The sequence below is a fragment of the Danio rerio genome, chromosome 13 (genome assembly GCF_049306965.1).
Source record: "Danio rerio strain Tuebingen ecotype United States chromosome 13, GRCz12tu, whole genome shotgun sequence".
NCBI classification, from domain to species: Eukaryota; Metazoa; Chordata; class Actinopteri; order Cypriniformes; family Danionidae; genus Danio; species Danio rerio.
In genome coordinates this window covers 37,004,368-37,135,000 of record NC_133188.1, presented here as the reverse complement: position 1 = coordinate 37,135,000, position 130,633 = coordinate 37,004,368, and the positions used below count along the sequence as shown (strand labels likewise).

At 35.3% G+C, this 130,633-nt stretch overlaps 9 protein-coding genes and 2 long non-coding RNA genes across 18 annotated transcripts in view; 8 read left to right on the top strand and 3 right to left on the bottom strand.

The window, feature by feature from the left end:
* Nucleotides 1–730, bottom strand: part of ephx5 (epoxide hydrolase 5) — a 9,929-nt gene extending 9,199 nt beyond the window's left edge. The window contains exon 1 of the mRNA XM_021480878.3: nt 570–730. Within this exon, the coding sequence (XP_021336553.1) occupies nt 570–613 (44 nt within the window). The 5' untranslated portion in view covers nt 614–730. The remainder of the gene's footprint in view (nt 1–569) is intronic.
* A 4,443-nt stretch (nt 731–5,173) lies between these two features.
* cst3 (cystatin C (amyloid angiopathy and cerebral hemorrhage)) lies at nt 5,174–7,214 on the top strand. The gene is made up of 3 exons (NM_001031673.2): nt 5,174–5,481; nt 6,113–6,223; nt 6,312–7,214. Exons 1-3 carry the CDS (start codon nt 5,284–5,286, stop codon nt 6,387–6,389), a joined length of 387 nt encoding a protein of 128 aa, NP_001026843.2. The 5' UTR covers nt 5,174–5,283; the 3' UTR covers nt 6,390–7,214.
* Nucleotides 7,215–11,189: 3,975 nt separating this feature from the next.
* LOC137487422 (uncharacterized) lies at nt 11,190–14,243 on the top strand. The gene is made up of 3 exons (XR_011005992.1): nt 11,190–11,227; nt 13,147–13,225; nt 13,341–14,243. It is a non-coding gene; the product is annotated as an uncharacterized lncRNA (long non-coding RNA).
* A 3,144-nt stretch (nt 14,244–17,387) lies between these two features.
* Nucleotides 17,388–19,328, top strand: zgc:163030. The gene is made up of 3 exons (NM_001089413.2): nt 17,388–17,654; nt 18,588–18,698; nt 18,780–19,328. The coding sequence occupies exons 1-3, from the start codon at nt 17,457–17,459 to the stop codon at nt 18,855–18,857; spliced, it is 387 nt and encodes a 128-aa protein (NP_001082882.2). The 5' UTR covers nt 17,388–17,456; the 3' UTR covers nt 18,858–19,328.
* A 1,836-nt stretch (nt 19,329–21,164) lies between these two features.
* si:dkey-76k16.5 lies at nt 21,165–25,275 on the top strand. Of its 4 annotated transcripts, none has more exons than NM_001327778.1 (5): nt 21,165–21,480; nt 21,572–21,679; nt 21,768–21,888; nt 23,114–23,243; nt 23,572–24,646. In NM_001327778.1, the coding sequence occupies exons 1-5, from the start codon at nt 21,406–21,408 to the stop codon at nt 23,969–23,971; spliced, it is 834 nt and encodes a 277-aa protein (NP_001314707.1). In that variant the 5' UTR covers nt 21,165–21,405; the 3' UTR covers nt 23,972–24,646. The 4 variants fall into 4 exon arrangements, with proteins under 4 accessions (NP_001314707.1, XP_073775917.1, XP_073775915.1 ...); XM_073919816.1 differs by having other exon boundaries at nt 21,173–21,480; nt 23,159–23,243; nt 23,712–25,275; XM_073919814.1 differs by having other exon boundaries at nt 21,173–21,480; nt 23,159–23,243; nt 23,572–25,275.
* A 1,300-nt stretch (nt 25,276–26,575) lies between these two features.
* Nucleotides 26,576–30,220, top strand: si:dkey-76k16.6. Its single transcript, NM_001327775.1, has 5 exons — nt 26,576–26,748; nt 26,920–27,036; nt 27,124–27,232; nt 27,321–27,447; nt 29,343–30,220. Exons 1-5 carry the CDS (start codon nt 26,611–26,613, stop codon nt 29,737–29,739), a joined length of 888 nt encoding a protein of 295 aa, NP_001314704.1. The 5' UTR covers nt 26,576–26,610; the 3' UTR covers nt 29,740–30,220.
* On the bottom strand, nt 30,206–33,649 carry mgme1 (mitochondrial genome maintenance exonuclease 1). Its single transcript, NM_001008640.1, is given in 4 exon segments — nt 30,206–30,443; nt 30,750–30,882; nt 32,675–32,897; nt 32,978–33,649. Coding segments are annotated over 4 exon segments (1,005 nt in total). The 5' UTR covers nt 33,495–33,649; the 3' UTR covers nt 30,206–30,311.
* Nucleotides 33,650–34,206: 557 nt separating this feature from the next.
* snx5 (sorting nexin 5) lies at nt 34,207–43,666 on the top strand. Its single transcript, NM_214769.1, is given in 13 exon segments — nt 34,207–34,305; nt 36,414–36,518; nt 37,101–37,211; nt 37,427–37,548; nt 37,649–37,772; nt 38,212–38,307; nt 38,391–38,496; nt 38,576–38,651; nt 38,976–39,015; nt 39,111–39,197; nt 39,827–39,986; nt 40,837–40,922; nt 42,356–43,666. Coding segments are annotated over 13 exon segments (1,200 nt in total). The 5' UTR covers nt 34,207–34,269; the 3' UTR covers nt 42,407–43,666.
* Nucleotides 43,667–50,040: 6,374 nt separating this feature from the next.
* Nucleotides 50,041–77,393, top strand: rrbp1a (ribosome binding protein 1a). Of its 4 annotated transcripts, none has more exons than NM_001145555.1 (29): nt 50,041–50,236; nt 51,954–53,453; nt 55,732–55,886; nt 57,194–57,316; nt 57,678–57,830; nt 59,804–59,922; nt 61,408–61,561; nt 63,917–64,055; nt 64,315–64,451; nt 65,853–65,887; nt 66,178–66,262; nt 66,416–66,453; nt 66,551–66,632; nt 66,724–66,761; nt 66,835–66,910; nt 67,022–67,062; nt 67,195–67,282; nt 67,729–67,821; nt 68,781–68,873; nt 69,169–69,258; nt 69,337–69,429; nt 69,600–69,671; nt 71,673–71,768; nt 71,937–72,020; nt 72,143–72,223; nt 74,163–74,246; nt 74,332–74,427; nt 76,673–76,816; nt 76,896–77,384. In NM_001145555.1, the coding sequence occupies exons 2-29, from the start codon at nt 51,971–51,973 to the stop codon at nt 76,932–76,934; spliced, it is 4,011 nt and encodes a 1,336-aa protein (NP_001139027.1). In that variant the 5' UTR covers nt 50,041–50,236; nt 51,954–51,970; the 3' UTR covers nt 76,935–77,384. The 4 variants fall into 4 exon arrangements, with proteins under 4 accessions (NP_001139027.1, XP_005157020.1, XP_073775671.1 ...); XM_005156963.5 differs by having other exon boundaries at nt 50,063–50,236; nt 66,178–66,253; nt 76,896–77,393; XM_073919570.1 differs by lacking the exon at nt 72,143–72,223 and having other exon boundaries at nt 50,063–50,236; nt 66,178–66,253; nt 76,896–77,393.
* Nucleotides 77,394–79,657: 2,264 nt separating this feature from the next.
* On the bottom strand, nt 79,658–82,390 carry cfl1l (cofilin 1 (non-muscle), like). The gene is made up of 4 exons (NM_213639.2): nt 82,050–82,390; nt 80,681–80,979; nt 80,238–80,314; nt 79,658–80,082 (listed from the first exon to the last, which is right to left on the bottom strand). Exons 1-4 carry the CDS (start codon nt 82,050–82,052, stop codon nt 79,970–79,972), a joined length of 492 nt encoding a protein of 163 aa, NP_998804.1. The 5' UTR covers nt 82,053–82,390; the 3' UTR covers nt 79,658–79,969.
* A 43,351-nt stretch (nt 82,391–125,741) lies between these two features.
* On the top strand, nt 125,742–129,033 carry LOC137487421 (uncharacterized). 2 transcript variants are annotated; one of them, XR_011005991.2, is made up of 6 exons: nt 125,742–125,864; nt 126,110–126,253; nt 126,971–127,087; nt 127,180–127,221; nt 127,566–127,652; nt 128,037–129,033. It is a non-coding gene; the product is annotated as an uncharacterized lncRNA (long non-coding RNA). The 2 variants fall into 2 exon arrangements; XR_012388822.1 differs by lacking the exon at nt 125,742–125,864 and having other exon boundaries at nt 126,201–126,253; nt 127,566–127,696.
* The last annotated feature ends 1,600 nt before the right edge of the window (nt 129,034–130,633 follow it).

Here is a 130,633-nt window from a genome sequence, read left to right as displayed (position 1 = left end):
TGTGTTAGATATAATTTTGTATTTAACTATTTTGCATTTAAAGTGTTGTATTTTATATGTGCATATCTAGGAAACTCTTTGATCTGCCATTTTGGCCAGGTATCATGTAAGATATATTTTAGTGGGACTATCCTAGTAAAATAAGAAACATGGGTTATTTTGGTAAACTAACTCAAAAACTATTACTTAACTCTTCCTTAAGTGCATTTTCAAGAACAAACTAATTATTTCATATTGAATAATTTGAAATATATGAAAATCAATGAAGTAATTAATGATTAAAGTCGAGATAATTTGATTAAACATTAGCGATTACATCACATGAATGAATGCCGTGCAAACACATTCAACAAACAGCAATAACGAATTTTCAGCTAAATGATTCTGCATTGCACACAGAATTGCTATTCAACGAATTTGGAGGAGTTGCACAAATCTGGTAGTGCACACAATGACCTCGAAATGACTTGGCATACCGTTGCATGCCGAAGGTAATGGATTAATTGCGCCCTAAACAGTATGATACTGCGCTAGCACAACTGTATTCCTTGTTCAACAGATTTACTCACTTGACGCTATCAATTGTCTGCAAAACAGTGTCCTGAAAACCCATCGTCAGTTATGCCGATGTGCGTTTTCCTAGCAAGGAGTCCTTGAATAAGACAAATAATAGGCTGTTATGCAATGTCCAAAGTACAAAATCTTCATCAAAACTTTCAATGTGCGCCCCCGACAGCAAAGAAGGCGTTTTCTCCCCACGGTTAGTTGCTGAAAACCCCGCCCCTCTGTAGATTTCATTGGTCAAAACAGCAACGTCATCTGTCAAAGACAGCTCATTTATAAAATAACTCTGTGAGATTTTTCTTGAAGATCTAAAACTTTATATGTCTTTGATTTCTGAATGTACTAACATCAAAGCTGTAAAAACTGTGAATCTGTTTAAAATATATATTTCTATTTTGATCCCTGGCATGAAATGTGATATAATGTAAATGTTTCATTTTGTTATTATAAAAATAAATAAACAAATAAATAAATAAATAAAACTCTGTTAACATCATTTTCCCCGTTATTTTCCATTTGTATGTCTTGTTATATGCATGTATGTTTCTGTATTGTTGTAGAAAATGGTTAATAACAACACACAGTTTGTAATCTATCAGGATGTGCAACCAACTTACTCGATTATGAGTTTGTACCGTATAGTACTTTTTAATGTAAATGTTAATATAACCACACTTTTTACTGAAAAAAAATTATTCAAAGATGATTACTTGAATTTATTAAATTTTTTATGTTAAGTGGTTGTAAACAGTTTATTTGTGTTGAATTTAAACAAACATAGTTGAACATTATTAAACTTAATTTGTTTGTTTAAATTCAACACAAATAAATTGTTTGCAACAGTTTTGCATGCAACACTTTTTGCTGTACCAAAAACATTTCTAAAAGATTTATAATGAAGAAATGTAAAATAATACTTATTTTTAAATTACATATTTATTACAACATATATCAAAGTAGGACAAATGAGCTAATGTATGGGACAAATTCCCCAATAGTGTAGACTGCTAAGTTTTCTACAACTACATTCACTACATCACACCTCAGTTTACTGTTGTAGAAATTAAAGGCTACAGTATTTTTTACAGTTTATCATTTCGGAATTGGTACTAAAGTATGCTGAAGCATTTGTCGTGGAAATCTGTTAAAACCACTGGAGTCAGACAAGGGTTAGAGGAGAGAGGCCCAAAGTTGGCCCATATAGTGACCTTTGATTTGGTCCGCCATCTCATCTGAAAAGACAGGGAGGGTTGTGACGAATGCTTTTTACAGACATCATCATTTCGATTTTGATGTAACCTTTGTTTCATTGTTTTATTGCTGAGCTACAAACTGAAATTAAAGGATTCAATTAAATGTTCAGACTTTTAAAATATAAGATATCTGCGAGACATAAGATATCTGCGAGAAATATCTAAAGAAAACAGCTTGACCACATTGAACTCCATTGTGTAATAAATGGGATAGTTTATGTTTTTACTGTTATAAGTTCATTATTAAATGTTTCAAATAACACTACATTCGTTAATATGATTTAAAGCAATGTTTTCTATTTTTTAAAATAATACTGAATAAACTGGGAAATTACTCATGGCAAATTTAATATTTATGGTTTGGTATATTTGGCCCATAGCCCTCATTAAAGTTTGCTTTTTGCCCCTTTATAGTAAAAAGTTTGGGCACCCCTGGGCTTGAGCAAAGCAAAAATGAGTAATGGTTTTGCATGATAACACCTACACACACACACACACACACACACACACACACAAAGTGAATAAGAGAATGTGTCACTATCAGTTGTACCCCTCAGTGCACGTACACTCAAATTTGTGCCAAACTCCAGGAAAGATCTCTGGTTTAGGAAAAAGAGCCTTTTCTGGTTTCTTACTTATAGTAGTGTTACAATGTCTTGCTATGGCCTTGGCCGGTACATTCTGCTTCTCTCTGCATACTACAAAACAATTTTCCATTACACATTCATTAACAAAGACTTAAATACTGTTAAATATACAGTATAGTTCATTTTAATAGGCTATAGTATCAATTAAAACACTATAATCTTTAATATAAAATACTATATTATTTTTTCATGGGTTATTATATAAATCATGAGGTTGCAGATTTCTTCTGGACAGTTTATCTACGGGATCAGGGTTGAATAATTACTTTAAACACTTCAGGAAGAGCTTTGGGAAACAATGATCTAAACTCACAATATGCTAAAATCTTGCAGCCATAAATACAATAACCTTTAACAATTTTTAGTGATTATACCTAGACAATTATAGTTAAATGTTGATCTTTAAATTAACGGTGTTGTTGAAAACATATTGATGACGTATAGTTTTTAAACAATGAAGTAGCTACTGCCTCGTTTCCTTGAAAGGAAATGGCTGTCACACCTCTTTTTCTGCAAACTACAGTGATTAATTGGCCTGCTGTTAGTTCAATTGTCTGTTTCACCCTGATTAAATTAGTTCAATTGTCTGTTTCACACTGATTAAATTATTTTAGTTTCTGTTTCACACTGATTAAATTAGTTTAGTTTCTGTTTCACACTGATTAAATTAGTTAAGTTGTATGATTCACATTGATTGAATTAAGCTTTCATGATAAGCAGAGACAAAGGATTAAACAAATGTGATGTTTTTAGAAAAGGTATAACATTTATGAGTCTGACTCTGACCATGTTAAATTGCGCTACATGGCTAAAATGTGTTGCATATAAATTTCCTTCAATATGTAAAGCTTTAAAAATTACTTCAAATGTCTTTTGAGCTGTTTGTGAACCCAGATTCTTAAAGTCAGTTGATTGATTTGCATTTATATAATATTTGCTTATAATATTCATTCATTTTTCTTCGGCTTACTACTTCAGAGGTCGCCACAGTGGAATGAATTGCCAATTATTCCAGCATATGTTTTAAATAAAGGATGTCCTTCCAACCACATCCCAGCATTGGAAAACACCCATACACACTCATTCACACACACACACACACACACTCATACACTTTGACCAATTTAGTTTATTCAATTAATCTATAAATCTGGCCCAGCTCTGGCCCACACAATCAGCTTTTGCTTTACCCACATGCGTGAATTACAGTACTTGACTGGACCAAGTCTGACTTCCAGACAAGGGCCAAACACGAACCATATCTGGGCCAAGTCTCAGCCAAGTTAATAACCCATAACTGAGCCTGAATTGGGCCAGATATGTTGTTGTGTCACGACTGCAATGAAATTGATAAACCCATAAATCATTGCAATTTAAGCATGCTATGGGTGTACCTTTTCTCGAAGTGACCTGATTAGTAATTTTTTTTCTTTATTTGAAAATAATAAAAATGTACTTTAAATGTGGGTCAAGATAGGCCAAACTTACATGGTCCACATATCAATAATTAACATTTGGGCCAAATGCTACATTTTACATCTGGCCCAAGTATTGTGTGCCACCTAAAAGACGATGCGACCTCTTCCAAATCAGGGCCATGTTTGTCTCACATGCTGTATGCCAGTGCCGGATGAATGCCTGCTGTGCCAGATTTGTGCCAAATCTGGGCCAGAATTCTTTGCTACCTGGGTATAGCACATTCTTGGACTGTGAGGGAAACCGGAGCATCCGGAGGATTCCCACACCAACATGGGAACACATGCAAACTCCACACAGAAATGCCAACTGAGACCGCCGGAATTCAAACCAGCGACAATTTTGCTGTGATGCGACAGTGCTAACCATAGAGCCACCTGCTTATAAAACAATACATAATATGTGTCTTCTCAAACCTTCACTGAATCAACCATGTTAATTTTTGATGTGTTTATTAAACTGGCGGTCTCATTTTTTGTAGCTGTTTGCTGCACATTTGTCTTTGGCATTTACTAAATCACAAACTTTGGATATATAAAAGAAAAAGCTTTAGCATTGTGAAGCCATTAAACCTAAGTTGTGGTTTTGTCAACGACTTTAAAACCTGAAGAAGTTTGTTCAACCTTTTTTGAGCAATACACCTATGTATGAATGAGATTTAAATAAACCTCTGACAAATAGAACACACTGACAAAATGAAACACTGTTAGTTTGAGTTACTTTGCTCTTATTTGGGTTGAAATTAGGCTACAACAGCAGGAACAGATTTATAAAACCAGACTATAAGCCATAAAGACCTGCAAATCGTGCTTGTTTAAGCTGCTTACAAAATTGGGACAACCACAATTAAATTGCCAACAGACAAATAAAGAAACCACTCAGTTGACACTTGTTAAAATAGGCAGATCATTTTAATAGTGAAGATAGAACATTTAATTGAGGTAAATATATACTATCTTAAAGCTAAAGGATATTCCTTTTAAAAGTAATTAATGTTTTTGTTTTGGTCTTTTACATTAAAATGTTTGCAACATTAGCTACACCATCAAACTCAGCTTCAGAGACACATACCTAAATAGATTTGTGTGGGAGATGGAGAAAAAAGAAAGCTAAAAGAGGCATCCCAATAGCACTTGACTTGAGCAGAGACTACAAAGTAGGGCTAATGTTTTTATTTTCATATCCACTGCCCCTCCCTACAGCTGCGATTGGTGGACACGCGATGCTCCGCCCAGAATGACGTTTTGCTTATATAATCTCAGACCAGATTTATTTATGCTTTCGACTTGCTGACATAACAAGGAAGGATCAAGACCGTTCGATTCAATATTTACAGTTCGACCATGTTTCTTAAAATAATTGTGGCGTTCTTGGCGGTGATTTTGACCGTGTCGAGCGCTGGGCTGGTCGGAGGACCAACGGATGCGGATATGGACAAAGATTCTCAGAGTGCGCTACAGTTCGCAATGGCCCAGTACAACAGACAAAGCAATGATGCGTATGTGAGAGGTGTTTCCAAAGTCACCAAGCTCCAAAAACAAGTAAGTACTTTAATTTGTAATCAGGAAATTCATTTTAATAACACCCATAAACGTTGTTCCTCTTTGAACGCTGTCACGTATGAATGTGTCATCAATTCTGGTTTAACTGTCATAACGGGGCCTGTATTTCACAAGTCACAAGGCTAAGTTATATGAGTAACGGGTTGTTTAAATTTGTAACATTTGCTTTTATTCCCATAGAGAATATTTGCGGTTTCATAGATAGCTACATATTTTGTTTTAGTTAGCTATAATATCTTTGATGAAAAAATTTTGCAAAAACATTAAAAAAATATTAGATTTTTTAAAATGTTTTTTTAAAATGTTTTAGTAATTAAGTTTTAATGACTGTGTCATTAAACTAATCTAAAACATCTGAACCTAAACAAACTTTTTTTTTTGTTTCTATGTTGTTTTAGAAATAAGCAGTAACCTTCTCCAGCTCAATAAATATGTGTATGATCCGAATTCCTACATAGTCTTCTTTGCTTTTATCATAATGCGTATATAAGAATTTAATTGTTTTACTTTAAAGTTGTTGTATTAGCTGTTGTAGTTCTTCTTCATCAAATGCTTCATAAAATCAGGGTTGTCCCAACTTTGTCTGAACATGTTTCTTGTTGATTTTCAGGTTGTTGCTGGGATTAAATACATCTTCACCGTGGATGTGGCCAGAACCACTTGCAGAAAGGGTGGAGTTGAGGAGCTGTGTGCTATTCATGAGAACCCAGAAATAGCACAGGTACATAACACAAATCTTATTTACATTTAGGAGGTTATCCCTGTACATTCCTCTGTTTTTCATAAAATATATCTTTATTTACTTTTAGGTCAAGGAATGCAAAATAGTGGTCTGGACCAAGCTATGGGAGAACTTTATTAAGGTCACTGAAAACTCCTGCCTGTAGAGAATGCTCCTGTTGCAGTTTGAAGCTTTTCGACACTCTAAGAGCAATATAACTCCTTAATATTGCTTAATTTCTTAATTAATTTCTTAATTGATTAAATTATTTACTATCGATACAATAGGAATATATATATAGTTGAAGTCAAAATATTTTTTTCTTTAAAAATATTTCCCAAGTGTTGTTTAATAAAGATAAGATTTTTCTCAACACATTTTTAAACCCAAAAAAGGTTTTAAAAATAGTTTTAAAATGTTTTAATGATTAAAATTATTTTAATAACTTATTATTTTGTCTTTACCATGATGACAGTATTTACTAGTTACTAGTTATTTTACTGGAAACTAATATTCAGTTTAAAGTGCAATTTAAAGACTTAACTAGGTTAATCAGATTAACTAAGTTAGGTTATTTAGCCAAGCTATTGGATGACTGTGGTTTGTTCTGTAGTCAACTGAATAAATATATATATATATATTTCTTTGGGGGCTAATAATATTATCCTTAAAAAAAGTTTATAAAAATGTATTTCAGCTAAACTAAAAGAAATAAGATATTCCCCAGAAGAAACAGGAACTACTGTGAAAAATGAATTGGTCTGTTAAACATTACTTGGAAAAATATTTGAAAAATAATAGAAATTTCACAAGAGGGCTAATGATTTCGACTTCAACTGTGTATATAAATGCTTCACTAACACATAAATGTGCAATCTCATAAATGTGTAATGCTCTGAAAGATCTACAATTTGTAAGAAATTCTAAATAATAAGCCGCATGGTTTTATTTTTGTTCATCCTTTGCTAAATAAAAGATGGTTGAACAAGTCTTTTCAGTGCTGCATGTGTTTATTTGCCTACGATCATTTTTCAAAGTTAATTTGATTTTGTGGATAACAGATTGTGATTTGTTTTATATTTATGTAAACATAATCGTTAAAAAAACATATCTATTAATATTTCTAGATATGGAGGCATCATAACTGAAATATGTGTATGTGTTTTAAATGTCATTTTAATTTTTTATTTTTTTATTAAGAGTGCAAAACATATGCATATGCTAAACACATCACAACATATGCCAAACACAGAACACAATAGCAGCAATAGAACAGAAATGGAAAAAAATATATAATGAACAGCAGTGACAGTCATAACAATATTAGTAGAATTAAAATTGTACTTAGCATTCATATTCATCATAATAATATCAATAATAATACTACGGTTGGATGGTGAAAGTGGTATTTGGTGTCAACAGTGTAAGGTCCACCCAGTTGGTCCAATGGAGATGTCCACTGGTGAATGAAGGTTCAATGCCTGTTCGGTCTTTCCAATGTTACAAACACTCTAATTTGAATATGAGGTGGTTTAGAATATTAATATATTTATATTTTGTTTTATCTGACCTCAATTATAAAACATTAGGAAGATTATATCAATATACAATTTAGATACATTTTTCAACCTTTTATCTTCACTCGTAACTATTACATTTGTTCATTCGGGTGCTCAAGTCGCTCAGAGAAATCACCCCAGCCGTTGACGCCCCTCACGGTCACACTCTTGTCAGTCTTGAATATTAAACAGAGGTAAATGACTACTACTTTTAGATGACCACTCCCATGCTTGCTCATTCTGAAGTATTTTTGATTAGTCCTCCTTAGATGTACACCCTTTGAGTAAAGACAATATCATTTACAATCAGAGGTTAGGGCCATTATTATAAATGTAACCGACTACTGTAGTCTGTAATAATTTTGGTTTAGCCAAGCCCATGGTTTCCCATATACACTTAATTTAGAATAAAATTACTTTCAAACAAGGGTCGGGTACCCTATCTAGGTTAGTCGTGCAACTCCTTGTTGTCCTAGACGGCAGTTACCACCCAAGTCCACCCAAGTACAGTTGAATCAATATCAAGAGTCAGTCGGATCCCTAAACAACAATTAGTGCGCCCAGTGCTCCATCTCAACTGGATTTTAGTCCATCTACTGACCTGACACAGGAAATGCGGGAAACAAGGATACAACGTAATCTATTAGAATGAATAATTACAATGGTGTAGTGGTTAGTGCGTCGACACATGGACTCTGGTGCTTGCGGCGACCCGGGTTCGATTCCGCCTTGTGGTCCTATGTCGATCCTTCCCCTCTCTCTGCTCCCCATGCTTTCCTGTCAATTCTCTCTACTGTCCTACAAAAAATAAAGGTGAAAACCCTGAAAAAATTATTATTATAAAAAAAGAATGAATAATTACAGAGTAAGCAAAATATGTTCAAACATAACAATTTAATAGTCAGATAAATGTGTATTATGCCAATTAATTCAGTCAATTCATAAACGATTAATACAAGACATAAAATTATCAAAGGTAAATCCAAGATTAAAAGACGCATACCTGACTTCAAAATATACATAACATGGAACATGAAGTTTCACGTTTTGGGCTGATCTGGGTAACAGAATCATTTAGAAACTTTCCCTTAAGTAGTAAATCCAAGAATCCCCTCGAGGAAAGGGGTGTGTTAAATACCAAAAGGCATTTGCATTTGGTTGAAGAGTTTCTGCCTATAGGAAAGGCACACCCTCCACAGTGGTTCAAAAGGGAATGAGACCATTGTACCAGTCACACTGAGACATTTCAAATGATATCAAACATGATTGATAAAGTCACTTGGATTGATTTAGAACATTCATATTTTGTAATGACCATTCTGTGTGAGTTGAGGGAAAACGAGCTTGGTGACCATCTGGATTTCGGGAGATGCTTCAAATGTAAAAGGAGGAAAGGAGGGGAGCTGGTTTTTCCCACATTCCCACCTGCTGGGTTGTGGAGCCAATTGTCTCTGTGTTTTAAGCTCATGTTTGAATAGTCAAAGACATCAAAATGTTTGTGATAACTCAAGTCTTGCAAAAGATATCAATAATAGGGTAAAACAGTAATACTATTAACATTGACATATGCCCAGCAACACGTACCACGTATATCCTATATTCTGCTTAAATAAGTTGTTTTAATTCCCTTTCCTATGGGTTATAACATATGCCAAAGTAGTTGGCGGTTCATTTTGCTGCAGCGAGAATAAGCTGAAGGAAAATAAATGAATGAATGAATGAAGTTGCATGTGAGGTACACAGTTCATAATAAATGTTTATTGTGTTTTTGTTCGCATGTAAATCAAAAACAAATGAAAGGTAATGAATGAACTTTTAAAATGTATACTTGGCCAGTCTCATCCAATAAGCATTCAGCATTTTTGGTAAGCACATTCGGTGGAGGTGGAGAGCTATTGCGCCTGACTTTTTTTTTTTTTTTGCTACTGCTTCTGACTGCTTAATCTGACACAGTCGCCACGCCATCACAAGAGTGTTTTGGCACTCGTCAGCATGACATCAAAGCAAGTTTGACACATTTCTAACCACCATGCATCTTGCTGTGATAACAGGTCATCGGTACTGCGCAGATTTTATTAATTTGAAATGAGCAATGTTGCCAACTAATTTCAGAGGAGGTTGCTAAATCACCCTTTAACATCATTGCATGATTACGTCATTACATAATTATTATTAAAGCTGCCTTTTTATATAATATAATAATTAATATTTGTTAAACTGACTTGCCATCTCAGCAAAAAGCATTATTTTAAATATTTTCAATAATTGCACTATATTGGTAGTTATAATGCCACCAACATGAACAAAAATTACATGTTAACAACAAAGTATCTGCAAATGAACAGGTATATCAAACAACTGATCAGTAACAATTTTAATTTTTTTCACCAAAAATGTGAAATGTGTGCTACTGCATTTGCACTGTCAACAAATATTGCTAGTGTTCCTGCACAACCGGAGAGGCTGCATTTTTATGACTGCATTTTTAGGAACCCTTATTATGACCCTATCCCACCCATAAACCCATTCATCCCTACTAGACGAAAAAGGAAAAACGGGATTCTAATAATGCTGAGGGTCCTAGAAATGCAGTTCTACACAGTAAAAAGTCATTTTGTGCCTTGCAGATTTCATTAATATTAATATGTAAACTTTATTTAATAAAAATAATTTCCTGATTTTAGGGCTTTTTTTTTGCTTTGAAATTAATTAAAAATGTCTGTAAAAAATCTAATCAATTTTATTATAAGATTTTACCTGTTATTTTTTGAATAATTTCAAAAAGAGAAAATATTTATTAAATCCAACTTGATTTTATTATAAAATTTAGCTGTTATTTTTGAATAATTTCAGAAAGAGAAAATATTTATTAAATCCAACGTGATTAAAATGAGCATTTTCAAATTAGCCAGGGGCACACAAGTCTATAACAATAATAATTCCTTACATTTATATAGCGCTTTTTCTTGGCATTCAAAGCCCTTTACACATAGGGGGAATCACCTCATCTAGGTCTTTTGTCTCGTTTTACGCTTGAACAACTAAACGAAAGCCAAAGTTTATTTAACTGAATGTATTTTAATTATATTACAACATGGATGCTGTAAAAGGAACCGTATAAAGTGGGAAAAAAAACTCACAATAACCGGTCACCGGAAGTTTATAAGTATGGGAACAACACTAGCTAGGCATATATCCAATTATATTCATCAGTCTCCATATTCTACTGCATCTCAGAATAATACACAGCACCAAAAATGTAAATATATATATTGTATATATAGTCTGTGTTCTCCAATCACGTGAGCCCTCTTCAGCGCTCACCATGACAACGAGACAACAGTGATGTGCCTTGTAAAAATTTGCATATGCATTCCTATAAAGCTCGTGTGCTCTCTATCAGCGCTGTCAGTTCGCCCGGTGTTGGTTTTTGTACTTGACCAAGGTGAGTTCAATACCGACGGGCCCGGGCCCGTTTGTGCTGTAGTTCCTTGCGGTTTGCGTACATAAACGCAATATCGCGAAGAACATTACGGTCTTCTTGTGCACTCCCTGGGGCGAGGCGGCCTTTGAGCCCTAGGCTGGGAGCAAACAACCCCCGAGGACCCTCAGGGAAACACAGGGGGCCGGTAGTGGGACCTCGCTGCGAGGGTTATGGTGGGTGGGAGTAGCGAGGCCCACTCACCTTCTATTTTAAACTATAGTTTCAAACTTTAGTTTACTATAGTTTGAAATAGAAACCATGGTAACTGTTATGATTTAACTTTATGCAAAGAGCTTAGAATGACCAAAAGCAACAGCCCCGGATTCCGCCATTTTTAAGTGATATCGCTCTTCATTGCTGTCGCGATGGAAAGCAGCTGCTTTGTTTTTATTTAATTTATTCAGAAAGCCCGTTATTGTTTCCTAAATTGTAGAGTGTCGCCTCTTGGTAATTCTATGCTCTTTTGCTCTTTGTCTGACTGTTGTAATGTTTTGCTTTTCAGCTGAGTTGTTGAGCAAAGGACTATTGAAGACCACTGCGGGTTATATTCACGAGCGCGCGCATTATAATGTTTCCGGGCTGTTTTCTGAAAGTGTGTCTTGTTTAGATAAGTTTGCATGTCAAACTAAATAAACTATACTCTTTCTAAACACCTGTCTCGTGTTTTATTGGTCCTCTACAGCAATGCACTGTCAATACAGTAGTCTAACAAATAAATAGTTGTTATAAATGTACCTTCATTAGTCAACATTTGGTGTTATGTTATGGTTGTTTCATAACTATATTTATTATTATTTTGTATGTTTAAAACCAGCAAATTATACTATATATTTAACATGTCATAAACTTACTGTTATTTTAAAATTTGCCAAATAAAATGTCCTAAGACAAGAATGGGTGTTGTTTTGGTTTTATGTCAACCTACTGTAGGTTTTAGGTTGATAGGGAGTTTTTTTAATGACCCAAATCAAGTAAAACGTCTCTTACTCAAGTACTTTTAGCATGCAAAAGTCAAATTTAAGTATATAAAATACAGTTTCCAACAACTAAATTTTGTCTTGTAAAAAAGACCAGTGTGGTGGTGAGAAAAAAAGTCATGTCAAGTTATATATATTTATAAAAGAAGTTGATCAAGTTGTTATAATATTTAGTCATTAGATTATGTGACCGCTAGATGACGTTCATTTGAAAGGAGCGATACCCTGTACTAAAATGGCGGCTCTATTGACGCATTCCTTCCAATAAACAACATCAGGGTAGGCGACATCTAATGTATATAGCTGTGGGCGCTAACTAGTATTCATGTCGTATCATGCTCAACTCTTAATTCTCTTTTACGCACTTTGAAAGTCTTTGCGTGATTTCAGAGAGATATTTAAGCACATATGAAGTAACAGTGGCGTCATTATGACCCTTATTGTAAAACCAAAACAAAAATGGTATTGTCTAACACTATTTACTAATTAGAATTTGTTGTATAGTGTCAGAGGCAGAGAAGACACATCAACCAGCAAATGAGTAATTTTTCAGGAAAATGACTGACTGAACGGATGACTGTCTAGGTTGCATGCAGGAGATACATGTTACTAAGTATTTCAGCTACAATACTGTTAAATCACAGTAACCATCTATTAATTGTAACTTCACAGTAAAATATAGTTAGTTCTACAAGAAAATACGGTAAAATCACAGGAATGGGCCTTAAGATCTACCTTGAAGTCACATATTTTCACAGTAATTTTGTGTAAAACAAATCAGTGGCTTACTGTGAAAGTAATACAATTATTAGTCAGTAAATTACTGTTAACTTAGGATCAAATATTTTACAGTGCATCAATAAAACTCATGTAAACTTTTTTTCTGTCATTCTGTTTTTTAAGGTGAGCGCTGAATTTTCACAGCTGGATCTTCACAGCTGCTGAGGAACTATTGGAGTAAGACAGAGATCTGAGACTTAAGGTAGAGTTTATGATGTTTATGATGTTTATCATGTTTACAGTTTCTGACTGTGTCATACCATGAAAACAGATTGTTAACATATTTTCTTTTTTTTTTTTACTGTTGCTTAATGGAGTTGGACAATGAACTGACAGGAACTGAACGGCTTGTGATGGCAGAAATGTTGACCTAAACAGGGGCCTTCTACAAGTGACCGCCTAAAGACACTGGCATCATCATTATCATCATTATCATCATTATCATCATTGGAAGTGTTAAAGTTCTTATAGACCTCATCTTTACCAGACTAAGGCAAACTCTGCTTTTACTCCGCCCAAAGCCCCAGCTGGACTGTTTTGGCCCATGGTATCCGATCAGGCCCCGGAAGTGACTGTGGAAACTTGACTGGCCCAGGCTCGCATTGGCACGCTAACTTAAAGCGTGAGAGTGAAAACACGGCTCTTGACTACATTCCCAGAGCTTGTGTCCACCTGGGGTTGACATATGCATTTTAACTGCGACAAAGAAAAGTGTTTTTACAAGTGACTGTCTGGTGAACACTGGAAGATATTAGAGGGTATAGTATTCCCATGAACTGCAGTGTCCTCTTTGCTTCAATGAATCTGCATTCTGGCAAATAATACCTTTCATGCATTAAATCACATAAATTTCACTTTAAGTGTTTTGTTTTAAACAATATTGATAAATGTCAAATTGTTTGAAACTGCTGTTTAAGAAAACATTATCAAAGTCCTTGTTAAGATGATCAGTTTGTTTATATGTACATGTTTTATTGTGTATTATATGATGTATTGTCTATTATGAGATTGTTGGTAATCTGCATTGTGGCTCCACACTGCTGAACAGGCTCCACTAATTTGAGCTAAATTTAATTAAATTTTACTCGGTATTGCTGCTTGTAATCTGTTGCCTCACTTTTATTGTGTAGATATAAAGCATTGTTTTCTAGAGCTGATGAACAGGCTCCACACATTTTATGTTAAATCTAAATAAAAACATTGAGTAGTTTTCATTAACATTGTGTCGGTTTTTCTGTTCAATTTAATTAATATTTTTGTTTAAATTTTGCTAATTTCTTTAAGTACTTTTTGTGGTTACTCAATTTAAATGACTAATTTTAAATAAGCTAATTTGATTAATTGTTACTCAATCCATATATGTTGAATTTAATTAATAATATTGCTTGTAATCTGTTGCCTCAAATTTATTGAGTAGATATGGGGTATTATTTTTTACAGTGTATACGTTCCAGCCAGGGGCGGATTTAGTGATTTTGGGGCCCTAAGCAATTCCAGCAACGGGGCCAAAAAGTTCTAAAATGCACATATCAAGTTTTCTACATTTTATCTTTATGCAAAATAATAATAACATGCAAAGCACCTTGTAAAACTTTCGAAAAGATTTGTTTTCTTAAGTTGAATTCACAACTAAAAATAATAAATCAACAATTTGTTTTTAAGTTAAATATTTACTGATTTGACTGCTAGATTGGTCCATGATTAAAAGTGGGGGACACATTTGCACAGATATAATAATTATGTTCAAATTAACCATACACCATATGATAGAAAACAATGTTATGTATAGTTTATAGTATCATTTATACTACTTATTTGGGGGCCCTTAGATTTCCTGGGGCCCTAAGCAGCCGCTTACCTTGAGCCGCTTTTCCACTATCGTGCTGAATCGTTCTTTAAACAGAACTGTTCCATTCCGTGCCAAACCGGGCCAGACAGCACGGATACGGTTTCATTTTCCACTGTCGTGCTGCGACAAAGCTCTTTAAAACATTACACAAAACGCATCAGTAGTTGCCTTGGTAACGCAATGTAAACGGCTCCCTTTGTTCAATTAAAGTTAAATAAGAGCCGAAACAAGTATTTTTTTTCATAAAAGCAAAAGCAACCATGTGACTAAACACTGTTATGCCGCTCTATCAAATAGGGGTGCTAAATATCGGTACATGTGCACCCTTATTTATTTATATGTTGCGCAGCTTTGGCTAAATTTTATTTGGAGGGAAAATTACCAAAATGTAACGTGATGATTGAAAATAATTAGAGGGGAAATAAATATTTAAAATCTCTGAACATAACAGAAAAATAAAGAATGATAAGACAAAAATAATAGTGCATTTGCATATAGTGGCAGAAATATAATTTTGGACAGGCCTTGTCAAAGTTGAGCGGGCACTTTCACTAATAAAAACACAGCACATAAATTATTTCATTTTTAACAATCAATTAAATTACACTGCGTTTTTATATCAAAAGTTGATAATGATATAAAATATACTACATTATGATGTTAAAATGAAACCAATTAAGCGATGGCTGTTATTTGTTTTACTATTCAAACATTAAATAACGAATGCAGCAAGTGAAAAAAACGAATATGAAACAACACTTATATTGCAGGATTTAAAGCATATAAAGCACTATTATATTTAGCAAAATGCTGCTCTATTATCTTTTTATTTTGATAATTTTATTTTTATTATTATAATTATTTTGTGTTCATAATTAACTAACAAGCTGAAGGCGAATTATTGCTTGACGTTTTAGAAAATATTTGCGTAGCTATATTAAAGATCACCAAGAACAAAAACACAGAAACATGTTACATGCCTCATAAATGTCATATGTATAACTGAATCATATAATTGCCTATAGCTGAAATGATGAAAATTGCTCATTTTATTTTTATAAAACATTTGTCAAAACGTATTGATATTTTTTGAGTAAAAGCAATACTGACATTTAAGAATCCATATTTATTTAATTCATTCATTGTTTTGACTTGTTTATTAGTGCATATGCTATAATATAAATCATTCAACAGTAACGTTACCTTGGACAGTTACAGTGCCGCTCCGTAAAGCTTTCAAGCAAAGTCTTTTGGACAGCCGACATTACAACACGCCGTCCTTCAGGTGGTCTCGCCGGAATTAACAAGCTGTCCTGGCTTTGAATTAAAAAGTGCAATTATTTCCTCGTTGTTAAAAGAGTCTGCAAGTTCGTGTTCCATGGATTTAGTTATGTTGTTGTGGAATTTGGACATCGACGATGCTAAGCATGACTTTATTCGCTTTATTCGATGCGCAGCAGGAAAAAAAAGTCAGCAGCGCAAATCGCTGGCATCTCTCTCCCGGATCAGAGCGAGTTTTGTGCTGTGAAATACAGCGCTGCGTGCAATAAACTCACATTCAGGCAGGCGAAGTAGGTCTGTATTCAAGTCAATAAAATAATAACTTTAATGAATAAAATATCTTCGTAAGAATGTGATGAGTTATTCACTTCTCTGCCAGAGACTGCTCTATGGTTTTAAAACCTTTTTCAAACTGTATCGTTTAGACCTGGATCATTATTTTATATTAAATGTACTGTAGTTTATTTGGGATGTCTGATGACTAGCGCGCTTCTGCTGAGCCAGCTGTGGTAGCTTAGCAACCGAGTCGCGACGTCAACACACAGAATCTGTCAGCACAGTTCAGCACGGTTGTCTAACCGTGCCGAGAATTCCGGGCCAAGAACGGTTTGTAATCGTGCCGCGCCGTTCCAGGCTCAGTGGAGAAACAACCGTAACCGTACCGAAGTGTTCTTAGAACGGTTTGGCACGATAGTGGAAAAGCAGCTTATTAGTTAAATCTGCCCCTGGTTACAGCCTCTCTAGTTGTGCAGAAAAATACAATTAGCTGCTGTTGCAGCTCCAGTTGCTGGTGTCCTGACATTTCATCCTACCCGTCAGATTTTTATACCAGGGCTAATTGCGCATGCGCACATCAGCTATTTCGACACTTAGTCACTTTTTTAAAAATTGCTAAAAGTAGCAAATTAACATTAAACATTGCTAAACTTGTTAGTCACTTTTTTAAAAATTGCTAAAAGTAGCAAATTAATATTAAACATTGCTAAACTTGTTAGTCACTTTTTTAAAAATTGCTAAAAGTAGCAAATTAATATTAAACATTGCTAAACTTGTTACCTGGTGCACTTTGGAAAAAATGTTGTAAGGTTAGAATGAAAAGTTGCTATTTTGAGCAACAAAATTGCCAACACTGTAAACGTGTCAAATCCACCTCTCCCTACAACTGCGATTGGTGGACACGTGAAGCCCCGCCCACATTAACAGCGCTTAAAAGTGACGTTTGTTCATTTCAAACCGCAGAATTGATCACGCTTTCGACTTACTGACACAACGAGGAAAGATCAAGACAAATCACTGTTCAAGTATGTTTCTTAAAGCTATTGTGGTGCTTTTTGTGGTGAATTTGACCCTGTCGAGCGCTGGCCTGGTCGGAGGACCAGTGGATGCGAAATTGGACAAAGAATCAAGACAAGCGTTAAAGTTTGCAATGACCCAGTACAACAAACAAAACAGAGATGTGTATTTGTGTGATGTCTCTAAAATCATCAAGCTCCAAAAACAAGTAAGTATTTAAACATTTAATTGAGTTATCAGGGAATGTATTTTCATTAGGCTACATCAAGTGTTAAAAGTACATCTTTGAACGCTGTTATGTGTCGTCAAATCTGGTTTAACTGGGTCTGTATTTCTTAAAGTCGTAAGGCTTCACTGTGTGAGTAATGGGTTGTTTAAATTTTTTACATTTTTTTTTTGTTGTTGCTTTTTCCTGTAGAACACGTTTGAGCTTAGTTTGTGTCAGCATTGGCAAACAAATTAAAACATAGTTCAAGTTTAGTAGCCTATAATGAATGGTTATTAGAGGCAAGAATACAAAGGACAATGAATGGGTAAATAAAATGTATGTTAAATTGTGTAAACCGAAAGATGAGTACAATGCTGTTTTAATTTAGAGTAAGTATATTGTAATTTTAATAGTTTCAGTTAGTAGTTTTAATCTTTCATTTTTGAAGTTTGTTGCCTGCTTGTCATTTTTATTTAATAGATAGATAGAAGTATAAACTATGTTTTAATAATAATATTTTAGGTTTAAATTGCCCTAAAGGAGTATAAGAAGTTTTACTTTTTTACTATAATTTTTACTATTTACTTTTTTTTTTTGGCAACTTTACCAGGAAATACAATTTACTTAGAAATACAGTTTATTTTTTATCGTTATTTAGTATAGTTTTATTTATTTTATTTAGTTGTCATATATTTGAAAAAACACTACCCAACTAAAACATTTGAAGCATTTGCCTTAACATGCAACTATTGATACAGATACAGTATTTTCAGCTTAATATGTATAAACTGAATCCCCATGGCTATGTATTTTTGCTTTTGTTGTTATTATTGAAGTAATGTTTTTAATGGATTGGTTTTAGTTCTCCTTTATGACACATTTATATCAGGGTTGTCCTAACTATGTCTGAACATATTTCTTGATGATACTCAGGTTGTTGCTGGCATTAAATACATCTTCACCGTGAACGTGGCCAGAACCACTTGCAGAAAGGGCAGAGAGAAGAAGCTGTGTGCCATTCAAAAGAACCCCTCTCTGGCACGGGTATACACCCTGTCTTATTTACAATGAATAGGTTCTGTACATTTCTCCATTTTCATAAGAGGTATCTTTATTTACTTGTAGGTAAGGCAATGCAGAATGGCGGTCTGGATCAAGTCATGGGAGAATTTTATTAAAGTCACTGAAAATTCCTGCCTGTAGAGGATGCTACTGTTGCAGTTTGAGGCTTTTACAAAGTGCAATATAACTCACTTGATATTGCTTATTATACTGAACTTTAAATATTTACTATTGCTTAAAATAGGAATTGTATTTGTGCAGGTAACCTGTTGATGTCAGCTGCAAATCTTTATACATAAAAGCTAATGCAAGCTTGCCAACCTGTTAGACTCCTTTGCTCCAAAAGGACTACAGTTTGAAAGAATTTCTAAATAAGCCTTGTGTTCTCGTCTTTGTTAATCCTTGGCTTATTAAAAGTTGGTCCTTCAATTTTGTCAGTGTGCTTCATTTATTTGGCTAAAATAATTTGCAGAGGTAATTTGATTTGGTGGATAATATTGTGATTTTGTTTTTATATATGTATACTTCTAAAAGTAAACCATAGTGGTTTCAGACTTTCCTCAGAGTATGTAAATTGACCCATAGCGCCATCTGCTGTCTTGGTGTTGGAAATGGCCTAAGTGCATTTGTGCAAGAACACTTTCCTCCATCCAACATTTGTAAGAAATCCGTCTAGATGCTTTTGTAAGAGGATGTTAATAAATGCATCCTAGAAAATCTGTGCTGTCTGTATGCAGTTAGATGTGCTTGTTTAATGGCTACATGCAGTTACATATGGATGGACTGTGTATTTATGATAAATAATTTGTATTTGTAAAACACTTAACAACATTTTTTATATATTTTTTTTTAAGTCAAACTGACATTTTGTTTTTGCAAAGTGGCTTCTGTCTGTTTGAGAGTTGAGTGATTCTTTGCTAAGCAGATTGTTCGCAAAATGCTTGACTGGTTTGTGAAACACTTGCACAGATTTCACTCCTTATTAATCATGCGCATTAAGACTGCATGAAGAAAAGTACACCCTTTACGTATGTAGAACACATTGTTTTTGTTAAGTTTTTTTTTCATTCCTTTATGCCCTTTTAAAATGTTAATTTCTTATAATATTCTTCTATTGTTATATCTGGAAGTTACTGCCTATTACTACACTCAAAAATAAAATCTGTCACTGGGGCAGTATCTTTTCAAAAGGATTTTTTTTTACTAACCGGTTCCTAAAAGGTACATTTTTAATATCTTAAATGTACAAATGTGGACCTTTTATAGTAACTCAAAAGTACAAAGATGAATTTTAAAGTTACAAAAGTATACCCTAAGGTACTAATGTCCACTAGTACGGTACAAAAGTATCTTTTAAAAAGGTACTACCCCAGTGACAGATTTTGTTCATTTTATTTTTGAGTGAATAGGTCTGTCAAAGCTATATACTCATCCAAAGCAAATAAGTTATGCGCTGTTGATTTCATTTTGAAGGTGTGAATCTTATAACGCATATGGATTGATCATTGATATAGAACGTTTTTTTCCTCCAGTTTGCAGACCATATTCTTCAAAAAAAAACAAAAAAAAAAAACAGCCTATTTCTCCAATGCACCACAAGACAGCAGAATAAAGACCATTATGAACTCTCTCCATCATTTTTATTGGTGTTTGAAGATGTAAAATATATGCAATAATCTGTTCTGTGGGGAGGCAAAAACATTTGATGATCTCTAAGTTATGTATGCTTGTATGTACAGTGCTCAGCATATTGAAGTACACCCCCCACAAATCTCTCATTTAAATAAGTTTTTTTCTATGGGATGCTATACAATATTGTATTTGTGCATATACATAGCCAAATCTGGAACTAATCTAGCAAAATAACTTACAATAATGGTTCAAAAATTAGTAGCCCAAATTTCTATGTTAGGGAAAAATATTAAATACAATTTTCAAAAATATAGCAAAAACCAAGAGACAAAAAATATAAACAATTTTCTTAATGTTGTTTGTAATTTATTTAGCATGAATTTAAATGTATTTTGATGCTTTGTAACTAAAATATTATTTTAAAAAAATATATCTAGTTTATAAATCCGTTTTGTGCAAATGCACCAACATGTATTACCCATTTTCACAGAGAAATTGATAAAAATATAATTTTTTAATTAAATAATAATCAAAATGGGATGTACTCAAATAGGCTATGCTGAACTATGTATAATGTATGTATTTATGTATGTATGTATGCATGCATGTATGTGGTAATAATCCTCCACTGAACAATTGCAATTAATTTTATACTTTTGGAATTTTGTAAGTTTAAAATAAAGACGTTAGTGTAAAAACAAATCTCAAATAATCACGCTTAATGTTGTAAAAGTTCGGGGAAAACTCGATTCTCAAATTCATTTTCAATTCTTGGCCGGTCTTTTTTGAACCATTCTGGATCCCGTACAGTATAGTTGCGCTTCATACGGAAGATGTAGTTTGATTGCGTAAAGGCAAATTCAGAGGGAACAGAGCCAGTTGTCAATTTTCGTTCTCTGCATGTACAGTTTACCTATTACAAGCTGACTAAAACTACATGCAGTAACCACTGTGATTCAAATTTATAAGCTACGAACAATTTGCTTCACAGAGGTTCCTTAGCTTTACGAAGCAGTTATTCGAAAGTAGACAAAATACATATCTCTACTAATATACGATGAGGACTTTAAATTCAGATGAGTTAAAAGAAGCCGAGACTTCTTTATACGCGCACCTGCCTAAAGCTATAAAGGTGAGTTGCTCATTATATTTTTCTTGTCACATTATTTATCGCCCATACTTGTTTTACAGTTGCACTAAAGTGTATACCTTATGTTCTTCAGGTATATGGATTTGTCTTTGCCATGAACAGAGGAAAGCCAAACACTTTGGAGATATTGGTGGATTCGTGGCCAGCTTTTACCACTATTATTGTTCGACCAGACCCAAATGTGAGTAACTTTTTATAAACTCTCAAAATGTTTGGTCAAAGATATCACTTTAATGTCAAAATCACTAACGTTCCTCTAAAATCATTAGAATGGTCGAGCTAAAGACTTTATGAAGAAGGTGACTTTATATAGTACAGATGAAGAAGTACTGAGAAGAATGTTGACTGTGGAAAATGCAATTGACTGGAGCACATACTTCTTAATAGGAGGTATTTTTTCTCAAATCTTTTTATTATATTTTATACAACAGTTCTGTCTGGTTCTCAAATCTGATTGGCCGATAGCTGTGCGATTCTGCAATATCAGAACTGGTACAGCCTCCTCACCCTTCTGTATTACTCCGCCTGCATAGGGTGACAGCAGATCAGTAAATTCACCACAGTTTGACAAATATTACATCTGTTGGACAACATACTGTACTTTTGAGGCTTTTATGCAAGAATGTAGTTGTTTAGATTCATTCATTTTTTTTTTCGAGCTTAGTCCCTTTATTTATCTGGAGTCGCCACAACAGAATGAACCGCCAACTTATCCAGCATGCGTTTTACGCAGCAGATGCCCTTCCAACTGCAACCCATAACTGGAAAACACCCAGACACCTATTCACACCCTTACAATACAGACAATTTTAGCTATGCAAATTCACTTATACTGCATGTCTTTGGATTTGTGGGGGGAAACCTAAGCACCCGGAGGAAACCCACACAAACGAGGGGAGAACATGAAAACTTCACACAGAAATGCCAACTGACCCAGACAAGGCTCGAACCAGCGACATTCTTGCTGAGGCGACAGCACTACCTAATGCTCCACCGCGTTGCCCTAGTTGTTTAGATTATGCAGTTTATTTATAAGGTTAGTGCACGGGGCTTAATTTGTGCCAGAACACACTGGATCCGGCACCTTATTTTACCGATTTCCCCCTCCTCAACCGCCCTCTGTTCACTTTCACTTTTTTTCTGCGATTTCCCAACCCCTCTTCACTTTTCTCTGCAACAACCCAAATCATTCAAATACTAAAATATAACGTTGGTTGAATTAGTAATGGCTTCTGCTGTTCTGACATCAGCTACAGATATGAATAAATAGCAATACAAAAGTATTTTGAGACTCCGTGTTTGATATTGTTTTTATATAAATGATTATGCCAACGAACTGTTGTATAAACACAATATCACACTAGTAGCAATGGGATATGGCTGTATATCATCACTGGTGGGGACAATAAGACCTGTGGCCTTGTGCCAAAGAACATCTGCCACCAGTGCCAATATACTGCCATATTGCACTGCTACTTGTGTGATGTTGCTCATATATTATATTATATTATATTATATTATATTATATTATATTATATTATATTATATTATATTATATTATATTATATTATATTATATTATGCAGCTTCTGGTTAATTTAATAACATTATTTTAGGATGTGATATACGTCATTTACCGATGCTGAAGGAAATTTCTGCAGCTCGGGGTGTCCGTATGAAAGGGCTCTCCTTGGTTCACCTCATGACATTACCTGAACCTGGTCATTTACTTCAGCTTATTACAAGGTAGGATGGTAAAATTCAACTGCTTTAAAGGAATCTGGTATAAACTTATGAATAGTGATTTGTGTTTGTACAATGCTTTTTAAGTAAAGCAGTCTATATTGTTTAACTCAGTATTTCTTAACCACGTTCCTGGAGGTCCACCAACACTGCACCAAGTTCTTGGTCTGTCACACCCATTACAGGTCTTCCAGACTGTGCTAACAAGCTCATGATCTGAATCAGGTGTGTTTGGTTAAAGACAATGTAAGATGTGCAGAACTGGTGATCCTCCAGGAACGTGGCTGAGAAACGCGGGTTTAAATGATTCTTAATATCTTTGCTTCCACAGTGATCTCGAGTCCAGAATAACAGTTCTGAATGAGTCACATGCCGATGTTGTTAACAAGACTTGGAAATTTGGTGGGGATGACAAAGGTTACAGGAACGTTCTGCATCTCATCAGCCATTTCCCCACATGCTGCATTACAGATGAGAACAACCAGCCTGTGTCCTGGGTGCTGTTATATGATTACTGTGCCATGGGGATGCTGTACACTCTACCTGAGCATCGAGGGAAGGGCTATGCCAAAGCTTTGGTTACTACAATGGCAAAGAGGCTCCATTGTCAGGGCTATCCTGTGTACTGCTTCATTGAAGAATGCAATCAAGTTTCCTGCAAACTTTTTACGAGCCTTGGTTTTACAGAGGATCCGTCTTATAGGGCTGCATGGTATGAATTATTTTGTTGAAAGTGAATGCACACCAGTTGATAAGTGATTATCTACAGTTGTCATCATAACATCAACGTTGCTGTTATTTCACCTTTAGGCCATTCAGGATGTACTGTAGATGACATTTGTTCATAAGTTGAATATTAAAGAAGCTTTTTTTCTAAAACTGCGGTCAAAGTCAAAGGCTGCCTGCACTTTGATTGTTAAACGTATTAAGATCAAACACATTTAATACCCCTGGCTTTTCCTGCTTAACCAAAATGATATTTTTTTACAAGAAATGTTTAATTATTTACAACATTTTACCAGTGCTTAATATGGGCTGCATCCAGTTCTAGAAAATATCAGATTGTCATGTTTTGATTTCCATTATTTATTGGTATCGATCTGGCATTAACTTCTGTCTGACTGCATGTGTGTGTGAGAGAGTAGCCTACAAGGTGAAAAACAGCGAGTTGTGTTTAGGTTATGTTTAGCTGTTGAGACCATTCAGAAACAAATTAATGCTCGTATACTGGGATCACACCAAATGCAGAGCACCATGTCACTTTTTCTAGTTTGCACATGAGATCTTTTTACTAGTGCTGGGCAAAGATTCATTTGATTCCATACAAGTCTGTTTTGACAATTTGTGTGTATGCACTGTGTTATGTATGTATAAATACACATTTTTTTCATGCATTGCATATGTCGGAGAAAAAAAGGTTTGTTTAGACATAAAATATATCTGAATATGATACAAATTATATATACATTTAAATGTTACAACATATATGTATGTGTTTTAACTAAACATAAATATAAATAATACACACTATTATATATTATCAAATCAAACTCTTATTTTGGATATGATTAATCTTTGCCCAGCACTGTGTGTATGAAGACTTGTGTGTATTTAACATATGAATAGTTAATATCTTTAAGAATTTCATTGGAAAAATGACACCAAATTGTCCTAGACTTCACTTTGAATTTAGTTAACAGATCAATACAAATCATGCTATATGGTTGGCGTCAGCTTCACATCTTAACTTATTAGCAAGTTTTGTGGCGAAAATTATTCATTTACATATTAAACAGATTATTATTATCTTTAATTATTCACAGATCCAACATTGTTCAGAGTGTTCACAACAGTGAAATGCAAGCATTCTATTGAAAATCAAACACTAAATCTGTGAAAAGTAAATCTTCTCAACTAAATTCTAACATGCACATGTTAATCTTATTTATGCAGGTTGCAAAATTCAGGATCAGTGTAAATACAATTTTAAAAAGATGCTGGTGAATGCTTGCTGTAATTAAAATATTTTATACACAATTAGAGATTTTTTATTATGCTTTTGTGATTCCCTGAATGGTTAGTTGTGTGTGTGTGTTTGTGTGTGTGTGTGTGTGTGTGTGTGTATGTGTTTTTGTGACATATCAGGACACAAATCTGTATAATGACGTAGGTATGACGCAGGTATTACAAAAAGGAGGTGAAATATGAGGACATTGGTGATGTCCTCATTTCTCAAAATGCTCATAAATCATACAGACTGAGTTTAATCAGAGAGTAAAGCTGCAGTCTCCTGTGATGGTTGGGTTTAGGGGTGGGGTGGGTTGAGGGCAATACAATATACTGTTTCGACCGTATAAAATGAATGGAAACCTATGTAATGTCCTTACTTTTCACAAAAACAAACGTGTGTGTGTGTATATACAGTTGAAGTCAGAATTATTAGCCCCCCTTTTTATTTTTTTCCCCCAATTTCTGTTTCATAGAGAGAGAATATTTTTTCAACATTCTAAACATAATAGTTTTAATAACAGATTTATTTTGTCTTTGCCATAATGAAAAATAATTTACTAGATACTTTTCAAGAAACTTCTATACAGATTAGTGACATTTGAAGGCTTAACTTGGTTATTTAGGGTAACTAGGCAGGTTAGGGTAATTAGGCAAGTTATTGTATAACAGTGGTTTGTTCAGACTATCGAAAAAACAGCCTAAAGGGGCTAATAATTTTGTCCCTAAAATATTTTTTTTAAGTTAAAACTACTTTTATTCTAGCCAAAATAAAACAAATAAGTCTTCATCCAGAAGAGAAAATATTATCAAACATACTCCTTGCTCTAAAATTTCCTTGCTCTGTTGTTAAACATTAATAATAACATGGGAAATATTTAAAAAAGAAAATTCAAAGGGGGGCTAATAATATTTTATTTAGAGTTGTTATTATTTTGTTTGTGTAAGAAGGTAATATTTTAATGTTGTGAAATAATTCAGAAAACGTTATAGAAAAATGCAGACAATACATATTTTAGAAAAACTTACATAATGGACATATTGATTCACTGTTTTACATTGATATATATATATATATATATATATATATATATATATATATATATATATATATATATATATATATATATATATATATATATATATATAAATTTTGTGGCTCCAGGACAAACTTTACAATTTTTAGTCTATGATAAAAATAAACTACTCAATTGAGGGGCACTACAACCAATGCTTTGCTCGAACACTTGTAAAATCTAAACTTTAAACTTTTCCAAACCACAACCTCGCTTTCCTGCCTGCCCCGTGCAGTGTCATTTTTGTGTGTCTGTGTGTGTGTGAGAGAGAGAGAGGGGTTTATTTAATGCGGTGCACGCAACACAGACAGCAGACACCAAGCGAAGCACATGAGCAGAGAAACCTCGTAATGCGTCAGCTGACAACAGAGGATCTGAAGAACCTGGAAGTAGACCTTAAAAACTACTTCCCACAGTCGCTGCAGGTTTGAAAGCCTTTAATAAAAGTAGTTCATTTTGAAATAATAGTGCCGCTTGCAGAAACACGATTTACTGTCCGTGTTGAAGAAACAGTCATTACAGTGCTCTGCAGACATTAGTAAGCCTGCCGTTGTGTTGTGTCCAATGTATAATTCATCTGTCCTGTATACATAAAGGCATATGGATCCATTGTGCTGCGGAACAGAACAGGGCAGAGAGCTGATCCTGTTATCGTGCTTGTTGACCAGTGGCCAGAGTTCAGAGTTTTACTCATTAAACCAGAATATCGTGAGGTATTGAGAACATTGGGAAGAATAATTTGCAGTATTTAAGTACAGTTAAAGATAATTTGAACAATCAATTTCTCATTTTTCCTACAGAAAGGAGATTCTTTCAAAGACATGACTGTTTTCTCCAAAAACGATGATTACCTTAGAGACCTGCTGGCACAGAGAGATGTCATTGACTGGAAGAAGTTCATTTGTTTGGGTACTTGCATATGCCTTGTCTGATTTCAAATCAGTATGAACCACTGAACATCTTTAAACACCTTTTTAACTTTAAACTTTGTTTCAAGCTGCTGAGCTTAAGCATGAGAAAATTATGGAAGTTGTGGCAGAAAACAGAGGTGTACCTGTGAAGAAAGAGGCAGTGTGCCACATGTTGGTCCTACAAGATCTATCAAAACTTCCAGCGTTTGATAGGTGAGTTACTGTCAGTGGTGTAAAGTAACTAATTGCAAATTCTCAAATGACTGTAATTGAGTAGTTTTACCCAGGAATTGTAATTTACTAAGTAGTTTTAAAAATGTGTACTTTTACCCTCTCAAGTACATTTTTAGTGCATAATCTGTTCTTTTACTCCACTACTTTCCTTCAACCTGCAGTCACTACTTTAGTTTTTCTTGTCATGGGGATTGGAAAAATCAGTCCTGCGATTCCTGTCCAATCAAATCGCACAAAGAAAGTAAATCACATTATAGTGAACTACCTCAAGACATGGGCGAATGCAGCAAACTGTTTGGAGGCTTGACGTTGTGTAGACGTTACCACTGTGACTTCTATCAGATGTTGGATTTTGGTTGCCATACCTGATGAATCAATGTCAGTATCTGACGTCAATATGATGTTGGCTTAAGATGCTGGCTCGACGTTGGATTTTGGTCATTTTCTCATAACCTAAAATCGACCAAACATGTACGTCATTTGATGTCATTATTGGACATCAAAATAATGTTGTCCTTAGATGCTGGCTAGACATAAGACATTATCACCTTAGAATTATAAGGCTCTAGCTGACATTTTTGTGAATATTTAGATATATACATATTCTTATTAAATGACAACTTATTGACATTGTGATGTTTTTTGTTTAAGTAATACTTCAATTAATGATCTGCCATGTAGAACCTTATAATTGCAAGCGTAAAATGACTTTTTAGCATTAGAAGCTTCTATCTGCATTTACCCTGTTTGTTTTACCCCAATCTGCAAATGTAAGAGAATGTTGATAAGCAAGTAATATACAAGTAATTTACAAATAAAAAATTTATCAGAAAAAACAAACAAAAAGTGCTCTGGGGTAAGCTCAAATGTATGGTCGGTGCTCTTTGGGTGCTCATCAAAACAGCAACATTTAGGTTTATTTAAAGTACATTTAGGGCCTCTGTCATGTTAATGTATGAAAGAGAACTGTTACACACATATTGTTTGCTATATGGAATGCAAAACTTTGAAACTCAATATCTCAGATTCATTTGGAGTGCAGATAGAACCCTATAATTCCAAGGCAACGATTAGACATTAAACATAGAATAAATTTTGGTCACCTGACATCACAACGTAAATCTAACCTAACATTAACGTCTAATGATTGTGTCCCTGCTGGGAAATAACTAGACGAACTACAGAATGTCACACTTACACACACATGCACAAATTACATGTAAACGCATCAGCTTTTTACAGTATAATACTCACTGCTCATGAGTACTTTTAAAAAGTCTTTTACTCCTACTTTGAGTAATATTTACAACAGATTCTTTTACTCTTCTTACACTACATTTTTAGGCAAGTAGTGATACTTTCACTTGAGTATAATTTTTTAGTGCTCTTTCCACCGCTGGTTACTGTATATCAACTATAATCATTAATGCCACACTTTAGACCATTTTATGACAGGACATAGTTTAAGTTATATAAGCCTATAATGCTGTAATATGTCACTTAGCACAAGCACCATAACTGAAACATTACATATTACAGGTCTTCATTCATCAAAATTTATGTTTGCTATTGGCTCGGTGTTGGACTTCTGTCTAAAATCTTTTTCAGTTCATCGAGATAAAACATTTGTAAAACTTGCTACAAGAAAAATAAGAATAAGTAGTCTTGGGCATTAACATGAATTGCATTACTCAATTTATCATTCTTTTTAGCTAAATTATGAAGGTTGAATTGACATTTCTTAACTTTAATCATACAATTTTCATCATCTTGGAATATCACTTATATTATTTGATGTACCTTTTGACTGCCAAGGATAACAAGTGTGAGAAAGATGACAGGTTAAACTAAAGTGTCTTTTCTTTTTCTGGCAGTTTATCACTGAAGATTTCCTCCCTCAATGAGTCTCATCTTGAACTAGTCAACAGTAACTGGAAGTTTGGCTGTGAAGATAGCAAAGTGATGATTAAAAATATGATTGCAAACTTCCCATCTTGTTGTGTCCTGGACTCAGATGATCAACCAGTGGCATGGTTATTAACATATGTTTCCTGTGCACTGGGAATTCTGTACACGCTTCCTGAACACAGAGGAAAAGGCTATGCAAAAGCACTGGTCACTGTTATGTCCAAGAAACTTCACTCTCAGGGTTGTCCAGTGTACTGTTTCACAGAAGAAGAGAACCAGTTGTCCTACAGGCTCTTCACAAGCCTGGGTTTCACAGAGGAACCAGATTTCAGAGCAGCCTGGTATGTCTTCAATGATTTATAATTAGATTTCCATAAGAGCAACTTAATTAAATAGTTTAATTTTAATTAAGAAATGCGCTATATCAGTGGTTCTCGAACTTTTTTCATCAAGTACCACCTCAGAAAAGAATTGTCTCTCCAAGTACCACCAAAAAGAGCAGTATTGAAATACAGTAGCGTAGTAGGCCCAGTAAAGCAGCTACAACTCTGCACAGTTAAAAAAAAAGTGGCAGATTACCTCAGAAATATAGGCTATATGTCATTTATGGCATATTATATACATCATTTTTAATAAATTTTGAAATGTGTGTAGCATGTACATGACATATTTCATTTCTCTGCGTACCACTAGAAGGAAGCCTGCGTACCACTAGTGGTACACGTACCACAGTTTGAGAACCACTGCGCTATATGGTTATGTGAATGCTTTCCGATGTGAAACTTTTAAAAAGGCCGCTGTCAACAACAAAAGTAATTTAAGAATAAAATGTGTAAAACACAAATGTTTATTCTTTGTATCAAATGAAAAACATTTACAGTTGAACTACACATTGTGTAGCATTATCTAGAATTGTTATGCTAGTCAAAGGGGTTTTATTTTTCTGCAAACTCTTCTAGTCGAAGAAGCCATTTCTCCCAGAATTGCTTAATTTGCTTGGAGTTCAGAAAGTGAGCATGTGCAGGTGAACCGTCTTTGTAGGCTACCACAATTAAGCCATTATCTACCTGCACAGAAACAACATGATATATATAGTTTAATAGGATAACTTGAACAGTACAACTGAAAGAATAAACATGCTGTTTATATCAAGAAATAAGATGAATCACACATATAGTCAAACAACACGTTTACACTGGGTATTAACATGAACATTTTTCATATTTTATTGTATTGCAAAATGCAATATAACCCTTTAATTCTACACAATCTAAGATTATTTTGACTAATTTCTTTAAATCGCGTTTCTGACACCACTCTATGCAAAAGTATTTTTTGGTTTTAATGATAACCAGAGTAAAAGTAATGCTTACCTGGTAGCTGTAGTTGTTGTCACTGTTCAAGGCACCAGTGTATGCAGCTACTTGTAATGGATTGTCATAAGTATTGTGAAGTAGAGGCTTCGGCTTCTCTGAGGTCTTCCAGTCAATGACACACAATGAACCTCTGTTTGAAAGCACATAAGCTTTTGTTTTAGGGTAAATTTCAATGTGACCGATATAGCAAAGAAATTATTATTAAATGTCAAAATATGCAAAAAATGAAAATCCACTGAAATGCCCCTGCTATGCTATTTGAAAAGTTGCTAATTATTTAAGGTCTTCTACAATGGACTCTTTTCATAAGACTTTTGTGTTAAATGGTCATCAGCATGTTAAATCCTTGAAAGTTTTTATTATTTTGATTTTGGAAAAATGTATGACCATTTATATGAATTTATGTACTAAATCATCTTTGCATCAAATTACAAAAAAAAAAAATCACAGCTGGTGCGAGGCGTTTGTAATGCAGTGTCTGTGGGACAGGACAGTAAATTTGATGTGTTCTCTCCCACTCTCTCCTGTTATTAATCTCACACTTTTTCTGAAAGTCTTGAAGACACTATTGTGAAATTTTTATTTCATTATTTCAGCAAATAGAATTGTAAAAATATTATTTGTTGTACTCTTCTATTCACTGCGCTCTAAGTTTACCCAACTATGATGACTTCCACTACTGAGATACCCGGAAATGTGAAAAGGGTCCATAGATTTATTCTTTTCAAAAATTACTTGGATTTTTGCATAATATACACTGCAGTATCACCTTTTCCCAATGTCTGAAACGTCTTTTGTTATGGATCGGCACTTTCTAAACGCCCCCTTTCTGATGGCTTATCCATCTCTGATTGGTCAGATGACCAAATGTCATCTGTCAAATGTCAAAACCAGTTGTCTATTACCAAATCCAAAGCTCCAGAGGCTTTTAAACAATGTTTTACAGTCTTGAGATGGAGTAGATGTTCGAGGACAAGTCTTTATGCTTTATAAATGTAGAAAACAAGCGTTCACAGAAAACATTAACCAAATTCTTTCATGTCTCTGCTTCAACTACAGTGTTTGAATATTAATGTAGAAGTTGCTTGTGTTGGGAGACAATAAATCAGTTTAATACAGGGGCGTAGCATGGACGAAGGGGACGTGTCCCCACCAATAATTAAATTCAACCATTAACCTGGACATGTAAATCACATCATCTACTTGAGTCCTACCGCCCCCAAAACACATATGAACATGGCTGAGCCTTTCTCTGCTGTCATGTGAGAGGCTGTAGCTGTATTCAGATGTAACAGCTCAAAAATAGCACAGGGGGAATTTTACTGTGCAAGAATAAGGGGTGTGTAAGGGGAGTGACACGCAAGTGAGGATTATGGCAGCAAAAAAAAAAAAAGGTGCAAGTCACATAAACTCAAGTTCACTACCGAATAATACTGTCCATCAAAATAATGGTAACATTAATGCTAGTGTTTTTCCCACCGCTTTGACGCACAAGCTAACTTTATAGCAGGCTGATATAGTCTGTAAGTAATATAGTCTGAAAACCAACTGCACAATAAACTGCTAAATGTCAAAGTATAAATAATATGATTCCTGTCAGTTCTTCTAATCTCTCAGAGTTAGCCAGCATATCAAATTTCGGTTGAACCTATTTGTCAGTAAAACTGCAATCTGTGCTCGATCTACCTTTTATTAATACTGATGTATGAGACATATATAAAAGAAACGCAAGTCTTTATTAACTCTTTGTAACTTATTAAACATTCCTTAAACATTATACTATTCCTTAATTTACCTTAATGAATTATTTTAAGAGTGGGTTCATAGGTCTGCACTAATGTCAAGAGCAAACTATGCACTTGATTTAATAATACACCTTATGAAAATGGTCAATTTAAAAAAGCATAACAGAAGAATCTCACCTGTATTGGGCAACACAATCTACAATGCCCAGATACTGTAATGCTGAATGATGTACAGCACTTTCAATAGCTCTCACTCCTGATATATCAGTCAACACATGAGAAACACTCTCCATATATCCGGACACCTCTGCTGGACACTCAGTGTCCTCCTTAGAGACAGTTTCCTGAGTGAAAGTGTTCTCAATAGCAGCATGAAACAGCTTTCCTTGTCTGAAAATGTCTAAAAGAAAATACACGGTTAAATGAGGAGGTCTGATTTGTTTAAAATGTAGTCTAATCAAAGTAAACAGTAGTCCTTACTCAAGCTGTATTCTTTAAAGCCTTCCTCTCCAAGTTCAGCAATCATCCTTCTCCTCCACCTCTCCAGGTAAAAGGCCTGTTCAGGTGGCATCGTCTGCTGGAGGATGCGGGTGACACTGGGTATAAGTGTCTTATTAGAGTCCCTCTCTAATGGTATATGAGCCAAAGGTCCTGGGACATACTCTGACAGACCTTTGGCCTCATTTAATAGTGGATGCAGGATTTTAGGTTCTCTGGGCTGCTGAGAATGAGGTTTGGATCTTATTATTGGTCCAAACAGCTTAGAGTCTTCATCCTCGATGCTTTCAGGAGTCTGTGAGCTGGTTTTTGTCAACACCGCACGAACCAGGGATGAGTAGCGCTCCGTGTCCACTGTGCTGTACTGACTGACCTTTTTGCGTGCTCGCCATTGACAGCTTGTTGAAAAGTTGTCCACCCTCGAGAACCGACCAGGGGTGAAACCTATTGATCTCACACACTTGTATTGTGCCAACTGCCTCAATAACGTTACCTGCATCGTATTAACAGTTCTTTGTGTTCACGTGCTGTGACTGTTATGATGTTTAAATATGGTTTCGCATGCTTTGAAAAATAAAATAATGGACATGTAAATTAAAATAAACAAACCAAAAAGTTATAGTGCGGATCAGCAGGCATGATGTTGCTACATGCCACATTCAAACGTAGCGCAGATTGAACTGGATATACTGGGGAATTATGGGAACTGTAGTTCAAATTTCATCAAAACAACGTTGAATTCTTTTACAAAAACTACATTTCCCACATTGCAAAATTTGATATAAGCCGCACAGTTTATTTTACTTTTACACAAAGTACACGTTTACTATATAACTATTGTATATCTGTTTATTGACTATCTAAAGCAACAAAGCCGTAAACCAACTATATTGAACTTTATCGATGTCTTTCAAACGGTTACTGCTATCTGGCGGTGAAAACAATCAATATCTATGGAAAACCTGTGACCCATTTACATCAAAATTCTTACAAGCAACGTTTCATTAAATATTTTACAGTTTTGTAAACTGGGTGTGTGGTATGTTTTAGTAAATCTTTTAGCGATTAATTGATTAAAAGAGTAAAACGTGAAAGCGACATTTGTTACAAGACTTTTATTTTGACATGATGGCAGAAAAAAAATATTCGAGCCGGATGTCCACAGTGACAGGCGAGAGGGAGGAAAGTGAGGAACGAGCTTGCTGCTGGAAAGTTAAAAGTGCAGTTTAATGTACAACCCAGAGCCGATAAAATAAGCGAAATATCTCCTGAACATGACGTCTATTTCAGAGGACAGCGATAAGGAGAAGGTGAGTGTTGTCATATCTTTCAATTACAGGGATAAAACGTAGAATTTTGAAACACTTGCTAGGCTGCCTAATAACCGCCCAGCTCCGCTTTGCACTTTTAGTGAGTAACCTTAGCTAATAATCATGTGCTTTTCGCTCTTCCTGGCTTAAACTCTATCAAGAACTCATTGTAAACATGTTGGAGTGATTTTGGTAACTACTACGTTAGTATTTGCATTTAATTAGTCAATAATTCAAGTTTATTTGGTAGAACGGTGTATTTGACAAAGACTCTTTTTTTTTTTTTTGTTACAATGATTTGGGGAAGTTCCTCCAGATGACAGATTTGGTATCAGATTATGATCCATGGGCTCAATTTGCATAGCATAGACAGCAGAGTAATGTAAATATATACTGCAAAAACAAAATCTTGCATTTTCACCAGAAAATAAAGAAGATACCCAGTAAAATGTCGTTCAGTATAAACAAAAGTTTATATTTCAAAACTTATTTTCAGTTATATTTAAAATCTTGAAACGATTGCTTATTAAGACTTAAGCATTACAGTGCAGCTTCAAAATGCTAATTAGTTGTAATTTAAACCTTTATGATTTGACTATCTTTGAAAATGTTTAGTTATTGAAAGTGATTTAGCTACTTAAAACACAATAAAATGTGATTACCTAGAGTTTTTAAATATTTAGAAAGTACAGGTCATGGTAATCTGTTACACTGGATGTTGTTTTTGTATGCCCCAAATTTTAGGATGTAAAATGTTTCAGCATACCAAAAAGGTTTTACTCTGGTTTATGTTTATGCAAGTAAGACAAGTGTGATGCTACTCGACAAGAGAACGCACCAATAACAGTCCATACACCATCCAATACTACTGTTTACATTTACATTTAGTCATTAAGCAGACGCTTTTATCCAAAGCGACTTACAAATGAGGACAAGGAAGCAATTTACACAACTATAAGAGCAACAATGAATAAGTGCTATAGGCAAGTTTCAGGTCTGTAAAGTCTAAGAAGGAAAGCATTAGTAATTTTTTTTTATTTTATTTTTTTGAGTACAGTTAGTGGTATATCCAGAGAGGCAGTTGCAGATTAGGAAGCGAAGTGGAGACTGAAGTGTTTATTGCTGGTACACGCAGCTGATATCAATTATCACAATAATATTGAATAATCATGAATCATACTCATGGCCATCAGTAACCGAAATACAACAAAATTGCTTAAAAGGCTTATAATGCGAAATAAAGATGAGTAAAAAGGATTACATGAATAAAAGACAGATAATGTAACCCCAAGCAATTTGATAAAATTCTATACAACCTCAGAGAGGTGCCATCATTTTCCTCTTCAAAGACTGGGGGGAGTCTGTTTCAGTCACATTGGTAAACTAACAAGTGTGTCTGAGAATGCCTGGCGATGTGCATTTATAATACGGCTGAGCTTCCGGTGTTTCAGCAAGAAACTCTCACCTTTATAGTCAAAATTTGGGTGCTGGCCAAAGGTCGGCCTATTAGCAGAAAGTAGAGTGAGCGGATCAGACCCCTTTCTTTGAAAGGTGCACATTCTGATTGCAAAGCACACATTTGAGGTTTGGAGTGTCAGCATGATTATCTAGAGTCAATATTCTAACTCCTGAAAACTGAAGAAAGTTAACCTTAAGGTCATGAGACCTTTCTCTACTCATTTGGTCATACTTGAGGGTCATTATTTTACTTCCTAAAATTTGGAGAAAGGTGTGAAGTTAACCTTAAACTCATGGGACCTTTCTCTGTTCATTTGGTTGTTCGTTGAGCGCAACTGGAAAAAAAAAATTAACCCATTTCTTACAGATGGCAATGTAACATTCTTCTTTGTGTGACATTTATTTTCACATATGTGATTTAAAACATTAAAGTAGACCAAAATGCATTCTATTGTATCTAAAATCATTTTTGTAAGTTTAATTATGTATGGGTTATGGAAAGGCTCATTTTGAAACTATTTATTTTAAATGTTTTCACTATTATTTTTCTCAAAAGCCAACTTTGCAGACTAATAACTATTGTGTTTTTTATGATTTGTCAACAACAATAAAAATTTCTTGTGTTTTTGTCAATTTCTTTGTTGGTATAGGCACGTTCTGTATCTGTTGACTTGAACAATGATGCATCTCTCCTCATTGATATTCCTGATGCCCTCTGTGAAAGGGACAAAGTCAAATTTACCGTCCACACCAAGGTGAGCCAACCTCAACCTCATATTTAATGATATTCAAATAACTCATCTAGGCATGGGATGATAACCGTTCTCAAAGTATACCATAGTTTGGAAAAGTCAATGTTTTAAATCCCCTAAAATTTTCTGCTATACTATTTCTATAGTATGTGTAGGATTTTTTATTTACTTTTTTTAGGACAACAGCATCTCCAGCAAAAAAAAAGATCCCCAAAGATGCTGTTTTAAATTGTAATGAAATCTGTGTTTTAGAAACTAATGAGTACAGCAGAAGTTAATGACTCATTTAAATTATTAAGTCTGACATGTTTACTGCTCCAAAATATTATAAATGTTTCTCAAAATTAAATATATTGTGTTCAAAGGGGAAAATGATTGTTATTTTTTTTTACTCAGACAAAAAACCTCTTAAAAAGAGCAGTAATCACAATACTGTGAAACCATCATATTTTTATCCAAGGTTATCATACAGAAACTTTATACCGGCCCATGCCTAAACTCATCACTTGTATATCTAATGACTAGTTTTTGACAGGCATTATGTCCTTGAGTCATATTCTCTATTTGCTCTTCACTTCCCCTCAGACCACACTTAGTTCCTTTCAGAAGCCGGACTTTTCTGTGCCACGACAGCATGAAGATTTCATCTGGCTCCATGATGCAATTGTGGAGACTGAGGAATATGCTGGCCTCATTGTAAGCTTAAAAACCATATTCCTATTGTCTAGATTTATAAAAGCTCATCATCAGGAACACAATGCAAGTGTCTGCCAATGATCAAACCACCAAGTGTCTCTGCTGATCCTCAGCCTGCATTGTAGAGAATTGGAATAGCCAAGTAGTCTTATATTGAATTGAATGGTTTTGCATTTTCAGTGCTTTCCTCTTTTCTCTCTTCCAATATTTCTCAGATCCCTCCTGCCCCACCAAAACCTGACTTTGAGGGTCCCCGAGAGAAGATGCATAAGCTGGGAGAAGGGGAGTCAAGCATGACAAAGGAGGAATATGCCAAAATGAAGCAGGAACTTGAGGCGTGAGTCTAACTCTGTAATAAACAAATTAATAAAAAAATAGTTATTTTTGCACATTAATAGCATTTAAATGTGTTTAATAAAGCCTGTGTGTTATTTTAGGGAATATCTTGCTGTTTTTAAGAAGACTGTGCAGGTTCATGAAGTGTTTCTTCAGCGACTTTCCTCCCATCCCAGCTTCAGCAAGGATAGAAACTTCCACATATTCCTGGAATATGACCAGGATGTGAGTATTCTGCTTTGTCCAAGCCAGGCCTATTCTTCTCAGACCAGGAAACAGAGAGACAGTGAGAGGGACTGTTGGCATTGCTTATTTCCTGCGAAGCTGCAATGTTGGCAGTTTAAATACAAATGGAGAGAGGTTGGAGGATGACTGCAGAAGATAAAGAGGGAGGGCATATTTTACTCAGAGAACCACTTCCTGCTTAGTTCAGCGTAAAAAAAAAAAGATTCATGACTGGACTATTGCTTAAAAAAACTTTAAAACTAAGCCTTAATCTGTAAGTCTTGTATTATTCAGATAAGTGTCTGTTATGCTGATAACAAAGACAAGTGACCTTTTTGGATCTGAGCCAGTGGTGATAAAGAGCACACACTATACTTCTGCATTCTGATTGGTTCATATTGTGCGTGACTCTGTAATCCTCTTCTCATTTGGGCTTTAGCTCAGCGTGAGGCGGAAAAATGCCAAGGAAATGTTTGGTGGTTTCTTTAAGAACATGGTGAAGACCGCTGATGAGGTCCTCATCTCAGGGGTCAAGGTTAGTGCATCATGCAGCTCTCTTTGGGGTGTTTTTAAAATCATCTCATGTCATAAAACACAAGTTTAAACTTTATTTTGCAGGAGGTTGATGAGTTCTTTGAACAGGAGAAGACTTTTCTGCTGGATTACTCTAATAAAATCAAAGATTCCACAGCTAAGGCTGAGAAAATGACCCGTTCACACAAAAGTGAGACCATGAAGCAATCGGCTGGATGCTTATCATTTATTGGTTAATACTGACTTTTATTTTCTTTTTCTTTTCTAAGATGTTGCTGATGATTATAACCACATTTCCGGGGCTCTGAACAGTGTTGCAGCTGACAACAACTCTGCCTTTAAAAAGTGAGAAATGTATTATATTTCATATATTTTACAGTGAAAACAGCATTTAAGTGAAGCAAAAATGTTGAATTATACAGAAAACAAAACAGCTTTGTGTGATCGAGGTTCAGTTTAAATATATTTTATAGTTACTTTTTTAACTTTCTTCATCAAATTGTATTATTTTCAGTTAGAAATGACAGTATTTTGGGGAATTTTAAAAGTATATTGAGAAGTCTTTTGAAATATCTTCAAATGTTTTTGTGGATTGTGACAGTTTAAATTTGAAGATGTAAGAATTTGCTCTTTTACTGCCTAATTTTTCATTTTCTTTCTCTTTTCCAGGCACTTGGAAAAATGTGTTGAAGTATTTGAAAAGCTTAGAGTGAGTATCTATGTAGGAGTTACATACAAACCAACTGTCACCATCTTCATAAGGTCTTAAGAAATGTGATGATGAGGTATGTGTGTGTTTTGCAGAAAGTCGAGGACAGGGTGGCATCAGATCAGGAGCTCAAGCTGACAGAATTGTTGAGATACTACACAAGAGACATCCAAGCTGCTAAGGTAAATATTTCACTCTTTGTTTTTGTACAGAGGCCATGTAATGTGATAATGTAACATGCATTAGATTGTATAAGTCAACTAAGTGCATTAGATATTACGTTTTACAGTGTTTTTTTCCAGAAAGAGTTCATTGTGGGATTTTTTTGCATACCAGACATTTGCAGAGAGCCTCCCAGTTTTACTAGCCATCTATTTTTTATGTCAGTCCATCAGACAAGCATGCTTATAAACAGATAGTTCACTCAAAATAAATCGTTTACTCTTCCAAATCTTTTAAATAATTGCTGAACAAATGAGATATTTTGAGGAATGTTGGCTATTAGTTTCCAAAATTATTCAAAATATACTTTTGTGTTCAACAGAAGAAAGAAAGATTGGAAATAATTGGAGGGTGGGCTGATTGATTTTTGGGTAAACTGTGCCTTTAATGCCTTTAAGTTCTTAAAGTGCACATTATTGGTCCCTACAGCAACAGAATCTATTTTTAATCCAATTATTTTATACAGTAGCCTATCTGTCACTGCATAAAGAGTATTTGCCTTTGGCTGGCCACCTTGGGTCATTGTTCACTAACAACACTTTGATTTAACCTGATTATATGTTGAGCAATTATGCATTCCATTCCCCAGGACCTGTTGTATAGACGTGCACGGGCACTTGCAGATTACGAGAATTCCAATAAAGCTCTCGACAAGGCACGTCTAAAAGGAAAAGATGTCCCACAGGCTGAGGAGAACCAGAAGCAGTGTCTTCAGAAGTTTGATAGGCTTTCAGAATCTGGCAAGAAAGGTGTGTTGTGCATTTAAAATCTTTATTATTTTATTTGACTGTCAAATAACCTTGATGAATTTCTGTGAGGGTTGAAGTTAATAGTATATGAAGAGTTAATGTAGACAGGGCTGGAAGCCAAAAGATTGTAGGTATGAATTCTCCAAGGGGTAGTTTATAAACCATCACTGTTGTGCTTAGCAAAGTGATTCATTGCAGAGAACTGTTAAATGAGACTGTTGGAGAGCTAATACAATAAATACAAAAAATACTACAATACAAAAAATACATGTTTTTTTTTATAGCTTTTCAGATAACTGTGTGTTATTTTAAACTAAAGGAGATTCTGTCATCAGGGTTCATTTTTCAAATTTCTTGTATATTACCTGTGGTTATTGTTTAATATTCAGTTTCACACTTTCGTTTCTAAACTTTCCTTGTATGTCCTTATACTCCAATATATAATGCTAGTATTATGGCTAGGACAAAGACACATATAATTGAGTACTTTATTATTGTGCATTAGAATATTTTACATTTACTATCTTTGCAGATTATAAATGTAACCACCCAATTGCCCCCCTCAAAAGTGTTTAAGACCTGTGGTGTTTCTCTTTATTGTATGAAACATGTGAATATGAGCACAATTGGGCTGTAACATTATAACACTGCATGGTTCACACCGCAATCTGCTTTAACATTGCAAAGATGATGCAATAATAACCCCAGGTCTAACCTTTCTTCTAAATTACAAGTGAGAAACAATTATCTATCTGGTTATTTATAATTTTGTTAACCCAGGGTTAAGCACAGTATAAAAAATCCTAACTTTTTTCCGTAAGTAACTTGCTCTCATTTATTATTTTTGTAGAGCTCACCAGCTTCAAGGCAAGACGTGTAGTAGCCTTTCGTAAGAACCTGATCGAGATGACTGAGCTGGAAATAAAACATGCCAAGGTGAGGATGATGATTTGTCACATGTATCAAGTCTCCATGGAAAAATCTGGTATTATTAGAGAAGTTAAAATTTGGGTGATTTCCTGATATGTCCCTAGTTTGATTCTCAATATTTAAATATATGCGTGTTAAACAAAAGTTATTGGTCACAAATGCTTTTTTCAGCAATGCTGTATTAAACTCATCATTGCTGATTAAAAGCACAACATTCTATATGTCAAAGAAAAAAAATCTATCATAGTTTTAAAGTATTGATTCGCAGAGTTATTTTCAAGAGTTATCATAAGAAATTGTTCTGGAGCACAAAATCAATTCCTAAGAATGGTTCCCAAAGGACCATCTGACAAAAAAACTGGAGTAATGATACTAAATTTCTGCTTTTGTACAGGAATAAATGACATATTTTAAAATATTTGCAAATAGAAACGTCATTTTAAATATTAATATACACAAAATATGCTAAATGTTTAATCAAATAATTGCAGCCTTGCTTTGTGTTAGAGACATCATTAAAAAAAACTTTTAACATTTTACTGATCATAAAATATTTCAACAAAAATTTTCAAAATATTAAGAAACAATACATATATACTGTATTAGCAACCAAACACCAATCAAAGAACACCCATCCTATCCCAACAGAGCTATACAAATATATACAGTTGAAGTCAGAATGAATAGCCCCCCTGAAGTATTATCCCCATTTATTTTTTCCCCAATTTCTGTTTAACGGAGAGATTTTTTTCAACACATTTCTTAAACATAATAGTTTTCTAATTTACTAATTTCTAATAACTGATTTATTTTATCTTTGCCTTGATGACAGTAATTAATATTTTGTTAGATATTTCTAGACGCTTCTATACACATTAAAGTGACATTTAAAGGCTTAACAAGGGTAATTAGGTTAACTAGGCAGGTTAGGGTAATTAGGCAAGTTATTGTATAACGATGGTTTGTTCTGTGACTATTGAAAAAATATATATCTAAAAGAGGCTAATAATTTTGTCCCTAAAATGTTTTTTTTTTTTTTTTAATTTAAAACTGCTTTTATTCTAGTCAAAATAAAACAATAAAAGACTTTCTCCGGAAGAAAAAATATTATCAGACATACTGTGAAAATTTCCTTGCTCTGTTCAACATCATTTGGGAAATATAATAAAAAAAAGAAAAGAAAAGGGGGGCTAATAATTCTGACTTCAAATGTACACCTATGCAAAAATTAATAATAATAATAGTGTACTATTAATAATAAAATACATTTATGACAGTTTAACATATTTACATTCCAACGAAAGTGAAATGTATATTAAAATAAGTCGAAAACATGATTTAAGTTTTTTCAAAATTACTTTAAAAATTAATTATTTTGTAGTAATCGTGGTCAACTTAGAAAATCAAGATTTTGTGTCTCTTCTGTTCTCTCACTACAGAACAGCATGTCCACTCTGCAGGGCAGCATTGAGCTGCTGAAAAGCAACTGACCCACACGATGATGACGTCGCTGCACCATCGTGAGCTCCTAGCATTGTTACCTGCCCATTAGAGTGAAACCTAAATGCACCTACTTCAGTTATCCCTAACGTGGTTCACTAACCACTTTAAAACATGAAAAAGAGCAACTGCAGTGTTTACACTTTGCCTCGTTTTTTCCTGCTTATGTTCTTTTTCACTGCCAGTACCATCTCATGAAATTAATGCAGTGATTACAACCTGAAAGCTCTCTAATATGTTCACTTATGAGTTGTTAAATCCCTGCATTAGCCGCCGTTTTTTACATATTCCAAGTTATGCAAATATTAGCTGATATATTCTATCTGAGATTATGCAGACACATAAAGTACCACTATGACAACAAGTGGATCATTTCAGTGATTTTTCTGCTGTTTTGACTGCAGTTTTGTACCTTTAAATGTGATTAATCTGCCTTTTTTCTGGCACACTGGAAAGCTGATGCGTACTAATCATAAACTATTAAACAAAACTTGACCTGTGATGAGAAACAGAGCAGTATATCAGAAGTGTTATGTGAAATGTAATGCTTCAGATATCTTTCCTCCTAATATTTTTTTGTTGATTTGAGATTCGTCCGAATGCATTACTCTGCATTACAGATTGCTGCACACAAATGTACGTTTCAAGAGAATGCTGACGTTAATTTACGATCACATTTTTTGCCAAATTACACTTCCTTTTACTTTAAATGAAAAGGACTGACTGATGTCCCCAGTTGTTGTGTGTGAAATGAGGTAAATAAGTGAGTATCAGTAGTAATAGTTCATCATATTGTTTATGGTTTACACAGTAATGAATAAGATGGTGCTTCCATTTATGTGTATGCAAGAAACTGTTTTCCTCAATTAAGCTACGTTTCCACAGAACTCATCCTTTTCTGAAAACTCAAGTTCAATTTGATACTTTCGACACCTTTTCTATTGGATATAAATCAGCGTTCCTTATTCAAATGTATTTTTTACTCCGCTAAATGTTGTTACTAAAACTCTAAGACTTGCTACATTTAAGTTCAGTGGACCAAAATATGTGTTAAGTTTGGTTTTGTGGAGTGCCACAAAAATATGTAACTGCTGTTCTGATTATGGAGATTATGTTTTGTAAAGCACTATTGCAATCACGTGCAACTCAGCGAAGATAAATTTTATAAATGACTGAAAAGATGGGACGTCATTTTCGTATGGATTACCCTTATTTTTATGAAAGCTTGCAATAAATGAAAATAAATATTCCCTGTTTTCCCATTTTGTGGCTCATTTACTGTCTGCTTTTTGTAATAAGTGGAGTGTTTGGCCTGAAATGCAGTTTGAATGGTTACAGACACTCTCATATAATCTCATTCATTCTTTGAGATTTGAGCATGTTCTCTCCAGAAGGTGGCAGTGCTCATGTATGTCGATGACATGCCAGTTTAGTTGCTTCTTGCCAGAAATTGTAAATATCGTACATCATAGCTGAGATAGTTTTAGAGACACTTGCAGCTAAAAAGATGCAGTAGTTCCTTGCTTATACATCATGGTTTATGATATTTTATAGATTCCCACACAGAGATTGAAATCATTTATAGGGATGAACAGACACATCAACTGCGCTGACTTCCTCATTGCCTTTAGCTAAAAGCATATTGATTGATGATTTTCCCCAGTGTCTTCCTTCTTCCTTGTATTTAAACAGGACTTGCTTTCCACGTTTGGACTTGTAGAGCTCATTGCATTTTTTTCCTTTTTTTATTTTGTTGACGATGAGAAGAGGAAGAGGTTACTTCTCTGTTATTTGATTATATTTCCGTCAGGCTTCGAACTTGGACCTCTCGGCCCTGTTTGTTGCTGATTAAATTTTCCCACAGACATAATAATAATAATTAAATGTTTGTCCGTAAATGAAGGTTGCCTATTTGTCTCACGAGGAAACAATTTTCTACCACATGTTGCTGTGGCATTGGTAAATGGCAGTTGGTGAGTTTGATTATAAAGAAGAGATTGTCCTCAGTAATTTTGACATCTTGACTTCTTGAGTTTTGTAACAGCAGGTCTGTTTTATCCATTAAGCTCATCATAGCGGTAAAGTGATGTATTGGACATCCTGTGACTCATCATGACGGTCCCATCCATAAATGTGAAATATCATGTTCTGACAAAATAATAATATTAGTAAGCTTTATGTGTTAAATCTATGACGAGCAAAGCTGGATTCTCATACAGGTTAGTTAAATGTTGTCATTGCAGCCAGGATGTGGGTCAGCTCTTCCAAACCACACAATAGATATGGTTCATGTCGGTCAGCAGTTGAGGTGGAAATGTTGTGGTTTTGCATTTGAATTGTACATAAGTGTAAAGTTCCTCATCTACTGTATATCTGCAGGCAGTCCAGTGACCACATTTTACAATCCACCATTTCTATTGTGTTTATAGCATAATTATGCTGGCTTGACAAAGCCATGTAGCCTACTAAATTCCTGTTTAAGCTGTCATCTTCTTCTGTGACAAACTTTTAAACTGTGTATCCCACTTGAATCTTCTAGACCTTTCAATTGTTCAATGACGTTTAAAGCAAAGCAGAGTTGTGATTTTTGTAAACCAGCCTTTTAAAATTAGCTTCTATAGAAACCCACAGCAACATGCTAAACAGGTACGTGATATGAAACATGATTAAATATTGGGCATGAGTTAAAATATATCAACATGCTAATTCATGTGTTAGCACAATGTTGAACATGCTAGAATAGAAATTTGTTAGCCATCCCTACTGGAAAAAAACTGCTTTAACCAGCCTATGATGGTTGGCTGGTTTTAGCTGGTGGACCAGCCTGGTTGTAGAGGGGTTTTGGCCATTTCCAGTCTGGTCTTAGCTGGTCAAGCTGGAAGATGACCAGCTAAAACCAGCTTGACCAGCGTAGGAGCCCAGCCAAAATGTCAACTCCAGCTTAAACCAGGCTGGTGACTGGTCAAGTTTTAAGTTTCAGCTGGTCTGAGCATATTTTTAATTAATGTTCAAATTTTAAACTGTCAGACTGGCTTTGCTAACCAAACACAAAGTGTTTACATCCATACCTGAATGGATACAATGTACAGATAATTAAGCTAAAAGCCAGTTTGGAGTACTTGGTTAAGATCAATAATCACATTTAGTGTTTAAATATTTTAGTATAATGACCCTTGACTGGTAACTTGTGTTGCAGTTTCACTTTTTTGTGTCAGACAGCTGTCAACATGTTATAATATGATTTCAATAGAAAATCTATTTCTATATATTAATTTATCTTGTTAGTAGACATATAAACAGTGTCGTATTGTGAGTCTGTTTTCAAAATAGTTCTCAAGAGTATGATTGGGGCCCTGAAAGGAGGTGCATACTGTATTTAGGCTGCATATATATTCTCCCTTACATACACAATACAACGTTGAGCAGCTGAGGCAGAAATATAAGACGTTAAATGGGTCATCCAATACAATTCCACCCTCTTTGCAGTCATACAAGACTTTCATTATGGTCTTACAATGCCATTAAATCTTTATATACTTCTGTCCTAGTTTCTTTTCAACCACAATCTAAAAATCATTTTACGGACCTACTTTCCTACAGAGTTTCAATATTGTCTCTGGATTGCCCAATCACATGTCAGAATTCTGGGTCAGAGTGTCTTGTCCTGTGTCAAATAACTTTACCTGCAAAACAGGAGACACAAGGGTAGAACGGGTCCCCCCACCTCACTGATGTTTGGTAAAGCATTGAAAAAAGCACTGTAAATATTCAAGTGTATTTTAGCCTCAGGTAAAATTTATGGATATAGCAACAGGGTTATTTTGGCAGTTAACTTATAAATTAAAAATTATTTGAGTTGATTTATAGTTTAACATTTATATTCATGTGGTGTGGAAGAAACTAGATCTTGAAATGAACAGAACAGTGAAGTTGACAGTAAGACAATATGAAAATGTTGAGATTTTTTGGACAGTTCACCCAATTATACCAATAGCATAAATCTGGCACAGCAGGCATTCATCCGACACTGACATACAGCATGTGGGACAAACATGGCCCTGGTTTGGCACAATACTTGTGCCAGATGTAAAATGTAGTATTTGGCCCAGATGTTAATAATTGATATGTAAGTTTGGCCTATCTTGACCCACATTTAAAATACATGTTTATAAAAACAAATTCTATCACTTGGGTGACTTAGAGAAAAAGCATGCCCATATCATGCCTAAAGTGCACTGATTCATGGGTTTATCTATTTCATTGCAGCCGTGACACACCAACAAATCTGACCCTGTTCAGGCTCAGTTATGGTGGATTATTAAATTGGCTGAGACTTGTTCTCCCCATGTTTGGGTGGGTATCATCCAGGTGGATGCTTCAGTATCCCCCACAAGTCCAAAAACGTGGTATAGGTGAATTGGGTAAGCTAAATTGTCCGTAGTGTATGTATGTGAATGTTTTCCAGTGATGGGTTGCAGCTGGTAGGGTTTCACTGCGTAAAACATATGCTGGATAAGTTGCCGGTTCATTCCGCTGTGTTGACCCCAGATTAATAAAGGTACTAAGCCAAAAAGAAAATGAACGTTCAGTGGTTAGCACTGTCGTCTCATAGCAAGAAGGTTGCTGGTTTGAGTCCCAGCTGGATGACATTTCTTTGTCGAGTTTGCATGTTCTCCCTGTGTATGAATAAGTTTGTATGGGTTGCCCAGTACTGGGTTGCATCTGGAATGGTATCCACATGTGTAAAACATATGCTGAAATAGTTGGCGGTTCATTCCGCTGTAGAAACCTCTAAAATAGAGGCTAAGCCAAAGGAAAATGAATGATTGAATGTTCTGCCGAAAAAAAATATCCCCTACACCTTCTCATGGGTGAGCAAATTAACAGCAAATTTTTATTTTTTATGAATTATCCCTTTAAATATTTTTTGAACAGTGTTTTTCGAACCAATGAAATTTGAAGATGGGCAGGACTACACAGATAATTAGTATACAAAAAGGGCTAAATTCATTATGAGAATTACCACTAGAATCACATTTATACTCAGTTATGTGAAGTATTGCACAGTGTTTTCTAAAGTCAGTGGAGGGCATCTGCTCTGGTCCTCTATGCTCAGTCTATTGAGACCAGAGTGGTGGTTTAGCATGAGTGTACTCTCAGTATCGCTTCAATAAACTCCATAAGCAGTGGTCTTAAAGAGACAGTTCACCCAAAACGAATTCTGTCATCATTTATTCAAACCTCTGAGAGTTTCTTTATTCTGTTGAACACGTGATCAGTTATTTTGAAAAATATGGTTAAAATGGCTAACCATTACTGGTTTCTAACATTCTTCAAAATATCTTCTTTTCCGTTTAACAGAAAAGAAATATCACAAAGGTTTGGATCCACTTGTAAATAGTGAATACAATTTTTGGGGGAACTCTCTCTTTATATAGACACAAACGAACAATAAAAATTAAGTATAAACATTTAATAAAATAAATAATTGATAAAAAAATAAAGTTAATAAAATAAAAATATAGCATAGAGTTTTTTTTATATAACTTCAATAAGCAGATCAGTTTATCCTCTTCTTCTTTTGACAAAGTAAGCGCAGCAGTTCTGTTTACTCTGAACTGACATCAAAGACTGCAGTAACAGCTGAGACTCTAGCATACAGTCATTTATAGCTTATATAATGTTCCATCTGTGCTCTATACAACAATGCAAAGGTCAAACAATGCAAAAAATTATGAGCTGTTTTCTCACTGTGTTTTGTGAATAATACATTTATAATATTTAAAAACATTACTAAATATGAAACAATTGTAACATTTAATATTTATTTTATTTTCATATGCATGAGTTCATCTATTAGGGTTAGGCAATATTCAGTAAGATTTAAATTAAAAAAGGTAAAATACTCCTTTGACAATTACATTTGTAGACCATGTGCTACCGCAGCTTTGACTTTCTCACTCACTATGCAAATAGACCACGTTGACTTGACCTCGAATGGCTGACCGATAAATGTGAGTCAGCAGTAAAACTACAGTCATGCCAGTTATTTCCATGCATATGGAAGCAGTTGTAAATCTTAATCCAAGCAATTATATATTTGTTGGCAGTGTTTTCTTCTTGTCATTCCTGCAGCTATACGAACATTTAAATATATTAAAAGGTGTTTGTTGATATTTATGTTTTATTTTTAATCATGCTTTTATCTTGTAGCTTGTGCAACATGTGATTATGCAATTTTAAAGAAGGAAATGAAGCATGGATAACACAATGCATATTGCTGCCACCTATCTGAGAATATATTAGGCTTATGCTGAAGTTTGTACTGCAATGAAACTAAAGGAATGACAGGACATTTCACCTGGTTATTAATTTTAAAGCACGTGTTAAAAGGTGTGAACTGACATAACAAATTCAGGTATATCTGCTTGACTCTATACTTTTTTACGCCCTTTTATTCAAGTTGTTGATGTACTTTCATTCTTTACACAATAAAGTAATTAATGTGGAATGCATATGACATGTATTAGACTTTTAAAAAGCTCGATGTTTTGAAGCCTCATTTATAGTATAAAAATCATTATAAAATAATTTAATATAAAATATTAATAATATATAAATATTTAAAACTTTCTACTAAATGTCGATGCCACATGTGCAGATGGAAACCACACCTACTGCTAAGCAAATGAATGTAACACCACACACACACCTAACAAAACACAGCCACACCAAGGAGTAACCTTGCAAAAGTAGTCTATGTTCTGTAAACAGCATCCTAACTGAGGGTAATGCCATAAGCTTAAGGCAAATAAAGATAAAGAATATAAATATTGACTTTTAAGATGTTTTTAATGAATGTCTACTTTAGCAATAAATAATTCACACCTTGATTTACACACTAATTGTAAAACAGCTTTTAGTCGGAGTATCTTACATGGTTTAGGATTTACAAACCTTAAAGTCTTAAAACTCTTTAAAAAACTACTGTTGAACCATACCAACCAACCACAAATCAATACAATTTTTTACTAGACTACAGTTTAAACGTGGTATTTATGGTAAATCGTTTTGCTGAAAGCTGTGGTTACTTGCCACACTTTTACTATAATAAAACCACATAAATATTTGTAGGTAAAGAGTCACTTTAGCTTAAATCAGACACAATTCCTTTATGCTGTCTTAACACAAATCGAAGTTACCTCAGTTGTTTTTACAAATTTAAGTTGATTAAACATAAACCAATTAAGTTATGCCCAAAAATCTCAAGAATTGTGCAGATTTGGCTAATTATATATGCATAGTTTGAACAAGCAGTGAAAATATCTTTTTCAGTGTGTGTTCGATAACTTTTAAACAATACCTTATTATATAAATCATGTAAACAAATAACATTTATTGATAAACAACCAGTGTAGTGATAAACGATAAGTCAAAATAAATCGTTTGGTAGTCAAATCTATGACTTTTCTAATAATTGTTTCAAAACCGAGCAAAAGACTACAACTCCCAGAAGAGTCTTAAAGACCAGCCTTCTTTTGGAATTGCAAAGTCCTATTGGCTGACAGCAGTTTGACTGACTCTACTCTAGCCAATCAGCTGTCTCCTGAATGGACGGAATGTGGGCCACTGACCGGCGTAATGCCAGCGCGAGAAAGTGCCACGACTCCACACAGACATCGGCTGACTCCTCAAGCTGGGGATAAGATTTTTTTTTTGTTTTTTTGCTGGCGTGGTAAGGCAGTTGGATTCGAGATATTCTCCTCTCTATCAACTCTTCCTGAAGTGATTCATCAAACGGAAATCTGCCGCGAGAAAAGGTGAGATTTAAAGCTTTTGTTTCGGCGTTATGCATTAAATGCCTAAAAGATTTTCAGTAGCAGTTAGCCCTAAACTTTGATCTCTCTCATTCATTTTCTCCTATCGTTAACTTACTCGTTACACAACTGGGATGAAGACATCGTAGTTACGAAGCGAATGGCATGACTATAAGTGATTTCACATTTTGGTTGGGGTGATGCTCGGTTGTAGGCAGACAGTTAACGTTGATATCAGCCTTTGTGAGCTAGCGAAGGAAACTCTTCAATAAATAACACATTTCAGCTTGTGTGACAGCTCTGAAGTCTGTCCATTTTAGTCGAAAGCTGTTTAAGCTTTTATTTTTTTTATTTTAGGTAGAGTTTCTGGGAGAAAATACATGTGTAGTTGTTAAAAAAACCCTTACAATAATGTCTTACTGCATATTAATTAAACCTTATACATACTAATCATAGGGCAGAATGAACAACACTTATTGCTTTATTTAATTGTAATAAGCGTTTTGATTCACTTTAAATTCAATAAGGTTGAGTCTATGCCTCGGTGTTTTTTGCTCTTTAAATGTAGTAATTACAGATTAGCCATTCAACATCATTCAACTTTTAAAAATACTTTAAATCTTTTTTTTTAACAACTGTAAAAATGCAAGAGAAAGCAGAAATCAACTTGAAAGAGGGCCTCATAATCTCCTGTTGGCCCATTTTGCTTTAAATGAATAGGTCTGTTTTACTGTAAATGAATGTGAAAGAAAAGCAAATAATGCAAGTAATCTTGCCTTATGTATAATAGCATTTTATTTATTTACATATTAGAGTTTTTCATTAATTGTTACCTGATCAGTGGATTACATATGCACACACACATGCTGGCAAATGAATGAAAAGTATTTATATATTATATAAGATCACAGGTTTTGTGATATGCAAAACTTTCAACTTTTTCTTGAGCAAAAAACATATGAAGCTGCTGACCAGCTTCACACCTTTCCCAGAATGTGAGTGTAGAGGTGTTAAATGACCTGTTAGGTTATTACAACAAAATAAACATAGTCCAGGCCTGTGCAAAATAGCGCAGTTTATGTGCAAATCTGTTTCCTTAGAAATTTAGCATACCTAGTACACACAGGTAACAGATGGAGACTACAAATTTGTACTTTTATATATTGTGACTTGAAGGCTGCCTAGGCCCCTCTTGTATTTGGGAGGCTGAGAATTGACATTTTGTTTGTCATTTTTATGTGCTTTGGTGCACATGTGAAGTGTGAGATTGGTGTGGCAAGAATCCCATAGAAGTAGCAGAGTACAGAACTTTACTTTGGCAGACAGCAGCACATGCTGGAATTGAAATCTATATTGCGTAACTCAGCCTTCTTTTACCAAATGCAGTGTTTGTAAATTAAATGGAAGTTTTTTTTCTTTAAAAAATCTACTTAGATTTGAGGGTATCATGCTTGGTTGTCTTTTCCTGGTTACATCTGGAACAGAAAGCCATTGTTCAGTTTAAAGTCTATGTTTTCTGAATGTTTCTAAAGTCGACATTCATAAGCCAACATTAAAATGTCCTTAGTATAAGTTTTAGAATATGTGTTTAAAATATAATAAATGTGTTTAATAAAAGGAATCAATGAAATTCTAATGTAAATGGTCTCTCTCTCTGTGTATAATGCCATAAATCATACCTTTTTTTTTTTTTTTTTTTTTTTTTTTACTTTTTAATCAGTAAGGACACTTGCAGTCATGGACATCTATGATCCTCAAACTCTTGGAATTGTGGTGTTTGGTGGCTTCATGGTGTTCTCAGCCATTGGGATTGCTTTGGTCTCAACATTTTCCATGAAAGAGACGTCATATGAAGAGGCTTTAGCCAAACAGCGCAAGGAGCAAGGGAAGACCCAATCCAGCCAAAAATCAGACAAGAAGAAAAAGGACAAGGTAGCTGAGAAGAAAAATCGTAGTAAGAAAAAGGAAGATAAACCTAATGGGAAACTCCTGGAATCAGAGTCCACTGCTGAGGTTTCTGAAGTAGCAAATGAGCCTAGTCCTCCCATTCCTTTAGCCCCAGAACAAGTTGCTGTGCCAGCACCCAAACAAGAGGCTTCAATTCAGAAATCTGTCCAACCCACCTCTTCTCAGAAGACCACTTCACCTGCCCTGGCTCAGAAATCAGTCCCAGCTGTCCAAGCTCAGAAGTCAGCTCCACCTGCCCCGGCCCAAAAGGCTGCTCCACCTGCCCCAGCCCAAAAGTCTGCTCCACCTGCTTCGGCCCAAAAATCTGCTCCAGCACCTCCCACTCAAAAAACCTCTCCAGCATCTCCAAACCAGAAATCCTCTCCAGCGCCTCCCACCCAAAAAACATCTCCAAATCCTTCTGGCAAAAAATCTGCTTCACCTCCTCCTGCCCAGAAACCTGCTTCACCTGCCCCAGCCTCAAAGTCAGCTCCAGCTGCCCCTGCCCAGAAGTCCACTACAGTTGCTCCATCCCAAAAGTCTGCTTCAGAAGCTCCAGCCCAGAAGGCCACTCCACCTGCCCCAGCCCAGAAAGCTGCTACAACTGCCCCAGCCCAGAAAGCTGCTCCACCTGCCCAAGCTCAGAAAGCCACGTCATCTTCCTCATCCCAAAAACCCACTCCACCTGCTCCAGTCCAAAAATCTGCTCAGCCGGCCCCTACAGAAAAATCTGCCAAAGCCCAAAAAGCTGCTTCAACTGCCCCAGCACAGAAATCATCTCCACCTGCCCCACCCCAAAAACCTGCTTCAAATCCTCAGCCCCAGAAAGGCACTCCACTCGCCGCATCCCAGAAATCAGAAACACCCACAGAAAAATCTGTCAAAGCACAAAAAGCTGCTCCACCTGCCCCAGCTCAGAAATCCTCTCCACCTGACAGAAAACCCAGCCCATCTGCCCCGGCTTCTTCACAAAATTCTACTTCAGGTATTACCCCTGCTCCACCCTGTCCTACCGTTGAAGATGCCCCACCTGCTCCATCTCCTAAGGGTAAGAGAAAGAAGAAAAGCAAAGCAGAGTCTGCTTCTGCTGAGGTTCAGCCCAAATCAGTTGCTCCATTGGAGGTGGTGACTAAAAAAGTTCCCGTCATGGCAGTGCCTCCGGTGGGCACTCAGAAAGCTGCAGCAGTGACTGCTGTGCCAGTGAAGGCAGAAGAGTCTAAACAGGATGCTCCACCCAAGAAGAAATCAGGATCCAAGAAAAAGGCTGAGCCAGGTATGCAGTTATCTCCACCAAAACGCATATATTAGGTGGTCAGATAATAAGGCAGGGTACACAGACCTAAAGGAAGTGTTTGACACTGCCCCCACCTGGTTTTTGGCAAAATTTCAACATTTTGTATTTGGTTTTTCAGACATTTCACTTAACTGGAATAACCGTTTGCAGTAGTAGTCAGGATGAGGTAGCAGGACATCATCAGACTTCAGTAATCTTGTTTTTTTCTATTAGTTCTTTTCCATTTAGTACTTTTATGACTTCAAAATGGATGCATGTTGTGTTGGGGGAAGTGTAAAAGGAATCATTCACCCAAAAATGAAAAGGTACTCCTCTTGAGGTGATACAGAATGTTCTTGAGTTTCTTTATTCTGTTGAACATTTAAGAAGATGTTTTAAAGAAAAGTTGAAAAGCTGTAATCGTTGACTTCCATAGTAGGAAAAACAGATACTATAGAAGTTGATTGTTACAGGTTTTAAAAGTTTCTTCAAAATATCTTCTTTAATGTTCAACAGCAAAAAGACACTCAAAAACATTCTGTATCACATGAGGAAGAAAAAGAAACTGAAGAAAGGAAAACAAATAGAACAAAGTAAAGAGTGAGTAAACTATAGAATTTCCAGTTTTGGGTGAACCATTCCTTTAATAATGAAAGACCCCATGTTGTGTATTTTTTTAGGGACTGTGCATTGCAGCACAGCACACTTTAATTATTTAACCTAGTGGCCTTATTAGATCTGTCTGATCTGTCTCATTTTCAGAAGAAGGCAGTGTAGTAGTGTTGCAGATGCTAAATTAAGGACGGAAAATGAAGTAAACCTGTCCAAATAATATACAGAACCTAGGAATATCTTAAAGGAAGTTTGTCTCAGTATGAAAAACAGGATACTGATTCTGATTGGTTTGCCAGACCCATAAATACACAGATTACCGTTTTGGCTGGACCACACAGATGACGTCTATGTGTAATAAAGCTTCAAGTTGAGTCTGGAAAACTTGAACAAACTGTGTATGTGAAGTGGCTGACTTCTGAGTTTATACGAGTGTCACTTCCTGATGTCATTCATCTAGTTCAGAGTACCGTCTGGATCGTCTCTTCTGACAAATAGCGCTGATGTGCTCTATTTCCTTTGTGGGCGGGGTGTTGAAAAAGCACTACTCCTTATTTGCTGATGTTGGCTCTGATTGGCTGCTGAGAGCTCAGAGTGGGCTTGTGTCTGAAGTGCTTCTCACTGGGGAAGGGAGGCAGTGAGCTGCATTTTTCTGCTCTTGTGCTGGATTTCATGCACGCTTGTTCTAGCTCACAGGCATATGTGATGGTTTGATGATAAAGATTTAATTTAGAATATGGTTCATAGTCTAAATGAATCTGCATTTTGTGCATAATATTACTCCTATTTAGTTGCTCACTCTGTGTTTCTCTTTCATGCACACTTCTTTGCACGGTAAGAGATGTGCAATTTTAAGTTAATAATTACCATAAGTCTAAGAAATTAAACTGTTTATTTTTTTAAAAAGACAATATAAAAATTTAGAAATGTTGATATAAGTTAAAATGCATAGAACAAAATTTGCAAATACTACACTAATATGATAACTATACTAAAATATCCCTGATCATATCTCTTTTCTCATAATCTCAGTTAGTAAATTTTCCACTCGCTTGTAATGAGGTATTATAGTTTGCATTGGAGAATGCAGAGTGTTTGTGACGGCACCCAGGTGGGTTTCTGTACACCCAAATTCCACTTTATGAAGCACAGCCCTCTTGGCCCTGTTCAAACAGTACTTTTGCTTCAGCTGCTCCATTAGGGAGGCATACAAAGGCCTTTAGTGACTGGACAATAGGAGTTTATTGCCAATCCTGGGTGCCATCTCACCCTGGTGCCACACTGCACACATGCCATACTGGCCCTGTCTAAATAACACAGGGAGTTAATAAAAAGAACATGATAGTACATGCACAAAAGCACCGAATAAGACTCTAGTTAGCTGTATTTTACAAAGAAGATGCACTTCTTTTGGTATCTCAGCTTTATTTTCATTACTGTGCTGATCTGATCAAGAGGGAACATGTTTGATTAGATGCTGAAGTGTAGATTGGGGATTGTTTAGGAAGGCTATAAAATTAATCAGAGAACTTGCTCGTAAGCTTGAATTTATCGGGCACGCTGCTGGGAACCAAAACCAAAGCACTTCATAGCTTTCTGATTTGGTGTCCATCAAACATTTTAATGTATAATCTAATTATATGATCTTTTCTGTGTCTGTCTCTAGCGGTGGCTGCAGACCCTGCAGACAGTCCACTGTATCTGCCCTACAAAGCCCTGCTTTCCACAGTGAGGAGTATGGTGTTCAGTGAAGGAGAAGCTCAGCAGCTTATTCAGATTCTGTCTGATAAGGCTGGTATTATTCAGGACACATGGCAAAAGGTATGGCCATAAATGGTTTTATATTTTTAAATGAGTCTTATTAATACACTAGGACCATATGATTTACTTGGTGTGGAAAACAGACTGAATCATAGTGTGTGAATAACTCCGTAGGTCATTAGATCTTATAAACGCCATACAGTCTTGTGGTTGTGAAACTGCATAATGTCACTGATATATATGTTTGCATATTTTTTTTGTATGCGTGTGTGAAAAAATAGTATGGTTTTGTTTGCTCTATGTACCCAGAGGATGTGTCTTGTGAATTCACAAGTGTTTTAAAGGATTATTTGAGGAAGACTATCATTTATATAACAAAATTTAATTTTCGCTGCCCATCTTGAAAAAGCTCTGACAGCAATATTGGCATTTTAATAACGTACAGACTAGGGCTGCACTAATATTGCAAGGTTTTAATTTTATTAAATATTGATAGCGATATGAATACAGTCTCGGAAGATGTTTGAATATCTTTATTTGACTGTTTTCTAGGGAATCTTACAGTATTCGGATAAAGAAATTGAATAATCACAATGCAAAAAAAAAAGTTTTCCTACTTTGTTTGGTCTTGTTTTTAGTCCAAATATCAAAACAATTATTAAACCAAGTAAAAATATTGTTTAGTTTTTACTGTCTGAAGAAATAAGTGAAAACCAAGAGTTTTTTGCTTGTTTTAAGGAAATGATCTGCCAGTGTGGTTTGTAAAATGATCTTGTTTTTGCTTTGAAATGGAGATATTTGGGCTAGAAACAAGACGACAATTCTAAGTAAGATTTTTTTTTTGCAAAAATCTTACAAATCCCTAATAAAAAGTGACTAAGCGTAATTTTGTAGCTCCTGGTCAACTACAATTCAGATTGGATATTGCATGTCTTTGCTATGCGACTATTGCGTATGCGCACATTGCCATATTGATGCTGAAATGATATATTGTGCAGCCCTTGTACAGACATATTTACTTCTAAATGTAGTAATAACAGTTATTTTTATTTTTTGCATAGTTATTTTTTTCATTGCAATTGTTTTAATTTAATTTTAACTGCAATAAAATGGAATTTAAGTAAAAAAAATTGTTTTATTTTAAATTTTATAAATTTTATATTTTATATTAAATCATATACTTTTAATGATTGCAAATAATTAGACATGAATTTTTATTTCTAAAATGCAATTTGAAATGAAAAACACAACGGTATTAATGGATATATCAAGAAAAAATACTGTGTAATTCATTGTCTTCTTACATCCATCACCTTGTTTAAACTGAAACAGAAAGTTTGTCTAAGCTGTTTTGTGCATGTTTATAGGCCACACAGAAGGGAGATCCGGTAGTTTTGCTGAAGAAACAGCTGGAGGAACGAGACAAGCAGCTGGCAGCTGAGCAGGAGGATGCAGCAGCTGCTAAAGGACGACTAAGAGATTTGAATAAAGTAAGCCGTGAAAACACTTATACCAGTCGAAAATATAACCATATGTGAATTAGGAAAAGTTTTATATGTGTTCATGCATCAAGAATTAGAATTAGTAGAAAAAAATTGCTTTTTTAAAATTGCAATCTCTTATCAGTTTAATGGCCTCTCCGAGTAGAAATATGCATTTCTAGTATTCTTTGTAAAGCCACACTGGTATTTATTTTGTGAAATTTATTAATGAAATGTGTGTGCCATGAAAATAGCCTATTTTGCTGACATGACAAAAATATATAATATGATTTATAAGCACTGTAGTGTCTGTAGTAGCCTGTTTTCACTCCAAATAGTAAATAGTGACCTGTTTTTGATTTGTGTACAGGAGCTGTCTGTGGAGAAGTCTAAGGTGGCGTCAATAGAGACCAGGCTAAGCTCTCAGTTGAGCAAGCGAGAGCAGGACATCATCGCACTGCAAGCACGCATGCAGGCCAGTTACCAAGACCACCTAGCCGAGTCTCAGCAGCTCAATGCTAAAGTGAGAACTTTATTCTCTGCTTTTACACCTGCATCCATATTTATTACACACGATCATGACATAGAGCAAAATATTTATTTAATAGGACAATAAAAAAAAAATTATGTATTAGCACTTAAAATGTTATTTAAAGAGCCCATATTATACATGAAATAGGGTCATATCTTGGTTGTAAGGGTCTCCAACAACAGTCTAATATGCATGCAAGGTCAAAAAACACTTTCATGGTCTTATAATCTGCATTTATTTTTACCTAATTATCCCAGCGACTCCTGTATGAATCGTCCAGTGATTCATTTGTTCCCAAACCCCTCCTTAGCGCGAAGCTACTCTGCGCTGATTGGACCGATGACAGTCTGTCGCGATTGGTCGACTGCCTTCAGTCAGAGAATGAAATGCCCAATAGCTAATCAGCAGTATAAAAGTAATCACAGTTCATACGTGCTCCATAGTGTAGGCGTGGATTTTAGCTGCCACACACACACAAAAACACACACACACCTCCGGACAACAACGCTCACCCGCCAGGTTTTAGCCTGAGAACCCGCCCCGTTTTCTGCCCGCCGCGCCCGATCCCGCTAGAGCGGGGGAGAACACAACCAAATATCACCCAGCTATACAGTCCAGACAGCCAACCTGTCTGTATAAACACAAACACAAGACCAAGCACACAAAGCTCTCGCTCGCACTCTCTCTCATACGCGCGCGTGCGCACTAACACACATACACACAAGCACCAAGCAGACACATCTTTCTCATTCGCATAGCAATATCCGTGATATTGCTAGACAGCCTGCTCCTGTCCCAAATTAAACCCGTTACAGACCGCTCCCGCGATTTATTCGGAAATTTATTCAAATTTATTTAGATTTCTGTGGCGCGGGGACAGCCGCGGGAATGCAGACCTCTACCACGGAGCTCCGTAAACAAACAGCACGCGTCGCGTTTTTAACGTGACTTTGCACGCGATAAGAGAATATAGCCAGTTAACCTGATACAGTACACGCGGTTACAAGTGACAAATCACAACTAAATACATTTGCAAGCTAGAGTCAACAAGGCAACAATTTTAATCGCACGTACTTACATTTGAGAAATGGAGGAAGAAAAATCCATCCTGACATGTCCAGCAGTAAGTTACTCTTTACTGATCCTTCCTTTAACAAACGCAGATGAAGTATTCTGTGTAGCATGTAGTTTCCAGAAGTTTCCAGTAGTTTCCAACTGCTTGGTCATAATGCTGATGTTTCAACTTTGGGTAGACCCTCGATAATATCCATCTGCAGTGTGACTTCAATCGACCGGCATGTTTGTGTGCGTGTGTTTGTGGGTGTGTGTGTGTGTGACTGGGTTTCTGCGTCAGAGGGCGGGGCCTCAGGTTTGAAATCTCCCGGGTTTGCGCGTGCACGTGAATAACTTGGTTTCGTTCGTACGTCATGGCGAAACACCTAATGAATCGGTATCAAGGCGACTCATTTGAAGCACTATGAGTCGACTCTTTTATAGATGAATCAACCGTTTTAAACACTGTATTCTTACAGATTTAAGCCTTAGCTGGATACTTCACTTCACTTAGAGCTGTGTTACACACTACATGGAGGGGAATTTTCAAAAACCCATAATATGGGCTCTTTAATTCATGTAATCATTTGTTGGTTGATTATTTTTTTTAATTGTATTTTTATTATTGTTCTTGGCATGACAATGGCAGACATGACATTAATAATATTATTTAGTATGACAGTAGTTGAAGCTCTAACAATCTCTAATAATCAGTTTATTTTATTTCAAAATATATATTTATTTATAATGTATTGTTTATATTTAGTTTCTATAGGTTTTCTTATTAATGTTAGATTTAAAGTGCATGTATTAAGTTTACAAGATTAGATGCTTTTAATTAATCACATTAGTGAGCTTTGGCAGCTCTGATATTGACATGACTTCACTAATCCCTGTCTTTTGCTTCTCAGCTTTTGGCTCTCCAGGACCAGCTGGAGAAAGGCCCTAATGCTCAGCTGGCCCGTCTACAGCAGGAGAACTCCATTCTCAGAGATGCGCTTAACCAAGCTACCAGTCAGACCGAGAGCAAGTATGAACCTACAGTTCCTGCAAAACCGAATACATTTATTCTTTTAGCAGATTATTTTTATTTTAAAGAGATTTACTTGCTAATGAGAATAAAAGAAGCACTTTAAATCACCAGAGAGCAGGAATAAACAGACGCCTTAAAAGCATCTAATCTTGTTCAATTTAATACACGCACCTTACTTGAGTTAAAATCTAACACTCAGAAAGCCATCACCTTTGAAGTTATCTATGAATACCTGCATAAACACTTGTGTAGATATGTGTATAAACATACAAATACACACACGCATGCATGCACATGGGGAGGAAAGAGTCTCTCCTACAGGTGGCTTGTCAAGTCAACCTACCTTTGAAGATCGTGCCTGTTCAGAACTTTTGATAGTTTGCAACAAACTTCCTGGCATGACACATTAAATAGAGTAACCAAGTAGTTGCAAAAATGTGTTGGTGTAATACTGTGAATGGTTGCTAGTGGTTATGATAAAAAAAAACTTTGCTCACATTTGCTAGTCTTGCCTGCTATTAAATTGATACTTTTTGTCTCATTTGTAAAGCCATGTATTCCTTCGATGTTGATGATTCAGTAATATACATTACAAACATTTAAAATATTGTCTTCCTAAGTTCCTAATAATAGAAATGTACCATATGTATCTTAAATGCAATAATGTATGTGTAACATTAGTAATTGCCTTTATTTTTATATGTATTTCATTGTATCTGTTTTATTTTTGTCTGAATATTTTATTTAAAATCTACTTGGTCTTCGTTTTTCTTGCTGATGGCACACATCCTTTACATCCTTTCCTACAGCCACTGGCACATTTCATAACATTTAATTTTCATTCTATCAGTGTCAGATGGAGTTTAATTTATGGCAGAATTCAAAAGCAAGACACCTCAACCTTTTAACTGCCTGCTCTACCAAATGGTTGACCATGTTTTGACATGTTTTAAATAATGACAGTTAAAGTCATTTAAAGATCGACTGTTTTAAATATTAGTTTACACACAGAATTGTTGATTTACAAAAAAAATTAAACAAACTTAATCCTGTTTCACTACTACACTTGATTTTGCTTTTGTTGTAAAAAACAAACAAACGAGAAAATATGTTAAATGAGAATCTGAGAATTTTTGGCATACTTCAAAAATGAAGATGCTTAGTGTTCAAAAATGTTTATTTTTTTATCATGTTTTTAAAATAAATTGGTCTTCATGTTTCATAGTTTGTATTAATTCTGGTACTTGACCATAAACTGACATATCAACCTTTACAAAATTGTTGGTGTTTTAGAAATTATGGGATGTGTTGAAAAAAAAAATGCATTTAGTGTGTTAACTAGGAACATTATGAGTTAAGAAATGCAATCCAATTTTTTTTTTTGGTGGGCAGTTAAAGGGATGACCAATTGAGGGAATACCAATTGTATGCTTTAGCCCTACACATCTGTTAAATCATATTTATTTATTTTTGATTCATCAGACAAAATGCTGAATTGGCCAAACTGCGTCAGGACTGCGTTCGGCTGAATAAAGAACTGGCGGAGAAGAACGATGCATTGCAGGCTGACGAGCAACTAAGGAAAAATCTAGAAACCAAAGCCGCCAGCGTTGAAAAACAACTAAACCAGATGCAGGTCAGATGCACACCTTGCTAAAACATTTCTCTGCACAGCTTATGCCATTTCTTAGTGTTTAGTTTGTCAATTTGTAATTAGTTTTGTTCCAAAGAGCTAAAGCGATACCCCCTACGAAAGAGCTCAAAATGACACTCTAAGTCTTATAAAATATCTCCCAGCATGACCACAAGCCTCATTAGTGCTTTCTGCTACCTCTCGCTGGGCTGTTTAGCTTTGCACGTCTGCAGGTAGGCGAGCTTAGTTTCTTCAATCTGCGTGTGCATTAAAGAAGCTTGATTAGGCTTGCTGGTAAAGCTCAGGCTTTGACCCCCCAGTGCTGGTGCCTCTGCTAATGGGATTGTTCCCATGCTGGCAGAACATTTGATTGCCAGTTTGATCGCTCAGCAGTGCGCTGTGGGTTGGAACATGGCCCGCACTACAGGGAAGCGCTTCTTCCAGTGATCTGGAATGTGAGCCTGCCTGAGCAGTGCAGTTTCAGACAGAAGTATCTGATTATCCGTACTGGAAGGACTGATAACAACGATTTAGCTTCGAGAACAAACTGCGTCTCTTTGCTAATCCGTTGCTACAAACCAAAAGGCCACAGAATAAATAGCAGCCTTGTGTTGAAGTGTGTCCTGAGCCCATTTTGAGCATCTAGACGGTGTACTGGATTAGGAGAGACATGGGTAATGTCTGGAGAATGTGAGTCAGTCATCTTAATCATTAGTGTGGAGCAAGCAATGGGGAAACTCTCTCCTTTTGTGTAAGGTTGTGATGTTGTTCTGAGTAATCAAACAGAGAATTAACGTTCACATGTTATATTTTAAGCATCGCTGGTGAGAGATTAGTATTTGGCATTAACTTAACATTAATTTAAATATAGTGTTAATTTTAATATAGAGTGGCTTTCAGTGGAAAAAAAAGTTTTAATAGTTTCTCATTTGGTTTTTGTGTATTTTGTTTTGTCAATTTAAATAATATACTTTTTCATAGTATTAATGTTGGTGACTAATATTTTTTTCTATTTATTTATTTTTTATTATTCTTGTTGTTGTTAAAGGGGAGGTCCACGACAATATCATATTTCAAACTTTAGTTGATGTGTAATATATCTGTGTGAGCATAAACAACATCTCTGAATGTTATAGGCTCAAAGTTCAATGCAAAGGGAGACATTGCCTTTTACAGAGTTAGCTTATAAAGCCTACAGCGAACCAAGTTTGGGGACTATAATAGAATAAATCTGGGCTAGTGAGATCACAAACGCTTCAGGTTACGTGCATTCACCACATGCATACACCCTGTGCAGCAAAGGGGCGTGGCCAGAGACGCTGTAACGTTTAGCAGAGAATGCTAAAATACTGTCCAAATGCTGCTATTTCCACAGAGCTTGTTCTGTGTCTGTATTTGGGCTTACAAAAGATAATACACAAAAAGTGCTTACAAGTTTTATTGTGTTCCAGAGAATTAATGAAAAAGATATAGCTAGCATTTGGCAAAGGACAGCTTGCAGAATCTCTCACAGCAGTGCATGCCATAGGAGCGTCTTTGCTTCTGATGACGTGGAGCCAATCCAAGAAGCACAGCACAATATGTTAGCAGACCAATCAGAGCCTCTTGAGGGCGAGCCTTTCAGAGGAACTAGGAAATATGACAGTCATTTTCATGTTCGCTGAGTAGCAGTATATAATAAAAATTAAGGGATATGAATAAATAATGTGAACTCTTTTTTTTTATTATTTATTTATTTATTTTTTTTTAACAAATAAAGCATGAGCACACATTGCTTTTGCATTTTGATAAGACATCCAAGCCTTAAAAATACACTCTGGACCACCCCTTTAAATTTTACATTGTAAGTTTAGATATGTAATATTGTAACTAAATCATAGGCAGAATCAACAAATGTTCAATGAAATCTAATTTCTTTTGGCTCAAATATTTTTGTTGTTGTAATTTTAGGGTCAATATCAATCGCCCCCTTATTTTTTTTTCCCATTGTCTACTTAACAAACTACTGTTGTCCAATTAACCAAACTTGCCTAGTTGACCTAATTAAGCCTTAGGTTGTACTTTAAGCTGAATACTAGTATCTTGCAAAATAGCTAATAAAGTATCATGGCAAAGACAAAAGATATTATTTATTAAGTTATTGTGTTTAAAATGTGTTGAAATCTTTTCTGTGAAATATCACTTTGTAAATATTTGGAAAAGAGTTCACTGGAAGGCTAATAACTTTTGTTTTCAACTGTATGTTTGATTGTGTATTATGATCAAACCTGCTTGCTTCATAAACACTCTGACATCGGTGGTATTGTGTGACCAAACCTGACCTGTGTTTTCTGTGTTCTTATGTTTTGTCCGCTGCAGGCGAGCAGGGCGAATGCTGAACAAGCTCTGCAGAAGCGTCTGGAGGAAGTGAGTGAGGAGCTCAGACAGACCCAGAGCAACAGAAACAACCTTCAGGCACAACTTGAACAAGCTCAGAAAGATGCTGCTGCTCTTGCAGGTCAGCACCCACTTGGTGTCTCAGAATATAAACAGCTTGCAGAACAAATAAGATACAACCAGAATGTTTCGGAAATCTTTTAGAAAAGTATTGTAATAATTAAATCTGGGCTTCAAGTCCTGCAAAGTATGATTTCTTGCAGTATCGCCAATGTGTCCTTGTACGCAACACTTGAGTATGGTGTACTGCAGCTTTAGGCAGACGCATTATGAATTAGTAATTTAAAGTAAGTGTTTTGTTCCACACTGCACTGTTTTAGAGGCTAAAGCTCGTGTGGCCAGTGTGGAGGTGGAAATGAAAGAGCGGACTGGACATTTGGAGAGTCTGCAGAGCCAGCTGAAACAGACGCAGACAGAGAGAGAGCAGCAGCTGAAAGAACAAAATGACATATCAGAGGTATCCTCTCAGATCTCTGTCTCAATGTATAATCATTGCATGTGTGTAGATGGATATAATCTTTTAAAAATCCTAATGATTTGCTAGAGAATTTGCATTACCTCAATTTGAATTATATCAAATGACAATCTTAGCCTGAATGATGAAACTACTACTTTAGCCTTAATTGCAGAATATTTATTGCCAATCTAAATTAAATAATCATTTTATTTATCTATTTTATATACACTCAACGGCCACTTTATTAGGTACACCTTTCTAACTTCTTGTTGATGCTAATTTTTAATCAGCCAATCACATGCCAGCAACCTAATGTATTTAGGCATGTAGACATGGTCAAGACAATCTGTTGCAGTTCAAACTAAAGAAAAGTGATTTAAGTGACTTTGAACATGGCATGGTTGTTTGTGCCAGGTGGCCTTGTCTGAGTATTTCAGAAACTGCTGATCTACTGGGATTTTCACACACAACCATCTCAAGGGTTTTCAGGGAATGGTCAGAAAAATAGAAAATACCCAGTGAGCGTGAGTTCTGTGGGTGCAAGTGCCTTGTTGATGTCAGAGGAAAATGGCCATACTTGTTCCAGCTAATAGAAAGGCAACAGTAACTCAAATAACCACTCGTTACAACTGAGGTATGCAGACGAGCATCTCTGAACACACAACACATCGAACCTTGAGGTGGATGGGCTACAACAGCAGAAGACCACACCGGGTGTCACTCCTGTCAGCTAAGAACAGGAAACTGAGGCTAAAATTGGCTCAGGCCCACCAAAATTGGACAATAGAAGATTAAAAAAATGTTGCCTGCTCATCAGGAGTTTCATTTTCTGCTGCAACATTCAAATGGTCCGGTCAGAATTTGGCAATAACGTCATGGGCTCACCAAAATTGGATAATAGAAGATTGGAAAAACGTTGCCTGGTCTGATGCAGCAAATTTGTGATGCTATCATGTCAATATGGACCAAGATCTTTGAGGAATATTTTCAGTATCTTGTTGAATCCTATGCCATGGAGGATTAAGGCAGTTTTGATGGCAAAAAGGGGTCCTGCCCAGTACTTGTAAGGTGTACCTAATAAAATGAATAATTATTAGCAATTCTGTAAAATTGAATTCATTTTCAAATATTTCACAGGTGTTGTTTAACAGAGCAAGGACATTTGTATGTCACTGTATGTCCTATAATGTTTTCATTTAAAATAACTTTAATGATCAATATTATTACCTCCCTAAAGAAATGTTTTTGATTGCCTACAGAACATTTACAGAATGAGTTGTCTAATGACTTAATTACTTACATACACCTTGGTTTTGTATTGTGGGTTACTAAAACTGTTAATAGGTGAAATTATCAAATGTGTAAGAGCAATTAACTCATTTACATTGGTCAATATTACAGACTGTGACAGCTGAACTGGAGCAGGCAAGAAAGAGGTAAAGATGACTTCATGTGTTTATTGAAAAATTAGTGTTTTTGTTATTATTTCCAATTACAAAAAAATCTAAAAACCCTTGAGATAAGTATTGTTAATTAAGACACAGCATAGCAAAAGATAGGACTTAAATTACTTTTGTTTTTTGTTGAATAACTTTCTTGTTTGTGTAAATGCCATTAAATTGTAGTATGATTTATAATTAAATTAGATTAACATAGTATGATTTCATATCTGCTTTACACTTGTTCATTGAACATTAATTCACCTAGAGTGTTTTTTATTTTTAAGCCTGAAGGAGAAGGAAATTGCAGTTTCAACACTTGAGGAAGAGCTGACTCAACTCAAAAACACCATCTCCAATCAGGTGAATCAGGTACTGCTTTTTAGACATTTTCAGCTCATTTTAGTAAGTCATTAGTAAATTTCACTAAGTGTGTACTTTTTTTTTTATTTATTTATTTATTTAATTAATTTATTTATTATTTTTTATTTTTTTTAACAAATCCTTTTCCATTGTTCATTGTAGGTGGATAGCACAACAGATGTGCAGCATTTACAGCAAAGGTACAATGTTTTCTGTAGCTTCTCTAATACACTTCAGTATCTTAGTTGGTTTTAATAGTTTTAATGAATTTATTTTGTCTTTTGTTTTGAATATAAGCATAAAAGAAAAGGATACCCAAATAGCAGCTCTTCAGGGAGAACTACAACAGGCTAAAGAGAAAAGTTCAGACCTAAACAAAGTAAGTTTATCATAAGAGATTTCTAAACCTTGAACATTCTTTTAAATGCTGAACTAACTGTTCATTTAATTCATTTTCAAATTATCCATAGCTTGAAAACCAAGAAATGCTGGAACAATTACAAAAGAGGTACGCGTCATTTGTAATCCACACAAGATTTCACATATATAATCTGTTATTAAAATGATTCCTGTTTCTGTAGTTTGAAAGAAAAGGAGTCTCGTGAGAAGTTGTTTGAAGAACAGATAAGGCAATGTAAGGAACAGTGTAGCACTAAAGTAAGTGAGATTTTACTGTTATTATTATATGTTTGACCTTCAAAGATAAAGTGTATATTTATGGTAAAAATAGCTTTGAACTGTGTCCAATAACACACTCTTCATTTACAGCTGGCAGACAGCACAGCCCAACTAGATTCACTACATAAAAGGTACATAATCAGACCCACTGAAGGCCACTGCATGTTTATGTGCCTCCCTAGCCACCCACGTTAGCATCATTCTTTGATTAAATGCCTTCCTACACGTTGAGTGTTTTTTTTTTTCTTTATGGTGTTTTTCAGAATATCTGAAAAAGAGAGCTTGATGACAACACTACAACAGGAAGTACAGCAGCTCAAGGAACTAAACCAGTCACAAAGCAAGAGTTTTGTAAGTAGCTGGGACAATTGTGGACGTGCATGTCATTATCTTGCGTGTACACAGTGATTCATAAAAATATGCGCAGACACATGTTATCATATCTTGTCGACAGGGTTTATGGCCTTACTGCGTAAATGAGATTGTCACAGTACTCTTACATTTCCATTTCAGGAGTGTTGACGTTAAAAGCACTATACGCAGGTCTTTCTGTGTGTAAAATGTAACCGGTATAACTGGTATTGAAAAGAGTGACATCAAGAAAGGAAGTTTTGAGCGTCATCATGTTACTCAGCAGTTTTTAGTTTCGGATTAAATCCATTTGTTACAATTTATTTTGCTTAGAAATGTGCTAAGAGATACAAAACATGCCTTTTTGTTGAATATAAGTGCTTAAGTTAGAATTTTTGTTTAAGCTGTTGCGTTCGGTTATTAATAAGCTTATAATTGTATTACAGGAGAGTTTGGAGGATATGCTGAAGTCTTTCCAGGGCGAAACTAAAGAAGTTCTTCACTCTCTTTTCCCACACATCAATATAGAGACAGCAAAGGTATTTAGGGTTTAAGTCGTCTCGTAGTTTCATTTCCCAGTTCTGTTTTTCGGATCCACATGTAATAGTGTTTTGTTTTGGAAACACGCATACACATGACCTCAGTCTCTCTGTATGTGCATCACTGTTCAAAGGTCTGGAGGCTGAATATACTTCCATTTCAAATTATCTTTTGGAAATCATTGTAATATATGAGGATTTTTAATCACTTAATTTGTACAAAATTCTTTAATAAAAACAATATTTAAATAAATTATATATATATATATATATATATATTTATATATATATAGATAGATAGATAGATAGATGGATATAAACTGAATTAAGTGTATACATTTACTGTATTTGATCATATTAACATTGTTGCTTGCTTTTTTTTACACAAAGATTCACACTACTTTGACACCTCAATTTCGAATAGTAGTGCACTTAGTCTTGTCATAAACAGTTAGTGACATTATTTTAAAAATGAATGTACAAAGCCACTCCAGCTCTTCTATTTACATTAGGGCTGCTCAATATTAGAAATATGGCATGACAATATTTTGATTTGTTGCGATATATATTGCAATATAAATACAATTTCACTTGATGATCTGAATCGCTCTATTTGGAAAGATTTCATTAATTTAGATCAACTGGAGGGACCAAGTCTTTCTACGCTGTGCATCTGCATAAAATATGATAAATTACAAACATTTATAATTACGATGGACTAAAAATAAGTAAAATAAAGTGGCCTATGGTTTTCTGGGGAATCTGACAGTATTCAAATGTAGAAATTGAACAATCAAATATAAAATTATATAATAATAATAATAATAATATTTAATAATAACTTTACTTCTAATCTTGCGATGTGACCATTGTAGATCCACACATTGTGATATCGATGCTCGCATATTGTTCAGCCCTAACATCCATCATCACTGAATGTGAGCTCATTTTTTTTTCAGACCAAATGGCTGCAGGACTTTGCTGTAAAAGCACAAGAGCTTTTAAATCAGAAGCAACAAAGCCAAGAATCTCAGCAAAGCACAGAGATAGTGGTAAGCATTCTGCAGTTTCTAACCAAGTGTTTGTCATAAAGTGCTTATTTGCAGCCCCCTAGTGGGGATAGAAGGAATATTTTTCTTGAAAACACCTGAAACCAAAGACTGTAAAACTCTTGAGTTCTCAACTATTTGTATTGAAGTTTCTTCTTTATAAAATGTATACTGCATTGAACAGTTTACATGGAAAATTAACAGATGAACGTTAGGATCCAGGTTGTGACTTTGAGCACTGTACATTAGATTTCTTTATATATATTTGTGGTTTTACAGTGTTGCTTTGATTTAATAGGAGATGATGGGTAAGCTACAGGCAGCCCAGGAGAGTCAATGCACATTACAGTCTGAGTGTGAACAGTACAGGATCGTTCTGGCGGAAACGGTGAGATTCTGCACCCTAGAATCTGTTTCAGCAAAGCCTGAATGCCAATGAGCCTGATGTTTTCCTGTTGTTCAATAGGAGGGGATGCTGAAAACACTTCAGAAGAGTGTAGAGGAGGAGGAGAGTGTGTGGAGGACAAAGATTTCAGAATCTGAGGACAAACTGAGGATGGTGAGGTTTGACATACATAATTCTGCAGACGTAGTGTAAATGCAAAAGAAATACTGAGTGAATATTAGTTTAAGTATTCACAAACATGGAAGTATCAGTGTTTGTGGGTAATTCAAAAGTTTATTCCACTGTCTGGTGATAAGTTTCAAATGATCATTTTGTTTTTGTAGGCACTCAAAAAAGTGCAAGAATTAGAAGAGACTGCAGAGCGCTTGAGAGCAGAGAGCCAAGGCAACCAACAGGTATACAGTTTTGTGTGTGTGCGCTGTATACATAAACCAACTGCATCCTGAAAGTATCCTATCAATATTTGTACTTGTCATACATATAGGAACTTATCAGACAATCTAAATAAAGGAGTGTATTTGAACACTTCTCCTTAGTGATCTCCAAGACAACAAAGCATTAATGAAATATGAAACATGCAGTATTAGTACTGTAATGCTTTGATGTAGTACTGGTATAGCAAAGTTCTTAATTATATTTTTAAGAGACCTTCAATTTGGGGACATAAAGTGCAGGAATTGTCATTTAAATGTAAAATATGATTATTAAATTATAATTGCAGTGCTACAGGTTTGCTGCGTCACTTACAAAAACACCATTCCAAGTGATTGCTTATGATTAGTGTCTAACAGAATCTGCGGACATTAAATCCTATTTCTGTACAGAATTTAGTAAACATTTGTGACTATGCAGAATTATTTTCAGAGTGTTTCAACTAAAAAACTTAAAGTTTGACAAATAAAACGATAAATGTTTTACTTTTATCTGAGGTTTACAATGCAAATCCAATTAGATCCCTATGTTTGGTAAACAAAGCAAGTATCTCATATAATATCTCTACTAAAAGAGAAAATATTACTTTACAAACTGTATTGTAAAGTCATACATACATACAAACATTTGAATATTAGTTAGCAATATTACTGAAATGAATATAAAAACTGAACAATACATATTTACACATTTACAAAAGTAAACGTATAGACTCAACGATAGGCTAAAATCTGAGGATTTCAGCGCATACAGATTCAGTGTTTGCCTATATAATGTAGTCTTGATAAATTATGGAAATGTTTACTTTGTTTTTTACATTATAATACGTTGTAGATCAGGGGTGTCAAACTCAATTGCACAATTCGGTTCCAACCCTGCTTCAATACACTAACTTGGGTATAAAACAAGCCTGAAGGACTCGATTAGTTTGATCAGGTGTGTTTAATTAGGGTTAAAGCTAAACTGTGCAGAGCTGTGGCCCTCGAGGAACTGAGTTTGACACCCATGTTGTTGATTGTTTTAACAGTGAACATTATCTCCCTCGTCTGTTTTAATGAGAAGTTGAAAGTAGGAAAGCATAGAAATTAGAATGGCAGTGTAATTTGAAATTGTTTATAATCAAAAGACCAACATAATGCATTACATTTATTTCCGCTCCCAGTCAATCTTGGTGTTTTGCTCATACAATGTTTAATATGTCTGTTTTTTTATTTCATTGTGCTGTTCTTGAAGTTCTTTTAAAAGGCCTACATTTGATTTTTAAAAACTCTGAAGATAGTCTACAATCATAGATGTAAAAAAAAAAAAAAACATTTTACTTCATGTACAGTTGAAGTCATAATTATTAGCCCCCCTGTATATTTTCGCCCTAATTTTTTAACAGCTATTTTTTTTTCTTTTCTTTTTTTTCAACACCTTTTTAAAAATAACAGATTTAATAACTCATTTCTAATAACTGATTTATTTCTGGTTTATTTATTTTTGCCATGATGACAGTACATTTATATTTTGCTAAATGTTTTTTAAGATGCTAGTTTTCAGCTTAAAGTGACATTTAAAGGCTTAACTGGGTTAATTAGGTGAATTAGGCAAGTTAGAGTAATTAGGCAAATTATTGTATAAAGATGGTTTGTTCTGTAGACAATCTGAAAAATATTGCTTAAGGGGGCTAATAATATTCACTTTAAAATAGTTTTTAAAAAATTAAACTGCTTTTATTCTAGCCTAAATAAAACACATCAGACTTACTCAAGAAGAAAAATACTATTGGAAATACTGGACAAATCTATTAAACATTTGGTAAATGTTTTTAAAAGATAAAATTATAGAAGGCTAATAATTTAGACATTAACTGTCGTTGTATATACAGTAGAGTAGTATATATAAAGAAATGCGTTTTTAACAGCACTTGATATTCCTCTTTGAATCTATGCGCGTATCTAATCATTTTGTCCTGTGCACAGCTGCAGGAGCAAGTGAAGCTGCTGGAGGCTCAGTTGGAGGAACAGCTGCAGTCAGCTTCCACTGACAGTCAGAGTCAATCTGAAGAGATGGCACACGTGAGAGCACACTCCTATTCACTAAAGCACAATATGACATACAAAAGCTCAACAATCATCCCAGTCAAAGTCATGAAGCACATTATATTGTAAATTGTGCTATGTGCCGACAGACATGCATTGTGAATAGGTCACTCTTTCTCTTCTGACATTTCGTTTTGTTTTCAGTTGAAGCAGGCTTTAGCTGATACAGAAAGCCAGTTGAATTCGGCCCAGAAGGAGGCACAGACACAGAGAGAGGAACTTTTACAGGTTAGTTGGTTTTACTCAGAGGCCAGTGCAATTGTGTTTATCCATAATCCTGTGCAGAAGGTTTTGCCCATGAAAATAAAAAACACAAGTTGGTTTTGTTGAGTTAAAGCTTCCTTTTCCAGGTCAAGCAGCAACTCAACGACGTGACAAAACGAGCTCAGGGAGTGGCGGAGAACGGGCAGCCTGAGGCAGAGGAGTGTCAGGTTAGGGTGCGACGCTGAAAGGCACCCTGCACCTCACTTGGCAGCACTTGATAGAGTCTTTAGTACTATGGCTGTCTCTCAACGTAGCGCTGTGGATGAGTAAAGTCTTTCAAAAGATGGTCAACCAAAATAATGCTTACTTTTCAGATTACAGAAAAGATGCAGAGACAATTGGCAAATTCACTCATCATTGTTTTTTTCTTAAATATGCATTTTGTTATTATAGTTTTTGTAATCTTTTATTTTTATTAAATATAAAATTAATACAATAAAAAAAAATTCAGAGATGCATCATTACATGCATCCAAATTAAAGTTTGATATTGATAATTGCATTTTCTCTGTGCTAAATTAAGTACAATTTATTCCAATAAAATGTTGAAGGTCTAGTTTTTAGACCCTAATAATAATTCTCAAGTCAAGTCTAGCTTTATTGTCATTCTGCTACATGTGTGGACATAAGAAATGTCGTGTCTCGTAGGACAACGGTGCTACATAAATTAATGATAAATACAACACAACACTGGACATAAGAGCTATTTTAAAAAAAAAAATCTATGCATAATTACCCTATACTACAAGATATTCTATTATGGATTGTAATATTATTGATATTCTAATTATAATATCAATAATAATAAAATTTTGGTATGTACAGTTCTCCGAATATGAGTACACCCCGCACAAATCTGTCTTTTAAAAGTAATATTTTCTATGGGATGCTATACAATATATTTGTGTATATACATAACGCCCGATTAACTTCGGGCTTCAGCATCAATGCTTGACAGAGGACGTGTCTGAAGTTGGGGCTAATGCGATCATCATAGCAGAAACGGCCAATAAAATTAGTCAGCAATCGATTACTGTCTGAGCTGGTGTATTTGCATAAAGGAATCTGATTGGCTGACGTGTCTATTGGCACTTGAAAAATTGAGAAGTTCCCAACTTCTGTAGCAATCAACGCCACTGATGCAGCGCCGATGGATCCACAATGCAGTTCGGCAACGCCTGACGTCACCCATTCAAAGTGAATGAGAAGCATTGAAGCCAAATCTGGAGCTTATCTAACAAAAAAGTATGATAATGGTCCAAAAATTAGCACACCCAATTGAATATTAGGGGAAAATATGAAATAAAAATGTACAGGAGGAAAAATAAACAATCCAAAAATATATATTACATTTGGGTGAAATTTTGTAGTTTGTCTTTTTGTTGTTACAAGATTTAGTTTGAATTTAAATGTTATCTTTCGAAAGATGTTAGGTGACCAAACTATTATTTTAATGAATATAAGTTTAATGAATCTGCTATAATCGAATATATGAACTATTTTCACTGAAAAATTTATAAAAATATTAAATTCAAAGGGTGTGCTTCTTTATGCAGAGCACTGTATTATGTATAATGAATCCATCAGAATCCATGTTCCGTGAAAACGATTTGAATCAACAGAAAAAGTTTGTATTAAGAAGGTGAAAAATATTCGGAATCAGCCCGTAGCCATTTATTAAATTTAGCACTGGCCCCAATTTTTTTCTCATAAGTGGCTACATACATTCAGCATATACAACTTTTTCTCTTATCTAGTGCTGCCAACAATGGGAACGTCTTATTCATAAATCTAATCATTCATATTTCAGCATTTTGTTTCAGCAGCTTGTGTTAACCCAGCCAGCCGTTTTCACTTCTGAATTAGCTGCACCTTTGGGTTCTTTCTCTCATCCTCTCCTTTTATAACCACTAACATTTATCTTTTGCATTGGAAACTCACACTTCTTTGATCTTGCTGATTGTGCAGGATTTTATGCTCGTTTCACACTATTTTGAATGCAGTGTGCACTAATGCAGCTCTTGTGTTGGATGGCATGGAAAGGTTTAGCAGTAGTTCTTGTATTAGTTACAGTAGCTAATTGACCGTTTCGGTTTGCTTTTGTCAGGTCCAGGATCAGCTTGAACAGACATTAGAAAAACTGCAGGGTGAACAGGCTCTAAACCAGCAGCTCTCTGCAGAAGTGGAGCAGGTACAACAATATCCATGACCTTTACTCTCAATTCAGTTCAGTTTTTAAAATTGTTGTTCACATTTATTAAACCCATTCTTTTTAGGCTCAGGAAACCCTCAAAATTCATCTCCAGAGCCATCTAGAACAGATGAAATCAGCTGAAGACACTGCAGCCATGGGAGATGTTGTTCAGCTGAAGGTACTTGGCATTTTTTAAACAAGATTTGAAATTGAATATGAAATGTATACAAATCAGTACTTCAATTTTACATTTAAAGATTTTACATAGTCACTTAGTAGTATCATTTAAAACTTGCTGCGACTTGTATTCCTAAGGATTACTAAAACAGAGTTCAACATCAAACCAAATTTGCACAAAGAATGCACCTTTTTGTATTCATGCCGAATGGGAGACGTGTCAGTATTTGTCTACAACATTTCTGACCAAGTTTAAGTTTTCGTTTAAATTGTTCTGGTTTGATGTTTGGGATAAATATAGCATTATCCAGAGAATAAAAATATTTGGCCATCAATACAAACTTTGATGTTGACATGTCAATAGACATATATTTAATTTAATTATGAATTTTACACAAATTCTGTTAAAGTGTCAAATTACATTAGGAGACTTCAAAATGTTCCATTCAAATATAGAAATCAGAATCTTTTGTATTTAAATTCTGTTCACACAAAATAAAGTACTAATAAATTTCAACAAATGACTTATACATTGACAGTACACAGTAGGGCTGCACGATATTGGATAAAAGTGACATTGCGATATTTTGTATTTCTGCAATATGTTTTACGATATGAATATAATTTCACATAAGTATTTGAGTAACTGTTTGGAAATAATTCATAATTTCACATTGATTGGGATGATTTTGTAGGGGAGAACATCTGTATAAAATATCCAAACAAATCAAAGCACAGATGAAAACAACAGAACAAAGATAAAAACTAAATGAACAGCGCTTTATGGTTTTCAGTGGAATCCTAACAATATTGAGGTTAGGCATGAGCCGTTATAAGATTCTGACGGTATGATAACTATGGATAAAAATGACTGTTTTGTAATATTGTGATTACTGCTCTAAAATGTATTTTTAAATATCTGGGTAAGAAACAAACTTTTTTTTTTTTTTTAATACAAAGGTTGCATTCGAATTTGCACACTTCCATACTATTTAGTATGCTAAAAAAACAGTATGCGAACGGAGTATTATGTCCAAATTCATAGAAATCGAAAAATTTCAAAAACACAGATTTAAAACCGCATCTTTAGAGGCCTTTTCTGCTGGATATACTATTGCCCTTAAAACTTATCTATACCTTAGAAACGGTATAAATTTTATTTGGTGGTTTTAAAACCTTGACTAACTGCGGTCTACCTTGTAAATGGTCCCATGGCTAATTGAGGTACACAAATCCAATTATCAATTCTGAAATATGACTATATAGTCTTCATCTTCAAAGTAATCAAACACAATTATTCTTTGTAAAAGCGGCAAACTTGATCATTTCTTGTGCCAGATGGTTTAAATTTGCTTTAAATCTTAAGAGTCGCAGACAAAAACATGTTCAAGTACAAATCTTTCACATTATTAGATTATAATTAAAATTTGCAGTGACTTCACAAATCATGTGCACTAAACTGTAATTCCTGGTGAATTATAATTCCAACTGGACATTGCAGACTCTGTAATGGAGCTATTGCACATCGCGATATCCATGCTGAAACATTATATTGTGCAGCCCTTGTACCACAGTAATGCTTTGTCTTATCCTGAACATACAGTTGAAGTCAGAATTATTAGCCTCCTTTCGAATTTTTTTTTTTTTTATATATTTCCCAAGTGATTTTTAACAGAGCAAGGAAATTTTCACAGTATGTCTGATAATATTTTTTCTTCTGGAGAAAGTCTTATTTGTTTTATTTCGGCTAGAATAAAAGCAGTTATTAATTTTTTAAAAACCATTTTTGGGAAAATATTATTAGCCCCTTTAAGCTCATTTTTTTCCCGATAATCTACAGAACAAACCATTGTTGTACAATAACTTGCCCAATTACACTAACCTGCCTAGTTCACCTAATTAACCTAGTTAATCCTTTAAATGTCACTTTAAGCTGTATAGAAGTGTCTTGAAAAATATCAAGTAAAATAGTATTTACTGTCATCATGGCAAATATAAAATAAATCAGTTATTAGAAATGAGTTTTTAAAACTATTACGCTTAGAAATGTGCTGAAACAATCTTCCCTCCATTAAACAGAAATTGGTGAAAAAAATAAACGGGCGCTAATAATTTAGGGGGACTAATAATTCTGACTTTAACTGTATGTGACAGGACTATAGAGAGTAATGCATGATCATTATTTCATATGTCTGTTTAACTGTTAGAATCGTCCCTGTAAATCTTTAATGCTTGTGTTGTTTAAGGAGTGTCTTGAGAAAGAGCGAAAGATGACCAAAGATTTAGGCCAGGCAGCCACTAAACTTCAGCAGCTGCTGAGAAACAGTCAGGACCAACTTGCCAAAGAGAAGGAGAAAGTCAGAAGCCTGCACGATCAGTTGCAAAACAAGGTGAACAAGCTTTCATAACAATAAAAGTTTGTAGGTGGTACAGCTGTGTGCTTATGAATTGATGTGCTTTTGTTTTCAGGAAGGAGATGGAGAGCTGAAGCAAGGCACTTCTGTTTGAGGTGGAAAGCAAAACATTTAGCCAAAAATTGCCTTACAATGACCAAAATGAAGCATTCCGATGTTTTTTTTTTATTATTATTATTTTTTGTCGTACTGTAGTCATGGGAGAAATTGTATGAAGACCAATGGAGAAACCTAACTTGTGCAAATGTTTTTATGGAGATGCGCTGGAACCATTTTCACTTTACATTCCACCTAAAACCTTCTGGCTATGTCAGAAACAATGCCTTATATATATCCTTCGTGTTCCTGCATTTCTCCTGATGTCAGTGTTAAAAGGGAAACCGTATGTACGTTATGCGTACATCAACTAGTGCAATTAATTACTTGGAAGTAAATGAGTATGGATAATTGTATGGTACATGGATTCAGCATTTGGAATGGCCTCTCTGTAGCTGGCTTCAACACCACTGTATAAGTTTGATAATAAATAATAAACAGCAACATAGTTACGGTTTACTGTCTTCTTATGAGTTTACCTAAAAAAAATGCATTTAATTTACTTGCATTTAAACCTATTAAGTTTTGACTTAGGTTAAAGGGGTGGTCCCCTATGATATCATATTTGAAACTTTAGTTGATGTGTAATGTAGCTGTGTTAACATAAACAACAGCTCTGAATGTAAGACGCTCAAAGTTCAATGCAAAGAGAGACATCGGCTTAAATGGAGTTAGTTTAGCAAACTCTACAGCGAACAAAGTTTGGGGACAAAAAAAAAATACATCTGGGTTAATGAGATCACAAACACTTCAGCATACGCACATTCACCATGTGCAGGAAAGCGGTGTGGCCAGAGGTTTTGTAATGAGGCAGAGAATGCTTAAATGTCATCTAAATGCTGCTATTTCCACCGAGCTTGTTCTGTTACTGTATTTGGGCCTCCGAAGGACACGACAAAAAGAGAGACGTGCTTACAATTTTATTATTATTATTATTTTTTATATTGTTCCAGATAATTATAAAATATACAGCTAGCATTTGACAAAGGATAGCTTCCAGAAACTCTCGGCTAAAAACTGTAAAACAACAAGGTTTGGATACCGAAACCTGGTGCCATTTTTAGCACCGGTACCTTTGTAATTGGTATGTACCGGATCAAATCAGCATATGAATTTCAGTGCCACTGGTGCTGCTACAAGGGCGTAAGAAGCAACAAGGGGTGCATCAAAGGCACAAATAGGTAGCTCATGTCAGGCATATTCAGCTTGTTTAGTTTTGCCTTCATTCATTTTTGATTTCCATCTTCAACACGTGATTTATTTACAACACATTTTAAAACATAATAGTTTAACTAACTCATTTCTAATATCCACTTTTTTTATCTTCCCCATGGTGACTGTCAGTGCATAATATTTTACTATTTATTTTGCAAGACGGTTGTATTCAGACAAAGTCCCTTTAAGTATTGTATTGTCTTTGATTCAGTTTAAAGTGTAATTTAAACACTTAATCAGTTAACTACGAACGTTTAAATAATTAGTCAATTATTTTGTAACTGATTTGTTGTGTATATCAAAAAATATAAATATTTCATAAGGAGGCTAATAATACTGACCTTAATTTGAATTTTTTTAATTAAAAACTGCTTTTATTCCAGAAATAAACAATAAGAAATACAACTTATTTTAACTCCAGAATAATATATTTAAGAAAACACTGAAAATTTTCAGAAACATTTTAAATGAATGGAAGGGCAAAATAAATTGACTTAACCTGTATTTCCTATCTGTTAAAGTTTACAGGTGCGACAGTGTGCCTTGATGTACTTGAATGTTAGAAATGTGTTATTCTACGCTAGTACAAAGTTACTTGTCAAATAAATAAACAATTAAGACTATTTTGAGTTTAATTTTCTTGTTTATGAAGATGAAAATGACTTCAAATATTTTTTTTAAGTATTTTGTGATATATTAAAATGTGCCCCCCAAAAGTATAAAATATATAAAATATGAATTTGATGTTTACTTTAAACTTTAATTGTATTGTTCTATTAAAATTATTTTTTTTAAAGATTGTCAAATAAAAGTATTATTATTATTATTTTTTTAAGAGGCTTAAAAGTATCAGTTCAGGTACCGTTTTGGCACTGGTACCATTTTAAAAGTATCAATTTAGCACCGGTATTGAAATAAACCCAATTGATACCCAACCCTAAAAACCGCCTGTATGCATATTTATTATTTGTTAAAATTGACCTATTACATGCATAATTTTTACTGTTAATGATATGTTGTAGCAGGGACATAAACAAGGATGTAAACAACAGTAAAAATGCTCTTCGGCAGCGTTAACAATTTAGCTACAAATTCATATCAGTCAAACCGCTGTACACCCACAATCTTCAGCAGCGCTGCAGAGTGTCTCTCTATGCAGCTGCTTTTTGTGCGTTCTACATCTCAAATAATAAACTTACAAAAGATATAACAATGTTTAATCTAACTTACACAAGCTTTAAACTCGAATGCTTAAAACTTTCGGAAGAACTAGGAAATATGACAATCGTTTTCATGTTAGCTGAATAGCTGTATGTAATCAAAGTAAAGTATACAGGCATAAAGAAATAACGTGTTTTTTTACAAACCAAGCATGAGCACACATTGCTTTGGATTTTATAAACACAATAAAGCCTTGAAAACACACCCTGGACCACCTCTTTAAACACTGAAGGATAAACACAGTATGTGTATTAATGTCAATAATTTTTAGGGAAAAAATGTATTCCTAGTTAAGACACATTCAACATTTATTGAAAATCATATGATTTTATTTCAGTATACGCTTTTGATAACAGTCCAATTATAATTTGTAATAAAGGTTTACGGTTACTTTGTAAAATGGTTTTTCATTGAAAACAACATTGGTATTAATGAACATTGAATGCAAATGGATAAACAAGAGAGTTCACATATGGTCAAATTACAAATACTGGTCTCAATGAAATACAAAGTTTCTCAACATATCTAAAGACGTTTTTAAGAGGTAATCTTTTTCATAATGGCCGACAGACTGACAAAAGGCAGGTGGATCAAATTTTAGACAGGCTTCCCCTCCAAAGACGTTACAATTTTGCTTCCACCAAGTTTTTCCACAAGACTTGATGCGTCTTTATCTGCATTGTCATTAATTTGCCACTCAAACTTCATACCTGTCAAAGAAACAAGAACAGCAATGAACTCAAAATATTGCTTTATATATGTGAACATAGTTTATTAACTTTCCCCTTTTCTGTAAAACTATTAATGTGCATTGTAAGAGAATGCATCACAGATAAATCTAAATATTATTTTAAAGGTAACAAACCTGGCAATTTGGCCTTCAGAGCATTCTTTGAGCTCGCGTACAGCATTTTACTCCTCATGGGGGCATCATCAGGGGCGCTGTACAAAACAAAAAAAAGAGAAAGCAAGAAATTAGTGCTATACAATAGTTTGCCTTGCAAAATGCAGTGTTGCTTAGTGGGCTTGTATGAAATGAGTGGCAGACATATTTGACTGTTGTGCTGTGTTGTGAATGTTACAATTAAAGATTTTTATGTGAATAGCATTGATCAGTGGTGGTGTTGTTGGATGCTCCCATTCCCATCTGACAACGCTACAGCCGAAATATGTCGAATTATTCTGAAATGAGTTTCAAATTGACTCCATTTACTCTGGAAACATGTTTAGCACAACCAAACAGTTTCACAGAACACATGCCATCATGAGCTACAAAACTAGTTTCAATGAATGAAAATGGTCTCTTACGAAAAGATGAAGACCAGGTCCTCCTTCACACTCTCCTTGTTAGTATATTTGCAGTCATACAGGGCGTAGCGACACTCTTTGGGAGGAAGCATACTGATGATCTTTTTGAAGACATCCTTTTCGTTCTCCACATCTTTGACTTTCAAACAGTTTTTTTCGTCCACTATGATGTTCTTTAAGTCATCACTCAAACGCATGACCACCAATTTAAACCTCTCTTTCTCATCTGTACCCTGGAGGCGCACCCGGATTAATTCATAGTGGGCTATCACGTCATCGCTGATCGCTACACCTGAGGCCTGGGAGACAAGTGGGAAAAAATAAATATGCAGAAGAAAGAACTGAACAACCCAATAAAGATATTTTCTTTAAAATGACTTTAAAATAACTGTAAAACGCACAACGCAGGTCATTGTTTGAATCTCATAAAATTATACATATTAGATTAAGCAGACTGTCGCTAAAGTATTTTTTCAATCAACATTCCATAAGGGCTGTCCCATCTTTATATATGCGTTTAAAAAGTAAGAGATGGAAATCTGAACCAGTTTGCAGCCTTCACATTCCTTTCCTTAACAAACAAGTCGAAACAAGAAGCCGAGTTACACCTCAAGACGCTCTGCTGCTTTCGTTCACCCTGGAATGTCTCTAAATATAATTTCCTGAGTAACACTTTAAATTAGACATAAACTCATGATTTTATATTGTTTATCAAGATATATAGGCAATCAAGAAGGAACCACTTGAGGGTGAGTATTTTTCCTTTTGGGTGAACTTTCCCTATTGTTCTGAGAACATTTGAAATGTCACTGCAACCATCCAGACAAAGAAATCTTAAGTTAAATGCTATTTTCAGAGCCATCCCATTGGAATACAACTCTGACACAAGCAATGAGCTACTCTAGTTCAAAAGTATTAACACACTATAGCTACCAGCAGTTCATTAGCATTACTCAGAGCTTTTGACATGAGAACATGTCTGATGTAAGGTGTGGCTCAACACATTCTGTCCTGTCCAAACAATTATCTAGAAAAGTATTACACAAATAAGAAACCTTAAAATATGGCTTTTCCACCAAGTCTCACCAAAGTCAATGAGCTTTTATTACTTTAATTGCTTTATATTTTAAACTGACAAGCTAGTTTTAACCTTTTATATAAAGTATTAGGGATTTAAATAAATAAAAGAAGTTTACCAATGAACAGGAAGCCACAAGCCTCTCATGGATGAATTGGCGTAATAGCTTTTTTAACATACGCTACTCTGCACGGCGCTAAACCGTTTTAATGCAAATTACCTTCACTTGATTAGCATATTTGGACACTATAGTACAGTCCACAAAACGTACACCAAAATCTGAGCACTTACCATGTCTGTCGCTTGTTTGGAGAAGAGAGAGAGAAGTGTGTCGTTGCCCTGAACTGCAAGAAAGCGACTCCGAGCAGCGCGCGGATGTGAACACTCCCTCCTCCTCCTCAAAACAGATCAGTCCTGAACGACCTGACTTTCCACCTGCTGTGCCTGTCCGCGACTGCAAACGACTTTAAATACTGGATGGTTGTGTAGGAATATATCCCGTTGCCGCAAAATTATTTATATTTTGTGCTTGTGATAAAAAAAGGTGTTATAAAAATTATGCGCTTATGGCACGTGAAATGGCTCAGGTGAGTCAGACGCAGATTTGGAGGCGGAGACTGAACAAAACGACCTTATAAGGAAGACAGAAACGCATAGAAAGCCTGACAAAAACCCGTATTTGGTGAGAGGAGCTCAAATACTAAATTTGCGCGGATGGGAGGATCCAGGTGTAAAAAATGCACGGAGCGTGACGTGGTTTCATGTTTAGCGACAGACCAGCAACTTCATTTTAATGTTTTGCGTTAATGATTATGTCATTAACTCATTACCCATGCCATGGGTTTTCATGGGTAAGAGTGTCAGGTACAGTTGTGTTTTGAAACCGTATATGGTGATTTAAAATGAACACGTACACACTTTTCAACACAATGTGGGTGAAATATGGCGAAAGCTTTTTCATTTAAAATAATTCAAAATATTTCCCAAAAGTTGGGCATGTCTATATTTGAGAATTTTAGTTGAAACTAAAGTTTTTTTTTAGATGTTAAGAACATAGCTTAAAATCTTATTAACCTTTAGTTCAAATAGTTTTAGAGCAAAGCCAAACTTTTTTGTTTGTCAGCATACTGGGGTGTTTTTTCTTCCCTCACCTACTTTGTTTGAAATTATAAAAGCAAATTAAGGATTCACATTTGACAGATTAGATTAGATTAGATTAGTCTTTGGTCTTCATACTGTAGGTGCCATTTGTGTAGGTCTTATTCGCTATGTCACATTAGTATCTTTTAAATAGCCTACTTTATTTTGGGATGGCTGAATGTGGGCTATGTAGAATTTTGAAAATGTATGTACAAAAGTCTCAAATAGATTCTCAACTCAAAAAAGTGAAAGTACAAAAAGCAAATGTAAACGTGGCAACGCCAAAGCTCCAAACTATATATCAAAATGTATTAAAAGGCTATGTAATGATTGTTGTCTGATGTAGAGCCAGTGTTGAAATGTTCCAAGCTATGTGATCACTTTTTAACAAACTTTTATATATGTTTTTTGAGCTTTATAGTGTTTAGAATGTTAAAATACTGTGGAAAAAAAACTTTTGTAACATCTAATTAAACAGTAAAAGTTTTTGATATCTTTTAGAAAGAAAACTGATTCATAGTTTTTTTGAACATCAAATGATTTTATTTAATTGCACATTGTTTCATTGGTAACTCAGTCCAGTTCTAATTATTGAATGATTTCTAATTCAGAAATGGCTGTCATCATGTTTTAGACAAGATGGTCTTTTATTGGAAACTGTTGGCATTAATGATTGTTGGTGTAATTGATTTATAACAAATCCTGGTCCTGGGAAATGCAAAGCTGATCGAAGATGATTCTAACAGGTCAAATGTTTTTTATAATGACCTCAAGATTGATAAGAAATGTTGGATGATGTTGTCTGCTTTTAAGCATCTCATATGAATACCATAATATGTCTTATTTAGTATTTTCTATGTAAATTGCACCTATCAGTAGGCCCACATGGAATCTGCGCACGCAGAATTTCGCAGATTTCTGCAGATTTTTAGCTCATCATTAATTCTGTTTATTTACTTGAGTAAATGTGTAAATCTGAATTTATTCAGTTTTTAATTAATTAATTTATTACTTTTTATTTCATATATTAAGGTTTTAGTTATGATACTCCGCTGGATACTCCCAAAATAATTCGCAGAAATCCGCAGATTTTTACCAAAATTCTCAGCAGAAATAGCAAAAAACGTCCGCAGATTCTGCCTGGCCCTACCTATCAGGCTTTAAAAACCCTTGATTTTCTTTGGATGCATCAGTTCTCGTTTAAGGCTGACAAAGCTGCAGCTTAAATATGTTGTATTATTGTAAGTATCAGCCATCTTTATGTATGCTTTGCTTTAAGGTATGAGAGGAAAATGTGAACCAGATTGAAGCTTTCACATTCCATTCCTTTACAAACAAGTCGAAACAGGATGCCAAGTTACACCTCAAGAGACTCTGCTTTGAGTAAGCTGAGTCTCTTGATTCATTAATTTGCTAAAATGTTCTGTGTCTTTAATTCTATGTGCTACAGTATAGTGTTTCTCCTCAAAACATAGACTAGAAACTAGTATTTTTTAATGATTCAGAAAAACTGTGGCAAAGTCACCAAGGCACCTCAATAAACCAACCTGGCTTAAATCACAAGTTTACCTTGGACAAATGTAGTTTTAAACTCAAATGGTGATTACACCAAATGCTGATGTAAATTAGTTAATAGAATCAATTCAGAATCAATTCTTGCTATTATTTTTAAAACCATCCATGCTTTTATAGCAATTTTTAAAAGATGGTTCTTAAATTGTTTATTGCGCATAATAACAGTGATGTTCAGAACTTTATTGTCCTTTTTCTTTGCTGAAATGTTTTTGTGTTTGTGTGTCAAAAACATTTTTAAAAAACAAGAACTTTGTGAGGTTAGCAGCACTGTCGCCTCACAGCAAGCAGTTATGCTGGATGAGTCCTGACTGGGTCAGTTAGTATTTTTTTGTGGAGTTTGCATGTTCTCCCCATGTTCATGTGTGTTTTCCTTCCTCAGCTGCTCCGGTTTCCTCCACAGTCCAAAGACATGAGGTAGGTGAATTGGGTAAACAAAAGTGGCTGTGTGTGTGTGTGTGTGTGTGTGTGTGTGTGTGTGTGTGTGTGTGTGTGTGTGTGTGTGTGTGTGTGTGTGTGTGTGTGTGTGTGTGTGTGTGTGTGTGAATGAGAAAGTGTATGGGTGTTTCCTGAGTTGTGGCTGAAAGAACAACTATGCAGTATGCCAAATATAAAATATATGCCAAAGTGAGAGTTTTTCTTTTTTATCAAATCTGTAACTGATAAAGTAGTTCTGATTGGTTTTCTGGAGCTCAAACATCCTCACTACACTGCCAGCACTCACTCAACAGGTACATTCATAATTAGTATTATTAACTGCATATATTTCCTGTTAGTTTTTGTTTCACATATTTATTAATGTTCATTGTCAATTATTATTTATGAACATATTTATCTAATAACTCTTGCATGAGCACTGCCAATTTGGTTCAAAGTTCAAGTTTTACATCAATTAAACAAAAAATAATAGAAATACTAACTCACGCATGCTTTTGAATTTCTACAATGTGTTTTATGTTTTTTTAAACCTAAAAGCATGTGAAATGCAAAACTGCACAAAAAATGACATATAAAAACAATTAATAATGTACAATTTTATAAACTAATGTTAATAATATTAATAAAATAAGCACAGTTTATGCTAAAACTAATGAAAATATTATCAAAGTATCTATTACATTTTTGTGTAGCATTTTCAACAAATGATTCTTTATGGAACCTTGTTAAAATGGTTCTATTTAGCAATAAAAGGGTATTGTTAGAAGTCAAGAAGCCAAAATTGGTACTGTGTGTAAAGCTTTGCAGGTATAGATTTTCTTGAAATGTTGCCACAGTTCTTCTGGATCAATCCCGGCATGTCATGTCTGATATGTTGTTGTTTATGCACCAGCACTTGCATTAAACCACATTAAAATCAATAATCAATATAAAATCACTAGATGGCGCTAAAAGACCTCTAAAATAGATTTTTATTTTTATTTTAATTTTCTATCAACCAAACATCCATCATATATAGCGAGGAAATGCAAGCATTTCCACATAAATTCTCTATATTTTATTAATTTCACCATACTCTACAAATTTTAATGCTCATTCCAAATTAAAGGTACCATTACAATAATGCAGTGATATACAATTCTAACAAAAAAGACATTTCTGATTTAAAAAAAATCCCACACTGAAGGACATAAATAAGCTTTGACAATACTTTTTTTTTTTTTTAAGCTTTTAAGCTTTGACAATACATGAATAAACCTATCAAATAAGTTACGTAAGATGCCTTTAAAGGAAAACTATGACACATGGTCGGAAGAGGGCAATGTAACATTCCGAAAAAGTCTTCAGCTTTGTCTCTGTATTAAGACGTAGAGCCTAATAAAGTCTTTAAGACATGGCTTGCAAAGAAATTTGGATTAAAATATCTGCTCCAACGGGGAGCCTACTGCACTTCAAGAAGCAGTAAGTTGTACACTTTGTATATTTAAAGAATTTTGAACCACGTAGTCATTAGAATCACCACCTTTGCATAGTGTACACAATAACGAGGACGTCTCAATCTTACACCCCCTGAACAGATGAGCAAAAACAGCACAATTGCTGTGTGTGTGTGTGTGTGTGTGTGTGTGTGTGTGTGTGTGTGTGTGTGTGCAAAAGTTGTTAAGGCATTTGTTTGTGGCTCATTTACCATAGAGGTAAAGTTGGTTTTATATTCGCACATTCGTTCATTTAGCAGTCTCTCTATTGTTTATCATGTTACTTTGTATTCGATCGGAATTAGCATGCAAGTATGACTTCTAAACAACATTAGCACTATCTAATTCACTGTAAACAACGTTGTGCTTTGATTGTCATTTGCTTCTAATATGATTTCCCTATTTAGAATTTACTTTATTGTAATTATATTATTAAGGAGAGTGTCTAAATATCCGAATATAAAACCAACTTTACCTCGTATTCATTCACCTCACTGTGGTATTTGTGATTGTGGGTCTCGGTTTCATCATGTCGTTGCTTTGAGTAAAGGTGCACTTACACCTCGCTATCCGAACAATGCCCAAGTGTGTTCGTTTGACAAGTGTGAGTTTTCCGAATCGGGCCCAGGTGTAGTTCACTTGGCCGGTGTTCTGTCGATTTGTCCTACCTTGTCAGGTTGTCCTCCCATTCAAAAAAACTAGGTAGCACATTGTGATGATGCAATATGCTACCCATCAGATTTTGCTACCAGTGTAAATTTTAATGTGGAGTCGTGTGAAATGAAGCGGTGATATTACCCTAATAACCTACCTAATCCCTAACCCCAACCTCAGAACCCACTAAATCCATTGTTAGCATAACCCAGGTTGGAAGAGGTGTGCCAGAGCACAGTTCAGTTGGGCTTTGGCGCGGTACACTTGTAGTGTGAGTGTAAAGCACGCCAGAGGCCAAAGCTGAAGACGCAACGTCATTTAAGGGACTGTTTCATCTGGATTTTTTAATCATTCTTTTCAATGAACGCAAACTGTTGTAGTTTATTAAAAATGTAAACCCCTCAATGCATGACAGCTGCACCTTCAGCAAACCTCCTAATGTGCGGCACGATGACTTTATAAACATGAGTGTCAAAAGTTGTGGATCTGTTCTGCAAAATATTTGACTGCATGTCACTGCATGTAACTACAGCAATGTCCACTGAGCTGAGCGAGACCGCTTCTCTTCCTCTTAAACTGAACAGTCTCATCATCGATGATGTAAGCATGCTCGGTTGTGGAAGGCAAAATGCAGTGTGAGTGTAACAAACAGCAACATCCCACTCTCCTTCGTGAAGCAAATACGGAAGTAACTAAAACTGCAATGTGTTGAAATTCCGCTAGTCCTGGCTCCATAATAGAGCAAATTTCTATTGAGCCCACTGGTAAAATGGCCAAGTTTACAGCACACAAAAAGTTGTTTACAGCCTGGTACAAAGAATGATCTTGGTTCATATAGCTAATATTACCCTTCATGACAACTGTGAGGGGGGTGAATTTTTTTATAACTCATTCGTTTAGTTTATATTAAGTCTGCATAATTAAGGGCTGGCCACTTGTGTGACAGCTAGGTCTTGCTGGTCACCGTCAGATCAACTGATACATCGTATTTTTGTTTTGTTTTTATGTGGCTTCACAATTATCAGATGATATGGCATGCTGTGTGCACTTAATTTGTATTAACACGCTAACAATATGGCAATGGTTGGCCACGCCTACTTGTAGCTTCTTTTGCGATCTTTAGAAACCTATGGGTGATTTCACGGATACTACGTCCATATCTTTTACAGTCTATGGAGTGCAAGTCGTCAGGGGATAGGGGATGGGGCACAATCACGCTTCAGCTCCCTTAATCTTCATTTCTGAGTAAACTATCCCTTTAAATTTAAAAAAATAATAATTTAATTCAATTTTTTTAATTAAAACAGTTTGACTTCTTTGCAACAAACAGAGCAGCATGAATATTAAATATTTCTGTGAAGCATAAATATATCTGTCTTAGTAAAAACTCAAGCAGAATATAACCATTAATCCAAAAACACATTGGCTGGAGAAATAGTTTTCAGAGAAAGCGTTGTAAAATGTTCTAGGTTTTATCCTCATGCAATACTTATTTTTTTCTGCTCATCATGCCAAAACTTCAGCACTGTAATTGTTCTCTAGTCGTACACTTGTGTAAGTGTGTGGTTATGCACTTTTGCAATGCTAATTTAAAATGTCTTTAAGTTACGGAACCGTTGCTCTGTAGGCCTGTGCCGAAGTGACTGTTAAAATGGAGTTACACACAGCGTGCAGATGAAGCAAGCGTGGCGATTGCTCAAAACACTCACAGGGTAGGAGCAGGGTTTGGATTATTGGTATAAAAGAGATAGTGGAGGTCTGATTGGCTGCTGAGAAGGGGGCCGTTACCCATCTGGTGCAGAAAGAGATGATCTTCTTGAACCCTGTCAGTTCAGGGGTCTCCCGGGCTGCTGCGAGCTTTCACAATAGGCTTGATGTCCACTGAGCCTTATTGGACACAACCAATGCATTTTCCCAATCAAGAGGGTCCTATGTGTACAAGTGTGTGCATGTGTGAATTAATCTGCCAGAAAATCAATCTAAGCTTTGGATTCATTTTTATGTGTGTGTTAATGCTACTACGAACTCCATAACCCGAGTGAGTGCAGGGGAGATGAGGTCAAAGGTTATTTCAACACAACTGTTTCCCCCTCCAAACTCAGTTTTTAACATGTGCAACAATTAAAGATGATGACAAATATCCAGGCCCATGTGAGAACATTTCTGGCTTCTGGGGGCTTTGGAAGCATCTACCCTTCCCTGCTTTATACACTGTAACTGGGTTATGTTATGTTATGGTATTATTCTGAAAATGGCAGTGCATTCACATTCTTTTGGGGCTGTGGTTTAATGAAGTCAGTCTTGTGGTTGAAAATCTCTAAATGAAATGGCAAAGTGGTCGAACAGTGTCAGTTTTGAAAATGAAGATTACACTGTATGTGTGCAGGAGTGACTTTAAGCTCTCAAGCTTTAATGCATTTGATTTCAGGTTGTAAAAAGAAAGAATGGTCTCACTTTAAACCTGTGAATGAGTGAATCTCAAGTTACCATGAAGAATGCATACACACACTGTTTAAGTTGCAGTTTATTGAGCAGCTACTATGGTTACAAAGCAGAGAGGCGGTGAAATGATTTCACTGGAGTCAGATAATGATTTATGACTTCATAAAATGAGAGCAGAGAGCTGATTAAAAGAGTGTCATGGAAAACAACATGAAGGGGTGTTGGTGCCACCAATGGACCCCCACTTCTTTCCTTCTTGTTCTTCTTTCTTTTTTCTTTTTTTTTGTGGATGGTCTGGAAAAAATCTTTTGGAAGAAAGAACTGTAAGAATAAAAATCAGTGGCACTTTTAAATGTTATTTTAATGGTCTGCAACACAGTTGGAGTTCACCCTTCAACTCTTTTCTTTTTTATAAACAGTTTGAAAATATTCTAGCTGTCAATGAAAAAAAAAATCAAAGGTTTAGAGACAATAAAAAAGACTCCACAAACTGCAGATTTAAATTCTTTCAGAGCATATGGAATAGAACATAGACGTACATCTTATTTATTTATTTCTGTTCAGCTTTATATTTTATTTCTTATAGAGATTTATTGACAAGAGATCAAATTGCAGACATAATCTAAAATTCATATTCATGTAAAAATTCTTTAATGAACTTAATCACTGTGATGCATAGACTGCTTCTAGATGAAATGCTTGTATACTATTAGAAACCTAGTGCTAGTGACGAGCAATGTTTGATTCTTTAATGCAGAGATGCTCAAAATAGGGTCCCCAGGCCAAAGTAGGCCCATTGTATTCTTTGATTTGGCCCACCATCCCATCTAAGAGGAGAAGTGAGTATGATGGAGAGGGTTGGGACGAACACCTTTAATACAGAGATTGTCATTTTTAATTTGACATATAACCTTTTTTGTTTGTATTATTGCTGAGCTAAAAAAAAAGCAAACTGAAATTAGGGCTGGGGGATTTGGCCTAAAATCAAATTCTCGATTAATTGAACATTTTAACTCGATTTTGATTATTGAACAATTATCTTATTTATTAATTAATTAATTTATTTTTCCCCTCTTAGTTCAATGTAAGGTTTTGTACAGTAAATATGCTCACATATGACAAGTGAGCTTTTTTTGAATGAAGGGTGCATTACTTGATTTAAAAATAATTAAAGGGAAACGCACACTATCTACTATCTATGATTATTTATTGAATATCAATGCTGAACAACTGAAATTAAAACACACATTGCCTGAAGCCAACAGTCACAAATAAATAACTTGCACTTTTAGAAACGAAATTATTTTCAATGTTTTTTTATAATAAAAGTAGAAAATAAGCAGTATCACTACTAAATAAAATAAATCTTGCATATCATGTTAATAATATTTTCAACACTGCATTTCTTGCATCTTCTGTAAACAAATATTTTAATGTATAAATAAAGTTATTGTAATAAAAAAATATGCTGCCTCAAGGCATCTCTGGTGCAGCCTCAAATTAGCATCAATGTAGTGCAAATGTGTGATGTGTGACCACTGAAAGAGTCCACACCAGGACATTTAATACAGAATTAAATTAAATCAGCCTTAACACAGCGGGGTCATGTGACCACATGTAGTAGGCAAAGTAATTGAAAAAAAATGACCTGGAAAAAATTTTATTGATTATAGGTTGTAATTGTTGATTTCAATTACTTTTCGATTAATCGCCCATGCAGCCCAAACTGAAATTAAATGTTTCAATTAAATGTTGTAAATAAATCAGATTTTAAAAAATGTAAATTCTGTCACTCGATGAATAGAGGTCTATGCAGAAGATTTCTGCAAGCAAATCAAGGCAAAAACTAATGTATTTCTGATATAAATGAGTTTGTTTTGTAATTTTGTGATTTCAATATTGTAATAAGTGCTTTGTTAAATGCAAACAACTGTATTACTTAATATATGAACTATCAATATGAACAAATCAATTCAATAATTAACACCTCACCTCATAACAGATTTACGTTGTTGTGTCCAAAAAAAAGAATACTATAAATTATATTTTGGGTGACTCATAAATACAATGTGGAAGAAAAGAAAAATCCACATTTGGACCAGACTTAAAATGAATATAAATCATGATTATCATCTGTATTTTAATGATAACAAAAAGCTTTAAAAGGTAAAGGGCCTAAAATTGAACCCAGGGGGACACCAGTATGGACACAGCCATTCTCAGACTAAAACTAATTATAAGACTACAACATTGTTCAAAACAATCCCATAAACACCGAAAATAGTCTCAAGACAGTTAAATGGAAGATGGTAAATAAATAGAGGAAATATGCGTGTAAAAAGAGAAGAGAACCACAAACTCCACAGACTGCAGATTTAAATTCATTCAACAAACATAGAGCATACAGAATTGAACCAAGAAACACAGAAACTTCACAGAAATTTCAGATCAGCATTATATTTTATTTCTCATAGATTAATTGATATGAGGTCAAATGCGCTTGACCAAATCTGCAGACAAAACTTAAAATTCTTATTCATGTCAAAATTCTTTAATGAACTTAATCACTGTGATGGATACATGATTGCGCCTATATGAAGAGCTTGTACTTTAAGATAGTTATTTATAGTGTTGAGGAACACACAGATGATTCATTTCTTAATAAACCAATTTGAGCAAATCTATTTAATAAGTAAGCCCTCAAACAGATTTAAAGTGCTGTGTCCAAAAATTAATTATATTTTAGGCGATTTATATTTAAATTTCAATTTAGACCTTAGCATTTATATAAATCTGAGTATCATCTGTGTGTTGTAATGATTACGAAAAAGTATTGGGCCTAAAATTGAACCTAGGGAGACACCAGTATAGACTGAGACATTCTCAGACTTGAAAATAAGGCTGCAGTGAGTGAGATAACATTGTTTAAACAAGCACCGAAAATAGTCTCAAGGCATTTAAATAGAGGATGTTGATATATATGCAGTTAAAAATTAGAGGAAAAATAAGTGTGAAAAGAAAAGAGAACCACAAACTGCAGTTATTAAAAGATCATCATCATAACCAAAGCTATCTATGTAATATGATTTCAAAAAGTAGATGAAAGTGTTACGAAGAACTGAATAAGCCTTTCCTTTTTTAATGTGTTGATGGATATAAAAAGACGAAACTGATGTTGTTTGTCACATGACTTGCAAAATAGCAGTGTGATATGTCAGAATTGTATGTATACTGCATACATTTATACTCAAATTGCTTTGTAGAATAACTGATAAACTTAAATTTAACTGGGATTCTGCATAGTTTTTCAACTGAAATGATCCCTTACCATTACATTCCCAGAGGAAGGTTGCATCAGATTTAACCCAGAAAACTGTCCTTAGACTTTTATAATAAGCTTACACATTCTCCTTAAGTTCACACAAATGTGCTCACACACTCTTCTCTCCCACACAAAACAACAACTGATAAGAAAATGTTAAGAGCAGTCGAGGGGACCGTAATATCAGTTTATATCCCACCTGTCTGACTTTACAACCAAACCTCATCTGTTCATTGACTGTCTTAACCTTATACTTTCTCAAGTACTGAAGAAGTAGATAAAATACTGAAAATACTGAGCCTGATGTTGGATGGTGGTCACTTTATCTAACATACAAACCTGTTGGTCACAGATGAGTGATTTATTAGATGGGATATAATGTGAAAGATGGAGAGAAAGACAGAAAGAGGAAGAAGGAAAAAGAGGGCATGAGGTTTTTCTCACCACACCTGTCCATGTGGAGGATTTCCGCTCTGGGTCCATTGTTCCTGAACCTTGATGTGGTAACAAGCCCCCAGGATAAAAATGCACATATACACACACAAAAAGGATGAGGGCAAAGCATGGGGATCTTTATGCGCATCCTGTACCGCTTCAGAGATCTGAGCACTGTGCTGTCTGTCATAGATCTTCATCAAATAAAACCTGACAGGGTTTTATGACCAACATTTTTGTAACATGTCTTTCCTCTGGTTCTGGTTGTGTCGGTTTTTCAGTGACCGCATAACAATCTCAACTGCCTTCCTGCATCCAATGCTCTTTTACAGTATTTTTAGTCCATAAAGATGGAATCAGCACAATAATAGTTTTAAATACTAATTTCTATTGTCTATTCTATAATGGCAGTACATAATATGTTACTAGTTCTTTAGTAAGTTGTGAGTATTCAGCTTAAAGTATGATTTTTTTTTTTTATTTAAGGCTTAACAAGGGTATTTTTGCAAGCCTGATTATATAGGCAAGTTATTGGACAACAAAAAAATCTTAAGGGAGCTATTAATACTGATTTTAGCAGTTTCTTTTTTTTCAAAAAGTCTTTATTCTAGCCAAACTAAAAGAAATAACTTGACACGACTTTCTCTGAAATAAATAAATAAATAACAGGAAATACTGTTAAAAAAATCCTTGCTCTGTCAAACATGCCTTAGGGCATATTTTAAAAAGAATTACAACTTCACAGGTTAGGAGTGGAGGAAAGAGTCTTGAAAAATCATACTCTAGTACCATTACTTGCCTAAAAATGTAGTGCAAGAGTAAAAGTTTGTGTTATTAATATTACTCCAAGTATAAGTAAAAGTAGGCCTTGTAAAAGTATACTCAAAGAGTAGCAAGTAATGAGTATTACGCTGTAAAACGCTTTTATGCATTTACATGTAATTTGTGCATGTATGTAAACGTAACATTCTGTAGTGCATTTAGTGATTGTTCACAGTTAGATATTGCTTGATGCTATTAGCATGTTTGGCATACTGTCCTGAGAAAGAACCCTAAGCTCGTAGATTATTGAGCCCAGGGTCGTGTCTGGTCAATTAGTATGTAAGGGGGTTTGAGATCAGATCCTTCTTGGTCTCCTCTTGGTAAAGAAGGAAAAAGGAGGAGATAGGGTGGAAGGGGGATTCTTTCAAAACGAAGAAAAGGCAATAGGGTGAAATTGGTTTATTCATTGTAGGCTTTGATCAGTCTGATTGGATTACTGATTATAAATGAGGGATCAGCTGCGATCAATCATATCACATGCTCCTCTCGAAATTAGTTTGTTAAACTTCATCCAAGGCAATTTCAGTCATCATTCAGTCAATATCCGTCATCTTATTGACGGGCTAAATAGTCTCTCAGTCATTGTGTGTACAGATTTTGGACATCGTCTTAGACACTTTTATTGCATACAAATAGTTTGTTGCAGTTATAAAAGGCCCATGTCTTGAGGTTGTTTAGTATGATGTAATTTACTTTCTATGTGCGATTTCATTGGACAGGAAGCACAGGACTGATTTTTTTCAACCCCCATAGACAGGAAAAAATAGAGTCTGTACGTTGAAGTAATGTAGCAGAGTAAAAGTACAGATGCAGCACTAAGTATGTACTCAAAGAAAAGTAAAAGTACACGTTTTTAAAACTACTTAGTAAATTGCAATATCTGAGGAAACACTACTCAATTAAAGTAATTTCAGTGTTTGTAATTTGTTACTTTACACCACTGCAGGCTAATAATTTATAATTTTGGCTCCAACTTTTATATATTTTATCATGACATGCGATCCACAAATAAAGGACCCAAAATCATATTTAAAATGCATATTATTTCATGATTTTAAAATGAGATTTAGGCAGCACAGTACACAACTCAGTACTATCACCACACAGCAAGAAAGTAGCTGATTTGAGTCCAGGCTGGGCCAGTTGGCATTTCTGTGTGGAGTCTGCATGTTTCCTCCGGGTGCTAAGGTATCCCCCAGAGTCCAAAGACATGCGCCATAGGTAAATTGACTGTAGTGTATGAGTGTGTATGTAAATGAGAGAATGTATGGGTGTTTTTCCAGTACTGGGTTGTGGCTGGAAGGCCATCCACTGCATAAAACATACGACAGAATAGTTGGCAGTTCAGTTCATTCCGCTTTGGCAACCTCTGATAAATAAGGGACTATGCCGAAGGAAAATGAATAAATTAATGAATGAAAATGTGATTTACTGTCAAAAATGATACATAATTCTGTGTATCCAGGAACACATGAATACATTTACAAAATACTTTAAGTCTCCTATCAAACTCAATATCTCACTGGTAGTGCAAACAAAGCTCCAAAGTGGTGCAAGTTCAGATGATACTCTTATCTTGATAGCAGGTGATGGTTTCTGAGTGTGGCGGTTTCCGCTAACGGTGGCATTGTGGGGTGAATGGGGATTCTCGTAAGCGACACAGTTCCACCAGTGGTGTTTTGTTCCTCTGGTATGTCGGGCTGAATTTTGCATCCCCACCCTGTTACTTTGCGACAGACAGAGTTCTGTTTTCTATGGTTTTGCTATATAGGCCACACCAAACCATTCAGCTTTTATTGAAGACAAAAGGCTTCTTGTGAGTTCAGAGTGAACAATGATGTTGGGGAACATGAAACCTTTAGAAGTAGTTTAACCCTAAACAAAACCCCTTCACTGGGAAATAAAGATGACTAAATATGTTATCTTATTGCTGACAGTTCTGCCATGGAGTCATCTTAATATTTTCTCATGAAGAATAACACCTTTACAGGCCTTGCATTTTATAAACATCTGTCGCTATTCAGTTCAATAAAGTACCAAATTTCTTGTACAAAATGCACTAGATAAACATTATCCCCAACTGAACCCTGATGTCCAATAACATTGAAAGTTAATAATAAATTCTTGAGATTTTCTAGCTGTCTTTAGACAGCTGTGTGGCATTGAAATAAACTAGAAACAGAGAGCGCTTCTGTATGAACACATTCACACGTGTGCGACATGCATTCCTCCGATCAAGAGGAAAATTGATAAAAACCAAGCCAACTTCTCCCTAGGACCACACAACAGGTGTTGAAGACGTCTATGTCTTTTAACTTTCCAATGTTGTGAAGCCGGGGGTCTGAAAAAAAAAAGAATAATCCCATTAATCAATGGGTGCTTAAACCCCTCCTGTCCAGCAGGAGGCAGTGTTGTTGGAGAATTGGTGCAGGTTGAGATTCAGGGGAATAACAAGAATATGCCACACTTGGATTAGACAGACAAAAAAGCATAGCCTGAAGGCTCACAAAAGTCAGTTTATGACTGGGCGTGACACATACATACCCACACTCATGCATGCACACATTTGTACACACTGCCCACTCTATAAGTACAGCCTTCGACTAAGTAATATGTGTTTATGACAGAGTGTCTGAGACTCAGATTAATGGCCAAGCTTCCATTACACACAGTACACCTTAAGAGACTGTAGACAGGCAAACAGGTATGGACACACAGATTGAAGAGCTCAGATGCAGGGATTCACACTTAAACAGACCAAACCAATACCATGTTGTGCATTTAAATACACAAAAAACAGATGAAACAAACCAAAATACTTTTTGGGCATGTGGTCAATGCAACAGGAAACTTACTAAAGTTAGGATTCTGTATTTCTCTCACAGATGGGTTTTTGTGAATTTTTTTTCTCATAAATTGCACTGAGCGAAGGGATATGGACTTTGATAGGTCACCTGCAGGATCCATGTGGAGGAAGCAGGCGAAGGACACAGGTACTCCTTTTTATGGGCGCTTTTAGTGTAAGTGCATACATGTATATGCGCTTGTGTGATCTGAGAAGTAGGGCATGTCCAGGCTTGTTGGTTGACCCAGGTCAGAAATCTCAAGGAATGCATGTAACACAAAGCGGATATGTCTTTTTGATTCATTGGAAAGTTGCCTCAACCTAGCAGCCTTAGTAAAGCAGAAACGTGATTCAACAGAACATTCAAGGCAAGCAAATCTGATTGGTGGAAGCAAATGGAGTGATACTGCAGAAAATAAAATGTGTTACCATACATACACTCAGATTTTTTTCCTGATGCCAATGCAATATATATTTGAAAACAACTAAATACAAATTTATTATAAAAGCATTGTTGAAAGCTTGTTTGAACCATAACATCTTTATATTTCCACTGCTGAGAGGATCAGACACATAAATATTACGTAAAAAAGCTTTGCTGGTTACACTGAAAAAGGGTAAGCTAAAAATGGTAGCATCTAAATTATTTCAGTAAATAAGAAAAAAAAAGAACTAATGGAAGTCACTGGTTACAGCTGTTTAGCTTTCTTCAAAACATCTGTTTCTGTGTTTAACAGAAAAAAGAAACTCTTAAATGTTTTTAAAACCACTTGAGGGTGAATACATTGGAATTTTTTTGGTAAACTAAACCTTTATAGTAACAATTTAAATTTTTAGAATGACTGCTGTAATGATTGATAACTTTTTTATTTTAATTTAAGGATTTAAGGATGTAAAAATAACTGTGTGTCTGTCTGTCTGTCTGTCTATTCTATCTGTTTGTCTATAAGTGTGTGTGTATATAATTTAATGGTTACAGTCAGTGGTGTATTTGGCTTGGGCGGTATCCAAATTTTCAAATCTCTTCCCTCTTTTACCTTGGTATACGGTATTACCGTAAAAAAAAAAAAAAGTATGACGTAAGGCTCAGACAGCATCCCCAAACTTTTGGCTTGCGCCTAAACCATTCAGAAACTGAATACCAAACACTGAAACTGAAACAAAAACTAAATGACATGCACAACAATAATAACAACTTTTATTAGCAACAAATAGCAGTTTATTGAAAAAGCAAATACAGCAGTCAAACAGAATTAAATTAACATAAACATCAAGAGCAGTTTTTATGCAGAGACGTGCTCACAAATCAATTAATTTTTACAACCCAGGCTCATTCTGAAAACGCAGTTCCTGTGGACGTTTCTGGAAACCGCGAAATACGTCCCGGGAGGTACGTATTTTTGCAGTTTTTGTTTTTGCGAATCCATGAGAGGCCGCTGTGTGCGCTTTTTCATATCTCAAATGTCTCTCGCGAGTGCCGTTTGCGGCCACGCAGTTCTCGCGTGAACCTACCAGAGGGCGCTGTCGAACGACAATCTGTCTGACTTACTGAATGATTGACTGGGTGACCGGCCAATTGACTCACCTCCTCTCTGCGTCTCAAGTCCGCCGACGTACACCATGAGCTAACTGGACAAACTGGTTGCGGCGGCAAAGCCCTCCACACGGAGATAAGTGGATAGCCAGTAAGCGCGAAAAGGAACGGCGTCATACCGCCCCATAATGTTCGCATAAAAAATGAAATGCAGCCATACGTACCTCCTGCTACATAATTCACAGTCTCCAGAAACATTTACGGGACTACGTTTTCAGAATGAGCCTGGGTTGAAATTTTACCATACCCTTAAAGGAGTTTTTATCCATTGTGTGGAAAGAGACCATTTTACTTTGCCAAGTATGTTGTCACTCCAGCAGTACAGGTTTTCCACGGGACACTAGCCCTTTTGTAATTTGTTATTTTCCCAAAGGCCCTCATTGTCATCGTCTGTGTACTGGCAGTGGACCTAGATGTTGTTGGTCCTGCATCAGGAGGCATTGAAACTGTTGCACTAAGTGAACTCTGGTCCATCCTCGAAGCAGTTAGTGGATGGTAGTTTTGTACATGCAACCTTATGTTTGAGGTATTTCTCTTTCTCCTCCACGCTGTCCTGTGATGACAACCACACATGCGCATTTTTAGGCATTGAATAAATTATATTTAATATTTAATCCTTGTCTCCTATGTAAGTGCATTGTTTTTTAAGACAGTATAACGGTATTGAAACTCATACTGTTGCTATTTTTAGATACAGCGGTATACCATATTACCGTATTGCCACCCAAGCCTAATATATGTGTGTGTGTATATATAAGGGACTGGATGTGTGATTAGCATATTAACGGTCACAGCCTTGAGAGAAAATCACTATGAAAAAACAGACAAAGTGACAAGCAACTGCAGAAAACAGCTGTTGAAACACACAGACTGCGATAAACAGGCAAACAGCAGTGTGTGAGTGTATGTTTGCCAATTAGAGGGGAAAAAAAGAAGTGGGGTGGAAGGCTTTTTTATGGTCAACTTTGACCCCATCACAGACAAGCAGCAGAACCCTAAAATAATAGACAACAGAGACAGACAGAGATAATTACACCTTTGCTGATTACTACTGTACCCATTCAGCAGCTACTGAGAGCACTACTGTGTGTGCGTGCGTCTGTGTGTGTGTGTGTTCAACATGTTTTAGCACTGATTCAAGAGCATGTACTATTAGATTAAAAAACAATGTTGATTTAAACATTTATAAAACACTTCAAAATGATTGCACACATTAATTACAGATGTTGGAACATTTTGAAATTGTTTTTTTTTTGCACAAAAACCTACTTGGAAAATGAGGTACTGTATCTAAACAAGTATATCATCAAAATTGATTACTGGGTACAATTTTGCTTAAATTTTGAATGCGAGTTTGGACCACAGACCACATGCACTGCAATTGTAATTCAAGTTTAAACGAAAAGCTGTACGACAAAAGCAAACCAAAAACACTTTCATTTAAATAGATTTACAACACATTTTTATTATTACTGGAAATAAGCCAAACTGAAAATTGAAAAGGTAGAAGCAAATAGAGTGATACACAAGTCTGAAAAGAGACTGTAACCAACCAAATGGAACGTCTGTGATCTCTTTTTTGGACGCTGATGACAATAACGAATACTTAAATCTCAGCTAAATAAAGGGACAAGTGACTGCAAAGTGTCAGATAAATAAACAAATAAATAAATATAAAACATACAGCTGAAATCAGATTATTAAAATTAGCTATTAAATCCCCTTTGCACCTTTTTTTTCTTTTTAATATTTCGAAATAATGTTTAGAGTAAAAACATTTTTACATTATGTCTGATAATATTTTTTCTTCTGGAGAAAGTCTTATTTGTTTTATTTCGACTAGAATAAAAGCAGTTTTAAATTTTTAAAACACCATTTAAGGTCAAAATTATTAGCCCCTTTAAGCAATATTTTTTTTTCGATAGTCTACAGAACAAAGTATTTTTATACAATAATTTGCCTAATTATCCTAACCTGCCTAGTTTACCCAATTACCCTAGTAAAGCCTTTAAATATCACTTCAAGCTGTACAGAAGTGTTTTGAAAAATATCTAGTTAAATATTATTTACTGTCATCATAGCAAAGATAAAATAAATCAGTTAATAAAAATGAGTTAATAAAACTATGATGTTTAGAAATGTGTTGAAAAAAATCTCTCTGTTAAACAGAAATTGGGGGAAAAATAAACGAAGGCTTATAATTGAAAGGGGCTAATAATTATGACTTTAACTGTATATAAAAATCCTCAAAACAACTTAACGAGGAAAATGTACATTTTAAAAGCTGTAGTGCATAAAGTGTTACATAAGAAATACAATATATAAATAAATATGTATGGTTGAAGTCAGAATTGAAGTCAAAAAAAATTTTTTTTAATTGCATTACTATTATTTTATTATTATTATTTTTATGTACTTTATTTTTTGGTTTTGCTTTTTATCCTGTTTATATAATGTGGCTATTATGTAAAAAGACTGTTCTCTTTTACTGTATTCTAAGTTGTTATATACAGTTTCTTGGAATAAATATTTTTTTAAAAATAGTTATTTTATTGGCTTGCGTTTTTTGAAGTAGGCATTATCCAAGTCATTGAGTTAAATTTTAAAAAGTCTTATAGTCTATTATTTAATAAAAAGATATATAATTATTTCAAAGCATTTTAGGTTTCAATTTCGGTCTTCTGCTAAGACGAGAGGGATCCAGAATTTTTCATTTGTAATTTCCATTTCAGTGCATCCCTATAGGAAAGTCAGTTTTAAAACAAAAAAAGTAATTAATGTGTAGCCTACTGTATGTGTTATGTTATTAATATTTTTTTTTATAAAAGTGCATTATATATCTTTTAAAAGTAACTTTACCCAACACTGAAGAAGAGTGTTTGTTTGGAAACGTATAATTCTGGCAAATAGACTCTGTTCTGATTCTGCTTCTAAACTGTTGTTGGTGTTTGAGGAGTCTAGTGATTGAGAGCTACTTTTGCCACTTCAGTATTGATGATGGTAGTGTTCAGCAGTGCATTTAAAGGGCCATGAAACCCCCTTGTTTCAGCAGGGTGTTTTCACACCTCTACTTTGGAAAAAGTCAGAAAAATGGGCGTGTCCAGCTCTGTTTAGTGGGGAGTGTCGGAGGAAGAAAAGAGGCTTGGTGTGGGAGTGTCTATTTGAGTGCGCTGAATTTCAGAGTCAAAACACACACCCACAGCGGACAAAGTGACTGTGTTTACATGGACATCTGTAGTTGAATTATTTGCCAAATTATTAAATGGTGGACTTTAACTGCAATTTGGCTCTTTCATTCAGGGAATTCATTCATGTCCCTCGCGACAAACAATATATTTGATCCGAGAAACTGCTCTAAGCGTGTATTTTCATGCAATGTTTGATACCGCACGGCGAATGAGAGAAAAAAAACTCAGCATTTACCGGAAACTTAGATGCACTCGGCAGGTAGCGTCAGAAAGCCGCGTGTGTTATTCCGGTCACAAAATACTACACGAGGTTATAGTTTGGTTGTAGTGCTAACTTGTTTACACTCGGTGCAATAGTTTGTTCGATACGAATAAAATACGAACTGATTAAACAAAGAGCACTGGTCGCTCACTTACCAAATCTGTAGAGACAGGACAATCCACAGCAACTAGAGCCGCGTCTTTATTAAGAGGAGACTACAAGCGAATCCGGATCTCAGCATTTGCAGATGAGAACAGCTCTCAGGTAAACAATGTTCCTCCTTAGACACGTAAGTTATTGTTGTCGCGCGTCGCGTACACTGTTAATCCACGCATGACTCCAGCTGAGCTCTCACAGAGAGAAAATGAAAACAAAACTTAACTGTAGCAAACTATAAAAGCAACACTTCATGCTTGTTTTGTCAACACAACGTGGCGTCTCTGTCGTCTAAACACTATGACAGTAATGAATATTAATGAAGTTGCACAATAGAGTGAGCTGATTGGTTTGAACCAAGCTTTACTCATGCATTAATGCAGCAGGCTGTAAGACATAATAAGACTCACTCTGGCACAGACGCCCAGTCTGCATGCTGGAATACAACGCTATTATGTCATGACCGTGACGCAGCTTCAAAAATTCGTTTCAAACCGGAAGTACGAATTTGCTTGAAATAACGCAAAAACAACCAATTTACACTTTTTAGTGAAATATAGGTGTCCTAATAGTGTTTTTAGCAGTGTGGGACACATAAACGTCTGTCAACAGCTCAAAAAATGTGTTTTGGTGTTTCGTGACCCTTTAAAATGCATTTTGGGTGTTTTACACCATTCTTATATCGAGGGGAGACACATAAATGTGCAGCTCAAGAACTGGCAGCAGAGCAGAAATGCCCAGAAAGTAAGGCCTTCACTGCCAACAAGTGCAGGAAGAAACGCTGCAAGGGGCCTAAAAAGTATGGAGAAGTCAAAGCTCTTCAGACTCCTGCTAGACCTTCTGTATTAAAACCCATAAAGGGAGAACTACCAATGTATCCCAGTGGCTCTGGAGACCTTATCCTTCCAGCCGCTCGTTTTCAGCCCCTGCCGCCAGTGAAAAGACCACAAAAGTGTCCCGTGGAACAATCTGAGCAATTTGTCCTGCCAGGGTGTCCTTTTATTGTGGACCATACCAAACTGCTGGCTGTTCCTTCATCTCCTGTTCCTGCACCAGATGAGCTGTTCTCCCACCAATTCTCCTTAGTGCCTCCTCTAAGCCTCATTCCTGTGGAAGAAACTGAGCTTGAGTTTGCCCTTCCTGGGTGTCCACTTCCAGTGCATTCTCCCAAACTGCTGGCTGTTCATCTATGTCCTGTTCCTGCACCAGACGAGCTGTTCTCATGCCGATTCTCCACAGTGTGTCCCATTCCTCCTTGTGCAGGCGCTCCTCTGAGATCAGTGTACTCTCTCAGTTCAGTTCAGTCTTCAGATTCTGTCCAGTCTGCATCTGCTCCAGACCTCATGCTTGTTGATACTGAGGACGAGGAAAGCGAGTTCGTGAAGAATATTCAGACTTTCCTTAAGCCTGAAAGATCCCGACTGATGAGACAGAGTTTTGCCTGGGAGGAGGAGGAGTAGGATGAGTACGAGGAGAAGGTGCTGGATGAGGAATTATGGACAAGTGAAGTGTTTGAGTTCCAGGACATCATTGAAGCTGGAGACTCTGAGGCTGAACACAATACTGTCCCTCTGTCTCCTATTGATGGTGCAGAGAGCAAGCTCAGTGTGAACGTCCTGGAGGAGTCAGAGAACAGAAGAAAAGTACCCCTCATTCTGTTCAACTGCAGAGGAGAAAGCGAAGGAAAAGGTGCAGAGGAAACCCAAGAAGGAGAGGGAGAGGAGAGAAAGAGAGCTGCTGCATTACTGTTACAGAAATGAACCTAAACTGAAGCACCTGTGGATCAACAAACACAACCCCAACTACAGATGGTCCTGATGCTGGTCGTCACCCCTCCCCAAATTGACCCTGACCCTTTACCCACTGCACACTCCTGCCTGTAAATAAACACTGTGCAAAGGTCAAAAGATCTCTGACTCTTGTCTATTATAAAGCATGGTTCAAAAACATGTTAAACACAAACATAAATAATTTATCATTAATTTATTATTTTTAGCAGCAGGATGTAAATGATTGATCAGAGTAAAACATCAGTATAACATTTTCAATTATGTTGACATTTACTGTCACCTATTGGCAGTAAAAAAAATTTAGAGAGGAAAATTTCTGTTTAAATATTACTATAATATTCACAAATAAACTAATGAATTAATTTAAGTGATTATGTGTTGAGTAAATTACTTCAAAAAGGTAATTGAGTATTAATTACATCATTAAAATGGTATTTGTTACTTTTCTAGTGACTATTTATAAAGTAATTTAATTACGCAGAAATGTAATTCCTCAGTACTACTTAAAATCCCTATAGATATCCACACATAAATGGAATTTCTTTTTTATTTGAGTCAAATATGAATTTTAGCTTCATTAAATATTTTAATATGTAAGCATTTTAATATCAAACATTTTTAGTCAACAAGCTAAATTACTTTGAAAAAATGAAAATTGAAACATGATAGCCTATCAACACATGAAATTTTCAAAGAATGACAACATATTTTATTTGGTATACTATTTTGTCACTGAATACTTTGACAAATTTTCTTCTTTAGTTGAAAAATAGGATTATTCAGTAAAATATATTTATTTATTTATCATGTTTACAACAACAAAACACAACAATTTCTCTGCTTCTCTGAGCTGTTAAATTTATTTACAGTAGGCCAGTACAGTAGCCCCTTCATACAGCAATACCGGAAAATTACCGGAACGAATTCACCAATAAATTCAAAAAAGCGTTGTTCACACAGGCAAGGACGTTACAAATTTTTTTCTGGAAAAGACCATTCCCACATCCATTACAAAGTATGGTAAATTCTGACATCATTAACCAGACATGACCTCTAAATGGCTGTGATTGTATTTGTAAACCTGTGATTGTATTTGTAAACCTTTTTTTTTTTAAAACCTTTTGCATTCATGACCCTTTATACCCTTTTTACACATTTGACTACATTACAATTTTTGTGGATGGACAAGTATTGTGGACAACTTCGATGAAACATATAAAGAAAAATTTTCGCATGTCGAGATGCAAATAATATGAGTGAGTGCTGGCGCTCACCAACTGCCTTATGTGCTCAATCGTCAAGCAACAGAAGCAGAGCTTGAAGGTAAACAACAATGGTTTATCATAAGCATTTTATTAATACTTTTTATACACAGTTGGCATTAAGAAAGAACATGGAAACATTATCTGACTAACAACTAGTAGATAAATATGTCTGGAAAAATATTTAAAGGTATTTATTTTCATAAACAGCGCGAATGTAATTGCGTCTGAATGTTCTGACTGGCTGGAGTAAATGTCTAACGTCAGCGCATTCTAAACAATAAAGCGCTGTTTCCAGCAATTTTCCTTCTGCGTTCACACAGCGCAGCATTCCGGCAAATTAACGTTAATGTTACAACTTCTCTGAATGTATTATGTCTACAGTGCAAGTTATTGGATATTAACTTGCTTAATTACGAATGAATGTACATAGAATCTAAAAATTGTCAGTCCATCCTCAGCTAACATCCATAGACTAATTTTTAAATCGAGATTTAGCCAGAATTCAGAGTTAAAGTCTTCAGAAAACCCACTAAAAAACTCACAAAATACTGTATGCATGGTTGTTTTGACAAACATCTGAGAGAAGGAAGCAAACGTCTCATTTTATTCTTTTAGAGACTTTTACTTTCCGTAGAGCTGCATCAAGTCAACCTTGAGCAAAGTTAAACCTTGGCTGAAAAATTAAACTGATCTTTCAGTGGACAGAGATGACCATTAAAGCATTACATGTGCAACCCCAAATTGCAAAGACTTTGCTTGTTTGTCACAGTCTTTTAGTGATGTCCCACCTACTGTCACCTGCCTTTTTAGATTTATCCAGGAGACTAGTATTGAATGCAACATTGTCACAGCTGCTTAGCAGATGTGCCCTAGATTCAAATATATATATATTTTGAGGGCACGAAAGAAGCCTTTTATCATACTGAATGAATTTGAGATGAGAATGCATAGCACTTTAAAAGACTCCAGGTGTTTGTGCTTGGTTCAGTCTCAAAGAAAATGATCCAGCAACTGCCAATGTAAAAAAGCTTTATTCTGCCGGTAAGACAGTAGGTGGGAATTACCAGGAAAGTTATGACAATACTTGGATTATCACAAACATTACATTACACAATTCATTTTTATGTGATTCGATTCGTCAATATTTGTGATAATGTAGACGTAAGTCATAGAAAAATAAAATAGGTTACACTTACATACTTTAAAAAGCAAATTAGTAATAGTCCTTTTTGTTGTTAATTGAGAAAAACACCGTTATCAAAAACATGCAGAGAATGCATAATGCAAGACTTCCAGGCCACTAATCATTTCCAATACAATTGCACATAAACCACTGGTTTCCAAGCACTCGCAAATAGCATTATTAAAAGAAGCCTAAGAATGAAAACGTCAGTGTATTTTTTGGATATCAAGAGCTGATTTGAAAACACCAGATATAAATTTCTCAGAGACATCAATGTCATGTTTTAGAGACATTTTAATTTTAGGCTCATTGCCAAACAGTGCATTAGTTTGAAGGATTGATTGCTGCCATGCCTCTTGGCAAAAAGGAGCAAATCAGAAAGCAAAATATTGCTAGCTCCAGATTTATGTTATCCAGCCCACTTGCGGAGCTTGAGTATAATGTTATGAATTTTATTGTAAATGATTGATTGGTAAATTACTGATGAGATGGGCAATTGTAGATTGCTAACCATAAAATGCAAAATTATATTTGTGTTTACATGACAAAGACATACAAAAAATGCTATGTTTTTTTAAAGTTCACATACAGATGACATTTTAAAAGCATAGACAATGTATGTATTCAATATAAATACCTACTTTTTCTGAATGCAGCTAGTCACTTGTTTCATTTCTAAATGTGTCAGCCATTTTGAACAAATCATGTGACTTACAGAACTAACCAACAAATTATTCATTCATTAAGACAGGGACAGACACTTTTGTCCAAAGTGACTTACAATTGGGTCTTAATGTTGTGTTTATTTAACCATGAAAGCAAAGGTTTTAGCTAAATACACACTTAAAATGTTAAGATATTGCTATTGTTACTGAAAAATTGCACACCAAAATGGTGTACTCCATGTAGGCAGAAACTGTCTGTCTGTCTATTCCTTCATCCATATATGGTTTCTTTCATGTATGGAATCTTGTTACATTAGAAAAGTATTTACTGTCTCTTTAATCAGTTTAATTCTTCAATGTACTGACAGTTGTAAAGGAGTCATTTAAAAGTATTTAAATACACTGTAAAACCCAAGAGTCAACTTTATCAATTGAAATGAGTGTAGTTAACTTAAAATTTACTGAAAGTTAATTTTACTCATTTAAAAAAGAGTTTTGAACTCAGTGTTGAAGGTGAGTTGATTAAATACCTCATTACTTCAACTTAAATAGAGTTCACAGTACTCATATTGATTAGTTTTTTTTTTAACTCAAAAGGTTTGTAGCAATCGGTTTCCTCAAACGGTCTGAGTTGCCTTAACTTATTGGGTTTTACAGTACTCATTTGGTTTGAGTTTTCTTCATTTATTGGGTTTTACTGTGCTCAAATTGCTTCATTTAATCAACTGGATTAAGTTCATAGAACTCATTAGGATTAGATTTAAATGGTTTTGTTGCAATCTTTTTCCTCCAATGGTTTGAGTTACCTAAATTGTTTGGGGTTTTACAGTGTATTACCCTAGTAAATAATTTCCAGCACATAAAAAATCCTTAGAATGAAATTCAAATCTGTTTGAAATTTCTTAGCTGAAAGTACAATATTTCATAAATATATTTACCCAATCATAATCCTAATTTTTTCTCTCATTTACTATCATAAATAGGTTTTTGATGAGACATCACACTTTGTGTACCAGCATCTTAAGGTAAAGTTACTCTGACAATGCTTTATAAACAAAAACACACTTGTTTTTTTCCCTCATACACCGTCTGCTTGTATGTAAACTATATATAATAGAATTTTAGTTTTTTTCAGAATATACTGAGTCACGAGAGGACGCAGTGGCGCAGTATAGTGCTGTCGCATAACAGCAAGAAGGTTGCTGGTTCAAGCCTAAGTGTGGAGTTTGCATGTTCTCCCTGCGTTTGCGTGGTTTTTCTCCGGGTGCTCCGGTTTGCCCCACAGTCCGAAGACATGCGGTACAGGTCAATTGGGTAGGCTTAATTGTCCATAGTGTTAGTGTGTGAATGAGTGTGTATGGATGTTTTCCAGAGATGGGTTGTGGCTGGAAGGGCATCCACTGCGTAAAATATGTGCTGGATAAGTTGGCGGTTCATTCCGCTGTGACGACTCCGGATTAATAAAAGAACTAAGCCGAAAAAGAAAATGAATAAATGAATGAATGAATATACTGAGTCACTTTTCAAATTAGAAGCATCGGTGTAAAATATGATAACATAATTGTAAAGATTTTCAATTTGCCTAATTTGTGTGTGTGCGCTTGTGTGTGTGTGTGTGTGTGTGTGTGTGTGTGTGTGTGTGTGCGTGTGTTATTATCAACACAATCTCACAGCAGTTTGTAACTTTTTGATTTAGTGGCTAATTCGTATGAATGCGTACAATCTAATTCATACAATTTAGTACGATTTGCTCATCCCCCAATGACTGTTGGGTTTAGGGGTGGGGTTAGGTGCCACGCCTCCTTTTTAAAATTTCGTACGACTGAACTCGTGCTAGAATTAGCCACTTAACTGGCAAAATGTAAAACACTTACGTTTTCTCGTGAGATCAGGCTGGTTATTAGGCTAGTGTTGAGGTTGATTGCAGCTCAATTTCTTTCTGATTTACTGTATCTACCAACTCTCTTTGCACCCTGTGGGGACAATGAATAGTCTGGGTTTTAGTGGGGTTAGTTTATGACCTTGACAGTGACCAAAGATGTTCTCACCTCCAAGCTGTGCTGTAAATGAATTGTCAACAACCCCCAAAATATCAAAAACTTTTAATAGCCTCCTCATCTTCTCAGTATGTGCACATATTACATGCAATGTTTACGTGATCTTTTTTTTAGCTAGCGTAATGTTGATTGGATGACAAAATGTGCCGTAACACGTAAGAGACACAAATGAGGAGTGGCAACTTTCAGATGCAACCAGTATTGTGTCACTACATTAATGTCACTTTTGATGACCTTAATGGGTCAGTTCCCTTTGAACTGATCTGCGTCCTCCAAGGGTCCAGTCTCAGGTGACACATTCTGCAGTTACAAGTAATAATGCACGCAGCGGTGTGTGTGTTTATCTGTGCGTCGGATGGTTTATTTTAGGACTGGCTCCATTACCAAGGCTGGGAAAAGTCTACGTCTCATTGAGGGAGACAGTAGTCTGCCACACCCATTAAAAGACACACACATGCATACACACATACACACATACACAATCCCAGGCTACACCCCACAGCCTAGGGCCAGTTCCCAGACTCTTCCAGTGTATTTCCATCATACAGAAGCTGGTTAATGACAGACCCTAATGAAGACGTGACTGACTGAAGACTCACTATAAATCAATAAACCACTATAATGCTCTCATCTGAGATACACCATCACACACACTTCCACTACTCCTGGAGAAAACTTTTGGAAATGTGATGACATTATTGAAGGGGATCCAGTATCGGTGGACTGTCTGTGTCTGTGTATGGGTGTTTGTGTCCCTATACATTGAAAAAAAAAAACGTTTTGAAAGGTAATCAATTTTAAGGTAAGTGGTTGCAAACAATTTATATGGACTAAATTTAAACAAACAAATGAAATTTAATAACGTTTAACTGAATTGTTTGTTTAAATTCAGCCTATGTAAATTGTCTGCAACCACTTACCTTAAAAAGAACTTAGTAAACCCTTTTTTACGGTGTACCTGCATGCACACAGTGTAGTTTTCAGTATGGATAATTTGGATAACTATAACCTTAAACCTGTTATATGCAGGTTCAAAATCAACCTATATCTAGTAATTACAGCTCTAAGCAGATTTCTTTTTTTAGATACACAATTATCCCTTTTGTTTCTATTTACATCACACTTTATTTAAGGAACAAATCTTCCTGTTAATAAATCATTAACTATGATTTGTATCTCAAAAAACTCATAATTTGCTGTTTATTATTAGTTTTAAGGTAGTTAAAACTATTTTAAAGTGGGTCTAGCAATTAGATTATGGATGTAGAACAAGTTATAGAATTTGTGCTATATAAGTACTAATAAACGGCTTTGGTTCCAGATTTTACAAATTTGTTTAGTTTGTTTGGCATCCCATAACACATTTCTTCTATGGGCAACACATAACTTAAGCTCCTAATCCAAGTTTTAAAGACAGTCATGTAATCTGACTTCTAATTTAGTAAAACTATTTTTTTTACTAACATCATACACAAAGATACTGCCTGTAATATATATCTGTCTCCTATTTCTGAGGTGTCTCTAAAAGTGCTCAATTTTGGCTCTGGTGACAAATCAATTTTGTATACTTCAGATATAAATTTAAAAACGTTCTGCCAAAATGGACTCATTTTATGGCATGACCAGAATGAGTGTGTCAATGTAACTTCAAAGTTTTTACATTTATTGTACAATAAGGAACAGGCAATATCTTGATAATACACCGATAAAAAGCCGCTTGTTAATAGTAAGAATTGGTACTTAAACTAAAGAGTTATCAATATTTGTAATTAGCTTTAATATGATATATTTTCAGTTTTCATTACAATTCATTTTATTTATTTTTTTTTTTTATTTTAAAAAACTTTTTTTTCATTGCGATATTAATATGAGTAATTGAGTGCTTATTTTTCTAATCATTTTATTTATTTAAAAAAGAAATAACCTATTCTATGTTAAAAATGGTGATGTGCTGTTATTTACTATAACAAAACCAAAAGGAAAATTTGATGGATGATAAAATGTGGGGGATTTCATATGCAGGCTTTTCTAATCACGATGGCTGACATGTACAGACACATACAATCACACATACTCTTTATTCTGAGAACAATATTTCACATTTTCTTGCCAAATAGTTATTGGGCACCTCTTTGATTTGTTTCCCATGTAAAATTTCTACAGTTTCTCCCAAAGGTGTTTAGGCAGAGTGAGTGGGAGGAGCACTTCACATCCCAGGAACCAAACTGTCAGTGAAACTTTAGTCACTTAAATGTGAAATTGATAGAACTCGATGCATGTTTTGCAAGATTTCCTTCTCATTTTATTGGATTGTACAGCTTTTAATGTTTGTAGAAAACATTTTCAGAAAGTGAACTTTCTTAAAGGGTTATTCAGTAAAGTTTTGTAAAGGTAAAGGTTTTTGAATTTCTACCATTTGTTAATGTGAAAAAGTCTTTTGTAACATAACTTCTTAGTATAACAATGTAACAAAACTTCAAAGTCTTAGTTTGTCTGCTGGTTTTTATAAATATTTATACTTCTTCTGAGACTAAAAATTCTGACTGTATCTCCTCCGATAGGGATTTAAAAGCTAAGACCACTGAACTCGGGTCAGACCTTCAGACTCTTCTAACTCAATGTGCCAAATCTTTTCCGACAGATCCGACTTTCGGTTTTCAGAAAAATCGGAAAAATCTTGCTTAACATTGGACCGAACTTTATGACCTCGTAACTCTGCGTCAGATTGTCACACTGACTTCTAGCTGGGCTCATTTAACTTAGACTACCCAACTGCCAAAAACTGATGACCTTTTAACTTTCTAGCCACACCCTATCTACTACTTTAGACCCTAGAAACTGTCCCAAAGACTTCCATTGCGAAAGCCTTTTATTGACTTAACATTGAATCAAAAGTTGTGAGCTCATAACTCTGCATTAGACTGTCATACAGACTTATGGCTGAGCTCATTTAACTCAGTCTACCCAGCAGCCAATCCCCGATGGCCTTTAACTTTTTAACCACACCCTAACAACCACACACTGCACCCTAGCAACTGCCCCATAGACCGCCATTATAAAGGCCCAGATTGATATCCTCATGCTGCAGTGTTATAGAGACATGGGGGTTGATATACATTAAATTATCATACTGGCAAGAAGCATTAGACTCATTAGTCTAATCTGTCAATCAACTCCTTAACAACAAAACAGACTAACCTAGCAACCATAAATCAGCAGCTATACTGTATCTCAGCATCAGAACATCGTAGAGAAGCGGCGATTAGCTCGTTTGACTCATGCTAGCACACCGTAAATCTTGTTTGCTAACAGTGACTAGCTACATGCTAATAATGCTTAGCTAAATGCTTTAACATGCTTGAAATGCTTACTAAACATTAATGACAAGATATAGAACACTATCTATCTATCTATCTATCTATCTATCTATCTATCTATCTATCTATCTATCTATCTATCTGTCTGTCTGTCTGTCTGTCTGTCTGTCTGTCTGTCTGTCTGTCTGTGTCTGCCTGCCTGCCTGCCTGTCTGTCTGTCTGTCTGTCTCTCTGTCTGTCTGTCTGTCTGTCTGTCTGTCTGTCTGTCTCTCTGTCTGTACTTTTTCAAACAGTTTTAAACTAAATAAACTATTGCCAACAGGCTTTCTTGAACCAGCGTCAAAGTATGGCTTAACTAAGTCTAGTTGTATTTGTTAAACTTGTATTTTGTTCATTTGTTCGCCATGGAAATAGTGAAATTGATGGATATAGTGTTTAGTGCAAAAGCATATTTTTTCAAAATGGCAGGTATTGTTTCCACCATCATTTCAGTGATTTAGTGAGGTTAGTGAGTTTCCTTTGAAGAAATGCACACATGCACATGTTCAGTGATCAGGAGCAGAACAGCTGAGGAATGACGGGACTCATCTGAAAGCAACAGCTGCAACATAACTATTGCCAGGGATATGAAAGAACAGATACAGTATATAGCCAGATACACTTTACACTTGCAGATCACACTGTAAGGTTATAGATCTGCAACGTGCATTGAGGGGACACTTATTTCCTAATGCCTTTTTTCATTTCACATATCGAAGGATGCCATATTTCAAGGATCGATGATGAGGTTACTCTACACATAGTATCTCTTTCCAGTTTAGGAAAACGTTCTACACAATTAACAATATAGGTGCTTTTTGGCATTAATGGTTTCCATTTCACAAGATATTCTATAGTAGAATAAGAGGAAAACAAGTTTAAGATGTTAACACCAATTCTCACTTTTTACTGGCATATCACAGTACCTTCATGTTATTAAGATATTGGCTTACTTATATATAAAGACATATTCAGCATGATCTTATTTTACATCCTAAATGCTGACTTCAGACTGCATGATTTTTAAAGTAGTCGTGTCACAGATGTTTTCACACTGCATGACTATCTGGGCTTGCATTCCCTCGCTGCTGTATTTACACTGCAAGATGGATCGGAGACAGAGGGTTTCACACTGCATGACATGACAATCGGAAGAATCGCTGACAACTTTGTCCAAACCATGTCTCACAACCAAACACAAAAAGTGGCATGGAAACAACGTGAGGTCATGTAGTATATCTTTTGTTATTGATGGCATATTTTGAAGAGAATTAGCAATTTCTCCTCAAGGTTATTTCTTTTTCGACCCGATTGTGGTATTGTTCAGATAACATGTTGTCAAACAGACACAGATGCTCCTGTCAAATTTAATCTAGTTTTTTCCTCCAGCTCTTGGGTCTGGATATAAGCTTTTAACTCCCCCCTCCTGTGCTGGCCTGCAGTTACCCACACTAGTGGATGCTGCTCTCTCATTTGCTGTAGGTAATTACCAATGTTATTTTCAATCAGGAGACATTTTACAATGTCTGATTTGAATCAAATATAATTTAGCATGTCTAATATCTGACTGGGGTTGGCGAATCATCTGTGATTCTCTCAGATCACTTCTTTGATATTTCACATTGTGTGATTGTTACTCACTTGAACAAGCACCGATTTTCCTGTGATTTTATGCATTTGTCAGCGATTTCCAAAAAAAAACTAAAAACGAGTCAAAATCGGGGCTAAAATCATGCAGTCTGATCTCCGCATAAACTTAACTTAGCTACTACTTTAATGAACAGCCAATTGGTGTCAAAGGCAAAAGTCATAGTTCATAGTTTGTTAACAGAAGGAGTTGTTCCTTAAAAAAAAAGTGTGACTAAATTCAAATTAACATTTTATTTGTCACATACAATCAAATAATAAAAATAATAACAATGCAATAGAAATGCAATATGATGCAATAGAAAATAAAAGCAAATATAAACTAATTAAAGACTTTTGATAGTGTATGTGGCTGTAGAAATAAAAGTGCAATAAGAAAAATAGAAAAGAGCTATCTATACAAACAGAAACATAGAAGTGTATACGAGAGCAAGAAGTGCATCCTATATTTTGATTATCTTATATTGTGACCTGGGCAGCACTGTGGCTCAGTAGTTAGCACTGTTGCCTCACAGCAAGAAGGTCACTAGTTTGAGTCCCGGCTGGGTCAGGTGGCATTTCTGTGTGGAGTTGTGCTCCAGTTTCCCCCACAGTCTAAAGACATGCGGTATAGGTGAATTAAATAATCTAAATTAGCCATAGTGTGTATGAGTGTGTATGGGTGTTTCCCAGTACTGGGTTGCAGCTGGAAGGGTATCCACTGTGTAATACATATTATGGATAAATTGGCAGTTTATTCTACCGTGGTGACCTTTGATCAATAAAATAACTAAGCCGAAGTAAAATTAATTAATGAAAATTTGTAATTTTTTTTTGCTTAATACAATATTATTAAAATATTTCCCAATAAGTTTTTTTTAAGTATTCGATTATCAATGTGTATCATTTCTAAATATTCGAGTATCAATTACACTCAAAGTGACCAGGTTTTCAGTTTCGATCATGAATGAATCATTTATAACATCTCGTTTTGCAAATTCAGCTTACATGTGGAAAGAGAAAGTATCTGAGAAACCATCACTAATGCATTCTCAATGATTCTCACATCCCATTGAAGAACAGTAGCCTAAAGCATTCACTATTTCAGTGCTTCTCACAGATGCAGCAGAGTTTCTCAAACTTTCTGATGCTGAACTTGTAGCACACACAAAGATACAGTACAAGGAGACGTTACAGTTCATCCATCATTATCCATAAATATGTCTAACTTGCTTAAAGACACAAAGACCAAAGGAAGGAGAACAAGCAATCTTAACATTTGCTGTAACACAATACTTGTACTTGAATAAGTGCACACACTCATGGTTTGTTTATGTAAAGGAGTAATGATTCATTGATAGGTTGACGGTGGCAGCTGCCTGTATGACGACTGACAGCTGCGTTGAAAAAGACAGCTGAATGATCGCTCAGACACATGCATGTGCTCAAGACACACACACACACACACACACACACACACACACACACACACACACACACACACACACACACACACACACACACACACACACACACACACACACACACACACACACACACTGCTTTTTACTGTGTTTGGATTACAAAAACAATAATCATGCACCTTATCATACATAGTGGGCTAAATGACATGTTTTTTTTCTTGCAGAGGTTTTACATGTTGATTTAAAAAAATATTAGATGAATGGATGTTTTAATACATTAAAACAATATAGTCTTGGCTCTAAACTTAGTTTTAGCTCAAATGTACTAACTGATTATTATAAATAATAATTAATTTATTCAATAAAATGCATATAGAACAAAACCATTGGTAAAACTTTAGTTTAGGTCACAATTCATAGTATTAACAAACCATTAACTAATATTACAACCTAATAAACTACTAATTAACTGTTGATTAACAGTTAGTAAGGTAGAAGTTAGGTTTAGGTTTTGGGTAGGGTTAGGGATGCAGAATGAGATCATACTTTATAACTACTAATGAACAGTAAATAACTTAATAATCGGCAGGTAATAAACCAATAGTTATTAGTGTGAATTGTGATCTAAACTAAAGTGTTACCAAACCCTTTTTTAAAAACCAATGGTATTTTAAAGAACATACTGTTCTAGAATTTACACACAAAAAAAGAAAACAGTTTGGTTACTTTTAAACACAGTAAAACTATAATATGTGTTTGGGCATGGAGTAGCTTTTGCTATTATTATATAAAATGTTAAAATTACTGAAAGTGTTTATGTTTATGAAATACTTTAGTAAACACTTGTGCGTGCTTAATTTGCAGTTATGCTGAAGAGGCATGTGGTTACAATGTGTCAAGGTGTGCAGACTGTGGTGCATGATTTTTAATTTACTAAGCATTAGCTGCAAAAAAAAAGAAAAAAATATATTTATATGTGTATATATTGGCGTGTGTGTGTGTGTGTGTGTGTGTGTATACATGTATGTATAAAGGCCAGTCTCTACTACTTGCATATCTTGTGCATTGTATCTGTTAAAATTAATAGAACATAACATGTATTGATTTTTGTCAATAATATCTTGCTGTCCAGACCTAAAAGGTTTACTTTGTAAAGTGTATTCTGAAGGTAGACTCTAGCTTAAAGGCTGTATTGTGTTCTCAGGACAAGGGCATGTTCCAAAAATATGACCAACCTTGAGCTTTAACCAGCACATCATCATCATCATCTGTGAGTAACTTCTACACCTGGTCTTGAATCACACAGATTCAGACACAGCCGTCTGATAGTGTAGATAGTATGCTTAACAATCCGTTATGAGCCGAGCTTCAATTAAGAGCTGTTCTTGGATCAGTTTTTCCCATTATGTAGCTAATCTTCTCCATTACACATATGGCAACTGTTCAGACCTCATTTAAGTGACCTTTGCTGGAAATGACCTGTGTTTGAGACTCTGCTGTAGTTCAGCACTAGAGTCATTAAGTGGACAAAGCAGGCCAGAGATTTGTTGTGGATATTTGTTTCTTTTGTCTCTGTGCAATCCACACAAATATGCCATTAACCGATATTAAGGATGTGTTTGTAGTTGTTCAATTCTCTTGGTTTGCATATCAGTTGGTCTGAAAGAAAACACTTGTCCTGTTTGCTTAAATGTGACCATGGACCACATTTTTTGAAATTTGAGATTTACACCTCAGCTTCATCTCACTCAATTTTTTTTTACTGCTGCTTGTTCAAACTACCTATTTAAAATAAGCTGAAACAACACAATTCTTGTCATTACTTTGGCTAATTTATTTGTTTTATGTTTAGTGCACTTAAATTTATAAACCATTCAGTTAACTTAAGCATTTTGTGTTATGACAACATGAAGGAATTGTGTTGGATTAAGAGAGGGAAATGTTTACAATAAAAGTTATCTTAGTTGTTTAAAGTTAATAGAAAGACTTGTTCGAGTTTAATCTTGACTTTAGTTTGAAGATTTAGAGTTTTATGTAATGCTTTGAGTTTTCAGATGCAGAAGCAGCCATGCTCTGAGTGTTGGCAGCTTAATTAGTTAAAATGCAGTTTGTTACTTTGCTCAGTAAGCAATAACTGTTCTAAAATTAGTTCTAAGATCAGTCTCAATCAGCTCTACACATGTAAATATGCTTAACGGTAAATGACTCTAACTTGTGAAATATGCTAAATGGCTCTTTTAGTTCATTTAGACTTGGAAATGTACGACACATACATACATGATATTATCAGACCTTTGAGTTTATGTTAAATAAAAATACAAATGTATTTAAACTTTTATTTGATAAATCATGTTGGACCAACTCAATTGCATTTAATTGTGTAAATATTTTTTTAGATGGTGCTAAACCAATTTATTGGATGGAAATCCTGCACTCAATTAAATTGAGTTCATCCAATGAGTTATTTTTTTGAGTGCTAGATACTGAATAAATAAGCTTCCCACTGATGTATACTTCATCAGGATATTTGACAGAACTGTCTTAATATGGAGTCTGAGGCTTCCAAAAAAGTGAGAAAATCCCCTTTAAATTTAAATGAAGTGTTCAGCAACATACACATTACTAAACAGGTTTTTGTCATGTTCAGGAAAATTACAAAAAATCTTCATGGAACATGATCGTACTTAACATTCAAATCATGTTTTTGCCATAAACAAAAATGTATCATTTTGACCCATAGGCTACAATGTATTTTTGACTATTGCCAACATAAGACACAAGGTTTGTGGTCCTGGGTCACAAATATTGATGAAGAACTGCACACTGACGAGGGAAAACCCAGACATTTACTGAGTTTGTGATGAATGAGGAGGTTGTTTCTTCATGCAAAACACATTTGAGAATTTCGACAACAACACAGGATGGTATTGATTGTGGCCGGTCTCTCATTTGCAATTAGTAATAATCCAATCAGATCGATCCAAGCCTACTCTAAATAGAGTGATTTCACTCTACTGACTTAATTTCGTTTTGGAAGAATCCCCACTTCCACCCCATCTCCTCCCTTTCCTTCTTTACCAGTGGGAGCTCTCGAGACCTACCTGATCTTGGACCCCCTTACACGCTCTCTCCCGGGACAGCATGCCAAACCTGCTAATAGTGCCAAGCAATATCTAAGTGTGAACTCTTGAAATTATATTTATCTGCTTTATTTAAGAGCTGTAGTGAAGGCGGTAACTTTAGACCTTTAGGACTTTAGACGTTTAGAACTTTAGGGGTCACCAATCTCGTTCCTCGTTTTAAATTAAATTCCTTGTACTACGATGGGCAACATCACAGAAAGCTGAAAAAATTATGCTTGAGCATTTTACTAATTATATGATGACAACTTGCGACTTTACTTACTTCTTTATTGTCCACAAGTGGAAATTTATCTTTGGCTTAATCACACCACATCAGCGTTCACATTACACACATCACAGAAAAAAAGGCAACACAAATACATTCAATGTCATCACATATATCACATTAAAAACTCAATTTAAACCCCTATACATACTTATAACCCAGTATTTAAAACTCTAATGGCAGTCGGCACAAAGGACATTTGATACACATTTCTCTTTACTTAAGGTTGCCTAAAACATCTTTTTGATGGCAAATTTTAAATTTAAGGGATGGGAACAATCTTCAATAATGACGGATGCTTTCCGTTTAATTCTCATTAAATACATTTTTTTTGGTTGTCTTTTTGCTTTACCTACAACTGCACTGGCATTTTTTTACTACTCAACACAGTTTTTGCTATTTGCAGTTTTGTTAATTGGCAACAATCCATACCATGCAATCATGTTAAAACTCACAACACTTTCAACCAAGTTCTTGTATGCCATCTTCAGAACATCTTGACTCACACCAAATTGTTGTAACCTCCTAATAAGATGTAATCTCTGCATTGCTTTTTAAAAAATGCACTCTGCATTTGCAGTAAACGTTAATCTACTATTAATAAATGTTCCTAAATATTTAAAACATCCAACTGTCTCTATTTCATGTCCCTTAAAGACCAGAGGTCAACCCTTGACTAGGGACTAGCCTATTTCTGCCAATTATCATCTCCTTGGATTATTAAAAACAGTTGACAGTGACAGTTTGTTTGTTTAGATGCTTTTGGCTTTTGTCAACAAAGTCCAGTTGTTAGGTGCACACCTGTGTGTGGATGGCAGGGCTCAAACTTCTTAAACTAGATCCCTCTAGAAGAGCAATGCCAGAGTTCAGGATAATCAAGTGCGAACACACCTTAATCTATTTGTGTTGGAACTACTTTAATAACATTTTTTACCATTAGCTGAAACTAGGCTGGGGATTTCTAGTTTCTGTTTGCTTTGCATGGGATTTAATAGGAAGTGTAAATGCTTATCTTGTGTTATTTTGAGCAAGACTGCTGTTTAATATCCAATTATAATGGGATTTAGTTTCCTTTCTGTTATTTCTACTTAAGCCAGTGTAATTTTATAGTTTAAATGATGTGTAATTATTTGGCATAAACTGAATTTGGGCTGTAAAATAAATAATCTGACACTAGAATTAGTTTAACTTACAGTTTGACAATTTATATATGCATATATTGTTCATATATGTTAAATTTATGCATATATTTGCACATTATTGTCATTTTTAGTAAATTCACCGGTAAAGCAGAAACCTAAGAATGGGTATTGTCTTAAAATTGTGCTACAATAGTGTGCTACAGTGGGACGTTCAGCAAAAACATTGAGACATGATGCCACATGAATGTCTGTATTGCCATTCTCCTAGAAAGAGAGACGGGAATAGCCAGGTATGTGTGTGCGCATGAGTGTCGAATAGCTGTTTGTTTACCCTGCTTTTCTTCTATGCATTACGCTAAAATGGATCCACCCTAAAATGAAGAAAAAAGAAAGGAAGAATAGTTTAGCTTGTATTTATTATCTGGGATAACACTGGACATGAGATCGTAATCTCATCAGCGCAGCAGTGAACGTAACACCCTCTGTGTCAGGGCCTGGAATAACACAGGTCTTTTCTTGTCCCAACATCAAATGAAAATCACTCCAGCAGCTTTTTCTCCCAAATGGAGGTTTAATTCTGGGTGTGGCGTGCCTTGTATGTGTGTGCATGTTCAAAATGTGATCCCTGCTGCTACATGATTTTTTGTAAGCATAGATCAGCTAAACACACACATGCTCGGATGCGTTTGTAGGATTTAAGCTCATGACTCAAACTGTGTTTTGTGTGATTTGATTTACACTTGTTGTTAAGTTTAAAAATAATTTAACATATCTGTATATTTGGAAGGTATAATCTCTTTATTTAAAGAAACAATCTACTATTGTGGAGATAAACTCACAGGCCACTTTATTAGGTAAACCTTAATAGTACCGGGTGGGACCCACTTTTGCCTTCAGAACCGCTTTAATCCTTCGTGGTGTAGATTCAACAAGGTACTGGAAATATACCTTAAAGATTTTGATCCATATTGACATGATAGCATCATGCAATTGCGAACCTCTCATTTCACCACATTCCAAAGGTGCTTTATTAGATTGAGCTCTGGTAATTGTGGAGGCCATTTGAGTACAGTGAACTCATTGTCATGTTCAAGAAACTTGTCTGAGTCTGAGAAAGCTGAGATGATTCGCCCTTTATGACATGCCATGTTATCCTGCTGGAAGTAGCCATCAGAAGATGGGTACACTGTGGTCATAAAGTGATGGACATCCCTTTAGCAACAAAACTCAAATAGGCTGTGGCGTTGACACAATGCTCAATTTGTATTAATGGACCCAAAGTGTGCCAAGAAAATCCCTCACACCACTGTACCACTAGCTTAAACCATTAATACAAGGCAGGATGGATCCATGCTGTCATGTTGGTGATGCCAAATTCTGACCCTACCATCTAAATGTTGCAGCAAAAATCAAGACTCATGAGACCAGGCAACATTTTTCCAATGTTCTATTGTCCAATTTTGGTGAACCTGTGTGTTTGTAGCCTCAGTTTCCTGTTCTCAGCTGACAGGAGTGGCACCTGGTGTGGTCTTCTGCTGCTGTAGTCCATCCACCTCAAGGTTGAACGTGTTTTGCGTTCAGAGATGCTCTTCTGCAAACCTCGGTTGTAACGAGTGAATATTTGAGTTACTGTTGCCTTTCTATCAGCTGGAACCAGTCTCCTCTGACCTCTGGCATCAACAAGGCATTTGCGTCCACAGAACTGCAGCTCAAGGGATATTTTCTCTTTTACGGACCATTTTCTGTAAACCCTAGAGATGGTTGTGCATGAAAACCCCAGTAGATCAGCAGTTTCTAAAATACACAGGCCAGCTCTTCGTCTCTAAGAACCAATGCCACATTCAAGGTCACTTAAATCACCTTTCTTCAACATTCTCATGCTCAGTTTAAAGTGCACCAGATTGTCTTGATCATGTCTACATGCCTAAATGCATTGAGTTGCTACCATGTGATTGGCTGATTAGAAATTTGTGTTAACGAGCAGTTAGACGTGTACCTAATAAAGTGGCCGGTGTGTGTATATAGACTCATTTTAAAGTTAAACTGTTCATTTCTACCATACACTTTTAGCTTAGCATTAATCATTGAATTGGATTAGACCATTAGCATCTCACTAAAAAAATCACTGAAGAGTTTCAATAATTTTCCTATTTAAAGCTTGACTCTTCTGTAGTCACCTTATGGACAGAATGCAAATGAACAGTTGCTGTTTTCTAGGCTGATATGGCTAGGAACTATACTCTCATCAAATTGAGCCAGATGCTAATGGTCTACTTCAATTCAACGATTTATGCTAAACTAAGCTAAAAGTGCTCCTACCAGACCACTGATCGACTATATGGGTTACAAATGGTAAAGCACAACTGCTTAACTAAAGGGCACTTGTAAAAATTCCAAACAAAAGAGGAGTGTTACTCTGAGTGTGTACTCAAGTCTGTAACTCTGAAACTTGATGAAGTGCTGAGATATGCTCAAAACGTCTGTAGTGCCTTCTAAAAGTGGAGAAGGTGATCTAGACCTGCACACCTCTTCATTTATGGCACAAGTAAAGCGGGCAGATCAAAACATGTCCAAGAATGCAGAACAGGAATTTAATGATTAATCAGGGTAATAATGTGATCACTGTCCATTCATTTACTCAGAAACTCACACCTTAAATGCTCAAAAGCTTGTGCTTGTAGGAGATGTTGTTGTTGTTGTTGTTGCTGTGGTTGTTTTTGCTGTAGGTGTGCTATTTAATACATATGGAGTATTTTATTATCTGGTTTTAAACCACAGTAAGTAGTGGTGAAAGTCTGAGGATGAGAGGAGTTTCGATTGGCAGCTGCTGTAGTTTTCTGCCAGCACTAGCTGAATGAAGTTCAGTTCAGTTGAGAGCAAGAGGAATTCTGGGATGTGTTCAATGCCAGCATGTAGTCTTAAGCCTGCAGTGGGTCTTTAGCAGCTGTTACCACAAACAATTAAGGTATTGAAGCAAGCAAAATACAGGCTCATCCTCAGTCTTCTGCCATGCATGTTTTCCATTTCATTATTCCATGCACTAGTCTGCCTTTAAAAGAAGTTGAACTTTTCAACAATCTAAAAGGGATAGTTCATCCAAAAATTAAAATGTATTCATTTCATTTATTCATTTTTTTCCGGTTTAGTCCCTTTATTAATCAGGGGTCGCCACAGCGGAATAAACCACAAATTTATCCAGCATATGTTTTTACGTAGCGGATGTCCTACCAGCTGCAAACCATCACTGGGAAGCACCCATACATTTACATTCACACACACACACACACACACACACACACACACACACACACACACACACACACACACACACACACACACACACACACTCACTCACACACACACACACACACACACACACACACACACACACACACACACACACGCACACACACGCACACACACATTACAGAAAATTTAGCTTACCCAATTCACCCATAGCGCTTGTCTTTGGACCTGCGGGGGAAACCGGAGAACCCGGAGTAATTACACGCAACACATGCAGAACATGCAAACTCCACACAGAAATGCCAATTGACCCAGCCGAGGCTCAAACCAACAACCTTTTTGTTGTGAGGCAAGAGTTCTACCCATAGCACCACCGCGTTGCGCTGTACTTATTATTCAACACAATCTCACGGCAATTCGTAACATTTTGATTTAGTGGCTAATTTGTATGAATTCGTACTTCGTAATTCGTACAATTTAGTATGATTTGCTCATCACCCAATGACAGTTGGGGTTAGGGGGGAGGTTGTGTGCCACGCCTCCTTTTTAAAATCGTACATTTTCGTACGACTGAACTCGTACGAATTCGTACAAATTAGCCACTAAACTGACAAAATGTAAAATACTTACGTTTCCTCGTGAGATCAGGCTGTATTATTTATGGTGACTATTTACCTTTTACGTCTTATAAGCCTCTTTGAGTTTCTTTAAGTGAAGTTTATTCATAAACAAATTTCGAGAGGATCACGTGCTTATGATTGTTCACAGCTGTTCCGACTTTAGCTTACGAATGATTATCCTATCAGACGATCCTTAACTCAATATAAATAACCAGACTTTTCTCATCTCAATATCTTCGTCTTGAAGAAACCCCCCCACCCAACCCTACTTCCCTCCTTTCAAACGGGCGTCACGGTGGCCAGCGATTAGCGCTGTTGCCTCACAGCAAGAATGCCCCTGGTTTAATTCCTTTCCAAACCAGACGGCATTTCTGTGCGGAGTTTGCTCGTTCTCCCCGTGGTCGCGTGGGTTTTCCCCGGGTCCTCCGGTTTCCTCCCACAGTTCAAAAACAAGCACTCTAAACAATTAATCCAAATACATTAGCTAAACTCTGAGTACACCTTTCAGCATACATATCCGACACTTAGCTACAACAAGCAAGAGAGGGAGTCATCGAGATCTACCTGAGCTCAAACTCCCCTCTCGCCTTGCAACGGGAGGGAGCCCAGGGCTCGAGGAGCTTATAAGCTCAGGGCTCTCTCCCGGGACAGCACGCCAAACTAGCTTTACTATCAATCATCAGCTAAGTGTGAACTCTTGAATTGGCTGAAAACGTAAGATAATTTGAAGAAGGCTGAAAACCCGGTATCCATTGACGTGATAGTAAGAAAAACAAATATTATGGAAGTCAATGCTTACAGAATTTCTGTTTTCTTCAAAATATCTTCTTTATGTTTAACCAGCCTGATCTCACAAAGTAACGTAACTGTTTTACATTTTGCCAAAAATATGGGATTGTAAAAAGGAGCTGTGGTACCCAACCCCTCCCCTAAATCCAACCATCATTGGGGGATGAGCAAATCAAATAAGATCATGTACTCATATGAATCGTACATATCGGAGATCATAGATTCATACAAATTAGTCAATGAATCAAAAAGGTACGAATTGCCATGAGATTGTGTTGGTTTAACAGAAGAAATAAACTCAAACAGGTTTGCAATAAGTGAAGTGAACAATGAAAACATTTATAAAAAAATGTACTATCCTGTTGGCACAAATACTGTCAAAAGGACACTGCCTGGTTTACAAGATTTGCATTGAATTTATGTAAAATCATAGACTCAAAAAATTGAATTTTTTTTCTGCCCATTCTAACTACTTGCTTAAAATGAGCTGAAACAACACTACTCTTGAAGATGTTTTTGAAACAACTTAATTGTTTTATGTTTAGTCCACTTAAATTTGTTAAAACAATTACTTTAACTTAATCGATTTGTGTTGATTGTGTGGAACCCAGCATTTTTAGCAGTGTATAGTAGGTCAAATAAGTATGTTTACTGATTGAACATATGAAGTGTTGACATTTTTATTTGATTTGTTGTCCACGATAAAAAATTAATCATGGATTGTATAAAATGAAATGAGATATTTTCTTTTTTTGTGGGCCTTTGATCAGAATTATTTACAATCCATCTACAGAATTTTATCAAATGTTATCCAAACCACGAAGAATTTAATATTGAACTGAACATTGCTGGAATGTTAAGGGCTCCTACACTGTTAGACATTTCTGTAAATTACACAGTTAATTACTGTATTTCACCCAGTGTAATACTGCAAATTCCTTTTACGGTAAATAACTGTATTTACCGTTGCATTATGGGAATTTAGTGTGACGTCGAACAACATATACAGCGATGTACTGTATTTGTAAAAATTCGTGTATTATACTGTATTTTCCACAACTGCTTCAACGCCACCTTGCGGCGATTCGACTACTCTGCACCACATTTTGCCTGAGGACCCTGGAGCAATTCTGGAGGACAATTTATTAGTGTGCCTGAAGAACATACTGGATTTAACAAACTTTACTCTGGTAAGCTGAGGCAGTGTTTCATTTTACAGAATGTTTTGTGGACGAGAATAGAACAAAGTAAAGTATAAAGTTGGCTATTATTATTTTCTCTGGCTTGGCGTTATTTCGCCCATTTGAGAAATATATCATCTATTAAGATGTTACCTTTATTTAATTTATTACATTAACACTACTATTACTTTAAATAAGACTGTTTATGACTATTAGCCATTGTTCTCGTCATATCTTTTTATTTATTTACATAGGAACCGGTGTTGCAGCGGGTTTTGGTTTAGGAGGGAACCAGAGGTATGCAGACAGTTTTGGAGGACACTTAGCACGAGACAACGGTCCGGCAGAGAGTGTTTTCCCCCAGAAGAATATGAATGAAAGACCATCAAATAATCCAGGTAAAAGCGCGTCTGTCTGTGCTGACAACACTCGACATTGATTTGAGCACCTCTATTAGCATATGTTTGCTCGGCAACATTAGCTGAAGCGATCTTAAAATGGTAATGTTAACTGTTAGCTAAACTGAGCTAAGTTTATACTGAATTGGACTCAAGCTCATTTTAACGTGCAACGTTTAACTTATATTGATTTATACTTTATATATATTAGATGTTGTGAACTTATTTTTCTCTGGTTTAGAGTAACTTATATCGTTAGCTTGAGAAAATAACATCGCGACGTAACCTATAAGAACGTTAACGTAAATCTACAATATGCATAGAGGTAAAGTTGGTTTTATATTCGCACATTCGTTCATTTAGAAGACTCTAACGTTATACTGTTTACCATGTTACTTTGAATATTCGATCAGAATTAGCATGCCAGTATGACTTGAAATCAACATTAACACTGTTTATTTGACCGTGAGCATGTTGTACTTTGATAGTCGTTAGCTGCTAAAATGATTTCACTATTTAGAGTTTGCAAATAATACTTTTATGAAATTAAATTATTAAGGGGGAAGTCTGAATCTGCTAATATAAAACCAACTTTACCTCTATGCATTATGCTAATAACCACCTTTTTGCTATTTATTGTTTGCTAATTATTTTTTTATCACAACTCTTGACATTTGGTTTAACATAATTGTCACCATTATATTTTTTTCTGTTTAGATATGGCACGAGCACAGCAGCAGGTTTTGTCTGAAGAAACAAACAGCATTTCGGAGGAACATCTTGATCAGCACAGCCTTATGCTTAAAAAATAAGCAAGACCAGTAAGCAACCAAGGTAAACAAATAAAAAAAAAGTTGTGTGGAGGTTGTGGATTGTAGCATGGTATTCTTATCTGTATTTTTGGCTTTTTTATGGTCTCAATATAGAATACTGGGAGCCTGCCTGTGCAAACTGGACCTCATACAACAGTAAGTACTGTACATCTATTTGTTTCTCAATATAGTAACGTTACTTTTAATACAAAATGTGTCACATGTTTAGTTGCTAGCTAAATAAAAAATCTTTTTCCCTTTTTTATTAAACCATTTAGTAGGGTTTTTTTCATCTTTGTTTATAATATTTTTGAGCAGATTGAGGTCTGTCATGGGTCAGACATTTTAAAATACAATAATTAGTATTGGGATACATGCATTTGTCTATGTATTAAATGTCTTTTTCCCCATTTCATGTTGCCTAAATATTTTGTAATATTAAATAATAAATATTATTATATTAAATAAAATAATAAAAAATTTTGTATAAATAATTCCAGAGGATGAAACAAAATGCACAGCAACAACCAGAGTGAGCCAGAAGAAGGCAGGAGAAGTAGTGAAGAGAATGACAACCATGAACAACAGTGAGTTATCCTTCTTTCACCAGCTAACTGAGAACTTGGATTAGGTGAGACACTCTCAATAGTTGTATCAGTATTCAGTCTGTTTTAGTTTATTAGGAATACATAAAACAAATTGTCTAATCTGTCCTGCTGTGAATCAACCCATCACAAATGCTACAATGTTTTTGTAAAACCTTGTTAGAGGAAAAAATAAACAGGACATTCTGGTTAGTTATCTTTTAAACATGGTAGTGAGCAGGTTATGAGCAGGAGCCAGTTGCTTAGTACCAGCTGAAAACTAGCCCAACCTAGCTGCCATGCTTCAAAATAATTAACCAGTATATGATTTATTTTTTTTAAACAAGCTTCTTCTATGCTCATGTTAGTCTGTTTGTCCTTATCCAGAGTTCTTCATAATCCTGGACTGGGCCAAATCCTGACCAGATGCTGTGGTGGTCATGGAGGAGTGAATCCTAAAAGACACACGTGATCAATGAGTTTCCGCATTGATCCAATGGGCCAGCCTGACCACCCACTGGTGAACTTTCAAGCCTCCGGTGCCTTTACAGCGGCCTTGCACAAGTTTGGCTAGAGGAGAACTGGTCGTGCCCAACTGAGCCTGGTTTCACTCAAGGGCTTTTATTCTACACTTTCGTCAGTTGGTGAAGTTTCTTCCATGCCACTGTCGCCACTGGATCGCTTGGCTACGATTGGTGGATCGGTGGATTTGCTCTTCAGTGTTTGGACTTTCAGCAGTGACATTTACTGCTTCAATTCTGAAAACTGGACTGAAGCAGCTTCAATTTACAAGAACTTCTATGTTAAGCTGCTTTGACATCATTGATCTACAGTGTAAAAGTGCAATAGAACTAAAGATGAATTGCATTTGAATATGTGAATTCAGACCTTGTTGAGCATTTGACACCAGAATTAGTAATATTTTAAAGTTGTGTTGTTTCTGAGTCGGCTAATAGTTACAAATATTTATTTTTCCAAAAATATGCAATTCAGAAGTTTAAATTTTTATTGTACATGTATGTTCTAGTGCTTTGTGTGATTTATTTATTTTTAATGTGTTGATTTTATTGCTTAATGTAATTGTCACACATTTTCCTTAAATGCTTTAAGCATTATTAATGTTTTAAAGAATGGAATATTTTGTAATTGTGTCTGGTTTAATGTCAGTAGTACTTAGTACAATTGGGTTTTTTTTTTCTCAACAATATGCAGGTCAGACACTTAAATTAGATTTGTACATGTATGTTAATGTGCTTTTTCATTTTCAATGTTTTTTTTCTTAAAATAAAATATTTTGAATGATTGAAATGTAATGTTTTTACACATTTTTAAGCTTGTATTAAGCATCTCCAATGTTTTAAATAAAGAGTGTTTATTTTGTTAATATTTTGTAATTGTGTCTTTTTTAGGTCTATAGTATTAAAATAATATTAATAAAATTATATTATAAAATATTTAGGACAAAATTAAAAGGTTTACAGTAGCTAACTGTTAACTTAGGTTTTTACAGTAGTTAACCATTTTCAGACACTACAGTAACATGCTGTAAACGGATTTACAGTTGTATACTGTAAATCTAAAATACAGTAACTTACTGGCAACAGTGTTGCCAGTAAGTTACTGTAAAAACCCTTTGAAATGTCTAACAGTGTAGCTTGCACTGCAGTATAAATACACAATATGGTTTGTATTGGAATAAGCTGTTTTCTGACTTAAATAGTTTTTTCTTTTTTTGTGAGTTATTTGTTGTGATGTGAACAAAATCTCTAGTGAAGCTGGATTTTGGCGAATGTATAAATTAGACTTAGGACAATTATGAGGACCACAGTTATGAGATCAACAAAAAAAATCCTTGATATGTACTTTGAACTAGAGTGCAGACAACTTATAATCAAGGTAACGTCTATAGCTTTGTTTCTTCTTTAAATATTTTCTCTGTTCATCATTCTCGATTTGCTTTAAAAACAGGAATGTGAGGTGTACTTCAGGTTTCAGGTACTGAAGTCTGAGCTGCCAGATGCCTGTTGGCTGCTTCCTCTGTTGGCAGAACAAATGTGTTCACTAAATTCTTTTCTTTATGTCTGTGCATGCAGCTTGAATTGTGAACCTGATACAACTGCTGACTCAGCAATAAGAAATACAGCTTATCACAGCTAAAAAAGCTTGCACACTCCAACACGCATTCAAAAAAACATCCAGGTAAGCCTACTTGTCTTGACATCAAAGTTCAGATACACTTACTGTATGTCCCTCCGTACAGTAAACTTACCAGCACCTGCTCTCTTAATGAAGTATATATTACAGTACGCTGAGAAAAACACAGTCCTAAAATAGACACCTTTCCACTACCACAGACGTGCCAGAGAGAGCCACAGGACAAAGTCATTTAAGCTCAGAGTTCAGATCAAGGGCATCAGGCCACCTAACAGAACCTGAGGGTGTAAAACCACAGACAATGTTTGGTGTTTGTCACAGGAGGATCTCTTTGTTAAGTGAATCATTTCTGTTCTACATAGGAAATAGAGTAGGAAAATTATTAGAACTACATTTAGTTTTGTTCCGATTGGCTATTGAATGGATTGATTGTGTCTGTTTGTGGTGTGTGATATGTTATCACTCAATTGAATGGGCATTATTATTAGTGATTATCAGCTGATAGATATGGGCCAGCAGGGGCCTACTAATAATCTCAGAAGGCTGTAATCATCCAACAACATGGATAATCAGCTATAGATCATGTAAGGCTACACCCGAAAGCTAAGGAGAATTATTTATATTACTTATAAATTAAATTAATTTTAATTATAATTACTTATAATTAAATTTCCCATTTGTTATTTTATTAATGTCTACCCTTACCCCAACCCTAAACCCAACCATCACAGTAATGCAGAAAGAGATCTGGATCTGGAGTTTTCATTATTAGCATACCTGATTAACCATATGGATGGATGATTACAGCCTACTAGTAGGCGCAGAAGACA

Coding starts and splice junctions, on each gene's coding strand:
- cst3 (NM_001031673.2), top strand. CDS start 5,284: ATGTTTCTTAAAATAATTGTGGCGTTCTTGGCGGTGATTTTGACCGTG. Junction 5,482..6,112: donor TCACCAAGCTCCAAAAACAA/GTAAGTACTTTA, acceptor GTTGATTTTCAG/GTTGTTGCTGGGATTAAATA. Junction 6,224..6,311: donor AGAACCCAGAAATAGCACAG/GTACATAACACA, acceptor ATTTACTTTTAG/GTCAAGGAATGCAAAATAGT.
- zgc:163030 (NM_001089413.2), top strand. CDS start 17,457: ATGTTTCTTAAAGCTATTGTGGTGCTTTTTGTGGTGAATTTGACCCTG. Junction 17,655..18,587: donor TCATCAAGCTCCAAAAACAA/GTAAGTATTTAA, acceptor GATGATACTCAG/GTTGTTGCTGGCATTAAATA. Junction 18,699..18,779: donor AGAACCCCTCTCTGGCACGG/GTATACACCCTG, acceptor ATTTACTTGTAG/GTAAGGCAATGCAGAATGGC.
- si:dkey-76k16.5 (NM_001327778.1), top strand. CDS start 21,406: ATGAGGACTTTAAATTCAGATGAGTTAAAAGAAGCCGAGACTTCTTTA. Junction 21,481..21,571: donor ACCTGCCTAAAGCTATAAAG/GTGAGTTGCTCA, acceptor TATGTTCTTCAG/GTATATGGATTTGTCTTTGC. Junction 21,889..23,113: donor CACATACTTCTTAATAGGAG/GTATTTTTTCTC, acceptor ACATTATTTTAG/GATGTGATATACGTCATTTA.
- si:dkey-76k16.6 (NM_001327775.1), top strand. CDS start 26,611: ATGCGGTGCACGCAACACAGACAGCAGACACCAAGCGAAGCACATGAG. Junction 27,233..27,320: donor GAAGAAGTTCATTTGTTTGG/GTACTTGCATAT, acceptor CTTTGTTTCAAG/CTGCTGAGCTTAAGCATGAG. Junction 27,448..29,342: donor AAACTTCCAGCGTTTGATAG/GTGAGTTACTGT, acceptor TTTTTCTGGCAG/TTTATCACTGAAGATTTCCT.
- rrbp1a (NM_001145555.1), top strand. CDS start 51,971: ATGGACATCTATGATCCTCAAACTCTTGGAATTGTGGTGTTTGGTGGC. Junction 64,452..65,852: donor AACAAAATGACATATCAGAG/GTATCCTCTCAG, acceptor TCAATATTACAG/ACTGTGACAGCTGAACTGGA. Junction 66,911..67,021: donor AGGAACAGTGTAGCACTAAA/GTAAGTGAGATT, acceptor CTTCATTTACAG/CTGGCAGACAGCACAGCCCA.
- cfl1l (NM_213639.2), bottom strand. Junction 80,315..80,680: donor GACCTGGTCTTCATCTTTTC/GTAAGAGACCAT, acceptor TGTTTTGTACAG/CGCCCCTGATGATGCCCCCA. Junction 80,083..80,237: donor TCTGAAGGCCAAATTGCCAG/GTTTGTTACCTT, acceptor TTTCTTTGACAG/GTATGAAGTTTGAGTGGCAA.